At 46.4% G+C, this 140,735-nt stretch overlaps 4 protein-coding genes across 8 annotated transcripts in view; 2 read left to right on the top strand and 2 right to left on the bottom strand.

Moving 5' to 3' along the window:
* The window catches only part of HDLBP (high density lipoprotein binding protein), a 24,277-nt gene extending 9,656 nt beyond the window's left edge, over positions 1–14,621 (bottom strand). The window contains exons 1-16 of one of the 2 annotated variants that reach the window (XM_054386332.1): positions 14,572–14,621; positions 11,866–11,933; positions 11,154–11,266; positions 10,067–10,221; positions 8,612–8,827; positions 6,806–7,012; positions 6,120–6,335; positions 4,662–4,868; positions 4,346–4,453; positions 3,749–3,853; positions 2,617–2,695; positions 1,923–2,062; positions 1,516–1,620; positions 1,180–1,293; positions 782–868; positions 3–134 (exon numbers count right to left, since the gene is read on the bottom strand). In XM_054386332.1, coding sequence (XP_054242307.1) covers positions 3–134; positions 782–868; positions 1,180–1,293; positions 1,516–1,620; positions 1,923–2,062; positions 2,617–2,695; positions 3,749–3,853; positions 4,346–4,453; positions 4,662–4,868; positions 6,120–6,335; positions 6,806–7,012; positions 8,612–8,827; positions 10,067–10,221; positions 11,154–11,229 — 1,947 coding nt within the window. In that variant the 5' untranslated portion in view covers positions 11,230–11,266; positions 11,866–11,933; positions 14,572–14,621. Of the gene's footprint in view, positions 1–2; positions 135–781; positions 869–1,179; positions 1,294–1,515; positions 1,621–1,922; positions 2,063–2,616; positions 2,696–3,748; positions 3,854–4,345; positions 4,454–4,661; positions 4,869–6,119; positions 6,336–6,805; positions 7,013–8,611; positions 8,828–10,066; positions 10,222–11,153; positions 11,267–11,865; positions 11,934–14,571 lie in introns of those variants that run through there. The other variant, XM_054386333.1, reaches the window with a different exon arrangement.
* Positions 14,622–33,651: 19,030 nt separating this feature from the next.
* Positions 33,652–49,577, top strand: SEPTIN2 (septin 2). Of its 2 annotated transcripts, none has more exons than XM_054386142.1 (11): positions 33,652–33,660; positions 34,802–34,922; positions 37,656–37,742; positions 39,097–39,220; positions 42,321–42,455; positions 43,212–43,329; positions 44,851–44,952; positions 45,930–46,075; positions 46,704–46,787; positions 48,566–48,623; positions 49,473–49,577. In XM_054386142.1, the coding sequence occupies exons 1-11, from the start codon at positions 33,652–33,654 to the stop codon at positions 49,575–49,577; spliced, it is 1,089 nt and encodes a 362-aa protein (XP_054242117.1). The 2 variants fall into 2 exon arrangements, with proteins under 2 accessions (XP_054242117.1, XP_054242116.1); XM_054386141.1 differs by having other exon boundaries at positions 39,076–39,220.
* A 17,535-nt stretch (positions 49,578–67,112) lies between these two features.
* On the top strand, positions 67,113–133,218 carry FARP2 (FERM, ARH/RhoGEF and pleckstrin domain protein 2). Of its 2 annotated transcripts, none has more exons than XM_054385834.1 (27): positions 67,113–67,316; positions 88,258–88,362; positions 90,555–90,597; positions 91,006–91,084; positions 93,023–93,120; positions 94,127–94,241; positions 98,328–98,475; positions 99,186–99,281; positions 99,652–99,815; positions 100,300–100,368; positions 101,415–101,472; positions 102,198–102,438; positions 114,654–114,832; positions 116,682–116,771; positions 118,204–118,337; positions 119,561–119,642; positions 121,038–121,275; positions 121,891–122,021; positions 122,491–122,559; positions 122,953–123,042; positions 123,405–123,425; positions 123,703–123,785; positions 126,054–126,172; positions 126,832–126,995; positions 130,017–130,124; positions 131,260–131,411; positions 133,128–133,218. In XM_054385834.1, the coding sequence occupies exons 1-27, from the start codon at positions 67,113–67,115 to the stop codon at positions 133,216–133,218; spliced, it is 3,171 nt and encodes a 1,056-aa protein (XP_054241809.1). The 2 variants fall into 2 exon arrangements, with proteins under 2 accessions (XP_054241809.1, XP_054241810.1); XM_054385835.1 differs by lacking the exon at positions 123,405–123,425 and adding an exon at positions 113,581–113,589.
* A 4,359-nt stretch (positions 133,219–137,577) lies between these two features.
* Positions 137,578–140,735, bottom strand: part of STK25 (serine/threonine kinase 25) — a 20,347-nt gene continuing 17,189 nt past the window's right edge. For both annotated transcript variants that reach the window (XM_054385898.1, XM_054385899.1), the window contains 2 exons: positions 139,072–139,208; positions 137,578–137,745 (listed from right to left, as the gene is read on the bottom strand). In XM_054385898.1, the coding sequence (XP_054241873.1) occupies positions 137,706–137,745; positions 139,072–139,208 (177 nt within the window). In that variant the 3' untranslated portion in view covers positions 137,578–137,705. The remainder of the gene's footprint in view (positions 137,746–139,071; positions 139,209–140,735) is intronic.

Below are 140,735 nucleotides of genomic sequence, written 5' to 3'. Positions count from 1 at the left end.
ACCAGCTCTTTCTGGATGGCAAGAATTCTGTGGCGAGCAGCCTCACAGTTTGCTCTCTTGCCTGTGATAACAATTGTCTCCGAGTTGCTGTTCTCTGCTGGGAGATCAATTTTGGTGTTGCTTTCTTCACGGATCTAGCAAAAGGAAAAAAAGTTGTCTCAGAGGTGTTCCATGTTAGAAAAAAGCCCTTGCAAGTTATATATTCTGGCCAGTTCTTGTACTTAGAGACCCAGGGAACTGCTTGAAAGAGTCCAGCACACAGCCACAAAGATGCTGAAAGTAGTGGAACATCTCCCTGCTGAGGAAAGGCTGAGGGAGCTGGGGCTCTTCAGCTTGGAGAAGAGGAGACTGAGAGGTGAACTCATGCATATTTATCAAGATGTGAAGGGCAGTGTCACGAGGATGGTGCCAGGCTCTTCTCAGTGATGTCCAGTAATAGGACAAGGGGCAATGTGTGCAAGCTGAAGCAGAGGAGGTTCAGAGAAACATAAGGAAAAACTTTTTCACTCTGAGCATGACAGAGCCCTGGAGCAGGCTGCCCAGAGGTTATGGAGTCTCCTTCTCTAGAGACTTTCAAAACCAGCCTGGATGCGTTCCTGTGTGACCTGCCCTAGGTGATCCTGCTCTGGCAAGGATGTTGGACTTGATGATCTCTGGAGGTCCCTTCCAGCCCCAACCAGTCTGTGATTTGATATCACCACTGCGCAGGAGAGAGCAGTGAGTGGTATTTAGCTGCAGGCAGTGACCATAATGAGGACTGGAGAGAGGAAATACATCTCACCTTCTTGATGTTGGCACCTCCTTTTCCTATGATGTTCTTGTGGAATTGTTTGAAGATGGGGACAGAAATAGAAAAACTGTTTTCAACCTAAGGCAGAAAGGAAAAAAGAACTGAAAATTCTACTGTCATAGCAAGTGAAGTCCTGTCCCAGGAACTGCCAAGCAAGCTTCTGATAATAGGCTTATACCCAAGGAAGTTCTCTGTATGAGACACGAGCCAAGAATAAGCATATAGCCCCTAAATAATAGGTATCAGCCTACACCTCCAGTCAGTCAGAACACTGTCCACAGCTCCCTCACTATGAGGTGCTTCAGCCCTAACCAAGGCAGTACAGGTCTGCTTTACTTCAGGACTATACAGGCATGCAGGAGAGAACAGCATACCAAAGTCCCCCTTACCAGGTCTGCCACCATCTTTTGCATGTACTTGGTGCACTTCTCCACCTCATTTTTGGGACCTCTAAGTTGGACAATGTCACTCTTGTGTGCAGGGTCTGGGAAGTTGATGATAACCTGCAGGAGGTAGACAACGTACAGTCAGCTCGAGCAAATGCAAGAATTGCTGTCAGACACAAGCAGGGCTCGGGGAAACCTTACACATGCCCTTTCCATTTGGCCAAAAGAACTCTTCTTGAACATATTAGATACAGAGTCATGACATTTGTGAACTTCAGCAACTACGTGTCTACTCCTTAAGCAGGAAATATCCCTTCCTCATCTCCTAGAGAGCCTTACCTCTGGGAATTTCTCCCGGATTTCCCGAATCCGCTCACCCTTCTGCCCAATGATGGTCCGGTGGAATTTCTGCTCAATGATTAGGTCCTTGGTGCGTTCATTTTCCTGATGAGAACAGAGTTTGCATTGAGTGCTCAGCAGAAGAGATGAACTTTTGTTTACCACTTTGCTGACTGACAGTTTACTTGCCAGCGTTGTCCCACTTCCCTCCTCTAGACCATATTCATTCTAGGTTGACAGAGAAGGGGCATCCAAGGGAACAGAAGAACACATCTGTGAAGATGAACTCACACTTGTCATGAAATCCATGTGCTTAGTGGGCAAGGGGCACACACTTGCACCAGAAGGTTACAAAGGAACACAACAGCCAAAACCCTGCAGCCTCCCAAAGATCACATCCTACTCACCATACGGGAAGCAAGTTCCAGCAGCTCTTTCTTGGCCTGTTGGACCCCCTGTGGGTCTCCTTCAATTCTGATCAAATTGCTCTTCTCATTGTCTGGTGGAATGCGCACAGACACCTTATAGAGGTCCTTAATCCTGTTAACTTCAATGCAAAGAACTCTGGTGACTTGGAAGCAAATACCTTGATTATCACTGCTTAGAGCAAATTGTTTCTTGCCAGAGTGAGGCATCTGTTTCTTTCCCAAACCACACCACATTTAGATCAGAAGATGGTAATTTGTTTCTAATCTGAAATTCTTACCCAGGGAGAAACTCACCAAGCAGATTGCTAGCCCCCCCAACTGTCTGATAAAGCACAATCCACATAGAGCAACTTAAAAAACAAGCAAACAAACAAACCCCCCAAAAAATCAAAATTGACAATTTTCCAACTAAAAAAAAAAACCCAAACAACTCATTTTCCTCCAGGACATGGCAAAGTAATCCTACCACTGTTCAACCTCCCAAGACACTCTCACACATTAAAGCCACTCAAAGGCCTCATTAGCCATTTATCTCCTCATGCCAACATCACTTGGTAAAAGCAGAGGAAATGTGATGGAGACAGCACACTGGATGAGCTACAGAGGCCCTGATACCATCTACTAAACACAGGGAGTCTAAGCATAAGAGGGATTAGGAAGGCACCCCACTTACTGTTAGCTCCATTCTTGCCAATGAGGTGTCGGTGGAATTTGTGGTCGACGTTGATTTCCGCGTAATCCATCCGGTTGATCTGTAAAGAATTGCACAGGGCTAGGTAAGGCAGCTCACCACTTCTCCTGAGTTGTGCCCTCAGGAACTGCCTACTGCCAGTACTGGCAGTGACTCTGCAGCTTGAATCATAGGATTGTTTTAGTTGGAAAACACCTTGAAGATCACTGAGTCCAACCATGAGCCCAACACCACCATGGCCATTAAACTATGTCCCCTAAAGTGCCATGTCCACTTTTTTGAACACCTTCAGGAATAGGGACTCCACCAGCTCCCTGGGCAGCCTGTTCTAATGCCTGACCACTCTTGCAGAAAAGAAGATTTTCCTAATATGCAACATAAACCTCCCCTGGCACAATTTCAAGCCATTTCCTCTCATTCTACCCCCTGACAGTCGAGAAAAGAGACTGACCACCCCCACCTCACTTCAACATCCTTTCAGGGAGTTGTAGAACGCAATGAGTTCTCCTCTCAGCCTCTTCTTCTCCACAATAAACAACCCCAGTTTCCTCAGCCACTCTTTGCAGACCTGTTCTCCAGACCCTTACCAGCTTTGTTGCTGCCCTTCTCTGGACACACTCCAGCACTTCAATGTCCTTCTTGTAGTGAGGGGTCTAAAACCGAACCCAGTACTCAAGGTGTGGCTTCATCAGTGCTGAGAACAGGGGGACAATCACTGCCCTGGTCCTGTTGGCCACACTGCTGCTGATTGAAGCCAGGATGCTCGTGGCTTTCTTGGCTACCTGAGCACACTGCTGGCTCATGTTCAGCCAGCTGTCAACCATCTGCACAATGCTTGTTAAATACTCAAAAGGGACTTAGATGACTCTCCGGCCAACTGATAGAGAACCTTTCCTTCTCTATGTCTACATCTCTGCTGATTGTTGAAGAATGCTCTTGGTGAGGTTTGTAACCAAGGGTTTTACCCATCTGCCACACAACTTGTCTCCTGCAAGTTGTTAAGCGTGTCAAGACATCGCATGGATGTGATACACATCTGGACTCATCATCTCTGATCTGTTGCCCCTTTTCCCCCCCAATTTCTTGTATACTTGAACTAGCAGCACCAACTTACCAGATCCTTGACCATAACTTCAATCTGTTCCTGAGCCACGTTCACATCTTCTGTAGGTCCTTCTAAAGTGATTTTATCCTCTCCTTCGGTGAATTCGATATGAACCTTCAGACAGAGTAATGAATCCATGAAGAGTTTTCCAAGATACAATTCAGGTCAATGCTGTTAGCCAGGCCTACGTCATCAATCCCTGCCACTAAGGGGTGGTTTTCTTCCTATAAAGTACACACATCGTTTCCATGGTTTCAGAAGAAGACAACTCAGGGTGCTGCCCTGGAGTCTGCAAGGACTTTGGATTAGTTACTCATCTAGCCTTTCTCTAGACATCATCTAACTCACCAGGGAGAAGCCTCACTGAATACAGCATTTGCACATATTCTACTCCAATTCTCAAACTAGTTCCACATACAGCTTCCTTTGAAGGGCTCAAGCCATGAGAACAACATAGGCTGAGTCGTGTTTGGCTCCCCTTAATATTAATATCTGTGTAGTTTCCTCCCAGAAAATACATGCCAGAATACATTTCTTTTTTATGCAGAGAGTGATCTGGACTAAACTATACATCACAGGGTGCTAAGCTAACCAGCTCATCCATACCTTTGGCATCTGCTGAGTTATTTTGGCCAGGTTTTGTCCTTTCTTTCCAATAATGAAACGATGAAGCCAAGAGGGGGCAGAGACTGAGGAGACGGTGAAACTGTTGGCCTGACAGACAGAAAAACAGAAGCTGTCTAAGGGACAGACTGAAGATATCTTCACAAAAATTCAGTTCCAGTTCCTACACCATACCCTCAGTATTGACTTCTAAGCTGCATCTCTAACAGCCCAACACAGACCACCCCTCTACTTGTCAGTGCTCACAGATGAATCTTGATGGGACTTTGACAGGAGGCCTAGCCCATCTGGTCAGTACCTTTGCATAAACTTCAGTCAGTGCCTGCCCAAGCTTTTCAGGCTCGCCTCGCAGTATCACCGTCTCCGAGCTACTGTCAGTGGGTGGGATCTCGACAGAGACTCCAGTTTTCTCCAAGATCTCCTGCAGGGAATTCCCCTTGGGGCCGATGACATACTTGTGCTGGGATTTCTTCACCTCCACTGCAATGGTAGTAGTCTTCTTTTTCTGCAGGGGCAGAGGTAGTAGGGCATTAATTATAGTGGGGTAGGGAAGAGCAACAAGAAGAGTCGGTGCAGTGAAACTCTGCACCCAGGCAAGAGCAAAGCAAAGGTGAGCACAGTGCTTCTGCAGGACTCTAGTCCCTGTTGGGCCCCTGCCTACAGAAAGCGTTGTGCTCAAAAATTCACAGGTGAAGGACAAACCCAGCATTTTTTGTCCAGTTCCCTGGGACACTACATGGAGGAAACCACATACACACTGCCCACCCTGCACGGGAGGGCTCAGTGCCCAGCTCTCCCCCAGACAGTGCTGTAATGCAAAACCATGCAGGCTACAGGCCATTATCTCTGTTGAAACCCAGACCTATCCATGAGGAGAAACAGCCCAAGGATATTCACAGCTATGTTGGCTGTGGAAAATAAACTGGAGTAAAATTCACTGTTCAGTAACTTCTACTTAGGCAGCAACTTTGCTATGGGCAGCTGGTCACTGCTGTAGACTTCACACTTTCTTTCTTAATAACACCTGCCAGGGCAGACCTTCATGGTCTGCTGATCGCCATGAAACTGAAAAGTGAAAAATCTGCCACCTCCCTGGTAGTAGCCCCTCAAGTCCCACTCTGCTGGATGAGGAAATAAGGACAGAACTGTTGGAGCATGTCCAGAGGAAGGCCACAAAGATGATCCAAGGGCTGCTCCTATGAGGATAGGCTGAGGGAGCTGGGGTTGTTTAACTTGGAGAAGAGAAGATTCTGGGGTGACCTTACAGCTGCCTTTCCATATCTGAAGGTTCCAATACCTGCCTTCCATTACCTACAGGAAAGCTGGAGAGGGATTCCTCATAAGGGTGCTAGCAGCAGGACAAGGCCGAATGGTTTGAAACTGGGGGAGAGAAGGTTTAGACTGGATGTTAGGAAGAACTTCCTCAGTACAAGGATGATGAGACACTGGAACAGGTTGCTCAGGGAAGTTGAGGATTGGAAGCCAGACTGGGTGAGGCCTTGAGCAACCAAGTCCAGTTAAGAAGTGTCCCTGTCCCTGCCCCTGGCAGGGAGGTTGGAGCAGACAATCTTTAAGATCCCTTCCAACCTAAGCCATTCTATGATGATGGTCTAGGGCCATGTACTGCTAAGTTTGCTGAGCCAGAGTTGATGTGAAGAGGGTGAAACAGAAGGGAGCAAAAGGGGAACAGAGAAAAAGGGGAACAGGGACTGTGAGCAGGTGTGGGAAGATGGGAAGCTGTATGGCCCATCCATACCTTCTCCTCATAGATCTTCTTAACACGAGCCACGGCCTGGGCTAGCTGTTCCTTTTCTCCTGTGAAGACTATCTCTGTCTTGTTGATGCTAGGTGGAGGAATGTTGATGCGTGTCCCCGTGTCCTGCATGAGCTCGCTCACCAGCTTGTTGTAAGGGCCAGCAATGAAGGGGTGGTACACCTTCTCCACATCCAGCCGTTCCACAGCACGTTTATCCTGAAAGAGCCCAGAACACACCTTGCTGGGAGCTGCCCTCCACGTTACAGTTGCTGCCAGATACACCTAAGCTCCTAGTGCTGCACTGCTTGACACTGGCCCAGGGCACTCTTCTCAGATGGCAGGCTTGTAGATCTCCATCTCCTTCCATCTACAAACGCTGCTGTGGCTGCTGCTGCTGCTTTACAACGTTCACCTCTGTGATCTCTTGCCCCATCTCTGCTGGCACCTAATTAGGTTCACTCCAAATATGAAACACACTTTTCTGATTTCACACTTTCTGGGGCTTGAGCTGCAGAACTTGAGGGAGGTACTCAGACAGCACAGAATATGACTCTGTTCAGACTAACACATTAGCCACTGAGTGTGGCTATGGTGGTTACAAACACCATATGATACACAAACACCTGATGATATACCATCAGAAGCAAAATGGCTGTGCAACTAATGCCATGAGAGAACTGCAATACCTGCTCAGCAGAGATAAGCAAGATCTCGTGTCGGGCCTTCTCAATCCCTTCTTTAGTGCCAGTGATCTTGATCTGGTTGCTGGGGTCATCCGGGCGGGGGATCTGGATTTTGGTTGCAGTTTTGAGCTCCAGGTCCTGCAGCTTCTCACCATTCTTTCCAATGACAAAGCGGTGGTGCTCCTTGGGAATGGCAACTGTTGCTGAAGCCTGCAATACATGAACCAAGCATCTGTGAGAATCTTTGCCAGCACTGACAGATCCACAGGAACAGAGCCAGGGAAAGCAAGTTAGATGTTTCTTAGTGGTACCATTGAGGAGCAAACACAATCTTTCCCAACACATTCTGTCTGCGGACTGATACTGCACCAGAACAGTTGATCTACAGTGCCTACCAACAGTCTAAAACACATCTTCCCTCAAAACCCTTCTGTTTGCACAGCAGCAGTACTCTGAATCAGAAAATGCCTTTAGGCACAGACCAGGAGGTGCCCATCCACCAGTGTAAGGCACTACAGCAGTGCCAGACAGCAACTGAGATGATGGATCATAGGTGGAGTTTATCTTAACTCTGACATGTGCTGCTAAGGCTACAGAGAACAAGACATACAGTCTGACTCCTAGGAAACAGAAATTCAATACCAGAAACCTATTCCAGCAGGCAGACAGTTCGGAGATGCTTACTCCTACTAAGGTTTCTCAATGTAGCACAGGCTACTCCTGGGACTGCTTCTAGAAGGACCCTCTTGGAAAAGGGGTTCCAAGAGCTTCTCCCAATCTACCACTGAAGGGCTGGTTTGTAACTGGGATTCCTGACTTGTTCTCTTCTCACCAAGTTTACTGACCTGACAACTGATGATTGCTACCATGCTCTTGATACCTGTGAAGATGCAGCTACTGATAGTAATTAGACTCTTAAAATTCAGGCTACAATGAAAAAAGCCCAAAACAAACTCCACAAAATAAAACAAGATCATCACTTGGTGCAACTCTTCTGCTCTGGGTCCATGTACTGAAGCCACCCAAGACTAGGACAATTTGGGAATACAGACACACCTTTCAGAGCTGGGGCCAGGGAAGCAGGAGGTATATTTGAGGACAGTGGGTCATGCATCTGTGGCAGTAGCACTTGAACTACATTTCAGATGCACAGTATGTAGGGTTTGTCCCTTTCTCTTCCCTCTGGCAGGGTGTGACACACAGGCTGAACAATGCTAAGCAGACATGGTATTAACTATTGCAGTTACTGCATTAACTACCTTTTACATCACACTTTAAAACACACTGTGAGACCTGGCTGATATCCTAACAACATATCACCTTGATTATCAAACCTAGAGGATAGGAGAAGCATCTAAAACAACAGGGCTGTGGCTCCTTACCAGTGTGGCTTGAGTTATGCAATCCAGAACCCTGACCTGAAGCTTTCAGGTTTTGGCCTGATGACTTCTCCTCTGCTTTTCTCCCATCCCTCCAGAGGACACACACTTTACCTGCTTTGTCTGAGGGGCCTGCCCCTCTCCTCACCAGCACCTCAGCACAAAGTCACTGTTTGCAATTCAAGTGTTCAGAGATTGCAGACTCTACCCTTCATGCAACACCATGGCCTGTAATTAGCTTTGACTCCTATTTTAAGCCTTGTTTCCATTCCAAATTGCCCATTGTATGCTTTGAAAATATATGGCAAAGCTGAATTAGTCATCTAATAACACCTCTCTGATTTGTAAGCACACATGCCCAAGGGTCTCAGAGCACTCATGAGTCTGGGTACGAGCAAAGATGAAAAGAGAAACAGTTAGCTGCCCTCACCTGAGTCTGCAGCCGAGCGACAATCTCTTTCCGAGCCTTCATGACTGCTTCCAGCTTACCAGAGACCATGATGGAAAGGCCCTGGTCCTTCGCAAGAGACAGCTCCAGGTGAGCTCCTGTCTTCTGCATGATGTCAAGGCAGATCTTTGCCTGCTCACCTTCTCCAAACTGATTCATGTCCTTGTATTTCCTCTCCTCCAGTGGCACATGAAACACCTGCTCAGGTACAGGACAGATAAAAGAAGTGAGTGTTGATCTGCTGCAGGGTAGGAAGGCTCTGCAGAGGGACCTGGACAGGCTAGATTGAGAAGTCAACAGGATGAGATTCAACAAGGGCAAGTGCCGAGTCCTGCACTTGGGTCACAACAACCCCAGGAACACTTCAGGCCTAGGGCAGACTGGCTGGATACTGCTCAGCAGAGAACGACCTGGGGGTGTTGATCAACAGCAGATGAATATGAGCCAAGACCAGGGCAGAGATGTTCCCCTGTTCTCAGCACTTGTGAGGCTATATTTTGAGTACTGGGTTCAGTTTTGGGCTCCTCACTACAAGGACATTGAGGACTGGAGCAGGTTCAGAGAAGGGCAATGAAGCTGGGGAAGGGTCTGAAGAACCTTGTGAGGAGCAGTTGAGGGAACTGAGGTTGTTGAGAGTGGAGAAAGCAATGCTGAGGGGAGACCTCACTGCTCTCTATAACTCCCCAAAGTAAGCTGGAGTGAGGTGGGGGTTGGTCTCTTCTCCCTAGTAACAAGTAATAGGACAAGAGGCAATGGCCTCAAGTTGCACCAGGGGAAGTTGCCCATGGCAGTGGTTGAATCCCCATCCCTGGAGATGTTTCAAAAAAGCAGAGATGTAATGCTGAGGGACACGGTTTAGCACCAGCCTTGGTAGAGTTTGATAATGGCTGGACTCTATGATCTTAAAGGTCTTTTCCAACCGAAACAGCTCTGATTCCACAAGGGCAGATCAAACACTCGGTACACTTTTGATTGCCAGTCCCTCTCTTGCTGCCACACAGAACTTTACTGGCATACTGAAACCAGTGCAAGCCATCAGCCTTTCCAGTGGAGACACCAAGCTGCCACCAGGGAAAGTGAGAGCACTGCAGCAGGCAGTCTGCTCCATACTGGTATCTTCCTAAAGCATGTGCTGTGAGGGGAATGCTTTAATGGATTAGTGCTCACTACTTGAATTCTGCAATCCTCCCTTCAGGCATGCTCCAGCTCTTTGTGGAGCAGGGATGCAGAGCTTTTTCTGGACAGCTTTCCAAAACGTCCCTTCCCTCCAGAGCAATCTTAGCTCTCAGCTCCAGTCCTCCTCATGCTTCAGGGTAAAGTACAGCAGAGAGGCTGTCAATCTGACACATTAAGGATTTTATACTTGAGGGAAGGCTTGACTTCACCTACTTTTTGGAGAGAGGAAAATGAAAGAATAAGACACCCACTCCTACCAACCTGAGTGATGACAGAAGCCTTTATTGGTCGAATTTTGCTCCAGGGCCCAGAAGGTTCCTGAGCAGCTTCCAAACATGGTGCTTTCTCAGGGAGCGGAGGGAAGGCTTCCTTGTAGGTTGGAGGATCATTCTCTTCTTCAGAGTTTAAAGCTGTAACTGGAGTTAAGCACACAGGGTAAATTATACGCTCTCCCTGGAGAAATGTCCCTATTCATAGGTAGAGCAACTGGATTTAGGCACCACTAACACAGGAGAGCAAACGACTTGTACACTGCTATTAATTCCATTACAGTTATGCTTGTGGAGCAGCCAAGTCCAGAGCACAACAGACCCCAGCATAGTATGGGCCATATAACTAACCAACCTTGTCTGAGCTGGCACTACAGACACAGGAAGTAAATGTGCAAGTGAATGGTGGCAGCAAACAGCACGTTACTATCAGCTTTGTCAAGAGGGGCCTGATTATGGGAGAACAGGCTGAGCAGAAAGAAGTAGAAGGAACAGAGAAAGGCTGCAGGTCAGAAGCAGATAAGACACAAACATCCACCCAGGAGGAAGGTGGGGAGAAGCACTGTACTTAGGGCAGAGTCCAGGGAAAGCCTGCATCCTATGTTCAACTCAGTTGTGCACTGGGCCATGCCAAGTAGGTCAGCTCACAGCTGGAGGATGGGTGCTGAAACTCATCACTAAGTCAGTTAGTGCAGCTAAGCTGTCTTCCCCCAGCACCTGGCTGAGCAAAGGAAGACAACAACAGCCCAGCACACTGATCCCACCAGACTGCCTTGTAGCCCAATGCCCCACCCTTGCATGTGCCTCATCATCTCATGGCTGACACCACTGCCAGACAGAGTGCTATGAAAAGCTGAGGCTTACCTCTCCCAGCCCTGCACTGTGCAGCACCATCACTGTGCCGTTGGTGGTGGAAAGGCAAGAGTTTAGTGGGCCATCAGTGCAGGGGTGGTGCATGCAACATCTGCAGGCTTGCAGGGAACCAGATATATGGAGCAAGCCTGGGTAACATCAAGGAACCCCGCCTGTGCTGCCTGCATGCAGGGGCACCTCACAGGAACCCAACAGTGTTCTCTCACCTTTCACCTGCTGCTGAGCCAGGCCGCTGCGGTGTTCAGCAAAGCTCTCCTGGGTCAAAACTGCCACGGAGCTCATTGTCGACTTCCCACCCACACACAATCCGGGTATGCCACTGGAAGAGAAAGTGGCAGCACTGTTACCAACACCATTCCAGATGCACAGAAGTCACTTCAAGAAGACAAAGCATTTGTCACTCAGCACTTTCCCAGCCAGCCTCTCAAAAAGCATCTACGGTGCTAGACAGCTGCCCAGCCCTCTTGCTGAACCAGACAGAAAGTCAGGGAGGATATTTCCTCACAGCACAGTGTCCATCAAAACAAGAGCTCCTCATTAAGAAAGCAGAGGATGTACAACCTAAGGTGGTCACTGGAAAGGGGGACAGCAGAAGTTGTTGAAGTGTACTCTAATTATTCTCTCAGTTGTTAATGGTGAGGGTTGGACTCGATCTTAAAGATCTTTCCTAACAGAAACAATTCTATGATTCTATGTTGTGCGACTTTAAATGAGTATTCAAAGGTCTGGACAGACAGCCTAAGACCATTGTGTAACCCTGGAGAGAAAACAAAAAGGACTCAGGATGCTACCTCTTCCTGAAAAAGACTTACTTAGGTGTCTGAACTCCCACTGACTTAGGGATACACTCAGAAAGCCACCCTGATAAGCAGGCTTAGCAACAGCAAGATCTTTGGCTCTCCCAAAATAAGAACTTACCAGCTAAATGGTCAGTAGCCAGAGAGTCCGTCCTGTAAGCTGCCCGTTTGTCAGCCTGCCAGCTTTTGCTTTATGGGGAAAAAAAACAAAATCAAATTATGTGACTGCTGCAAGATAACAGGAGAACATGACATTCCCATTGCTGGAATTCTCAAAAACCCCACCATCTATGCTGTTTCAAACTTGCACCCTATCCAAAACATTCTCAAACTGAGTTACATCTCATCATACTTTAGCCATCATGTTTTACCAGAGCTACAGGCAACACCACTATCTACTTAAAACTCACAGCAGGAAGCTTGGAGTAGCTACTTTTTCATCACACTGGCTACAAGAGCAGCCATCCAGTGTCAGGCAAAAATAGTCAATTAGTAACAGATGTGCAAGAGACATGAAATTTCAGGGTTGTAAGCAACAGCATCAACATCTAGTCAGAGAAAACTAGCAACCTGAAAACCTGCCAACATCACTGCCATCAGTCAGAAGTTAGGAATGTAGTTTATTGGAGCTTGGGTGAATCAACACAGACATCCTTACAAACTAAGTCAAACACTCACAGGGCTATCCACACATAGCTGCTGGTCAGTCTGCCTCTTCATTTTTTATTGTACCAGGCACTGAATTCCATCTCCAGGCCTAAGTCAGAAGAACAAAACCCATGCTGGTTTTCATAGACTATTTTAGATGCACACACAAGATGGAACCAGGAAAAAAGTTACACTGTTGATGGGAGCTTTACATCCCTTGGACCTGTAGAGTTACTGAAACAGTGTTTAGGTATGTAAGTAAAAACATAAAAGCCAGCACAGCACATGCTCTGCCAGATGCACAACAGCTCCCCATACCTGACATGGTTCTGCGTTCTTTTGCAGGGCTTGCACTCCTACAACCCAGTGCCTCTGAGTGCTGTCAGGACAAGAGACCCCTAACTCCCATACAAGTCCTGCAATGCTGCTCAGACCTTCTCAACAGCAAACTCAGGCACTTCTCAGTAAACTGACGGTTGCCATTTCTAACCTCCCAATGCACCAGAAAAGGTTCTCAAACCACAGCGTTGCTGATGTGGTGTTTCACATCACGCTTGTGTTGTGACACAGCAGAGGAAGGTGACAGCAGCAGGAGGGAAGGACAGCAGTAATGCAGCTGGGCCACATGGACCTGATATGCACCCCAGTGAAGGCCTGAGTGTTTTCCCCAACTTCAACAAGCCTCTTATCAGGCACAAGGCAACACCACCTGCGCTGTCAAAGCAATAGAGGCAATGTTGCAATTAATCCTGTAATGATCTGCTACTAGGAGGGGGCAGCTACCAGGCCAGCTAGCCATGTTGTCTGAAAAGCACAGCTGTTGCAGCACGCAGAGGCTCTGTGAGACATTTACTGCTCTACACAAAGGGGTGGTTAGCATCTCCTCGCACTGCTGTGTAACACTGGTTACACGCTCATGGTACAGGACCATGTCTTGAGCTCCCACAGAACTAAGGAAAGCAGCACATCGCCTGACCCAGACTGTTTTGGCAAGGCTTGCAGACTCTGCTGCTGGCTTCTCCAGCTCAGGTATGCCACCACTTCACAGCAAATTGCAAAGAGGAACAAGGGCAAGAGCGAGAAGCACCCCAGACATCACAAGCAGCTGCCAAGGCCTGGCTAGAGCCTTGCTAACAGCATGGCTGTGCTTGTAACTCTCAGTTCTCAGGAGAGTACCACCTGGCTCATCTTGCTTTACTTAGAGGAAGAAGGTAAGGACTAGAAGCCAAAAAATGACACTCAATATATAGCACCTGCCAGAGAGCCAAGACCTCCAGACACAGCTGCTGGTTTCACTGTGTCCACACTAGCTGTAGAGATCTTACTTGCAGCCTCCACCTCAGAGAACATCTAGACATTCAAAGAGAAACCTAAGGGCAGCATTTCTCAGTATGAATTCTGCTTCATCACCCACACAGCAAGCTAAGAACAAATGCTCTTCATCTCCAGTAACCCCAAACATCTGGAATATTGCAGGCCTCAGGGACTAATCTCTGGCCAAAATTGGCAACAGCCATCAGAATGGTATTTAAAATGCAATGTCAACCCCAGCAGCTCAGGTATTGCATTTGGAGTCTACATCTTCTTGACTTACCGCTTTTAGGTTTTGAAACTAAGGTTACAGCTACATCATACTAGCATGTGGCTGACTGGGTCAACAGGTTTTAAACTAGTTTATAAGCTGTCTGTAGCACTGGCTACAGAAGTTTCAGAAGTCTGGAGTGCACTTAAAATAAAGAGAACAAAATTATCCTAAAAATAACCTCCAGCAAAGGCCAGACCTAACCACAGGGGAAATATTTATACAAAGAGAAACAAAAGCAAAGTTATGAGTTACAGGGCAAATGCCATCAGTACTTGTGCACAGAAGCATCAGTTATGGGTTATTTAAAACTATAATTGATAGAAATATTAGCATTTTGGTAATCGAGGTAGCTAAAATAAGATGCAGTTGAAGGCTGAAAGACCTGGGGTTGTTTAGTCTACAAAAAGCTACTGTGCAGCAGGACAGTCTTGTCTTTGCCACCAATTCCTGAAGAAGAACATCTGAGAGTGGTGCCTTAACTGCAGCCATACTTACACCTGACCTGTCCTCTATATTTACACTTCCACGAACTCCATGACCTGCCACCCTTCCCACCATCCCCTTGCCGCCCTAGCAGCCTGTTCAGCTGCTCACCTGAGCCCAGCGAACAAGAACCTGCAGCCTCCTGCGTCCCGCTGGCCAGCCCCGAGCAGGACAGGCCCCAGCGCCGCTTCACCGAGAGAAGCCGCCGGCCTCGGGCAGCCCGTCCCACGTCGGGGGGAGGCTGCGCCCGGAGCCTGCCCGGGTCGGCACTGCCACAGCATCCCAGGCAGCACCCACCTTCGGCGAGCCCGGGACCGGGGCCGGACGATCCCCGTCACGTCCCTCCACCACCAAACCAGGCCGAGACAAGGAGGCCGCAGCGCTCCGCGGCCCAGGCCGTGCCGTGCCGGGCGGCGCCGCCAGCGCCACCTCAGCACTGCCGGCACCGGGGGCGGGGCGGGACGGCGGGGCGGGGCGGCGCCCTTAAAGCGCTCCGGCCGGGCCCTGCTGTCACCCGCGGTCCCCCGCCGGGACTGAACGGGAGAGGAGCAACGGCAGGGGGACAGCCTCGACTCCCCCAGTTGTGCGGGAAGAGGGCTGGGAACGCGGTAGGGGGGCGGGGGCAGCCTGGAGTGGTACTCTTCCGAGCTATAGGCCGGTGGGGCGGCCGCGTCACGTACACGGGTAGAAAGGCACTCCCGTGCGGGCTCCAGTGACAGACCCCAGCCACAGCTCCGCGGCCAGTGAAGAAGCTGCCAGTAGAGGCACCGAGGCGGGCGCGAAGCTGGGGGGGCACGGCCTGCTCCGAGTCCGGTATAAGCACCTTCCCGTCGCCCGCTCACCTCTCTGGTCACTCCAGGAGCGACGCGAGGGAAGGCTGCCGGGCGCCAGCCCTCCATGGGCCTATTCGGCGCTGGACTAGTGCCCACCGCCAACCGTTTTGCCTCATGCCAGGCGCAAACCCTCCAAGTGCCGCGGACGTCTTGAGGCCGGGCCCCGACCAGCGCCGCTGCCCCTCTGCCCCCTGTGAGGTGGCCCAGACCATGCGCGCCCTGGGCCACCCCCTCCCCACACGACCCGCGGGGCCCAGCGTCCCCAGGAGCCCGGCCCCGAGCCGGCGCCGCACGCTGGCACTACCCGACAGCTGCTGCCGACGGGCAGAACAGTGCCGGCATCGGACCAGGCCGCAGCGCTGGAGCCAGACGCCCACCCTCCCGCCGCCGGCCGCCCGGAGTGCCCCCTTCCTCCAGCGGCCCCCGCCGGACTTTGCCCAGCCCGGACGGCGGGAAGTTGGCCCGGAGTTTCCCGGCGGCGCCGACACGTCGGTACCCATGGGGAGGAAGTGAGGCTGCGCTGGGCCAGGCCGCCCCCCCGCCCCGCCAGCCTCCACGTCGGCGCCGCGGCCGCGGGGCCGTCCTTCCGTGACTCACTCCGGCCGGTGCCCGCTCGCCCGCCCTGCTGGAGAACCGGAGAGCTCCTGGGAGACCAGCGCGGCGCCCGCCCCGGCGCCTATATAGTGCGGGCCGCTGCCAATCCCGGGCCCGCACGTCAGCGGGACATGCCCCTTCCCGGCGGGGCCGGGCCGCCACGCGTGCCCCGCGCCGCCGGGGGCGCCCTGCCGCCTGCCCGCCGCAGCGGAGCAACCAGCGGCCCGGCCCGGCAGACCTGCGGCTCCAGCGGGCCCCCTCCCGGCCCTGATCGGCCCAGCAGCCCCCGCGGAGCTTCCCAGCGCGGGAGGAGAGCCGCGAGTGTCTTCCACGCCGGGAACCAAGTCACCGCTCGCTCCCCGCCCGAGGCTGACACCCGCGGGAAAGCCCCCAGCCGCCTTCCCTCGAACACCGGATTCCCGTGCGGAAAACCATCTCTCCTGTGTGAGGCCCGGCGGCTCCGGCAGAACCCTGGCGGAACGGCTGACCCCAGCGACAGCCCGAGCCCCACTGCTGTCCCGGAGTCGGTCAGTCTCCCCCAAAGCTGAGGATAAGTGGCCTTGGCTGAGGCCGGCTGCACGCAGGGTTTGCGAGTCGGAGCTCAGGAGGGCTCTGATCAGCCTTTAACCCACAGCTGGCACCGGAGAGCAGCAAACGCCAGGGGATTCTGCCCTGTTCCCACACAGGCTTCAGCCCCAGAGGGCAGTTGTTCCTCCTCCTGCATAGCCCATGTCTGAGCAGCAGCTGCCCCCTGCTGAAGGTGCAGGCAGGAGAAGGGGCAAGGTAAGAGCAAGATAAAAACATTTTTAAAACATTACCCCACCCCCCTCCACAAGCCTTTCTTCTTACTCCAATCTGCAATTTGGAAATGGGGAAGAGTGAAGGAGAGGAAAGGCGAGGCAACGAGCACAATACCCTCCTTTCCTGCAGAGAGGATGTTTATTAGTTTGTGCAATATAGATGCTTTTAATTATTAGCCCTGCACCCTCAGGGGGAGGGAAGTCACATCAGTGTAAAAATACATGGAATTTGAGCTGAGTTTTGCATTAGCTCAGTCTCTGCCCATTTTCCTACACAGGATTAATTTTCCTCATCATTCGTAACTTGCACTTCGTGACTGGTTTTCTCATTCACAGCTTGCTCTCTCCCAGACCCTGGCCAACTCAAAGCAAGAACCTGCTTTGTGGGGCTCTGACCACAGCAGTTTCTGGTCTTTGGAAGAGCTGGATTACATACAGTCATTTTTAGAGATATTCATGTGCTGTATGTATGGAAACATGGATGGTATCTAGCCTTAAGTAAAATGATGACTATTGTTACTGAACAAGAGTAGATTTCTGTTTTTCCTCTTTTAATCCTGCAGCTGGGAGGGCATTATTAAAATCTTTTTGACACAAACCATTCAAGACTGTGAATAAAAACACACTTGTGGGTGAAATCAGGATGTTAAAGGGAGGAAGAGAACAGTCATTAGGAGTTGGCACCCTCCCTGCCCAGGCACTTGGATGATCCATCTTGCCCCACCCCAGCAGTTCCTCAAGCAGTCTGTGGATCTCCAGGAAGATGCAGGGACACTGCTCCAAGCACAGGGCTGCTGCACAGAGAGGCAGCAACCACTGCTGCCACGTCACAGACGCTCCAAGAGCTGGCTCAGGCTCCTCTGACAAAACACATCTTGGCTGTGGATGCCAGCAGCAGCCAGTAAGACACACAAGCAAGCTGCTGCCTACCAAGACAGAGGTGGCTCTTGCAAAAGCAGAGCTTTAGGGACGTGAGCAAACAGCAGCACCTCCAGACTTGGGATGTTTCTGCTTCCAGGCAGCAGCTGGGACTGAGAAGGCTGTCACTTGGGACTTGGAGCCTAGCACTTTGAACCTCACTAGAGGTGCACAGTGCTTTTCTGGTGCTTTCATTCCCTCGTGTTTATCTCCCCAGCACACAGCAAGCAGCCTCCTTTCAACACCCTAACTTCACTGCATCCAATTAACTCTGACATGGGTAATTACTGCAGTCCCCTGTGCAGGTGAACCAGAGGAGCATCACAACTTCCAGATTACAATATCTTACAGAAACACCATCCTCCTCCCTCCCATTATTTGGCTCAGATGGGCCTCTGTGGGGACATGCCACCTTCTGCCTAGGGGACAAATGTATGCCAGTCTCCTACTCTAGGTCGTGTTGCTGCAACCACTGGGGTTGCTAGGACATGACGGATTTCTGGTTTTTATCACAGCTTCCTCTCCAGGACTGTTTCAGAGGGAATCTTCCCCACGTGTTTCTGTAGTTCTTCCTTCATTTGCAGCTTCAAGTGGTGGGAGGGAAGCCTGCCAGACTCAGAAGTTACTGGAAGGCATAGAGCATCTCACTGCATGTCACCCTTGATTAATTACTTCTGCTAAAGGAAACCTGTCACAGGCTGTTGTCCTTAGAGTATCTTCCACAAAGGAAAAGGGTAGCTGTGGGGAGAGCTCACCTTTCCTCCCACTTTCAGTAAATACAAGTGTCCTGTGCACAGACAAAACCACAGAGGGTGCAAGGAAGCCTATTTCAACGTGCTGCTCCTCCTGCCACCACAACATTGACCACCTGCTTCCCACCCCATCTCTCTTCTTCAATAAGGCAGTGGGGTATGGGCAGACAGAGGGCTGTTTGGTGTCTGTTCTGTCTACTTGCCTAGAAGTGCAATCTCGCATCAACCCAACCAACCAAAAAAGAACTTGTCATGAAGATGTGTGTCAAATGGCTCATTCTCTAAGTCAGACTAAGGAACTTTTGGTACCTATGGGGAAAGGTGACAGAAAAATGTACCCAACCCCTTGAATAAACACTAATCTGCCCCTCTCACTCTTGCATCCCATATTTTGGCAGCATTAGGATAGACCCTGAGTTCATGATTTGTGAGAGCAGCTGGAAAGACAGCCTCCCGAAACATGGAACAATGTGCAACAGAAAGGGTGAAGGGTTGAGCAATATGTAGTTTCCATGGCTTATCAAATTGGCAGCTCCCATCACCAATCTGAGGGAGGACACAAATGAAACCAGCAAAAGCATGAAACACACAGAGATAAATCTAACCCTGAGCAGGTCTGGCTTTTTTCTTTGAAACACGTGTTCATCTGCATTTCTGAAAGCAAAGGCTGAGGAGTTGAGAAGCTTTCCATAATCATACCACCCCAGGACTCTTAGGGAAAGGAGAGGAAACTTTCAGTTCCTTAAACCACTAGAGCAAGGACCACAAAAAGGTTAGTCTTTCCTGGCACATTCACTCTCAGCTGAACTAGATTTTGCTAAGGATTTCTTCTAGCCTGTTCTTATTTGCTGTTGTTTTAAGAGATCCCTATTTTTCCTGCCAGAAACTGCAAGCCTTATTTGGAAAGCAACCCAAGAATGCTCCAAAGAGTGTGTGCTGTGACTTTCCTGTTAAATATAACTCCAGATTTCTAAAATTGTACAAATAAGCATCTTTTTTGGACTTTAGGTGCTTATCCCACATACTGAAGTCAAAGAACACCACAAAAGATCTACCATTGGAAGCATCTATTTCAGCACATCCCTACCAAGAGGCACAAAGAGAGAAGAGGTAGAGGACTACTTTGGATCACATTAGAAAAAGATGTGGCAGAGGATTGAGGGTGCAGAGCACTTGTATGCCAGAGAGTGCTGTGGTTCTTAGCCAAAGCAAGCAAGACATGCCTTTCAGCTCTAAAGCTATCACTATGGCTTGCCATGGGATCTTACAATAGAATGTTTTTATTTCTACAGGAAAAGCTCTGTTAAACTGAACTTAAGGGTCAAATTATACAGATCTTTCTGCTACGAAAATGAAAAGAGTTTAATCATAAAAAAATGACTTGACTGCAAACCCATGTTGCTTATGTCAATGACTTTGGGACCAGATATTATTTGCCACAAGGAAGAAAACTTGTAGGGAGGTGCAAGTCAGGTACACCACACACCAGTACTATGAAGAACAGATTCAGTTTCACAGCAAAGCAAAACACTTACTTGACTCAAGAATGGGAAAAGAGATTTAGAAAATAAAGATCCCAAATATATTGCCTGAAAAGGGGCAATAGCACAGAGAAGCAGGAGTAGGAGAAATCACAGAAATTCAGAACATTCAAAACCAAGCTGGGGGTCTGAGGCTCATGCTCAAAACAGAGTCAGACCAGGGTGTTCATGGCTTTCTTCAGTCAGGTCTTGAAAACCTTCAAAGCTGCACAATCTTTCTGGGCAACCCATTCCAATTTGTGACTATTCTAACAGTACAAAAGGTTTCTTACTCGCAGTCAGAACTTTTTAATTTCGGTTTCGGCCTTTATGCTGATCTGAGCTTGCTTTTTAATTGTAATTACCACCACACTGTGTACTCATCACACAGTGCTTTCAGCACAGTGCTACAGCCTTGTTCTCTGTTCAACCTGTGCTGCAGAGTTAAATCTTCTACTTCCCATAGCCTGCTAATATCAGTTACCCAAGATGGGAGGATTGCAGAAATACTGTAGAACAAAGCACAGACTATTTATTTTCTGTTCTTCAAATGGAAACTTTCACTTCACTCTCCTTTGGCTACTGGGTTGAAGTTCTTTTGTTTACCTTTTCAGTGTCTCTTGTTCCCTCTCCCTTGGCAACTGCAATATAAAATGAACACGTGGCAATTTTTTCTTTGCCTTTTTTTTTTTAACTTAAAGAGATGTTGCCAGGAGTTCTGATGTGCTCTGCATCAGGTAGCTTGGAAAGAAAAGGGATTTGGAATCCCTAAACTTCCCCTTTTTAACATTAACTGTCACATACTTAGCAATTTAAAGCTGATCACGTCCTTTAGCTTGAACATGTCACCATGTTCGCTAAAACCCAGAGAATCACAGAATGCTAGGGGTTGGAAGGGACCCCTGGTCCTCTTAATCTGATATTTTGCAGGGTAGAATTTAGAGACCTGCTTACAGCAGTTTATAGTGGTCACAACCAGAGACTCAGTAAGGTCAACTTACACAACAAACAAAAAATTAAGAGAAGTGGCAAACCAAATGAGATGTCCCAAATGACATTTTTCATGGGGTAGGGGGACAATTTGCTACCCAAGCATGGAAAGTATGAAGACAGTGATTTTTAAGTATTGTCCAGAAAAACCTAAGCAAGGTTGTTGATGGCTCCTTGCAAGATTTTTAAGATTCCTCAGTTAGAGACATTTATTGGATAACAAAGACTTAAGAGAAGGCTGCAGTTCCGTTTTTATAAACTTTGTATGTGCCCTGGTATGTCTTCCTCCGAGCTCCAGTTCCCAAAGTCACATGGCTTCACAAGACTCTCCAATTTTGTACTATTTTTTTTCCTTTATTTCTGCCTTTCAGTTACAACAAGCAGTTTGGATATAGGACCCAGAAAACTTAACACTATTATGACCAAAAAAAACCCCAAACCAATGACCAAAACCACAAACCAAACCAAACAACAAAAAAAAAACTCAAAAAATTAATAATTAAACCTGCAAGGAGAGGCTAGTGCTTTGTTTGGAGAGGGAAGGAACAATTTAAACTTGAAAATGAAATAAAAATCTTCATTTTCACAACGATTCCTCTGTAAAGGCATTAAAGTAAATATCAAATTCCAACTGCCACTTAAAAAAGTGATGATAGGACCCTCACTATTCAAGCAGAGCCTTCCCTTTATCCTATTCATAGCATACGCAACAGAGGCTCAGCATATCCACAGACAAGCACTAATTCCTAATCTCTACTAGGCCAAGCAAAAGGCTCTTCGTGTGTTAGACAGAATTACATCACGGTGATCTAAACTGACAGTGAAAAAACCAGACACTCTTTGCTTCCAAATCTGCAAGGCCACTCTAAGCCTGCTATGAAAGGAAAGAGAGAGAGAGTGAGCGAGAGCTCAGAGTAAAACTATTCCACTAATTGTTACAAGTAATATTATTTTACACTTAAAACCTCTTTTCATAACAGAATCATTTCCAGTCACACCTTGCTCCTCTTAGGGCTGAACTAAAAGTGCCATTCTGGGGACAAATTTTTTTGCTATGATACCTCAGGCTATGCAGTCCTCCACCCACACATTATCTTTTGGATTAACAGAATAGTGCCCTGAGCAATAGGAGTTTGCAAATAAAACAGATGGGTTAACATTTCTTAAATTTCCAGGCACTTCTAGATGTCTCTAAATGCTCACTGCTTGCTCTCATTTGTACCCACAACTCTGCTACAAGCAGAGCCATGAACTCAGTATTTTAATTTCATTAAATTATTTGTAAGAGCTGTAGAACTTCACTGTTGAAGTTTTCTCAGTGCTACTCAACCAGCTCTACTTTTAAGCAATAGTCACATAACTCCAACTTGCTGCTCTCCAGAGATTACAAGGGTCTTTGTAAGCCCCCATCAGGGTATACCAGGTGTGAGGGTGGCAGAGCCCTGAAGCAGGTATACCAGAGAGGTTGTGGAATCTCCTTCTCAGGAGGCATTCAAAACCCACCTGGATGCATTCCTTTGTGACCTGCCCTAGGTGACCCTGCTTTGGCAGTGGGGCTGGAGTCAATCTTTTGAAGTCCCTTCCAAGCCCTAACATTCTGTGATTCTTTAACTGCTCAAAGCTTCATTCTGGAAACAAAAGCACATGCAGCAAGAGTCCAGCCAAAACATATTCCTATCCACACTCTCACCCTGCCTGCTCTGGGAGTTACTCTTCTCAGCTTTCCTTTCAGCCGCTCCAGTGCAGGTTTATGTTCAGCTTTATCACTTGAACAGAGATAACAGCCAACTTACTTTCTGCTGTGCAATGATTTGCAAAAAGCAGAGCCCTGCTCTCCTCTCTGGGAATGGCAGGGGAGGTCAGACAGCCCACATTGTTTCCATTGCCCACTGCAAAAACAAAGCCATCCCCAACTCTTTAACCAAGGCTGCAATTGCCAGGATGCTCTCATGAGACCCCACCTGCAGTACCGTGTCCCCAGCCAAGAAGGACATGGAAGCGTGTGCAGATGACGCCATGAAGATGACCACAGAACCCCCCCCTATAGGGACAGGCTGAGAGTTGGGGTTGTTCAGCCTGGAGAAGAGAAGGCTCCAGGGAAACCTTAGAGCAGCCTCCTTCCAGTACCTGAAGCAGGGGGCTATGGGACAGCTGGGAGAGACTTTTTACAAGGGCCTGTAGTGATAGGACAAGAGGAGCGATGGCTCTGAGCTGGAAGAGAGGAGATTCAGACTGGAGATTGGGAGGAAATTCTTTCCAGTGAGGGTAGCGAGACACTAAGTTTCCTGGGGAGGCTGTGGATGCCCCTCCCTGGAGGTGTTCAGGGCCAAGTTCCATGTGGCCTTGAGCAACCTGGTCTAGTGGGAGATGTCCAGGCCCATGGCAAGGGGGTGGGAACTTGATGATCTTTAAGGCCCCATCCAACTCAAACCATTCTATGATTGCTCCTGGCCTCTCACCCCACTGGGGTTTTCTCTGGCTTTGCCTCTATCCCTGTCAGTGAGGACATCTTCCTTGCATCAATTCTGACTCTTATGCTCTTCCTTTCTCCAACACAACCAATGTACCCATCCCATGCCCAGTGTCCCCGGTTCCTGCTACACAGCCTGGCCTAGGCTTTGTTTGCCACTTATCTTTGGCAAATATCCAGTTTATTTTGTGAAATATCCAGTTTAATTCTCAGTGCCAGAAACACAGGGATAAACAGTAATACAGTACAAGGTAGAGAACCAGCAAGGAGTCCTTCTGCTGGTGATACCACCTGAACTGAGCAACAGATGTCAGGATGGTCAGTGTTCATCTCTGCTGATTTTGTAGACACCCCACTTTGAAATACAAGTCCACCAAAACTAGGGGGTGTGGAGAGTGACATGGTAGTGATGCTCATGCTATGTGCCAGTACTCTAAACCGAGCCTGGCATTTGACTAATGTCAAAAGATTATTCCATTTGTCCACTCCCCAAAGAAAAAATATGCCAGAGGTTAGGTTTGGGAATGCCAGCCATCAATGCCTCATGATACTCACTGTGAGGTATCATACTGATAACCGTCCTGATAAAAGCACCTTATCACCTGGCCTGTGTACAGGACACACAGCACTTTCACAGGCTCTGACAGAGACTCCCACCAGCAATTATCAGATTAACACAGGGAAAAGGCTGAGTCCTGCCTCCTCCAAGCTGAAAAGTAAGTCAAAACACAAAAGGGTTCCAAGTATTCCCTCCTTGAAATCTAGTTAGCTGCTGGGATATCAGACCACTAAATGCACAGCCACAGCAATCGACTGTCCTGATCTCAGCACTCCCTCCCAGAAGTTTTCCTTCCCAGATATTTCTTGGGCAGAAATGCTGCATGGCACATACCATTGATCTGCCTGGATGCTTTGGCCAGAATCACCTACATGTGTGACACATGTTGCTTGTGTGGCCAGCAGGTCAAGGGAGGTTCTCCTCTCCAACTACTTTGCTCTGGTGAGGCCACAGCTGGAGTACTGTGTCCAGTTCTGGGCTCCAGAGTTCAAAGGACAGGGACTGGCTGGAGAGGGTACAGAAAAAAGCTACAAAGATGATGAGGGGATTGGAACATCTCTGTGATGAGGAAAGACAGTGAGAATTGGGGATTTTTAGTCTGGAAAAAAAAAGACTGAGGTAGGGATCTCATCAATGCTGATCAATACTTCAAGAGTGGATGTCAGGAGGATGAGACCAGGCTTTTTTCCAGTGGTGCCAGTCACAGGGCAAGGGGTAACAGGCACAAACTTGAACATAGGAAGTTCCATCTAAAGATGAGGAGGAACTTTAAGGGTGACAGAACTAGAACAGGCTGCTCAAAGAGGTGGTGGAGCCTTCATCTCTGACAACTTTCAAAACCGGCCTGGACCTGTTCCTGGGTGACCTTCTCTAGGTGAACCTGCCTTGGTAGTGGGGGTGGGATTCAATCTTCAGAGGTCCCTTCAAATCCCTACCATTCTCTGATTCTGTGTTTATATACAAGTCGCTTGGGGAATTCTGTTTGTTGGTTCAAGGTTTTCTTGTTTGTTTGTTTTCTTTTCTTCCATTAAAGCTAAATAAATCTTTCAGTTCCATTCACAAACTTTTACCATATGGCTCTTTTCTCATCAGTGAAAAACAAATCTTTAGGTAAGATGACAAAACTGTCGCTGGAAAAGAGTTCCAGACACTGTGCTGAGTGCAAGAGAACCTGGTACTCTTTCCATTTTGCATCAACAAATAAATCCATTTCACATGACAATTGAATTAAACAGTGTCAGTTTAATGGAGGTCACATGACTATTACTGTGCTATTCAATGCTCTTCAAGGCAAAACTCTTCCTGTGAATCACCATTTCTTGGTGTCCTACAGCTACTGCACCAATCTCTTCCCTTCTTCCAGTTGTTTTCCATTGAAGTTAAACCCATTATGATTTTTTTTCTGCCCACTCCTTTGCAAGCACCTCTTTTGTGACTGAAGCTGGACATAGTTCCTTGCTTCAACCCCTGCTCCTCACAAAAGAGTGACATGCCTCCCTTGCTGCCTCAGCAACACAGCCAGCTCCCACAGCATGGGCACCTGTGGCCAAGGTCAGCCCTCCCTGCACACCCACACAGCTGCTGGACTGAGACTGCCCTGTTCCTTCTGCCTTCCCCTGAGGCACTGCTCAGGAGCTCCTGGCACTGGGGCAAGTGTCAGAAGGACAGAGCCAAGCTCTTCTCAGTGATGTCCAATGATACAACAAGGGGCAACAGGTGCCAGCTGGAGCATAGGAGGTTCCATACGAATATAAGGAAAATCTTTTTCACTGTGAAGGTGATAGAGCACTGGAGCAGGCTGCCCAGAGGCTATGGAGTCTCCTTCTCTGGAGACTTTCAAAACCAGCCTGGATGCATTCCTGTGTGACCCGCCCTAGGTGACCCTGCTCTGGCAAGGGTGTTGGACTTGATGATCTCTGGAGGTCCCTTCCAACCCAAACCATCCTATGATTCTACATGCTGTTCTTGACAGGGCCAGAGAGGGTCTTCCCAAGCCCAACAGTTGCTAAGAAAAACAATTAAAGAGACTTCACTGAGGCAAGAGGACCATAAGCATCACGGCAAGCTTCAAGTCCCCAGGACCCTGAAACATCTCTACTATTTTGCTTTATCTAGAGCAGTAAGCAGACATCCAACTGCCTTTCTTATACAGAAATGCACACCTCCCAGTTTCTATGCAGAAGCTAACTATTTAGTTCTCCCCCAAATGAGAGACAAAAACCCAAGTGCCCTTATACCCAGATTAAATCAAATGTTTCTTTGAAGCAGCTGAAATCAATAAATTAGTACTGTGAGGTACAAATGTATCCAAGTTATTTACATGCTAACATACCTAGTAACAATTTGCAAAGTCTTAGTAGATACATTCAAACATGAACACCTGGGGTTTGGAGACCAGCTCTAAGGATCTCTTGGGCAGCTCTGCAATTCCTCCCCCAGCAGACTCTAGGGACCAGGACCAAATGCAGTTCTAATGGCTCACAATAAATACAACCTCCTGGTAACATGGACACCACTCAGAGTAGCTTCTACACCAACCCTCCTCCCAAAAACAACCACCCAACATTAAGCAAAACAAAACCCCATCAGCATACCCACCACACTGCACAATGCAGCCTGATGTTCTCTTCTTCCAAGGTTAAAGTAAGTCAGAAGAGGAACAGAGGCCTAATCCTGGTGCCAGGTTTTACTTTCCTGTTTCCCCATCTGTTTTCCTATTTTGATACAAGTAACAGTTACTTCATTCTTGCACAGTCCCGTGTTGCAAAGGTTTGACATGCTCCAGGCCTTTCAGAAAGGTGCCCTTGGACAAGTCACTCCCATTACATGCTGGGAGAGGGCACCTTTCTTAGTTCACTTTAAAACCTCCCAGTGCAACTTCAGTGGAGCATTTTCTTCAGTGGCCTTTAACAAGAGTGTAACAGCATTTCTATAGATGTAAGGCTACAGAGAGGAGACTGTTAGTGAGCTGAAAGGCTTGGATTTCTTGGTTCTGGGGCCTTGCCAGGCTATGCTTGGGTGCCTGGTCCTGCGCTAAGGGATGAGGCTGACTAACTTCTCTCCTTCTAACAGCAAGGAAAGGGCAAAGGGAGTTTCCACACCCAGACTTTATCACTTGCTAGTTTCAAAACATCCATGAGGACACTGGTCATAACCTTGCTCTTTTGCTTTAAGGTTCACTTCATCAGTTCTGCACAGCATAGGCCTGAGGATTTCCCTCTGCAGAATTCTTGAATCTAAACCAAAGCCAAACTATTGTTGAGTGATGACTTTTTTCTTAAAAGAGAGAAACAGCATTTTCACATAAATCTGGTATTTTGCATCCAGTTCTGGTGTCCCCATCATAAGGAGGACATGGAACTGTTGGAGTGAGTCCAGAGGAGGTCCACAAAAATGATCCAAGGGCTGGAGCACCTCTGCCTGAGGATGATGAAGAAAGGAAGCTGGGGTTCCTCAGCCTGAAAAAGAAGAGACGCTGGGAGGACCTTAGAGCTGCCTTCCAACACATGAAGGAGGCTACAGGAAGGCTGGAGAAGCACTTTTCATAAGGGTGTCTAGTGACAGGATAAAAGGGAATGGTTTGAAGCTGAGGGAGAGTAAGTTTACACTGGATCTTAGAAAGAAGTTCTTCAGTATGAGCATGGTGAGACTCTGGAATAGGTTGCCTGGAGTGGTTGTGGGCAAGGTTGGATAAGGCCTTGGGTAACCAGTTGAGAGGCATCCCTGCCCATGGCAGGGCGGTTGGAGTAGATGATCTCTGATGTCCCTTCCAACCTAAGCCAGTCTATGATTCTATAGGAACTGGCTGTTACCTGAGTGTAGAACCATCCTAAACAAGCCAGTCAGTCAGTTTTCAACTTTTCAAAGAAAATTAGGATGTTTTACTGGTTACAATGTTTCAACTGCTCTCACCTTTCCCAATGCATACTCTTGTCTTTGCATATGGAAGCATGTTAAGCTGGTACAAATGAATTTAGGAGCTACTGTGAGAATTCAGATCATTTGCTTGGGTCACTACCAGCCAGATGATTAGAGCAGTCAGCAGTAGCACTGAGACCAGTCCAGAGTATTCAAACCGCATGTGCCATGTGGCTGAAAAAGTCCATTTACCATGACTGGGAGAGCATCTGACAATTTGAGCCATAGGATCCTATAGAATCCTAGACTGGCTTAGGTTGGAAAGGACCTTAAAGATCATCTAGTTTCAACCCTCTGCCATAGGTAGGAACACCTTCCGCTAGCCCAGGTTGCTCAAGGCCTCATCCAACCTGGCCTTGGCCTCCAGAAAGGGGGCATCCACAACCACTCCAGGCAATCAGTTCCAGTGTCTCACCACTCTCGTTGTAAAGAATTTCTTCCTAATCTCTTCCATCTTAAACACATTCCCCTTTGCCCTGTCACTACAGGCCCTTGTAAAAAAAAGTCCCTCCTCAGCTTTCTTGTCGCCTCCTTCACGTACTGGAAGACTGCTCAAAGATCTCCCTGGAGCCTTCTCTTCTCCAGGCTGAACAGCCTCAGCTGTCTCAGACTGTCCCCCTAGGGGAGGTGATCATCTTTGTGGCCCTCCTCTGTCATCATCCCAATCTAGAGAAGTGAGACTAATGAAAAAGTGGTGAAGATAATAACCTGTAATACTTAGGAAGTAATGTCATCATTTTTTACCTTTTCAAGCAGAAATGGGGGAGAAGAGGGAAAGAAGACAGTAAGAAATCAGCTTAACTTGGAACAAAGCAGGAGACAGAAGCATGTGCCACACTATCAGGACTGAAAGATCACAACAATTTATCTACATAAACAAACACTGGGCAATCTTTCTTAACTGTTTCTCAGAAACCACTTAGAAAACTGTCTTTTGAGAATGACCTAGGCTTGCTATGTTTTATTACTACAGTGGCAAAGCTCAAATTAGATAGTTACAGTGCCTCTTCCACTGGACAAGCCTCCAGATACTGTTACCTCCACATCTAGTCAGAGCTTTTTCTGTGCCTGTCATTCTGATGTGTGAAAAACTATACTATTGTGGACTTTTTTGGAAGAAAGCATTGGGAGGGTTTTGTGGTTTCAGTATGTGGGTGGCTCTGCCTATGAGCTAGGCCACATACAAACAGGAAGAGGGTTTTTTTTTTCCTAACAGTTTAAATCTAAACATGCAAAGGGCTAGAAACAGAGTTTTAGCAGACACAAATCTACAAATTGTGTCACTGCTTCCTTTTCTGTTGTTTCTCTGATGTATATTCCTGTACCAGCAGGACACCAAATCCACCTATGAAATGATACCTGAAACACGACTTTGCAGATTTTGGGGGGGGGGGGGGGGGGGGGGGGGGGGGTTGGGGGGGGAGTGGGAAGAGGAAGGGAAGGGAGAAATGGCAGGAAAAAAGCCATTAATTAATTATTTAAATTAACCCACTAAATTGTCTTCTAACTGAATACAATTGTGTAGCACTTGGATAGCAACAGGAAGGATAATGGAGACTAAATCGTGAAGCAGCAAGCTTCACTTGCCTTACTGAAGAGAAAAAAATGCAATAAAGCAATATGGCAGATGCAGGTGTTTCTCCATCATTACACAACAGTTTAGGAAAAGAAGAGCCTTCTTCAAACTCCTTGCGACTGAGTATCTCTAACGTTCACTTCCCAGCCCCAGAGGTGTGAATCTAAACTAGAGCTGTGAATTCAAGGACCTTGGCTCATCTAATCAGCCATAAGTGAATTGCTGTTACTAACACTCCCAGCATGACCTGCTCTCTTGCTTCTCATTTTTCAGTGGAAGGAATTATCCTTGCCAGCTGGGAATCCTTCCTACTGTTTGTGGAAAGCCAGCAGGGGAAGCACTACTTATCATGTGTCAAGCCACTTCAGCTATAGCCAAGCTGGGTCCAAGAATCATGAATTCCCTGAGCTTAACCCTCTTCAGTCCTGCTTGATTGCTGGATCATCCTGTTCTATAAATAACCTGCAATGAAACCGTAACACAAGGCTAGAGAGCAGTTCAGTAAAGAGGAGGAATTTCTCCTCTATCAGAGGCAGGTGGTTCTACCTGAAGAGTCACAGGTGAGGCAGAAACCCTTCCCTAGAGCAGTCCACGACAGCTTTTGGGCCCAACAGCCGTCTGAGAAGAGACTACTGCATTGAAGCTCACACTCTAAATAGTCTGAAACAGAGAAAGCCCCGGGAGACAGGGCAGGATCTGCCACTATGCTGAAGTAACGAAGGCGACCGCACCCCTGTTGTCATGACTAGGGGCATGCAAGCCCTCCTGGGTTCCGTCTCCTCAGAAGAGGCCCAGCAACACTCCTGGTTGACCCGCGAGGCGGAGGGCGGCTGCTGCGGAGAGGGGAAGTGGAGAATGACTCATGTTTTTTTGCACGCTCCTTGGCTGGCACCGGAGCGTTCTCTGTCGCCGACGCAGCATGGCGGGGGAGAGCGGGCGGCACTGCCAGAGGGGGCGGGGGAAGTCGGCGACGGGCGGAGGCCGGCGGGGGAGTGCGGCCCTCGGCGCGGCCCCCGATGCCTGTCCCGGCAGGGGGAGGCAGGAGGCGCGGGGAGCCCTGGCGGCACGTGGCCCACCTTGCGCCAATAGGAAAGGCCCAGACCATAGAGCACAGCCGGCTGCTCGCTAGACATTCCGTGCGCCGAGCCCGTCTCACTGCTGCCGCCATCTTGTTGGAGGCAGCGGAACCCGCCCGGCCGCAGAGCCGAGCCGAGCCCGGGCCCAGGCCCTAGCCCGCACTCTCCTTCCCGCTTACCTGAGGCGCTCCCCACCCCTAGCCGCTCTCCCACACGGCCGGCACCACCGGACGCCGGGACCAGCTTTACCTCTAGTAGGCCCACAGCGAAGCCTATGCTGGGTACGAGACCGAGGGGCCGGCCGCCATCTTGGTAAAGAAGAAGGCTGTGCGTGACCTACCAACATACGGGTGGTCCCTCCCCCACGTACCCTTGGCCGGCGGGTTGCTATGGGAATGGGGCAGGCACATGCGCATCGGGCCCTGCGCCCGCGCCTCCAGACACCGCCCTGAGGGCGGGTCCGTCCCGGCGGGGCGGAGCGGGGAGGCTCCTCCCTTTCCCTGGCGGTGTGCGCGGGAGCGGAGCTGGGCTCTGGTTGCGTGCGGCGCGGGCAGGTGAGGCGAGGAGTGGTAGGAACGGGACTGTCTCTTCTCCTCCGTGCGGTCCCGGGTCTGGGGTGCTAGGGTCCGTCTGCGGGGCCCTTCGGGAGGCTCGCTAAAGTACTGCCCCTTCCCGAGGTCTCCGGGGACCCTCCGGAAAGCTTCCTCGGGCGGACTCGCGGGATGCACTCGGCGGGCTGAGGCTGAAGGAAGGCGGCGGGGCGGGCGGGAGGGGTGTTAAGGGGATGCTGGTGAGGAGGAAACGGGCTGATGGGGACTTCGGGGCCGCGAGCTGCTTGGAGGTTCCAGAGAGGATGGATAGCAGTCCGCTTGCCTCCGCCAAGCGCAGGGCCTTGTGGGCGCCTGGGGCGCCCGAACGCCTGCGACCCGCCGACGGGAGGGCCTCGGAGATGCGGTTCCCTTTTTGCAGAGCGGATGAGGGAGTCACTCCGATGCTGTTCACATGCAGTGCTTCAGAAGACGTTATCGTAGAAAACTCCAGCCGGGCTGTTGAAACCACAGGGTGAGGAACATGATCGACCAGCTCCAGAGGAAATGAGGACTGCTCCAAGACTGCTCGGGCATGTGAGGGAACGCTCAGCAGCTGCCCTGAAGGGAGTGCTGTGGGAGGGATCACGGAGTCACAGAGTGGTGGGGGTTGGGAGGGACCTCTGAAGATCATCTTGTCCAACCCTCCTCCCAAAGCAGGATCACTCAGAATCAGTCTTTGAATGCCTTCAGAGGAGACTCTACAATCTCTCTGGGCAACGTGGTCAAGTGCTCTGCCACCGTCAAAGTGAATTTTTTTTTTTTTGTGTGTGTGTGTTTACATTGAACCTTTTGTGTTCCAGTTTGCATCCATCACCCCCTTTTCCTGTGACTGGACACCACTGAGAAGAGTCTGGCTCCAAGATATTTCCTGAAATATATCTGTCCTTGGTCCAAATATTAAAATATAATGTAAATGCAGCCCCATCTGCATAAATACTATCCTTTGTTTCTTGGTAGCTGTAAGAGGCTTTACTCCACTCCTAGCCTGCCTCTGAGAAGTAGCTGTGTGATAGACAAGCCTTGTGAGTTAAAAGAATGTTCTTCTGTGTTCTAGCAAGATCTGGTTTTGTTTGGCATTGAAAAATATCTCATGAAGAACGGTTTAAGCAGGGATCAATGACATCACTCAGCAGGAAGCATTCTTGGAAAGAAGAGATCCCATCAGAGCAATCTTGCATGATGATAAAAAGTCTTAGAGATAACCTCTTTAGTAGTTGAATACTTTATAGGTCATAGACCAGCTTATCAACTGAAATACAGACGCTGCAGATACTGGATTTTATTTTTAGCATGAAATTTCACTTAAGAAGCATGTTATCCAGTTTTTATTCTCTTTGTGTAATCAGGATTCCAGCTTTTGTCAGCAAACCCAGATTCAAGTGAAACGACACCAAACTGCTTCAATATTTAGCACCTTTAGTCTGTCCCTCCCACCAAAAACCCTGCCTCAGAGATGAGCTTTTCTGTACTGGGGGTGAGGCAGTTTACTTGTGACTTTAAGATGGCTTTTTATGGGAAGGTGCTGTACATTGAAGCCATTTGGGATCATTTCACATTGAAGCTGAACTCAGTGGCAAAAATCTACTTGGAAGAAGGAAAGAATCAGACAGTGATAATTTAAAATCTGTGGAATAAAACTGGGAGTGAGCTGAGAGCTGTGAAATAAAACTGGGAGTGGCACCTAAGATGTGACTGTGGCTTTGTGAGTGGGAACAGATAACTTCTTGGCTAGAGGGCAAGCCAGGGTAGGGACTGGCATGGGAAGCTGGAGTGCTCGTCTGCTGAACATAGAGCATGTGCTTTATGTTGCCATAGTAAATTAAGTGATCTCTTGAAGTCATGCAGGTTATTGTGATAGGTTTTTTTGTGTCAGCAGGTCTTTGTTTGACAGGAGACTCTTTGTTACGTAGGAATTGTGGAATTTTTTTTTTTTCTCAAAGTCATGCAGCTGTATGTGAACATCTTAACTTGGCATCAGGAGTTAAAATGACTGAGTTTGCAAGCATCCAGATGAAAGAGGAAGAGAAAAATGTTTCCTTTTGAAGCTGTCAACTCTTTACAGAGCACTTGAGCATGAAAGGAAATGTCGAGAGGAAGGACGCCTGAAAAGAAAAAATAGTACATGAGTTGGGTTGTGGGTTTTATTTATTTAGTTAGTTAGTTAAGCTTTGAAAAAACTGTTTCCTGTAACTAGTAAGATGTCTTGAAGCAGTGTGTTTGGTTTGGTTCATTTCCGGAAAGGATGTGAACTTTTCTTTTTCAGGCATCAGAATGGTTTGCTGTATATCTAGTGCTTTTGGCACCCCACATTCATATTGCTAGAATGGTTTGGGAACAATGGTTTCTGGAAATTCTGCCTCTTGTTAGTATTGAAAAATCAAATACTTATACACTGTGAAGCAATTGATACTGTTTCAAAATCTGTCTATCTAATCTGGACATCTGCTCTTTTTTAAATTTAGTTTGCAGTGGTGGATATAACATTGTTCTGTGCTTTGTTGGGCTTGTTACGTTGTTTTTATTCTCTTGTATGATTTTTAATAAGCTGAAAAAACATTCTTCTTTTTCTAGATTTGTTCTTGACCTCCCTTAAAAATGTCCAAGGTAAGAATAAGATTTCTGTCTTCTAATGTAACAAAGCGAAACAAATATTTTGCTTTTAAATACTTACTGCAAAGGCAGAAAGTGTAACTTTCGTCAAGTTTGATGGTCTTCTGTTTGCCAAAGTTATGGGTGATAAATGAATAAGAATTCATAGAATGGCTTAGGCTGGAAGGGACCTCAGAGATATCCGTTCCAATCTCCCTGCCATGGGCAGGGATGCCTCACAACTACACTCAGCTGCTCAAGGCCCATACAACCTGGCCTTGAACACCTCCAGGGAGGAGGCATCCACAGCCTCCGTGGGTGATCACCTGTGTCACACCACCCTCATGATGAAGAGCTTCTTCCTGAGGTCCGGTCTAAACCTACTCTACCTCAGCCATTCGCCTTTGTCCTGTAGCTAGATATCCTTACGAAAAGTCCCTCTCCAGCCTTCCAGTAGAATCCCTTCAGGTATTGGAAGGCAGCTGTAAGGTCCCCCCAGAGCCTTCTCTTCCAGGCTGAACAACCCTAGCTCCCTCAGCCTATCCTCATAGCAGAGGTGCTTCAGCCCTTGGATCATCTTTGTGGCCTTCCTCCAATCTCCTGGTGTCTTCCTTATGATGGGGACACCAGGACTGGCTGCAGTATTCGAGGTGAGGTTTCACCCGGGCAGAGTAAAGGGGCAGAATCCCCTCTCTTGCTCTGCTGGCCACACTCCTCTTGATGCAGCCCAGGACATGGTTGCCTTCTGGGCTGCGTGCACTTCTTATTAATCAATACAATTCAGAAGATGCAAGACTGAAAGATTTAGTTATGCAAAACATATATTAAAGTAATTTCCTACAAAGATAAACCTCTGCAGTTAAATAATACTCTTGGGAGGATTTATTTTTGGTTATGGAGTTGCATACAAGATCCCTAGAGCACTTTCACTGAAATTTCCATTCTGCTACTGTGTTTTGGGTAAGAATCCTATAAAAGCAGGATGTTCTTAGGTTTTCTATACTTCACTGGGAAACTGCTGAGTAGTAGGAACACCTGTGTAGTTTCTCTGTGTCATGTAAATTCAAATAATTTGAAATAACTGAAGAAAGCAGTTACACAAAGAAGTACGACTTGAGTGGTTGCTTACTGTTGTCTTATTTTATTTTATTTTTAGCAACAGCCTGCTCAGTTTACCAATCCGGAAACCCCTGGCTATGTTGGATTTGCAAACCTTCCCAATCAGGTTCACCGAAAGTCTGTGAAAAAGGGGTTTGAATTTACTCTCATGGTGGTTGGTAAGGAAACATTTTATGGTGGTTCTCAACATTAGCTCTTGCTCATGGAGAAGGTGGAATTCAAATGAATGTTACTTCCAAATTTGTAAGGCTTTAGCTTGCGTTGGAAAGCTCTTCTCTACTGCAACATTTAACTTTCTTTTATAGTTTATTAGTTCATGCAGCACTTGTTTTCCACATGACAAACCACAGATTCACAGATTGCAATGGGTTAGAAGGGACTCTCAAAGGTCATCGTGCAACTCCAATCAGCAGGGATGCCTCCAACCAGATTAGGTTGCTCGGGCCACATTGAGTCTGATCTTTTGTATCTCCAGGGATGAGGCCTCAACCACATCCCTGGGCAACCTGTTCCAGTATTTCACCAGTCTCCTTATGAGGAACTTCATCCCAGTGTCCAACCTAAATTTACCTTGCTCCAGTTTCAAACCATTGCCCATTGTCCTGTCACCACAAGCCCTTCTAAACAGTCCCTCTCCAGCCTTCCTGTAGGTCCCCTTCAGATACTGAAATGTAGCTCTAAAGTTTCCCTGGAGCCTTCTCTTCTTCAGGCTGAACAGTCCCAAATCTCCCAGCCTGCCCCAGTAGGAGAGGTGCTCCAGCACTTTGATCATCTTTGTGACCCCCTCTCTGGGCATATGTCCCTCCTCAGCCATGGGGCCCCCTAGCTGGACACAGCACTCCAGGTGAGGTCTCACCAGAGCAGAGGGGCAGAACCATCTCTCAATCTGCTAGCTACATTTGAATATATTAATAGGCTTGTGGGCAAAGTAAAGGAATTCTGTTGTGCACTCCAGCGATCTTTGCTTCCTTCCTTCTGTTTTACTGGATCCAAGAATTCCATTTAAAATACAAATTAAAACTAGTTTTGCTTTTGCATTTCCATTGGTTAAGAGAATAGCATTAAGGAGACTTCTCAATTTAAAATGTTCTTTATGATTATATAGTTCAAAAAAATCTGAAGTCTGGGCTTTCCATCCCTTCTGAATACTCTTGTGAGGATGAGAATTGGTTTTATTGGTTTGGATGTGAACTGCTACTTTTTAAATTGGTCTTGGTTTTCTTTTAGCAGTTCTAGTTTAATGTTTAATTCTATTCAATATTTCATGGAGAATCTGTGTCAGTGTCTGGAATAGAAAGAAAATTCTAGTGTGTCTGCAAAAATACCTCAATGCTCTGAGAAGTTAGTGTTATTAAGTAGGATCCCAAGTCATGCTTGGGCCTATATCTTTACTGGTTATATCTTTAGTGGTTTACTATATCTTTACTGGTTATACTGCTTGGGAGCTGTAACTTCTGATTTTGGTGTTTGAACTCTCTAATTCTTACTTTTAAAACAGGCTTTTGTGAAAAGTACCCTAATAGAATTAGGTTCTTTATTACCCAGTGTCACAAGAAGTAAATCCCATTTGTGTGTTAGATTTGTACAAGAGAGAGCACAGGGGAAATAAGCAGGAGAGATGAGGCAGTACGTTTGTAGAATGGTTTGGGTTGGAAAGAACTTTAAAGATTGTCTAGGAAACCCCACCTGCCATGGGCAGGGACTCCTTCCACTCGACTATGACCTCCCTGGGCAATTTCTTCCTAATCTCCAGTCTAAATCTACCTTCATGATAGGAGATGTTTAAATTCATAACTGTTTTGGACTGCAGTAGTTACCAAAAGAGTCTTTTGTCAAGCCTTTCATTGCTTTCTTCAAATGAGAACCTTAGTGTTGCTTTTATCCTATTTCTGTCTTTTGTGTTGGACAAGGTTGATCCTTATTTTTGTCTTCCTAGAATTTTGTCATAATTGACTGTTTTATCTAGTCAAATATCTATAAGACTATGTTATCATAATCTAATTACTAGAATTTTATCATAGTTTTTCACATTATCTTTTGTTGGATTTACTTTACGTATGTCCAAAAGTAGAAGGTTGACAAGTGGCATCCCTTTGGGGTCAGTACTGGAACCAGTGCTGTTTAACCTGTTGCAGTGTTCCACCACTGTCATGGTAAAGAACTTGTTCCTATCATCCAATCTGAATCTTCTCTAATTTCAAAGCATTGCTCCTCATCCTATCCCTACAGCCCTTTGGAAACAGTCCCTCTGCAGCTTTCTTGCAGGCCAGTTTCGGGTACTGTAAGGCTGCTATTAGGTCTGCCCGGAGCCTTTTCTTCCAGAGGCTGAACAACCCCAGCTCCCTCAGTCTGTCCTTGTAGGAGAGGTGCTCCAGCCCTCTGATCATTTTTGTGGCCCTTCTCTGGTCCTGCTCCATCAGGTCTGTGTCCTTCCTGTGTTGAGGACTCCAGAGCTGGACACAGTATTCCAGGTGAGGTCTCACCAGAGCAGAGGGGCAGAATCACCTCTCTCCATCTGCTGACCGTGCTTCTTTTGATGCCATTGGCCTTCTGGGCTGCAAGTGCCCCTTGCTGCCTCTCATCCACCAGTACTCTCAGGTCCTTTTCTGCAGGGCTGCTCTCAATCTCATCATCGCCCAGCCTGTGCTGATATCTAGGATTGCCCCAAACTTGGTGCAGGACCTTGTACTTTGCCTCGTTGAATCATCAATGAAAGCTCTGAAAAAAGTGTTTTGTAAAGCTGAGATGTAAAAATTGCTATTCAGCCTTTTTATGCAAAGTTTCATAAAACAAAATTATAAGGTGTAAACTTTTAAAACCTGTCAGATCTTACTGTCTAGATACAACTGAAATTATTTACGTAAATATATTGAACTGATATTGATTCACAGGTGAATCTGGATTGGGAAAATCTACGTTAATAAACAGCCTCTTCTTGACAGATCTCTACCCAGAAAGGATCATCCCAGGAGCTGCTGGTAAGCACACCTTTGTTCAGATTTCTCTGTTCTCAATGTTTTTTGAATTGAGTGCTTTTCCCTTTGGATTTCAGTCATAGCCAGTATTGATTTCTAGCTGCAACAATTCAGTACTGGGTCCTGTCTTCTTTAATATCTTTATTAATGATCTGAATGAGGGGATTGAGTACACCCTCAGGAAGTTTGCAGATGACACCAATCTGGGTGGCTGTGTCGATCCGCTAGAGGCTAGGGAAGCTTTACAGTGGGACCTGTTAACCAAGGCATACAGTAATCCAACCAAAGAGAATGTTATAAAAGAATAGAAAAATTGCTTTGTTCCCCCCTTTGGTACTTGCTGAATGACTTGCTTCAGTTTATCCTTGGAGAAAGACCTTGGAGTCCTAATGGACAGTAAATTATCCATGGCCCAGTAATGTGCCCTTGCGGCCAAGAGGACTGACAGCATCCTGGGATGCATTGATAAGAGTGTGGCAGGTAGGTCCAGTGAGGTTGTCCTCCTCCTTTACTCTGCCCTGGTGAGACCACACCTGGAATACTGTGTCCAGTTTGGGGTTCTCCAAGAGAGACAGGGAACTACTGGAGAAAGTTTAGCAGAGAGCTATGAGAATGAAGGGACTTGAATGTTTCTTTTATAAAGAAAAGCTGAGAGACCTTGGGCTGTTTAGTGTGGAGTGGAGAGGGCTGAGAGGGGATCTTATGAATGTCTATAAGTATCTGAGGGGTGGGTGTCAAGATGGAAGTGCCAGGCTCTTTTTGGTGGTGCCCAGTGATAGGAGAAGGAATAACAGGTTCAAGCTGGAACAGAGGAGGTTCCACCTCAACATGAAAAGAAACTTCTTTGCTGTGAAGGTGCTGGAGCCCTGGAACAGCCTGTCCAGAGAGGGTGTGGAGTCACCTCTGGAGATATTCAAGACCCATCTGGATTTGTTCCTGTGTGATTTGCCCTAGGTGATCCTGCCCTTGCAGGGGGGTTGGACTTCATGGTCTTTCAAGGTCCCTTCCAACCCCTAATGTTCTATGATTCTATGATCCTGTTAGTTGATGATTCAGCCATCAGAAAAGAATCCATTACAGGTAATTTAGTATTGTTCTCCAAATTGCTGCTTAGATATAGTTTTTCCTCAGTCCTTTTTGCCCTGGTTTCTACATTACATTGGAGACAAGTATGAATTCTTGTACACTTACCTAAGAAAATATGAAGAACTGAAGTACTGTGTCTAGCTGCTATCAAAGCTTGGAAGGTCATCTGTGTATAATATATGGCTGCATCTGCCAATGAATCTTTTGAGCTTGTCTCAAAATAACAGTCTTAGAAATTCTACTCTGAAAGCTCGAGTTTATTGTCTTTTAGAGAAGATTGAACGCACCGTGCAGATTGAAGCCTCAACAGTTGAGATTGAGGAGAGGGGTGTGAAGCTCCGTCTGACGGTTGTGGATACACCAGGCTACGGTGATGCTATCAATTGTCGGGACTGGTACGTACAGAGGGCATTATTATATTACTATTATTATACTACACAGAGTATTACGCACAGTATTGTGCGTATTCAAATGTATTGAACTGTGGATGAAGAATGGCATCCTTTTCATGCTTGTTCAAGGTGGGGTAGCAGTGGTGGGTGGAATAAATAAAGTGGGGCTATATTCATGATTGGTCTTTTCCGGCCTAAATGATTCTATGATTCTTTATTAATAACAGTATACAATTAAAAGTGTGTCCAGTAGGTCTAGAGAGGTTCTACTCCTCCTTTACTTTGCCCTGGTGAGACCACACCTGGAATACTCTGTGCAGTGTGGGGCTCCCCAGTTTAAGAGGGAGAGTGATCTACTGGAGAGTGTTCATCGGAGGCTATGAGGATGATGAGGGACTTGAACATCTCTTCTGTGAAGAAAGACTGAGAGACCTGAGGCTGCATAGTCTGGCGAAGAGAAGACTGAGAGGGGGTCTTAGGAATGTCTATAAATATCTGGGGGCGGGGTGTGTCAAGATGAAGAGTTACAGGCAATGGCTCAAAGTCTAAGTGGAAGACAGTAATGAGTGGTATCCCTCCAGGGTCTGTAGTGGGACTGGTACTATTTAATATCTTGATCAATGACATAGTGCAATTGATTCCACCCTCAGCAAGTTTGCGCATGATACCAAGCTGAGCAGTATAGTTGGTTCACTACAGGGAAGGGATGCCATCCAGAGGGACCTTTGATAGGCTTGAAGAGTGAGCCCATGCAAACCTCTTGAAGTTCAACAAGACCAAGTGCAAGGTCCTGCACCTGAATTGGGGAAATCCTCAATATCAATATAGACTGGGAGATGAATGGTCTGAGAGCAGTTCTGGGATACTGGTGGACAAAAAATTGGACATGAGCTCGTGATCTGCATTTGCGTCCACAAAAGCCATTTGTATCCTGGGCTGCATACAAAGAAGTGTGTCTGGCAGGTTGAGGGAGGAGATTCTTCCCTTCTGTGCTGTGTGACCTGCAACTAGTTCTGGAGCCCCCAGCACCAGTTAGAGTGGGTCCAGAGGAGGTCCACGAGGATGATCAGAGGGCTGTAAGAGCAGTGAAGAAAGACTAAGAGAGATGGAGTTGTTCATCCTGGAGAGGAGAAGGCTCTAGGAAGACCTTATTAAGGCCTTTAAATGTATGTGAGGAAAGAAAGAGAGAGAGATTTACCATTAGGGCCTGTACTAACAGGGCAAGGAGCAATGGTTTTAAACTGAAACAGGGTAGATCTTGCTTGCACATAAAGAGGAGTTGTGGATGCCCCATCACTGAAAGTGTTTATGGACAGGTTGGTCAAGGTTTTGAGCAACCTGACCCACTGAAAGATGTCCCTACCTATGGCAGGAGAAGTGGACTAGATCCATCCTACAGGCTGAGAGAGTTGGAGTTGTTCATCCTGGAGAAGAGAAGGCTCCATGGAGACCTTGTAGCAGCCTTCCAGTACCTGAATGGAGCCAAGAAGAAAGCTGGGGAGGGACCTTTTACAAAGACTTGTAGTGATAGGATGAGGTGGAATGATGTGAAAATAGAGCAGGGTAAATTTAGCTTGGACATTGGGAAGAAGCTCTTTAATGTGAGGGTGGTGGAATGCTGGAATAGGTTGCCCAGGGAGGTAGCAGAGGCCTTGAAGACACTCAAAATCAGGCTTGATGGGGCTCTAAGCAACCTGATCTAGTTGGGGATGTTCCTGCTTACTGCAGGGGGCTTGGACTAGGTGACCTTTAGAGGTCCCATCCAACCCAGTGCATTCTGTGATCCAGTCCAAACCATTCTGTGATTTTTAAATCAGTTTTGAACAAGAAGCTTTGATTATCTTGAGCACATCTAATTAATGTTGATGAAGAGATGGAGTGTACCCTCAGCCAGTTTGCTGATGATACCAAACTGGGAGGAGTGGCTGACACCCTGTCAGGCTGTGCTGCCATCCAGTGTGATCTGGATGGACTGGAGAGCTGGGCAAAGAGAATCTAAGGAATTTAAACAAGGTTAAGTGTAGAGTCCTGCACCTGGGGACAAACAACACATGCACCACTATAGGTTAGGGGTTGGCCTGCTGAATAGTAGCTCTACAGAGGGCTTCGGAGTGCTGGTTGATACAAGTTATCCATGGGACAGCAATGTGCCCTTGTGCCCAAGAAGGCCACTGGTGTACTTGGGTGCATGAAGAAGAGCGTGGCCAGCACGTTGAGGGAGGTTATTCTGCCCCTCTTCTCAGCCCTAGTTAGACCACATCTGGTGTACAGTTCTGGGCTCCCCTGTTCAAGAGGGACAAGGAAGTACTGGAGAAAGTTCAGTGAAGGGCTACAAGGATGATGAAGGGACTGGAACATCTGTCTGATAAGGAAAGACTGATAAGAGGAAAGTCTGAAGAAGAGAAGGCTGAGAGGGGACCTTATCAATGTCTACAAATATCTGAAGAGAAGGCTGAGAGGGGACCTTATCAATGTCTACAAATATCTGAAGAGTGGCTGTCAGGAGGATGGAGCCAGTCTCTTCAGTGTTACCCAGTGATGGGACAAAGAGCAATGGATGCAAACTCAATCACAGGAACTTCCATCTCAGTGTGGGGAAAAAAACTTTTTTACTATGAGGGTGCTGGAGCCCTGGAGCAGGCTGCACAGAGAGGTAGTGGAGTTGCCTCTGGAGATTTTCAAGACTCATCTGGATGTGTTCTTGGGTGACCTGCCCTAGGTGATCCTGCTCTGGCAGGGTGTTGGACTTGATAATCTCTGGAGATCTCTTCCAACCCTTAGCATTCTATGATTCTATGAAAGATAAACATTAACCCAAGAGAAATTTGCTGCAGAAGTGGAGGTGTGTCTCATATCTGTGTATATTTCATCTTTCTATAAAGCCCCTAAAGACATGCAGGAGTTTGTTATTCTGGAATTCAAGTAAAATTTTAAGATTTATGCTCTTCAACTGTTACAGCACCACTAAATGAATTCTTGTCCATCAGGAGGCTGGTTCATCAGCAGAACATCTTAGTGTTTTAATACTACCTTTGAAACATCACTAAAATCCTTGAGCATGTGGGAAGGAGCATGACTTCTTGCCCCTGTCTGTGTTTTTCAGTTTTAAGACCATAATCTCTTACATCGATGAGCAGTTCGAGCGCTATCTGCACGATGAGAGTGGCCTGAACAGAAGGCACATCATAGATAACCGAGTTCATTGCTGCTTCTATTTCATTTCACCCTTTGGGCATGGGTAGGTGTTTCTCCATTGTTTGCTTTTTAACATTATTTTGCTTTGGGGTTTGGTTTGTGGCTTTTGACTTAGATTTTCAGAATCAGAGTGCCATTACCTAAGGAAGTACTAGAAGAGCTGGAATTGGGTGTGTTGCTCAGTACAAGGAGGACAGTTCTTGGAGCAGGTCCAGAGGAGTCCAAAAAAGATGATCAGAGCACCTCCACTTTAGGGACAGGCTAGGAGAGTTGGGCCTGCTCAACCTGGAGAAGAGAAGGATCTGGGGAAACCTTAGAACAGCCTTTCTATACATGAAGGGGGCTACAGGACAGCTGGAGAGGGACTTTTTAAAAGGGCGTGTAGTGACAGGACAAAGGGCAATGGCTTTGAACAGGAAGAGAGGAGATTTAGACTGGAGATTAGGAATAAGTTCTTTAGAGTGAGGGTAGTGAGACATTACAAAAAGTTGCCTAGGGGGGCTGTGGATGCCCCCTCTCTGGAGGTGTTCGAGGCAAGGTTGGATGAGGCCTTGAGCAAGTTGGTCTAGTGGAAGGTGTCTCTGCCCATGGCAGGGAGGTTGAAACTAGATGATCTTTAAGGTCCCTTCCAACCCAAACCATTCTGTTATTTATTCTGTGTAAGGAGAGAGATCTATACTGGTGTGAAAATGAACTGGTAATTTCAATTAAAAATAAATTCAACTTTTTTCCGTATTTTAATCTTAGCCTTAAATCTTTGGGCAATATCCAGTTAAAATTTTTTGTATTTCAATTTTAGCCTTAAGCCTCTGGATGTTGAGTTTATGAAGGCCATACACAACAAAGTAAACATTGTACCAGTGATTGCAAAAGCTGATACACTTTGTCTGAAAGAGCGAGAAAGGCTGAAGAAAAGGGTGAGTATTTTCTAGCTTGCCAGTAAAGGCTGTACTTCACTTACAGCAGTGTGGTCACTGAAGAGAGAGTTGCTCTCATTCAACCTCACTCTGTTCTAGCTGAGAAAAAAAAAAATCTTATGCACGCTGCAACATCATTTCAAGTGTAGTTTGATGCTTTGTAAACTCTTTATAGAATCATAGAATTGCACCATTTGGAAAAGACCTCTAAGATTGGGTCCAACCATCAACCCATAGCATTAAACCATGTCCCAAAGTATGACATCCACATGTTCCTTGAACATCTCCAGGGACAGTGACTCCACCAGCTCCCTGGGCAGCCTGTTCCAAAGCCTGACCAGTTTAGGTTGGAAGGGACCTTAAAGATCATCTAGGTCCAACCCCCCTACCACGGGCAAGGACACCTTCCAGTACACCAGATTGCTCAAAGCCTCATCTAACCTGGCTTTGAATACTTCCAGAGAAGGGGCATCCACAACCTCCCTGGGCAACCTGTTCCAGTGTCTCCCCACCTTCACTGGAATGAATTTCTTCCTAGTCTCCAGTCTAAATCTCCCCTGTTGCAGCTCAAAGCCATTGCCCCTTGACCTGTCACTACAAGCCCTTCTAAACAGTCGCTCCCCAGCTTTCCTGTAGTCCCCTTCAGGTGCTGGAAGGCTGCTTTAAGGTCTCTCTGGAGCCTTCTCTTCTCTAGGCTGAATAGCCCCAGCTCTTACAGCCTCGTCTTCAGTCTTGCAGGACTTGATACTGCTTGCTGAATGGGAGGGGAACAATGCAACAAACCATCAGGAGTTAATAACAACTATGAAATTTAGAAAGAAGTGTTAGAATTAAGTTGCCAGAAGGAACACTTAGTCCAGTCTTAGTCCTTATATGCAGTACTTTATCTGTGATTTTTGCAATTATTCTGAATATCTTTACAGTTATCCTACCCAATTTGCAATAAATACAGAGACATATACTTCACTTTGATAGACGTTTTGTGCTATAATTCTGCAGAAATGAAGAATTCATTTTAAATAGCAAATTTGGGTGTACGACAAATGGATTCCAGCTGCAGATGCTATTCTTGGCAGTCATGAAGACAGAGAAAAATACTTGTCATTGTCTGTAGCTCAGATAGTGTTTAAAAACCTATCACCCATAGCCCCAAATAGTCATTCAGAGACAACAGCAAGGAGTTTTAGGCTGCTCAAAGCAATTATGACCTCTGAGTCAATGCTTTATAGTTTAAAAAAAAGACTGCAAAGGTTTAAAAGAACCTCAATTTCTTATGTATAATCCACAAAGGACAGTGTTGTTTGAACATTGCTCTTTGTCTGAAAGTCTGTGCCAAGTAGTTGTTGAGTATCATTAAGAATATGATGTTTAAAAACAAAGTTTCAGAGTAATTTGGTTCAGTAAGATAGGCCGAGGTTTCTCAAGAGACTCTGTCTAACTGGTGAAGTAGTTTTCCCTTAAGATTTAGAATTAGTGACTCTACATGGATATTATCTGAATTTCTTATCTTATAAATCTCAGATTCTGGATGAAATAGAAGAGCATGGCATCAAGATTTATCACCTGCCTGATGCAGAATCAGATGAGGATGAAGATTTTAAAGAGCAGACCAGACTCCTGAAGGTAAGACTGACTTCCTGGGTTGGATATGTGGGCTGGGGGATGATGAAATGGAGAGCAGTCCCACAGAAAAGGACTTGGGGGCACTGGTGGATTAGAAGCTGGACATAAGCCAGCAATGGGCACTTGCAGCCCAGAAGGCAAGTAGCATCTTGGGCTGCATCAAAAGAAGTCTGGCCGGCAGCTCAGGAGAGGTGATTCAGCCCTCTGCTCTGGTGCAGCCTCCCCTGAAGTACTGCATCTGTCTCTGGAACTCCCAGCACAAGAGTGATACGGACCTGATGGAGCAGGTCCAGAGGAGGCCATGAGGATGATCAGAGGGCCAGAGCACCTCTCCTACAAAGACAGGCTGAGTGAATTGGGGCTGTTGAGCCTGGAGAAGACTGCTGCATTTCAGTATCTGAAGGGCTTCAATATAGAAGGGCTTGTAGTGATGGGATGAGGGGTAATGGTTTGAAACTGGAGCAGGGTAGATTTAGGCTGGACATCGGGAGGAAATTCTTTATGATGAGAGTGGTGAAATATTGGAGCAGGTTGCCTGGGGAGGTTCTTGAGGCCCCATCCCTGGAGACATTCAAGATCAGACTCGATATAGCCCGGGGCAGCCTGATCTAGTTGGAGGTGTCCTTGCTGACTGCATGGGGGTTGGACAAGATGACCTTTGATGGTCCCTTCCAATGTGATGCAATCTGGGATTCTGTAATACACTGTATTTTTCCAGACTGCCCAGCTGGCTTTATCACAAGATGCATCCTGTGACCTGCTATGAGACCATGAGCGAGTCCCTGTGTCTCTGTGCCTAGGCTTCCTGATCTGGAAGATGATGCTAATAATTCTTTTTTTTCTTTTTTTTAACACCTTCAATTTAAAAGCATTACAAACTTAGTACTGTAATATGCAGTGCTGAGCAGAACAAGAGTCGTTCTTGGAGTTATTTGTTCTGATTCTTTATTAGTAATTTTTGCATTTTTGGCTTTCAGGCCAGCATTCCGTTTTGTGTAGTGGGATCCAATCAACTCATTGAAGCCAAAGGTAAAAAAGTTAGAGGTCGACTCTACCCATGGGGTGTTGTTGAAGTGGAGAATCCGGAACATAACGACTTTCTGAAGCTGAGGACCATGCTAATGTAAGTTAGACAATTCCAATTAAATAAGAGTTTAAAAAACAATCACCAGGTAGCTACTCAAACACTGTATTGGCATTTGGAGTGGTTGTGGAATCCTTGGAGGCATTCACAATTTGTGTGGAGAAGGCCACAAGCAGGCTTGACCTAGCTGACCTAGGTCTAGGTAGGGGTTGGACCACATAGGCTCCATAGGTTTATTCCAACATCATTTATTCAGCGAAAATAATCTTTTGTGTAATTCCTTTGTCAAACACCATGTTGGATTGCTCTGCAGATCCCGCGAACACTGGTTGCTGCCACTTCATCCTTATTTAAATGTGTCTATTTGTAGATAAACACCTGCAAAGGAGTAGACATCCACAGTCCACTGGTTGTTTTTTGTCAGGCTTTGCTACTCGCCCTGCCCAGCAGTGCTTCATCAACTGTCTCACCCAGAAGGACAGCTTATGTCAGAGTCTAAGGTGTTCTCTTTCTGTGATTTTAATTGCATCAATTTAACATAAAGTAGCTTCAAAATTAGCATGTAAATGGATGTACCTGCTGAACACCCAATACAGTGCTGAATGTGAGAGCTGGTTAAGCAAGCTGATGTGACACAGGTGCCTTTTAATTCTTTTTCTTCCTTCAGCACACACATGCAAGATCTTCAGGAGGTGACCCAGGATCTTCACTATGAGAACTTCCGCTCCGAGAGGCTCAAACGAGGTGGCAGGTTGGCATCTTGTGGTTACATGCTGTTTCTTCCTCTTCTGAATTTGTTTCATGTCTCTCTCTCAGTGTCTGTCCCTCCTAGCATTTCATTGTTAGGATTTGGCAGCTCCAGTCTGCACCAAGTTCAGTCAACCAGCTTACACTGAGAGTTAAGAAAAACCATTGCCTAGATCTGAAATGAGGGTTGTGGAGTTAAAAAGGTATAGTTAGGTGTCTGCTTTCTTTTAAGGCTTGAACACAGTTGGGTTGGAATGTTTGAGGGCAGATGTCTGTTGTAAATGTTGTCTTTGAAAATCTATGAGTTAGGTCAGTGCTGATATGTTAAAAAAAGGGAATTTTTTTTCAGAATTAACTAATGGGCTGCACCTTTAGAAAGAGAAACTCTGTAGTGCTTTATGAAACATGCTCTACATAAATAATGTTCTTCGTGTAGCAGTCACAGGAATAATGTCTTTCAACCTGCTTTTGAGCCATGATGGTTATGGCACAGCTTTTCTGGTAAGAGAGACAGGCAGAACACCCCATTTTAAACTAAAATAACAGGGCTTGTAAAGTTGAGTTTGTGAGTTCTTGTTGAACACTGGGTGTTTCCTGGTTTAGATTTTTCAGTTGCTTCTCTTGTTCCAACCACTAGAGGGTTTCATAATTACAGTTTTCAGTGGGTTTGATATATTTTGCCAGGGTTTTTTCTGTCATGCTCTTAACAGAGGTTTTGTCACATGCCAAGTCAGTTTTCAGGAGACGGAGTTTCTCTTTGCTTGTAGTGTTAGCCTGAAAATCCAACTTTCTCCTCAGGAAAGATGCCATGCCATTCTTCTCTGTCCTCTGCAGTTCAAGCTGCAAAAACTAACCCCCACTTTTGCTAAATTCTAGTGCCTGTTCTCCAACAGGTATGTACAAAAGTCTTACAATTAGTGGAACCTAAAGTCATCTAGAGTAAACAAATGTTTACCAGTTTTCAGAGGATTTTAATCTGCCTCTGCCAAGGACCTATGACAGTAAGATGCTGTTAGGTTGGGGTATCTTTCTTTGTGAATCTAAAACATGTTTTTCATAGAATCATAGTATTATTTTGGTTGGAAAAGACCTTTAAGACTGAGTCCAACCTTCGGCCTAACACCATCATGGTCATTAAACCATGTCCTCATGTGCCATGTCCACACATTTCTTGAACGCCTCCAGGAACGGTGGTGACTCCACTGCCTCCCTGGGCAGGTTGTTCCAATTCTTGCAGTAAAGAAATTGTTCCTCATGCCCAACCTTAACCTCCCCTGGTACAATTTCAGGCTATTTCCTCTTGTTCTACTACCTGATACTAGAGATTACCTTGAGCTTAGTATTTTAATTCAGTTGTATTGATGGAGAAGATTTGAGTGTGAGTTTGCAGTGTTTCTAAATTTGGTGTATCTGTGTAGTACTCACATTGCAATCAGTTAAAATAATATTTTGTTCAGGTAAACTTTTGCTCCTTCAGAAACAGTTTTTATTCATACCTAAGATGCAAAGATCTGTCATGTTTTAACGTAATGGCTAGAACGATTTTTGACACTTACACTTGTTCTGGACAGAACTTTATGAAGGAGTAAGGGAAAAATTGATGTCTTAAAATTAATTTTAAAACATGAATTGCAGCCATGTGAAGAAGGTGTTACAATGGATTTTGTTTGTATTATGAAAGTCTGGCATGTTCCAAGAGCTTTGATTTTTGTCAACAAAGTATTGCCAATGTTCAAAATCCAGAATGTATGCATGTTACTGACAATATGCATCTGATTTTAGGAAAATAGAGGAAGAAGAAGTGAATAAAGACCAGATTCTACTTGAAAAAGAAGCTGAAGTAAGATGACAGAACTCTCTGCTATGGGGATTTTTGTTCTTGTGTTCTTTATTTAGTGGAGATTGTTATTCTTGTATCACTACTTCAGATCAAATGATTCATGTGATCTTGATAAGATGTAAAGGCAAAAGCAGAATTTGCTATTACGAAGTTATTCAACGTGCATTAACAAAACAGGATGTGAAGAGGTGTAGAGGAGCCTCGGGACGCTGATTTATTGGAAGAAGTGGAATCCAGTGAAATGCCTGATTTCAGTGTGCCCATCAGTGATGGAGATAATGCATGTTGGGCGGGGAGGGAGAGTCACCCTCCCACGAGGAAAGGTCCTGAAGTTATCAATTGCAGGTTGGGAAGAAGTCTGTTCAGCTCTGCAGGGAAGTAAGAAACAATGATTGCCAGGAATAAAAAGTGAAACAGAACTTCCCATTCTGCCGTTGTGATAAATCCATAATGCAGAGATCTGTGTTCTCATTGTCCCCTTAACCCAGAAAGAATGTAGCCAAGACTAGAAAAAGTACAGTGAATAGCAAAAACTGGGCAGAAAGACTGAAGGTGAGATCTGAAGCAGGTCCTGTGTGAGGGCGAATCGTAGAATCATAGAATGGTTGGAAGGGTCCTTAAAGATCATCTAGTTCCAACCCCACTGCCATGGGCAAGGACACCTCCCACTAGACCACCTTGCTCAAAGCCCCATCCACCCTGGCCTTGAACACCTCCAGGGAGGGAAGATGAGGTTAATGCAGATATGTATCTCCTCTTTAACATAAAGAATTATTACTGTAGTGGCAGCAAAGAATCATGTTCTGATGTGAGATTAGGCTACAGGATTCTTCTGTGCTACTTTTCCAGCTTCGCCGCATGCAGGAGATGATTGCTAGAATGCAGGCACAGATGCAGATGCAGATGCAAAGCGGAGAAGGAGAGAACAGTGCAGTTCATGGACACCCTGTCTAATTTGCTAAGGTGTTTAAATGGTAAGGTATTTAACTTCTCGTGGTTGTGGTTAGCAATAAGCTTTGCAAAAATATTTACAAGCTGGGTTTGCAGAGATTTCAAACTTAATTCTAATTTTTAAGGTTTAATTGCTGTTTGTGAAGTGAAATGGCTTGGAGCCAAGCTAAACATTAGTGTGATTGTGTGTGTAAATGTATCATGGAATCATAGAATGGCCTAGGTTGGAAGGGACCTCAGAGATCATTTACTCCAACCTCCCTGCCATGGGCAGGGACACCTTTCAACTAGACTTGGTTGCCCAAGACCTTACCCAATCTGGCCTTGAACACCTCCAGGAAGGGGACATCCATAGCCACTCCAGGCAACCAGTTTCAGAGCCTCACCACTCTCATGCTGAAGAACTTCTTCCTCAGATCCAGTCTAAACCTACTCTCCCTCAGCTTAAAACCGTCCCCCCTTGTTCTTGTCTCGAGACACCCTTATGAAAAGTCACTCTCCAGCCTTCCTTCAGGTATCGGAAGGCATCTCTAAGGTCCCCCTGGAGCCTTATTCTCTCTAGGCTGAACAACCACAGCTCTCTCAGCCTATCGTCATAGAAGAGGTGCTCTAGCCTTTGAATCATTTTGTGGCCCTCCTTTGGACTCACTCCAACAGCTCTTGTGTCCTTCTTGTGAGCGGGACACCAGAACTGGACACAGTATTCGAGGTGGGGTCTCACAAGGGCAGAGTAAAGGGGCAAGAATCACATCTCCTGACCTGCTGACCACACTGCTCTTGCTGCATTACATATATATATATGTATGTATGTATATGTATGTATGTATGTATATGTATATATAAAAATAAATGCCGCTATGTAGAAGCCTGTACAATATATGCTGGCATGAGTCACAGAAGGAGTCTTTGAAATTGTGTGAAGAAGTGGCTTTCAAACTCATAACACAGTCATTGTTTCATTGTGACTTTTAAAATGTCTGCAGTGCTTTCAGGTTTCTAACTGTAAGAATTTAGCTGATTTTTAAATTGCTTTTTTTTCTGTCTTGAATTTAGATTATTTTATACTCTAACTGAACGAAGACCTTCTGGAGTTGAATTATGAAACAATGCCTTTTGCTCCACATGTGACTTGGAGTTTTAGAGTTTAAGATGGAAATGCATTGCAGTCACTCTTGTGATAAGTATTTCATAACATGTAATCCCCTGGTATTTTATATATTATATGTATCTGACTTTGGTTTTGTTTAGTAATCCTTATACTGAGCTTATTTTCAATTTTTTCATTGTATTATGGCACAAAGTAGAAATTGAAACTTTTCTAGCTTGATATGGCATTAGATTTTTTTTTAATTTCTTTTTAAATATGGCTTTATTAGCTCCCTGCTTTTAACTTTGTATTACATTTAGAAATAAATAACTCTCAGTGGTACCTTGTCCAGTGGCATGCAGTAGTCACCTCAATAAGGATCCCTACAAGGTTCATTTCATGGGTTTTTTTGCAGTGTTTACAGGTGTGTGTCTCTGCATAGTGTGGATGATTTCCTTTGCCTCTGCAAGTATCCTGTAAATCTTCAACCACGCCTTGTGTCTTAAGGAAAGAAATGAGGACACACACTGTATTTTGTATGACAGGCTTTGTTTCCTTCAGATTTAACCTTGAGGGATATGTATTCTTTATTGTTTGCCTAAAATCTCTCCCTCTATTGTAGATAACTTCTAGAGTTTCTCATAGGTCAGCAAAAATCAGTCATAGAATCATACACTCCTAGAATGGCCTAGGCTGGAAGGGACCTCAGAGATCATCTACTCTTAACCTCCCTGCCATAGGCAGGGACACCTCTCAAATAGACTTGGTTGCCCAAGGCCTCAGCCAATCTGGCCTTGAACACTTCCAGGAAGGAGGAATCTGCAGCCTCTCTGGGCAGCCTGTCCAGAGCCTCACCACCCTTGTATGGAAGAACTTCTTCCTCAGATCCAGTCTAAACCTACTCTCCCTCAGCTTAAAACCATTCCCCCTTGTCATGTCCCTAGGAACCCATATGAAAAGTCCCTCTCCAGCCTTCCTGTAGGATCCCTTCAGGCATTGGAAGGCAGCTTTAAGGTCCGCCTCAAATCTTCTCCAGGCTGAACCACCCCAGCTCCCTCAACCTATCCTCATAGCAGAGATGTTCCAGCCCTTGGATCATCTTTGTGGCCCTCCTCTGGATTCGCTCCAACAGCATTATGTCCACCTTATGATGGGGCACACTAGAACTAGTCCTGTTTTCTGGCATTGCTGTAGCCAAATAAACTTGAACAATGCTGATACTGTTAAATGAGATAAACACCCCACAGCAGTTTTCTGTGCATGAGTGTTTCCTGTATCCCGATTCCTAATGATTATTTTCATACTGTTTTTTAGCACATTGCAAGCTGTTATTTGCAGTGTAAAATCTATAGCAGCCCACTTCTCTTTTTTAAAAAGTGATCTGTGCCCAACAGAATCAATGCAAACTGTGTTTTCAGGTCTTGCTCCAAGATGGATTTAGCAGTATTACTTCAGAAGTGACTCTTAAGTTACGCTTTTGGGTTTGGTTTTAGGCCAGGGTCACTTTCTTTAACACTGATAGGCTGTTTCTTAGCTTGGCTGGGCTTGCGCTACATATCACAGATTCACACAGATTTGTAGATTGCATCAGGTTGGAAGCATTCTCAAAGGTCATCTTGTCCAACCTCCCTGCAACCAGCAGGGACACCTCCAACTAGATCAGGTTGCCCAGGGCAACATCAAGTGTGATCTTGAATGTCTCCAGGGATGGGCCTTCCACCACATCCTGGCAGCCTCTTCCAGTATTTTGCTGTGTATGATAACAGTTGCAGAAGTGGGGGCTGACAGGGTAATCAGCAATACACCATGGTTGATTTATCTACCACTTCTGATTAAAGCCAGCAATCAGATCTCCTAATCTGATCTGTTGCAAAATGTTATCTCAACAGCTACTAAATAGAGTTGCAGCTTCTTTCTCTTCTTTGAGCTCAGGTGCAGCTGTGAATTTTATATTATTTTTTTAATGTTTCTTCAGAAAACTTACAGGATTTCTTCAGCTAGTGTGACATTCCAGTGGTACTTAAGTGGCCAGATTAAATATAAAGCTGCTAAGCAGCTGACATTTTTACCTGCCTGAAACTACTGTTTATGAGTTAGTTTATATTTGAATCTTTCTAAAAATGTGAATCATAGAATGGTTTGTGTTGGAAGGGACTTCCAAAATTCATCTAGTCTAACCCTTCTGCAGTCAGCAAAGACATCATCCACTAGATCAGGTTGCTCAGAGCCTTGTCGAGCCTGACCTCTAATATCTCCAGGAATCCCCATCTCAACTACCTCTGTGGGCAACCTCTTGCAGTGTTCCACCACCCTCATGGTGAAGAACTTGTTCCTATCATCCAATCTAAATCTTCTCTAATTTCAAAGCATTGCTCCTCATCCTATCCCTACAGCCCTTTGGAAACAGTCCCTCTGCAGCTTTCTTGCAGGCCAGTTTCAGGTCACACCTTTTTTGATGCAGCCCAGGATGCCATTGGCCTTCTGGGTTGCAAGCAGACACTGCTGGCTCATGTCCAGCTTCTCATCCACCAACACCCCCAAGTCCTTTTCTGTCAAATCCTGCCTTGTAGCTTTTGGTAGGGAGCTCCATTTTCTTCTCAAATGCAATAACTGTCACAGTTTTGCACAACTCATTTAACGTTCCCTGAAAGTGAGACACTGAGAACCTTTTGTTATGTTGAGAAGCACAGAAGTGTTAAGTCCAATAGTTACACCTAAACCTTAGATGGAAAAGTCTTTTCCAAAAGAACTTGTGATAGTACTGTCAAAAAACACTCCACCAGACCTTAGTTACTTCTAAATCTTTGGAATTATCTTTGTGAATTGGTACAAACTTGCCAAAAAAATTCCTACAATACTTTGTAGAGTCCTTTGCTGTTCTTCAGTTATCAGAAATCCCTTGTATTGTTTTTTTTTTCTGACAGTGCAGCATTTTTCCACTTTTAAGCTCTGTGTCTGGTATCTCTCTGTTAAATGTTTTGAACACAGCAGGCTTCAGCTGCTCTTTGCTTTGCCAAGGAGAGCAACTTTTCATCTTTGATAGGGTATGGTAAGCTACAGCAGTGCTATGAACCCATACTTGAAGAAAAACTGTGAAATCTAAGATGTATGCATAGAGAAACTGCTTGTACTTGTGTCTAGGTTTAATAGTTCCCTGTATTTCCTAATGTGGGAACAAAAGCACATTGTCCATAATTTAATGCTGTTTGGTCACTACCTGTGGAATTATTTTAAGCAATGTCTTATTTTTTGAAATCATATTATGCATCTTAAAATATGTGATCAGGATAAATTGATTCTTAGGCAAATAATTTTTTATCTCCAAATTCTAGCAGGGGAAATATTTTTGTATGGGTTTTTTTTTTTTTTTTTTTTTGTTTTTTTTTGTTTTTTTTTGTTTTGGGTTAGGTTTTAAAAGGAAAAAAGAAGGTTGTGGCACTTGGCCATTTTAACTGAAATACTTAAGACAGATAATTGCTGCTTCTACCCAAGTCTTTGGGGCAATCATTTGTAGTGTTCCTGATGTCTCTGAAGGTCTGTTTCTCCTTCACTTTTCCTTACAGAATCATAGAATGGCTCAGGCTGGAAGGGACCTCAGAGATATCTATTTCAACTCCCTGCCATGGGCAGGGAGGTCTCTCAACTAGACTTGGTTGTCCAAGGCCTCATCCAATCTTGTGATGGTCTTAGAATTACTAGTTTCATGGTAAGACATGAAAAGTGAGGCTACCTTTCTCAGACTGTATTTCAGACAAACTCAGCTACTGGTAGAAGAAAGACTTGGGTAGAAGAAAGGCTTGGAGACAAAAGGTAGATGTTTGGTAGCTTGCTGAACTGGCTACAGTTCTCTTTCTGTTATAGCATTGCAATGTTTTTTATTTTAGGAGTCAAAATATTTCTGATTGCAGAGCTTTATAGTTGGTAGAAAAAATTCCCTGCTCTTGGTACAAAAGTCTGTTTGTTCTGTTTTATGTACTGACATTAGTCAAAATTATAATAAAAGGAAATGCTAAAATACACCCTTTTTGGGGTGTGTGTTATGATTCTTTCTTATAATCAACCCTGGTGATGTTAATTTGTATTAAGGAAAATAGCAGATATGGTTGAAAGAGGACACATTGATTGAACATACACAAAATATGGTCATGAAGTGTTGCATGCTCCAAGTATATTCATAGAATGGTTTGGCTTGGAAGGGACCTTAAAGATCATGTAGTTCCAACCCCCCTGCCATGGGCAGGGACACCTTCCACTAGACCAAGTTGCTCAAGGCCTCCTCCACCCTGGTCTTGAACACCTACAGGGTTGGGCATCCATAGCTGTAAAAAGTCTTTCCCCAGCTCACTTATAGCCCCCTTCAGGTACTGGAAGGCTGCTCTAAGGTCTCCCTGGAGCCTTCTCTTCTCCAGGCTGCACAGCCATAACTCTCCTAGCCTGTCCCCATAGGAGAGGTGCTCTACCCCTCTGATCATCTTTGTGGCCCACCTCTGGACCTGCTCCATCAGGTCCATGTCCTCTTTGTGTTGGGGGCCCCATAGCTGAAGACAGTACTCCAGATGAGGTCTCAGCAGAACAAAGGGTCAGAAATGTGTCCTTTTTATGAAGACTTGAAGCTGTGACTTTTGTCCCAGTAACCAGGTGATAGCATGTGCAGCAAAGTCAGATTTGGTGCAATTCTGGGTCAAGTCTGGAAACTGGGAATGGAGAAAGTATGAGGAAGAAAATGTTTGTTGAAGGAGTGGTTTGATGGCCAGTTTTGTGGCCAGTGCTGCCTAGACACGATGGGATTGTCTGGATCTGGCTCCTAGCCACCTAAGGGTGTGTCAAAGTTTCAGGTGCAGTGCAGAGTTTCTACAGCGTCTAGCACAGGAAGATCTTCTGATGGAGTGACAAGTTTGGTTTCAGTGCTTGAAATGCAGCAGACAAATTAAGCTGACTTCCACCCACAGGAATGAGAGCCTGTAAATCGAGCAAGACAGAGGAGGTGTCCAGCTATCTCAGACAGAAAACAACGTGCTTTTTTGGAAACCACCTCTGGCTAGAGAAGAGGCAGCCGTGCAGCCCGCCCACTCGCTTGTAAGGAACAGGCCCCACAAAACAAGAAGTGCAGCACTTTGATTGCTGTGGGAGAGACTGAGATCCCTGATAGGAAAAGAACAAGGAGAGCTCCTAACCCTGCCAAGCCTGTGCCTTACTCCTGCTCACCTTGTTGAAAGCCAGTATAAATGGTTTTGTAGGACTGATGCAGCTAATTGTTTGTGCTCTGGTCTCAGAGATCCTTCCTCGGATCCTCAGCTTTGCACATACCTTCTCTGGTGATGTAACCTGTGCTTGGCACATCGGCTTTAAGGTGCGGTTGCGTTCCAAGAGGGCTCCACATTGCCAGATGCAAACTTCTGCTCAACAACATAGGTCACATAAAGGAAGGTAAAGCAAACGTGAAACATCTCCCTGATGACAAAAGGCTGAGGGAGTTGGGTCACTTAAGCCTGGAGAAGAGGAGACTGAGGAGTTACCTCATTCATGTGTATTAAGATGTGAAGGGCAACATCAGGAGAATGGAGCCAGGCTCTGCTCAGTGATGTCCAATGATAAGAGAAGGGGCAGTGGCTGCAAGCTGGAGCAGAGGAGGTTCCACATGAACATAAGGAAAAACTTCATTGTAAGAGTGGCAGAGCCCTGGAGCAGGCTGCCCAGAGAGGTTGTAGAGTCTCCTTCTCTGGAGACTTTCAAAACCCTCCTGGATGCATTCCACTGTGACCTACTCTAGGTGATCCTGCTCTGGCAGGAGGGTTGGATTCTCTGGAGGTCCCTTCCAACCTCTACCATTCTGTGAAAAGGTCAGAGATAAGTTACAAGGCATAATGGCCATTAGCAACTTTGCTGTGTTTAGGTATTGTGCTCAAAATGCCCCAAGCAGGCCATCTGAGAAACAAATTGAGGATGATGAGGAAAAGAGAAGGAATCACCTCTTTTTATAAGCAGAAGCCAAAAATTCATGGGAAAATTCCCATGCAGGAAACAAAGGAACTCGCAAGTTATGTGAAGATAGCTCAGTTTATTCTGTAGAGTGAGTAAATAAACACACCCTAAGAGCTGATGCAAAATGCTCATTAAAACAGCCACCAGGCTGCTTCAACAGCATATTTATTAAAAAAAGGGAAAGGCACTGACAGTAAAAGGCTTTGTTCAGAACATGCCCACTCCTATTCCTTGTAATTTGCAATTCCTCTCTTGTTTTCATCTTTTGATGAAGTTGTACTTGTCAGAAGCCTTTCCATAAGGGAGAGCCTTAAAACCTAGGTCAAGCTGTTTCTGTGGTAGTGCTTGCTGCAAGCTCAGAGTTTATTTGTCCTGAAGAGAACACATGCTTTGGCTCTTCAGTGTGGTTTCAGCAAGGGGGTTGACTTGCTGTCTTTGGGGATTTTGTCCCTAAAGTGAGAAAATTGTTTCATCTTCTTTTCATGACCAGCAAAGAGTTTTAGGCTGCCTGCTTTGCTTCGAAAGCCAGAAGAGCAGCACTGCAGGAATGGTGGCACACCTGCCCACCAGCTGTATGCAGCCCAGGGCTCTGCTCGCTTTCTGCCTTTCAGCAGCATTGGGGAGCTGCCAACTCTGCTTCCTGGCAGAAATAATTTTCCTGATTTTGGGGACAGAATGAGGAATCTAACAGTTCACTGTTTTGCTAGCTGTCTACAGTTGGGTCACCTTATTTTGAAGGTAACTTAAAGCAGGACAGCATCACTGAAAAGCTAAATGCAGTATGATAATTGCCATGCCTATCTGTGATTGGTGTCTGGAGATAGATGCTTCTTTCAGAATCGAAAGAAAAAATATCCTGTCTGGTTTTCTTTATCATAGAATCACAGAATGGTTTGGGTTGGAAGAGACCTCAAAGATCATCTAGTTCCAACATCTCTGCCATGGGCTGGGAAACCTCCCACTAGGCCAAGCTGATCAAGGCCTCATCCAGTTTGGCTCCCTCAGCTGCTCTTCTCCAGATGTGCTCCAGCATCTCAATGTCCTTGGAGTGAGGGGCCCAAAACTGAACCCAGTACACAAGGTATGGCCTCACCAGTTCTGAGTACAGGGGGACAATCAGTGCCCTGGTCCTGCTGGTCACACCACTGCTAATCCAGGCTAGGATGCTGGTGCCCTTCTTGGCCACCTGAGCACATGCTGGCTCATGTTCAGCCAGCTGTCATCATTTTATGATGGGCAGTTTCCAGCCATTCTGCCCCAAGCCTGGAGTGTTCATGGGGTTGTTGTGGCCCAAGTGCAGGACCCAGCACTTGGCTTTGTTAAACTTCATACAAATGACCTAAATCCATGAATCCAGCCTGTCCAGATCCCTCTGTAGAGCATTCCTGCTCTCCAGCAGATCAACACTCCTGCCCAATTTAGTGTCATCCCCAAACTTACTGAGGGTGCCTTGATTCCCTCATCCAGATCATTGCTAAAGACCCTGAGCGCTGGGGCACAGAGGCTGTTCAAGAACTAACATACAGCCCAAGAGCTAACATACAGCCAAAAATACTATGGTTCAGTTTAAAGCCATTTGAGGGGAACTCCGGGCGCAGTTCTGCTCTTCTGCAATGGGACGCAGTGACCACGCGGGGGCATTGTGCGACTGGGCTCCGCTCTCTTACCGATGGAGTAAGGAAATCGGTGGCATGGTTGGCAGTTTTTGCATGGACGTTTGTTTCACTGTTTTGGCTCAGCAGCCATATTTCTTCTGCAGCTTGCAGCCTGTGTAAGCTCTTGATTTTCTGTATTGTTGCTTCAGAACCACTGCTGGCTGCAGACTGAACTTCCTGGGTAGGAGAAACGTGTTTAGACAAGCGCACTAATGAGGCTGAAAGGAGTTGCAGAGCAAGTGTCTGCGTGTGTGTGCGCGCGCAGGTACGAACATCTGCTCTGCTTCATTTGTTTGCTGTAATTGCCACTTTCCCCATGAGAGCTCATTTAAAATACCCATACAATTATGAAAGTCAAAGTAGGTGATTGCAAAAAAGGGATTGCATCCACTCATTTCTTCTGTTAGCAGACTAGCAGAAAGTTTTCCTGTAGGTAAGTGCCCAGGCCTGTTCCAAAGAACTGGTTAATGTTGATGGTTGAATTCTGGGTCATAGTCTGAGGGCAGTGGACTTTGCACCTTTTGAAAGGCAATGTAATTGCTAGGTAGAGTCTGTATAGAAGAGCTCATGAAAAATCATAGATTTATAGAATGCTTTGGGTTGGAAAGGACCTCAAAGATCATCTAGTTCCAGCCCCTTGCCATGGGCAGAGAGACCTCCCACTAGACGAAGTTGCTCAAGGCCTCACCCAACCTAGCCATGAACACCTCCAGGAAGGGGGTATCCACAACCTCCCTGGGCAGCCTGTTCCACTGTCTCACCACTGTCAAGAATTTTTTTCCTAATATCCAGTCTAAATCTCCCCTCTTCCAGCTCAAGGCCATTCCCTCTCATCCTGTCACTATAAGCCCTTGTAAAAAGTCCCTCCAGCTCTCCTGAAGCCTCCTTCAGGTACTGGAAGGCTGCTCTAAGGTCTCCCTGTAGCCTTCTCTTCTCCAGGCTGAACAACCACAACTCTCCCAGCCTGTCCCCATAGGAGAGGTGCTCCAGCCTCTGATCATCTTCATGGTCCTCCTCTGGATGTGTTTGTTATTCATGATTTGTCCTGATCATGCAGACCAAATCTCTGAATATCCAGCAATTCCTTTTCAATTTGGCATGAGTGAGCTATGAGTACACAACAATACCTGACAGTAATCACTGGGATGTGCTTGGTTTCTCTATTTGAGAAGTGGTCTGATGCAGTTCTGAGCTGCTAAGTAGAAAATTTGTTTATCACTGATGAGACAGGCCAAGGAATGATTCTGCAGTCCATGGACACTGCTGAGATGTCTGAGTCAGTATGGAAGGCAATCCAGAGAGGAGGCTGGTGAGACAAGACAATTTGTCTCCTGTCTGCTTCTGCTGCACAGACCATTGCAATCTGCAGAGTACTTCACAGAATCAGAGAATTCTGTCATTTGTAAAAGTTCTCTAACATCATTGATTCCAGCTATTGACCTAACACTACCATGGCCATTAAACAATGTCCACATATTTCTTAAACATCTCCAGGGATGATGACTCCACCACCTCCTTGGGCAGCCTGTTCCAATGCCTGACCACTCTTCCAGTCAAGAAATTTTTCCTAATATCCAACTAAAACTTCCCCTGGCACAATTTGAGGCCATTTCCTCAACTTAAGCCCATTTCTTCCTATGTGCTAACAAAATCAGCAATAGATATGATGTTTCAGTTTGCAGATGAGGGATTTGAACAGGAAGAAGCTTTTCCAGCTGCTATTTTTCTTTGGTTGGATACGAAGTCTGCTTTAAAGGACTTCTTCCACCCACATCCAGAGGGTGATTAAAGGAAGAGATGACATCACAGCATAGTAAAAGGATAATTCTAATTGTCCCACTCCGGCCAAGAGGAGAATGTGGTGTAGATTATCTGCAGTATTCTTAGGGTGAATGAGTTACACCTCATTAGCAGCTTTTATCTCACAAGGATAAAATTGTACTTTGTCCTGACACTGTGTCCTCCCAATAGCAACAGGTGAGCTTCATGTGTAATGACATTCTTCTAGCTTTGTTCTCTGAACTTCCTGCTCTTGTAAATGATTCAAACATACTGCCTTGGATGGTCAGAAAGTTTGTCTTCATGGGAGTTAAGGGAATTATAGAATCATAGAATGGCTTAGGTTGGAAGGGACCTCAGAGATCATCTCTGTAATTATGGCTTCTTCTGTTGTAAGTTGCTTTTAAAGTGATTACATCAGATTTGTTCTCCATCTTAGCCACAGCTGCTTTTTTTTTTTTTTTATGAGAAAATTGTTGCGTTCTTTGTAGATGCTAAAGTGATTGAAATGAAGATGACTCTGAAGTGTCTGCACTTTAAAGGACGTGAAACTGTATTAGTGCTTCAGCTGCAAATAAAATGGAGCACTCCATTTTCATTGCCTATGGAAACGCGATGCAAACAGTAGGCAAAGCAGGAGAGTGAAACACCCATCTCAGCCCCTCATCCTACCAGTACAAGCCCTTGTGAAAAGTCCCTCCCCAGCTCTCCTGAAGCCCCCTTCAGGTACTGGAAGGCTGCTCTATGGTCTCTCTGTAGTCTTCTCCAAGCTGAATAGCCCCAATTCTCCCAGCCTGTCCCCATAAGAGAGGTGCTCCAGACCTCTGATCATCACTTCTTTCAGTTCTATTGCTCGTCTTGAGAAGCAGACTGATGAGACATGGTCCCTATGTGGGTGACTGTGGTGTTGTAAAAGGCAAACTTAAGGAATTGCTGTGTTCCTGGCTGCCCTCTTCTCAATCAGCCTCACATCTGCTGCTGACCATCTGGTGGAATCCAGAAGGTGCAAAGGTCTATTCAGGCAGGCTGTGCTGAACTTCCACAGCATTTGGTTCTTGCCTGTGTTACTGAAGCACCGACCTACTGCTTGGGGAGGGAGGAGGATGTAGTGGTCTCTTCTTCCTAATAACAAGTGATAGGACAAAAGTAAATCACAGAACCAGAGAATTGTTTCAGTTGGAAAAGATCATCCAGTCCAACCATTGACCCGACATCTCCATAGCCATTAAACCATGTCCTCCAATGCCATGTCCACACGTTTCTTGGACACCTCCAGGGATGGTGACTACTGCTTCCATGGGCAGCCTGTTCCAACACCTGGCTACTCTTGCAGGAAAGAAATTGTTCCTAAATCTCCAACCAATTGTACCTAAATCTCCAAATCTCCCCTGGCACAATTTCAGACCCATTTCATCTTGCCCTATCATCTGATACTAGGGAGAAGACACTGACCCCCACCTGACTTCAAACCTCCTTTCAGGTAGAGCAATGAGGTCTCCCTTCAGCCTCCAGACTAGACAACCTCAGTTCCCTCAGCAGCTGCTCACCAGATCTGTTCTCCAGACCCTTCACCAGCTTTAGCTTTATTGCCCTTCTCTGGGCCTGCTCCTCCAACTATAGCCAACAAGTGGCCTGATGTTGCACCAGGTTTAGATTGGATAGTTAGGAAAAAAACGTTTGCTACAAGAGTGGTCAGGCATCAGAACAAGCTGCCCAGGCAGTTGGTGGAGCTACTACCCATGGAGGTGTTAAAAACGTGTACACATGGCAGATGAGGACATGTTTTAGTGGGCATGGTGGTGGTGGGTTCACGGCTGAACCTGATGATCTTAGAAGTCTTTTGCAACCTTAATAATGATTTTATTATTGCTGTCAGTTTGGGGTACGGATGCCTATAGCCTGCAGGAAAGGACTTGACATAACTATACTTTTAAAGCTTCTAACTCCCAGTGCCTTCCTCACGCTGGGAAAATACACTCTGGGAGTTGAATTTTTTATTTTTCTTTTAAATAATCCTGAAGAACACTTTAGGCTGTTGCCAGGAAGAGATCATCCGAGCAGCGCTGCGTGACGGAGCCGGCGGGAGGACGAGACGGTGGAAGGGTCGGTCTCACTCGTGAGTGTCTCCGTCTCTCTGCGAATCCGTGGGCAGGAGCCTGGATTCCCCTGGGAGCCCCGCACCCACGGCAAAGTTTCTCCTCCGGGGAAAACGCTCCCCGAGGAACTAGGAGAGAATGATGGTGCTAAGAGCAGAGCAGCGGCGAGGTTCCGACCTGCCGTCCCCCAGCCCGCCTCAGGGCTCCCACCTCTCGCCGGACCTCGTACCGCTGCTGGCGGCGTAAGGTCACGGCAAGACGAGCCGGCGTCACCGGAACCCTCGGGCCCGGTCGGCCAATGGCGGCGCGGGGCGGGGGCGGGGCCGGGGCCGGGGCCGGCGCCGGGCTAGTGCGGGCGGGCTGTGCGGGGCCGGGTCTCTGCGGCGGGACGGCGGCGGCACGGCCCCGGCCTGGCCCTCGGCGCTGAGGTGAGGCGAGGCGCGGTGCGCTGTCCTCCGAGGCGTCTCGCGCGGCGGCACGGACTGGCTGACAGCCGCTCCGCGGATCGGGTCGGCGGGACGGGAACTGAGGTGGGGCAGCCCCCGGGGGAGCCCTGGAACGGGGTTGCCGGCGAGCGGCGCCCCAGGCTGGCGGCTCGGTTTGGCCCGGCTGGGCTGGGCTCGGCTTGGCTGGGCTGGGCTCGGCGCGGTCGTGAGCTGCAGCTCCGGGCGAAGGCTTTCGCGTGGGAGCTCCGCTGGGGAGAGAGCTCGGCCCGGCCCTGGCCGCGCCGCCGCAGGGTCCGCAATCCTCGCTCCTCTAGCCCAGAGGACGAGGGGCTCTGGCTGGCGGGGGGGCTCGGAAGCGCCTTCCCGGGTGTGCAGCGCGGGGCTTGGCCTAGGCGGCTCCGCCACCTCCTCTGTGACCAGGAGTGTTGGAGCCCCTGCGTTTGGCCCTTCACCTCCGCATCGGCCTCCCGGCCAGGGACTCTCCGGGCTCATCGGGCGGAGGGCTGGGGGTATGAGGCGGCTGTGAGTATGAGGGGGCTGTGAGCGCTGCCCCGCCCCGCTGACTCCCCGTGATCTCTTGAAGAAGTGTGCCTGAAACTTCACTCCTCTGGCAGGGCTAGCTCTTCTCCTTCCCTTCCCTCCCAGCAAATCGTTCTCCTTCCAGGCAAGCCTGTGGCCTCTGGCACATGGTGCTGCCCGCCGCAGCCATGCAGCGCTGCGGGGGACAGCTGCGACCTCTCCGTGGCTGTGACAGGGACTGTTTCTAACAGGAGTGTGGGCTCCAGGGAGAGGTGGCTCTTCTGGAGTGACTGGGGCACTCCTAGTTTTCGTCCCTCTGTTTTGCAGTTGTTGGATCCCTGGTGCATGCCTTGGTGCCACCTTGGTGTAGCAATGTTAGCAGGTTGCTGTTGCTTTCTCAAAAAGGTAACAGGGAAAAGTTTGTGCCTGGTGGACTCAAGTGAGCTCATTTGAGAGCTCCCACTGAGAGCACTTCCTTGCTGCTCCTTTTGGACTCCACCACATGCAGATCCATTTTTCTGGGAGGCAGGGATCATCTTGCTCACACTGGAGAGCTGGGAAACTGGCATTACTTTAAACCAGGCTTCTGCAGAGGCAAGGGGAGGCATGTGGTAGTGGCTGTCACTGACTAAAGGCTCTGTACTTGGAGCAGTTCCTTTGAATGTCTTTGGTGTCTTACATAGGCTGCCTTCCCATATCTGCTGCTAGCTGAAAAATGCTGCCTTGCTTCTGAAAAATAAGTATATTCCATCCAAGTGGAAAATAAAAGTCATTGAGACTTTGAAGCTATTTTAAAAAGGCAACAAAAAAGTACTTAGAAGTAGCTACCTAAAACGACTACGTGTTATTCCATCTGCTCCTTCATTTAACAACATGGTCTAGTGGAGGGTGCCTCCTGCCCATGGCAGAGGGTTTGGAACCAGATGATCTTTAAGGTCACTCCCAACCTAAACTATTCCATTATTCTGTAGTTTGGGGCTGAGAGTGGCAGTCATCTGTCACTGTGCCTCAGGGACCTGATTTAATTTTGATAGTAAATTATCATGGTAAGCACTCAGTGCAAAGATCTTCAGTGTGAGTGAATGGAGGGAAGATTTTTTTTTTTTTTTCCAAACTGCTGTTGTGGAATGTGCTTTAGTGGTGGACTTGGCAGTGTTAGGTTTATGGTTGGACATGATGATCGTAAAGGTCTTTTCCAACCTAAACGATTCTGTGTTCTAATATCACAGTAATGTGACATTTTATTTCAAATTGGTGAGCTGGCAGATGAGATCTGGAGAAGAGAACGCTCCAGGGGACCCTTACAGCTACATTTTAGTATCAGAAGGGGACCTGCAGATAGGCTGGGGAGGGACTGTTTAGAAGGGCTTGTGGTGGTAGGATGAAGGGCAATGGTTTGAAACTGGAGCAGGGTGGATTTAGGTTGGACATTAGGAGGAAGTTCTTCACAGTGAGAGTGGTGAAGTACTAGAAAAGGCCGTCCAGGGATGTGGTGGAGACCCTGTCCCTGTAGACATTCAAGATCAGTTGGAGGTGTCCCTGCTGACTGCAGGGAGGTTGGACAAGATGACCTTTGATGGTCTCTTCCAACCTGAATCTGTAATTCAACCTTGATGTGGCCCTGGGCAGCCTGAGCTGGTTGGAAGTATCCCAGTTGACTGCAGGGGAGTTGGACAAGATGGCCTTTGAGGGTCCTTTCCTACCTGATGAAATCTGTGAACCTTTGTCTTCTTCTGGCTGCCCTGGGGTGGGAGGCTCTCAGTGCTGTTGGACACTTTCTCTGCTCTGCCCATGGAGCCTCTCTTTCTTTCTGGTACTTGCAGCTTGTTTCAGGCTTCACTCTTGATTTCCTTCTGCCTTTCATTCAGTCAGCTGCCTGGACTGCAATCCTGCCTGAACCATGGCACAGCAGTTTTTGTTAAGAAATGCTCTGTGCAGTCAGCTTGCATGAAAATCTGTAAACTATAACTGAGGTGAAACTGGAAATAGTGCTTGGCTCATTAATACTCCTCACGCTTGAGTTTTTGGAGGCAGTTGGAGCAGGCCTGGCTATTTGGGCATTTTTAATAATTGCGATGGTGTTAGTAGCATGCATGGGGAGGGAGTGGGATGGGGCGTGGGGAGATGCTCACAGCTGCCACATAGTGGGCAAGGCACTGCTTTCCCAGGGAAGCACGTTGTATTTTCTGCCCAGATGCTCCTTAGACCATTCAAATCTGAATGCTTCCAGCATAAGAGGGACATTGAACTGCTGGAGCAGGCCCAGAGGAGGCCATGAAGATGCTCAGAGCACCTCAGCTATGGGGAGAGGCTAGAGTTGGGGCTGTTCAGCCTGGAGGAGAGAAGGCTCCAAGGAGTCTTTAGAGCTGCCTTCCAGCCATCCAGTGTGATGGAGGCTATAGGAGAGCTGGGAAGGGACATTTTACAATGTAATGACAGGATGAGGGCGAATGATTTGAAGCTGGAAGAGGGGAGATGTAAACTGGAGATTAGGAAGAAATTCTTTAGAGTGAGGATGGTGAGACACTGGAACAGGTTGCCCAGGGAAGTTATGGATGCCCCTTCCCTGGAGGTATTTAAGGCAAGGTTGGATGAGGCCTTAGGCAACCTGGTCTAGTGTATTTGAGTAGTTTGGGGGATTTTTGCTACTTATTTTTTTACCTCCTGTAGTCCCTGCCACTGTAGCCTGCTGCAGTCCACCTGCAAATCCTGCCACTGGTGGCAGGAAAAGCTAGGGAGAGGCATGCAGGGTTTTTTCCCCCATGTCAAATTGAACATTTGCTCTGCAAACAACTGCCACAAAACCATGAATGTAAGGGCCATGGTGTAGGAGTCTGCCTAGTTGAACCAGTGTGGATGCCTGGAATTGAGATTTTTGCTCATTGACTTAATCTGGATCCACCAGAGGTTTGCTAATAAGTTGAAGGACTGTTATCTGCAGCAGGAATCTGCATTATGAAAGCTCTGAGCTGCCAGCATGGGTTGGAGCAGTTATGGTTTTGATTGAGTCATCATTCTGGGGCATGAAGAAAGTTAGTTGTTCCTGTTAGCTCAGGGTGCAGTCTCATGTGGCAGCAAAGTCAATAGCAGAGTCCTGCCTTACCTTCCACTGCCTGCTCCAGGTGGCTTTTCTTGTGCTGTCAGCATAAGCCCTGATTTAGGGAGCTAGATTTGCAGAAAAACTATCTGGGAATTGACATGTCAGTGTGTAAGATGGGCAGAGGGCATGGAGTGACAAGGAAATACTGGAGAGAGGCCAAGGAAGGGCCACGAGGTTGATGAAGGGACTCGATCATCTGTCTGATGAGGAAAGGCTGAGAGACCTGGGGCTGCTTAGCCTGGGGAAGAGAAGGCTGGGAGGGGATCTTACAAACATTTATAAATATCTGAAGGGTGGATGTCAAGAAGAAGAGACCAGTCTCTTCTCAGTGGTGTGCTGTGACAGGACAAGGGACAAGAGATACAACTGGAACACAGGAAGTTCCACCTCAACATGAGAAAAAAAATTTTTACTGTGAGGATGCTGGAGCCCTGAAGCAGGCTGCACAGAGAGGTTGTGGAGTCTCCTTCCCTGGAGGCTTTCAAGATCTGCCTGGATGTGTTCCTGTGTGACCTGCCCTGGGTGATCCTGCTCTGGTGGGGGTTGGACTCAATGATCTCTAGACATCCCTTCCAACCCCCACCATTCTCTGATTCTATGAATTGAGTGTCCTCGTGTCCTAACCATGTTTTGGAACCGTTTGGGGGATGTTTGCCACTTATTTTTTTTCCCCAGCTGCTGGATTTTTGACCAGAGTTTCATTAACTTTATTATTAATTTTGATGACGTTATAGAGAGCGTTAAATAAGGACTTTGTTGTGATTGTGCTTCAGTGGGTGGTGTTTTCATACAGCATATTGGTGGAAAGCCATCTTTCATGCTGTAATCCTCTATTTTCTTCCAGGTTTCTTTATCCTCTGCTTGTTGATGGAAGATGGGAGAGATAGAAGGAACCTACAGAGTCTTGCAGACTCCTGGCTCTCGTTTGGGTGTCCAGAAGACCACAGGAGTGAGCACCTTGGAGCCAGGACAGAACCTTTCTACTGCAATGGCATCATCACCTGCCAAAATGCATGAGCGGGACCTACCCATCAGAATAAAGATGTTGGACAACACAGTGGAAGTTCTTGAGATCGAGGTAAGAGAGGTTTACACCTGATTTCACATGCACTCTGGTGGTGTAAAGATCACAGGATGTGCTGCTGCACAGAGCTGGCTTGCTTTGAGGTGATACCTGAGTAAAGATTCCTGGTGGATTTTACCTGCTTACAAGTGGCTAAATGAGTAGCAGGTTTTGTTTTTTGAAGTCTTTTAGGTGTCTTGTGTTTTTATCAGACTTTAAATGCAAGCACACACTTTATCAAGAAAACTTTTAACTGTTACTTGCTTTTGGGGGAACGCCAACTGACTCTCTTCCAAACTTCCTGAGCTGTTTGAAGCTTTGTTGATTTTGGCAATGGGGAGAGCAGAAGAGGGGTTTGTATTAGTTAACTACTTTTTGTTAATTGTTTCAATGGTTTGTATCGTCTTCAGGTACATTTGCCCCTATCTGGAAGTTTTTGCTTTTTGCCACACTGTGGGAAGCAGGCAGCAGGGGGGTGACAGTGTTGCTGAAAATCTGTGTTTAAAAGTAGATTTGCTTAATTAGCAGTTGGGGAAATCTGCCTTTAGAAATAAAACCATGCTCAAATTGGAGTGGTTCTTCTCAGAAATGTTTGTTCTTCAGATTCTTGTTTCCTTCTCAATGTTAACTTTGCTCAGGCTTTAACTTGCCTAAAGATCTGTTAGAAAAAGCTCTGCTCTGGTGAAGATGCTCAGTTATCTCATATTCTACATTAGTATCACATTGACTTGAGAAGTGTGGCCAGCTCTTGTGAGACCCCCACCTCAAATACTGAATTCAGTTCTGCTTTTCCCTCATAAGAAGGAGATGGAACTGTTGGAACAAGTCCAGAGGAGGACCACAAAGCTGATCCAAGGGCTGGAGCACCTCTGCTATGAGGATAGACTTGAGGGCACTGGGGTTGTTTATCCTGGAGAAGATTCGAGGGGGACCTTAGAGCTTCCTTCCAGTACCTGAAGAGATCCTAGAAGAAGGCTGGAGAGGGACTTCTTATAAGGGTGTCTAGCAACAGGATGAGGGAGAATGGTTTTAAGCTGAGGGAAAGTAGGTTTAGACTGGATCTGAGGAAGAAGTTCTTCAGTACGAGAGTGGTGAGACTCTGGAACAGGTTGCCCAGGGAGGTTGTGGATGCCTCCTCCCTGGAAGTGTTCAAGGCCAGATTGGATGAGACCACTGAGAAACCTGGTTGAGTTGAGAGGCATCCCTGCCCATGATGGGGAGGTTGGAGTAGATGATCTCTGAGGTCCCTTCCAACCTAATCCATTGCACGATTCTGTGACTTTATAGTTAATACTTGTGGCCTTAGTTTGTTGCACAGACATGAACAGGTTTTTCAAAGAGAGTGGAAAAAGATGCCTGTGGGGATGTCTTTTGCAGATCACTGTCCAGGGGACACATCCCTTGCAGAAGCCTGGTTGGTTGTTTTTTTAGATTGTGATAGAGTATACTTAAAAAAAAACAAAACACCTTCTGTTTGGGATGTGATTTTTATTTTTTAAGTTGATGTAGACAGTAGCACTTCTGTGTTTTGATTCTTAAAAAGACCCAACAAATGGAGAAAACTAAGCAAGCCCCCTCCCCTCCACCTCTGTAATTTTGAAAATCAGTGCAAGTTTCCTGGAAGCTGTGAAAATCAAGAAAGAATTTGTAACTCCCAGTTCCTGCTTTACTATGTGGATTCATTGACTAGAATTCTCCTGTATATTAACGTAGATCTTTTTCTTCTCCTTGCCATACTTGTCCCAACTGTCTGTTTTTCTCATGCAAATCTTCCCCTTGACTCAGTACCTTACCCTCCTCATCCTCTTCTCTAACTCTTATCTGGCTCTCTCTGGCAGTCAAAGCCTGCTTCCTTGTCTTTGATCTACTGCTGGAAGTCCTTGGCTGTGCTTGACTGACAACCTCAGAAAGCCTTCTCACCTTCATGTTGCTGATGCTTGGGTGGCCTTGTGGTCCTGTGCTGGAGCTCTGTCTTAGCCTCTCCATGTTCTCCAAGCTCCCTCCCCTGGATCCCCTCAGTCCTTGTAGCTCACTATTCTCACAATACCTTGAGTTTTTCAAACAGTCTTGACCTGGTTCTCCTTCACCTGCTGGAACATTCTTGACTCTATGCCCTTTTCAGCCTTTGCCTGCTGAGACCTGGTTTGGATATTTGTGTGTCAGCATCAAGCTGCATGTTCATGGTAAACCCCATAAATTTCACACTGACACTATTTTTTTTTTGGCCTCTGTGAGTCATACTCCAGTCTCAGCTGTCTGAGCAGTGAGGTAGTTTCTACTGACCTCTGGCTCCTTCAATTCCTGTAGCGGGCTGTCTCCTGCAGGCACTCTGTGCAGTCTCTAGGGTGGGACTGTTTAACTGAACAGCTGAAACTCCTCCCATCCAGGACCACCACATCTCACACCTTCGTTCTTGTGATCACCTTCTTGTTTGCTTTAGCCTTTCCAGCCCCATTTCACATGTTGCAGTAAGACTCAACCTGTTCAGCTGTCGTCCCTCGCAGCTGCTACTACCTGACCCTTTTCTGCATTGCACCACTGTCTCCCTCTCTTTGTAGCTTCACAGATTCACACTGGGATGGAAGGGACCTGAAAGGTCATCTTGTCCAACCCCTCTGCAGTCAGCAGGGACACCTCCACCTAGATGGGGCTGCCCAGAGCTACATTTAGTCTGATCCTGAATGTCTCCAGGGATGGGGCTTAAGCACAGCCCTGGGCAACCTGTTCCAGTATTTCATCAGTCTCATTGTGAAGAACTTCCTTCTAATGTCCAACCTAAATCTACCCTGCTCCACTTTCAAACCATTGCCCCTCACCCTAGCACCACAAACCCTTCTAAACAGTCTATTCCCAGCCTTCCTGTAGGTCTCCTTCAGATATTGAAACGCATCTCTAAGATATCCCCGAGCCTTCTCTTCTCCAAGCTAAACAGCCCAAATTATTTCAACCTGTCTTCATAGGAGATATGCTTCAGCCCTCTGATCATCTTTGTGGCCCTCTCTAGCAGGTCCATGTCTGTCTTGTGTTGAGTGTCTCATAGCTGGACACAGCACTCCAAGTGAGATGTCACCAGAGCAGAGCAGAGGGGCAGAATCACCTTCTTTTGATCATGCTTCATTTGATGCACCTCAGGATACCATTGGCCTTCTGGGCTGTAAGTGCCCATTGCTGCCTCATGTCTAGCTTCTCAACCAATAGAACCCCCAAGTCCCTTTCTGCAAGGCTGCTCTCAATTTCATCATCTCCCAGCCTGTGTTGATATCAAGGATTGCCCCACCTAGGTGCAGGACCTTGCACTTTGCCTTATTGAACCTCATGAGATTGTCCTCAGCCCACCTCTCCAGCCTGTCCAGGTCCCTCTGTATGGCACCCATCCTTTGGTCTTATGAGCCACACCACTCAGCTTGGTATCATCTCCATTAGAAGGCAGTGGCAACAGTACCTGTGAGAAAGGCCTCAGCATTCATTCAAACATAGGTTGTTTATCCCTGCTTTTGAGGTCCCTCAGGGTCCTACCTTCTGCAAGAAGATGTTTGGCTGCATCCCCTAATTAGGGCCACAATGCCATACCCATGTTGTTGTTTATTTCACATCGTGAAGAGAGGTTTCCCATAATTAGGAAGTATCTTAATTTTCTCTTTTTATCTGGAAAGCAGTCTCTGGTCATGACATCCACAGAAACACCCACATTTGGGCAGCTAGTTTGCTGAGGCTGTATTTAATACTGTGCTGTTCTTCTTTAGGAGGTCAGTCAGAACTGAAAAACTTAGAAACTTTTGCCTGATGTCATAAGCAGTGAGGAGAAGGGGTCATCATTTGTTCATCTGTAGAGCACTGAGCACAAAAAGGTCCATAGTCAGCAACTTTTCTTGCTGCACCCCAGGATGCCATTGGCCCTCTTGGCCACAAGAGCACAGCAATGTTGGCTTGTGGCCAAGGAGGCCAATGGCATCTTAGGGTGCTGCAAGAAAAGTGTGTCCAGCTGCTCTAGGGAGGTTCTTCTCCTCCTCTACTCTGCCCTGGTGAGACCACACTTGGAATACTGTGTCCAGTTTTGGGCTCCCCTGTTTGAGAGACACAGGGATACACTGGAGAGAATCCAATGGAGAGCTATGAGGATGATTGAGGGTCTTGAACATCTCTCCTGTGAAGAAAGGCTGAGAGACCTGGGGGTATTTAGTCTGGAGAAGAGAAGGCTGAGAGGGGATCTTATCAATGTCTATAAAATCTGAGAGGTGGGTGCCAAGATGAAAGTGCCAGGCTCTTTTCTATGATTCCATGGTCTGTAGATAGGCAGATTAGAAGGCCTGCCTCTCTGACCCAGTTTTCTCTTTGCATAACCTTACAGGACATCTCATGGCATTGCTGCCAGAATGTGATGTTTAATATTTAGTCTTTATGGTGTTCCTTAGGTAGGAAATACATGGGCTTGCTTTTCTTAGGTGATTTATGCTCTATGCTATGAGGAAGTACCCTTGAAAAAGAAGTTTAGATTATTATGCTTCAAGTTTACCAAACTCTGTTTGAGGAGAACTTGGCTCCTCTTCACTTGCCTGTACTTCCTCTTCTCTGTCTACTTGAGCATAAAATAGGGAGAGAGAAATACTCCGACTTTATCCTATAGTTGAATTTTTCTTTTTTCCACCTCCTGGGGAATGAATTCTGTAGAGCTGCAATAGGCAATATAAAGTCAGACTACAGTTCTTAGTGCTCAGCAAAACCAGCTGGGTCTGCCTGCCTGTTTTACTCAGTGAGAACACTTAGACTAGATTTTTCTTTCTTTTGTGCTGCTCTTTGTGAGGTTGCTTTGAACACAGAAGTGTGTTCTTTCTTTTTCTAGAAATAATGAAGTAACTTGCTTCTCAATAAAACACATCCACAGTATGAGTTAGCTTTGCGTTGGTTTGAATTTACCTTAAGTTTCGTAGAATCACAGAATGGCTTAGGCTGGAAGTGACCTCAGAGATCATCTACTCCAACCTCCCCATCACGGGCAGGGATGCCTCTCAACTAGAGTTGGTTGCTCAAGGCCTCATCCAACCCAGCCTTGAACACCTCTAGGGAGGATGCATCCACAACCTCTCTGGGCAACCTGTTCCAGAGTCTCACCACTGAAGAACTTCTTCCTCAGACCCAATCTAAACCTACTCTCCCTCAGCCTCAAACCAGTCCCCTTGGTCCTGTCACTAGACACCCTTATGAAAAGTCCCTCTCCAGCCTTCCTGTAGGCTCCCTTCAGGTATTGGAAGGCAGCTCCAAGGTCCCCCTGGAATCTTCTCTATGCTGAACAACCTCATCTTCCTCAGCCTGTCCACATAGCAGGGGTGCTCCAGCCCTTGGATCATCTTTGTGGCCCTCATCTGGACTAGCTCCAGCAGCTCTGAGTCTGTCTTATGATGTGGACATGAGAAATGGATGCAGCATTCAAGGTGGGGTCTCACCAGAGCAAAGGGTCAGAATTGTCTTTCTTGCCCTGCTGGCCACAGTCCCCTTGACAGAGCCCAGAATACTAACTGACTGTATTGGGATTTTTATTTTGTCCTGCAGTCTCACCATGGCCTCAGGTTTTTCTGTGTGGGCCAGGATCGTGCCTCATATTGTGAAGCTAGGATTTAGCAAAATGCTTTTTCTTTTTGTTGGGACTTTTTCTTTTTTCTGGATTTCCACCAGGCCTGTTTTTTCCCCGTGCATGACTTCTTTTCTTGAAGGTGCTTGTACCTTTTCTCCCTTTGTTAGTGAGTACATGAAAGATGGAGAGTGTTCCACGTGCCTGTGGTGCTGTGTGATGTGTCCCTCTCCTTCTGGCTCTGGTGGGTGGCCTTGGAGGGAAACATTTATACTCCAGTGCCATTCATGAGGCTACTCAAACAAGATTACACAGAAAGACAGGATGGTGGGGGGTGGGAAGGGACTGCTGGGGATCATCCAGTTCGACCCCCTTGCTAAAGCTGGGTCACCCAGATGAGGTTACACAGGAACACAATGTCCAGGTGGGTTTTGAAATTGTCCAGAAAAGAGCAGAAACAGAATCACAGAATGACAGGTTGGAAGGGACCCCAAGGATCATCTGGTCCAACCTTTCTGGGTCATGGTAGAGTTGAAATGAACAGCCTGGTCCAGTGCTCTGTCACCTTCAAAGTGAATAATTTTTCCCATATATTTAAGTTAAATTACACTTCCCCCCTTCCACCCCTGTATTTTTTTGTTAGGTATCAGTCTTTCACTGCTCATACCTATCTATTTTGGAGTTTACTGATGTACCCTGTGAAATTTACTACTATATTACTACAATATTTAAGTGGCTTAATTCAATACTAAGTTGAAAAGAGCTACTTGGTGATTACTTTGTACCATAGTGATACTGTCTTTGCTGGCCACCTATAGGACTCTTCCTTGCTTTATTTATATTTACAAATTGTGCTATTACAAGCACAAAATTACTTTCCAGCCATACGTTTAGAGTAGAATAACTATGCTTAGTTACTCTTTCTCTACATGCATATATTTAAAGTAACTGCTTAGTTATTCTGCTTTCTGTGCAGTGGTCAGGCCTGTGCCATTGAAAAGTTGTCATGAGAATGGGACCTCTTCAGATGTCCCTTTTTCACCATTGGCCATTGGAGCATGCAGCCAAGACTTGCTGCAGTGGGGAGCCAAATCAGGAGCTGGGCTGGGCCCACGGGAGGTTTTTGAGGCAGTGGAGGAAACAATCCAACAGCTTGTATATGCCTTGTGACTTCCTGTGGTTTGGAAGAGAGTTGTTTTCAGCTTGTGCACGCTGGAAATGCTGCTTATCAGTAACTCCTTGCAGGGGTGTTAGTACCCATGAGGACTTCACTGGGGCTGAAGCAGGAATTCTGCAGCTTAAAATGCTGTTACTGAGCAGTCCTAAGGAAAGTCTGTCTGTTACAAATGGAGAGTGTGCTGTGGGCACTGGAAAACATCTCGTGTGAAATGGCTTTTCAGAGAGGCTGTCGTGCCTGTGGGCCCTGGCAAAGCCCAGTGCCTTGCCAGCTCCTCTGGCAGGACAGGGCAGCCTGCTGCGGGCTCTCCAACACAGGCAGGCTCTGGCACCAGCTGCCTGGCCCTTGCTCTCCCTTCCCCTGCCTAGACCTTCCTTTCATAAAGGCTTTTTTCCCCGCTCTGTGCTGTAAAAGTATTAACAGCTTAAATATGTGGGAAGTGGGAGGACAGGCTGCTTCTGAATCCTATTAAGCAGTGTGCTGAAGGAATCGAGATGCTGTGTTAGTCAGCTCAGTGTTTTTCTTCCCTGGCTGAGAAGAAATAGTCAAAATTCCAGAAAGAATCATAGCCAGATGTTTGTCATTGCTCTGCTTTGACTCTCCTAAATAGGGAAAATAAGCTGCCTTAGGACTTATTTTTGTCTGACCTCAGAAGAGAAAGTTAGTAATTCACTATTTGAAATCTGAAGTTATCATAGGGTTTAAAAAGAGAGTAAGTGAAGCTTTGCAACTTGGGCACTGGTTGATTCTACTGCTAATTTTTTAGACCTGTTATTTTGTGTGTACTTTTTTGATGCAGTGTAGGAATGTGGTCTTGGGTGGGGAAAAGTAAAAATGCAGCCATTTTATTGACAGACATTTGGCGGGGGGGGTTTTGTTGGTCTTTTTTTTTATTACTATTATGGGACAACGTGAGCTTAAATTGCATTATAAAAACAATTTACTGCTTTACAGTGCTCTCAATATTAGGTTTCTTATTATGTGAGAATAAAATGTTCTGTTGCAGCAAAAGAGAAACAGTCTGAATATTCCTGTCTGAAAAATCTATTCTATCCACATATTGGAACTTGAAACACAGACACCATTTAGTAAAATGGTGATCAGGGGTTATCACAGTCCTTCAAATATGAATGTAATGTTTGTGTGGCTGTGACACACAATCCCAGTGCCCTCAGTTGCTCCTCACCAGACCCATTCTCCAGACCCTTCACCAGCTTCATTGCTCTTCTCTGGATACACTCCAGTACCTCAATGTCCTTCTTGTAGTAAGGGTCCCAAACATGAACCCAGTATTTGAGGCATGGCCTCAAACATAACTGTAAGAAATAATTCTCTGGAAGCCTTCTCTGAGTGTGGGTGACATTCAAAGTTGGGTCCACAGATAGATATTTCTGGAGAATATATATGGAACATGAAAGGCAAAACCAACTAACCAACAACAACAAAAACCCCACCAATGCCCCAAAAATCAACTCTCAGTCCTCTAAAGACAGCTGTGGAAACGCAGTGTGCTGAGAGGCAGCCCAGAGATGTTTTAGGTTAGTGCTGCTGCACAAAGGGCCTTGATCATGGATGATATCTCTTGGTGCCCGGCAGTAATCAGAGAAGCACAGCCTTGGGAATGTGGATTTAAATCAGCAGGGTTGCAGAAGCATACCTGTGTGTCATCTGCTTCTCCTTTCAACCAGCTGCCCTTCTGGCAAGGGCAAGTTGCCTACTTGTGTAAGAGGGAGGTCACAGAAGTAGAGTATTTATAAAACTCTGCTGTGGTCAAGGTACCTTCTGTAAAAGATTTACTTCTCAAGACTGTGGTGTTGGATGTGGACGGTGGAAGACCCCTGTAGCTGACAGCAGTCCTTACTTAGTAAAAAGGCTGAGAGTGCTGGGGCTGTTTAGCCCAGAGAAGAGGAGGCTGAGAGGGGGTCTCATTAGTGATTACAAATATCTAAGGAGCTGGTGTCAGGAAGATGGGACCAGACTCTTCTGAGTGGTCCCCAGTGACAGGTGAAGAGGTAATGGGCATAAACCTAAGCATATGAAGTTCCATCTGAACATGAGGAGGAACTTTTTTACTTTGAGGGTGGCAGAGCACTGAAACAGGCTGCCCAGAGAGATGGTGGAGTGTCCTCTGGAGATTTTCAGAGCCCACCTGAACATGTTCCTGTGTCATCTGCTTTAGGTGACCCTGCTTTGGCAGGGGGATTGGACTCAATGATCTCCAGAGGTTCTTCCCAAACCTCTACTATTCTGAAAGCTGCCAAGTATTCTGTCCTGTGAGTTCAGAGGCACTTCTGGAAGTCTTTGAACAATGTCTGCATGCACTGCTGCCTTGACCTGAGCTGTGTGTTTGAAACCCATGGATACAAAATGTGGAGAGGAAACAAAAGTCAGGCTCTTGAAATTTGAGCGTTTCGCTCTTCAGTAATCTCTTTCCACTTGTCACTGAAGTTTTAATGCCTTTTTGACACTTCTCCAGCACTATGCTTGGGTGTTGCACGCAAGCTTCTGTATTTTTAGAGCACTTTTGTAATGGTGAAAGCAGATTTAAAAACATTGCTGAAAAAGTAGTTTCTTCCCAGCCTCATGGTGGAGGAACAGGAGCTGAGGAACTGTTAATGCCCGTTCAATGCTCTGGCCAGCCTCCAGAGGTGATGTTTCCCAAGTGATCAGAAAGGATGGGAGCTCAGTTGCAGGCCTCTTTCCAGCCCTGAGATCTGGGCTGATGTTCATAAATTCATTCATAGAACAGTTAAGGCTGGACGGGACCTGAAGATCATCTGGTTCCAACCCCCCTGCCATGGGCCAGGACAACTCCACTACACCAGCTCACTCAAGGCCTTATCCAGCCTGTCCTTGAACACCTCCAGGGAGGGGACATCCATGACCTCCCTGGGCAGCCTGTTCCAGTGTCTTACCGTCCTCACTGTAAAGAAGTTCATCTTAATCTCCAGTTTAAATCTCCCCTCTTCCAGCTGCAGTCCATTGCCCCATATCTGTTGGTGGGACACTGGAACAGGTTGGTCCTGCTGGTCATAGTTCTTTTGATGCAGCCCAGCACACAGCTGGCCTTCTGGGCTGCCACTGCTGTTGCCTGCTTGTGCTGAGTTTTTCATCAGCTGATAGCCCCAAGTCCTTCTCCTCAAGCCTACTCTTGAGCCACTTCTTGCCCAGCCTGGATTTGTGCTTGGGATTGCCTTGACCCAGGTGCAGGACCTTGAACTTGTTACCTGAGCAGCTCTTCTCTAGTCACCCCTGGCAAACACCTTGGGCACAACACTCAGTGGAGCCTGAGCACAAACTGGGAGTGGTAAAATCCCCATATTAGTTTGAGAAAAAGGAACAAGGACATTGTAGAGACTCTGTGTTAGACCTGTCTGACATGGACTTCAACTGAAATCACAACAGACAGGCATTGCTGCTCCTCAGCATGCTCTGTGGCCAGCCAGCCCAAAGCCAGAGGTGCAAGAAAGAGAACTGCTGGCAGTGGGGTAGTTAGCAGAGCCTGTGGCTTGCCTATAGCCATGGTGTCAAAGCTCTGTTCAAAGTACAGTGGAAAGTGAGGTTAGGACACCTGGTACCATTTCAGTTTTGCATAAAACAAAGGAGAGTTCTGGCCTTTCCTGTAAAAATGCCTAATTTGTTTCAAGAATCATTCATGAATGCCTTAGATTTTTTTAATATTTTTAACTGTTTCCTTCCAGGCAGGCTTCCTCAAGCAGTGTGCCAGCCTGGGGTATCCTAACACCTTGCATGGAATGACCTGTTCAAATCTATTCAATGGGGGCATGAATCATAGAATCACAGAATGGCTTGGGTTGGACAGGACCTTAGAGATCCTCTGCTTCAACCTCCCTGCCATGGACAGGGACCCCTCTCAGGTAGACTCAGCTGCTCAAGGCCTCATCCAGCCTGGCCTTGAATACCTCCAGGGAAGGGGTATCCACAACCTCCCTGGGCAGCCTGCTCTGGAGTCTCACCACTGAAGAGCTTCTTCCTAAGATCCCATCTAAACCTCCTCTCCCTCATCTTCAAGCCATTCTCCCTTGTACTGTCACTACACACTGATGAAAAGTCCTTCTGCAGCCTTCCTGTAGGCTCCCTTCAGATACTGGAAGGCACCTCTAAGGCCCCTCCAGAGTCTCCTCTTCTGCAGGCTGAACAACCCCAGCTTCCTCAGCCTATCCTCGTATCAGAGGTGCTCCAGCCCTCGGATCATTTTGTGGCCCTTCTCTGGATTTGCTCCAACAGTTCTGTGTCTTTCTTATGATAGGGACACCAGAACTGGATGCAGTTTTCAAGGTGGTGTCTCACAAGAGCAGAGCAAAGGGGCAGAATCACCTCTTTTGCCCTGCTGGCTACAGTCCCCTTTCTCTTGCTGAGCACTGAGAAGATCCTCTCTCAGGCTGCTCTTCTTCAGGCTAAACAGCCCCAGGTCTCTCAGCCTCTCCTCTTCAGAGATCTGCTCTCATCCCCTCAGCATCTTTGTGGCTCTCTTGGCCTGTCTTCAGTAGTTCCCTATCTCTCTTGAACTGGAGAGCCCAGAACTGGACACAGTACTTCAGATGTGGTCTCACCAGGGCAAAGTAGAGGGGGAGGAAAACCTCTCTCAACCTGCTGGCTACACTTTTCTTAATACTGCTCACTTTGACAGCAGGCTGTCTTTATAACTAAACCTTATATGTGTAAACTATATGTAAACTATATATATGTGAATTATATTTTCTATATATAACTGTCCTTGCTTATTTCAGTCACCGAGTTGTATAAGGACTTGAAATAATGCAGATACCTAATGTAGCATCTGAGGAGGCTGAGCCCTTCCCAGTGAGCCCTCAGGGGAGGGCAGGGACAGGGAAGGCTGTCAGTGTGGCTTTGCTCTGGCCCTTTGCAGGTTATTAGAAATAGTATGTGTTGTAAAAACTGTCCCAGTATCACCATTAATGCAATCTTCTGACATTTCTACTGCCACCATCTTCACCTCTCTGTGGGATCAGCCACCCCAAAACAGCTGCTTTCCATGATGCTGCTGTCGTCAGCTGAGTGTTTAATTAAGAGCAAGCTGATGCTTGCTGGTGTCAGATTTTCCAGCAGCAACATCCTGTGAAATTCTTTCCTGTGATGTGGTCCAGGTTCTTAGTTTGGGTGACCTACCTGTTCCCCAGGTAGTGTAGAGCAGTGTGTGAAGCAAAGGTGTTGAGGAGTCATGTTTGTATCTTTCTCTTCAGCTAATGGAGGCAACTGAGAAGTTCTGCTTAATGCCCAGTAATTTTTATCTGGCTTTTCTGTGCTGCTTGGGGACCATGTGTTGATTGAATGCTTAGCCCTGGTGCTGTTTTGGTTTTCTTTGAGCACAACATGTTCTATTTTCACTGCTGCAGGTATTTCAGCATGAGAGCACTCTTGGGACCATTTTTTTGTCTCTACATGTGGCTTTCCTAAGTATACATTTCCCAGTCTCATTCGCATTATTCCCTCCCTCTTAGGGATCTTTTCTCATGTCACCAAATTACTGTTTTCCTACTTTCAGGCATCAGGCAAGTCTAGTCACTCTGGAAAAGCATGTTTGTTGGGTTGAGCTGGTTCATTTGGCAATGAAGTGCTTTAACACTGCTTGAACCTTTAAATGATCACAGATTTTTAAAGCAAACTCTAATTAAATGAGCCAGAGGCTTACTTTTCTATCAGTCTTCTGTCTGGCTGTGCCTTCTGTTCAAAAACAAACCCCAAACCCCACAGCAAACCAACCACTGAAATATTAGAACAATCTATCTTGTGAGGGGGGAGAGTCTTAGAATTATTTATTTTTCTTTAAAAGTGCCTATGCCAAATCAGCAGCATAATAACATAACTTAAAATAGCTCAGAAATGTCTGCTTGATTTTGCAGTTTTCGTACTGGAGTAAACTGGAGATCAGTGCCACCTAGGAATTCTGTGACACACCATATTTAACAAAGAAATACATTTTCAAGGTGAAAATGTGTAAGGTGTGATAAGGTCCCCCCCAAGTCTCCTCTTCTCCAGGTCTTGAACACCTCCAGAGCAGAGGCATCCATGACCTCCCTGGGCAGCCTGTTCCAGTGTCTCATCACACTCACTGGAAAGAATTTCTTCAAGGTGAAAATGTAGGCTAGCTAAATTTGTGCAGAAGGAGGGAAATCATTTTGGGTATGGGACCTTGGGTGTGCTGGCAGCTGGACCCTGCTCACCACGGTGGGAAAAAAATTCTTTGCTAGAGTAAAGGAGGAGTAGACATTTCACAAACCTTATGTGTGTGCCAGGTTGACTCCTAGCTGTTGACCCAGTTTTGGAAGAAGTGAGGATTGTTGTTTTCAGTAAGTGGGGACTGCAAGGGTGTGAAGTGAGAGGACCCTGTAGAAGAGAATCAAAAAGCCATGGCATCCCAGGTTACACATCTGATGCTCTGTAGGTTATTAAATGCAGTGCAAACTATTTTTGGTATTGTCATAGATCGATAGAATGGTTTGGGTTGGAAGGGACCTTGAAGATCATCTAGTTCCAACCCCCTGTCATGGGCAGGGACGCCTCCCCCTAGACCAGGTTGCTCAAGGCCTCAGCCAGTGTGGCCTTTTAGAATCACAGAGTTATTGAGGCTGGAATCCTCTGAGATCATCAAGCCCAGCCTATGACCTAACACCACCCCACTGACTAGATCATGTCATTAAGTGCCACATCCAATCTTTCCTTAAACACCCGCAGGGATGGCAGCTCCTTGGGCAGTCCATTCCAGTGTCTAATTACCCTTTCTGTGACGAAGTGCTTCCTAACATCCAACCTCAACCTGTCCTGGTGCAGCTTCAGGCCACATCCTTTCACCTTGTCACCAGTTGCATGGGAGAAGAGCCTGGCCCCCACCTTACTGCAACTTCCTTTCAGGTAGTTGTAGAGTGTGATGAGGTGCCCCCTGAGTCTCCTCTTCTCCAGGCCTTGAACACCTCCAGAGAGTGGCATCCATCACCTCCCTGGGCAGCCTGTTCCAATGTTTCACCTCACTCACTGGAAAGAATTTCTTCCTAATCTCCAGTCTAAATGCCCCCTTTTCCACTTCAATGCCATTGCCCCTCATCCTGTCAGGTTGCTCAAAGCCTCATCCGACCTGGCCCTGACCAACTCCAGGGAGGGGGTACTGTCCTAGTAAAATAACCTGTGGGTGGGACCTCTCATTATATGAGTGAATAAAACAAAAACATGTATTTGAAACTGGTTTGTAAACAAAGTATTAGAGGAGAAATTTACAATAATTGAGGCTGAAACTTACTGTTAAATGCTGGGATAATGATCAAACTTCTGGAGGGGGTCTAGAGGAGGCCACAAAGATGATCAGAGGGCTGGAGAGCCTCTCCTGTGGGTGAGGGAGTTGGGGCTGTGTGGCCTGAAGAAGGCTGCAGGCAGATGTAGAGCATCCTTCCAGTACCTGAAGAGGGCTGCAGGAGAGCTGGGGATGGACTTTTTACAAGGACTTGTAGCGATAGAAGGAGGGACAATGGCTTTGGGCTGGAAGAGGGGAGATTTAGACTGGATGCTAGGAAGAAATATTTTTACAGTTTGGGTGGTGAGACATTAGAACAGGTTTCCCAAGGAGGTCGTGGATACCCCCTCCCTGGAGGTGTTCAAGGCCAGGTTGGATGGGTCCTTGGGCAAGCTGGGCTAGTGGAAGGTGTCCCTGCCCATGGCAGGCAGGGGGGTTGGATCTAGAGGATTTTTAAGGTCCCTTCCAACCCAAACCATTCTATGATTCTATGAATCTCTTGTGACTATAGGTAACTATTTCTGTGGGTAGGCAGGACCCGTTTTCATTTGAGTTACTTATGCCAATCCAAACTAATAAATTACTGAAAAATGAGACAGCTGTTTTTTTTCCTTCCAGTCTGTAGATGGAAAACTAGATATTGAGAAGTAAGGTGGTCTTGTTTTAGCCATTAAAAGTTAATGAATGGTATTTCTTACCATCGTGCATTATTTCCTTCTGTATGACAACTGTAGTTCAAACACCACCCTGGATTCATAAATGTAGGCCTTGTTTAGACATAACATTAATGACAGTTATTAATAGGGAGTTTTGAGGAGGTTTTTGATGTCTCCCGCTGCATTTGGACAGAGATCTAACAGATTAGAAAAGGGCTTTAGATAAACAGAGCTATATACTCCCCCAAATGTTTGTATATTTCTGGTTAAGAGAGGAAATAACAGCTCCAGTGTAACTACTGTGTTTAGTTGCCCGGTGTAGTTTTTTTTTTTTAATCTGCCAGAAGATAAGAAATCACTTTTGCACTGGGCATGACCACTAAAGTGCACCCATTGGACAAAAGAATGAATCTGTGGATTGGAAAGGGGGTCTTTTTTTCAATCAGTTTCAGTTCACTTTTCATGCCTGTGCTTCTCTTTGGCTGCTCATGGGATGCTCTGTGTTGGCCACTTGTGGGTGATGATGTAAACTTCTTCCCAATGAGTATAAATTCCTTCCTCTCATGCAGATAAGCTGTTTACTGAATGGCTTTTTCTTCCAACAGTTGCAGATAATCTGTAACAAAATCCAAGGTCAGCTGGTGTTTGAAGAATTTGGGAGTCAGTGGCTACTTTTCATTCTATGTCATAGGATAATAGAGTGCTAGGCATTGGAAGGGACCTCTAGAGGTCATCAAGTCTAACCCCACTGCCAGAGCAGGATCACCTAGGGCAGGTCACACAGGAACACATCCTGGTCTTGAAAGTGTCCAGAGAAGGAGCCTCCACAACCTCTCTGGGCAGTCTGCTCCAGGGCTCCAGCACCCTCACAGTAAACAAGCTCTTTCCCATGTTGATATGGAACCTCCTGTGTTCCAGCTTGTGGCCATTGCTCCTTGTCCTATCATTGGGCACCACTGAGAAGAACCTGGCACCTTCATCTTGTCACCCACTCCTCAGATATTTATGGACATTAATAAGATCCCCTCTCAGCTTTCTCTTCTCTGGACTAAACAGCCCCAGGTCTCTGTCTTTCTTCATAGGAGAGATTTTCCAGTGCCTTCATGATCCTTGTAGCTCTCTGTTGGACTCTCTCCAGCAGATCCCTGTCTCTTGAATTGGGGAGTCCCAAACTGGACACAATATTCCAGGTGTGGTCTCAGCAAGGCAGAGTAGAGGAGGAGGGCAACCTCTCTTGACCTGCTGGACATACTTTTCTTGATATGTCCCAGGTGCATCTGTGCTTGTAAGTCTCCAAAGACTCATTTTTTTCCCAAACCCTTGGCTTTTAAACTGATTTTTAAATTTTTTTCCCCGGTGGCTTAACTGCTGCCAAAAGTGGATTTAGTTTTTGGAAAATTTGAGCAAGGGCACTTTGTCCATTTTGGAATATGAGAATACTGCTCATAATGAAAATGCTGAGGGGTTCTCTAGTTTTCGTTTAAAATACATGGAAGCAGAAAATTCAGTTGTTCTGGAAGACATCTTTGGGAGTTACTGGTCTGTGGAAAAGCAAAAGCTATGCCTTCCCAGTTTGTTTTTCTGTCTTCCTAAGTTAACACCTTATGATCTGCCATAAAGGGAGTGATATCTGAGAATTTAGGAATTACAGTTGGGATTGTAAACCAAAAGTAGCTGTCATCCCAACTTCTTAAAATTACTTACGTTTTACTCTTTTGTCATAAAAATTGCCACTGTGAAAGGTGTCTACTTTTCTGACTGAAAAATACAGATACCTTCTTTGGTCATGAAATTTCACTTGAAAATGGGAATTCCTATTCCTGTCTGGTGCTGGTTTAGCACTGAGCTTGGTCATAAGGTGCATGGGCAGGGAGTGGTCACACAGGTGTTCTGCTAGTGCAGGGTCCCCATTGCATCACCAGCTTGTCAGGATAGCCTGCCTGCACAGTCCTGAGGGAGCTGTGCCCAGCAGGATCGGGGCAGGGATTCTCCCCTCGTACTTACCACTGGTGAGGCTGCAGCTTGAGTGCTGGGTTCAGTTTTGAGGCACTCGCTCCAAGAAGGACGTTGAGGTGCTGGAGCAGGTCCAGAGAAGGGCAAGAAAGCTGGTGAAGGGTCTGGAGAAGAGGTCTTCAGTCTGGAGAAGAGAAGGCTGAGAGGGGACCTTATCAATGTCTACAAATATCCAAAAGATGGCTGTCAGGAGGAGGGAGCCAGTCTCATTTCAGTGGTACCCAGTGATAGAATGAGGGGCACTGTATGCAAACTCAGTCATAGGAAACTCCTTCTCAACATGAGAAGAAGCTTCTTTGATGTGAGGGTTGTAGAAGGTTGAGCGGAATGCCCAGAGATTTTGTGGAGTCTTATGAGCTTTTCAAGCTTGGTATGAATATATAGATTGATTTGAAAAACAAATCTGGTGTCCTGAACAGTCTTCTGATAGTGCCTGGTAGTGCGGCTGGGGAAAGCTTTTGTTAGCAGCCTCCTTGATTTATGGTTTTGCCCTGTGGGTCTTTTTTTTTTTTTTTTTTTTTTTTTTTTTTTTTTTTTTTTTTGTCATGTGGAATAATTCAGTAATATCAGCAGTCATCTTGGCAGCGTATAAAGAGTAATTGAGAAGTTTGGAATGGAAAGTATGCTGTGTTCTGAATCTGTGTTGAGAACAGGACCTTTCTTAGATGCATTCATGCAGCTTCTTGCTCTGACGTCAAAAGTGCACTAATTAATTACTTAAAAGATTCTGCTTTGTGCTGGTTTTGTGCACATTAAACAATGACATGGAAATACTCACTGCATAACTTTCTTTTTCACCAACTTCAAAATCATAGAATCATAGAGTCATTCAGGTTGGAAAAGACCCTTGAGATCATCAGGTCCAACCATTAACCCTGCTCTACCAAGTTCACCACTAAACCATATTGCTAAGTGTCACATCTAAAGGACCTTTGAACACATCCTGTTCCGCTGTCCCCATCATAAGAAGGACACAGAGCTGTTGGAGCAAGTCCAGAGGAGGGCCACAAAGATGATCCAAGGGCTGGAGCACCTCTGCTATGAGAATAGGCTAGGGGAGCTGTGTAGGATGTACCCCATGTAAAAGTATAGGTTGGGGACTGATATTTGTGCCAGGTGAATGTGCCTGACCTCTGCTTCACACCTGTGATTGCCTGGTGAAAGTGTGAGTGAGGAGGATGAGTCAGTTCTTCTGCCTTTCTGCTTCTGTACTTTGCTCCTTGGATCCACTTGGCTCCATTCACACTGTGATCACCAAAGCTGTTTCAGATGTGATAGGATTAGAGGGAATGTATTGAAGCTTGAGGAGGGCAGGTTTAGACTGGAGATTAGGAAGAAATTCTTTATAATGAGGATGGTGAGATGCTGGAACAGGTTGCCCAAGGAGTAGTTAAGGATGTCCCCTCCCTGGAGATGTTCAAGGCCAGGTTGTATGGGTCCTTGAGTAACCTGGTATTGTGGGAGGTGTCCCATCCCATGGCAGGGGGATTGGAATACATGATCTTTAAGGTCCCTTCCAACCCAAACCATTTTATGATTTGCAGAGCTGTCAGACTTCTCATTGAAATTTGGGGTTTGGTGAGTTTTTTTAGAAGCTGTCCACAGGTATTTAGCTGAATTTTCCAGTTCTAAAACCATCCACAGTTAATCTCTTTTTCCTGTAAGAAGGAATTCTTGAATTTTCATGCCTCTCAGTAACATGAAACAATTTCCTCAACTTTCACTATTTTCTTACTTTTTATCCCCCTCTTTATTTTAACCTAAACTAGCCTGTTCTTTCTGTTAGGTATTTTCATTTTAATAAATTATCCTAATTCTCTTACAAATTTATTCGAATGCCTAATACTGCTCTAAGATACAGGTTCTGAGTTTAAATAGGGTCAGTTACAGCACTGTGTGCCTGCTTAGATGGGAAAGCTGCAGAGTCTTCCAGCACTCCAGTTTTACCAAATAAACAAGTCCTTGGTGGCACCAATGCCTGGGCTGTGTTCTGCCTGATCACCCAGCTGACCACAGTGTTGCCAGACCCTGCCACTGCAGTTGTCCATGGTCCAAGGTAGAATGTGGATGCTGGTGGCTGTGCTACCTCCTTCTGCAGCCTACACTAGCCATCCTGCTAGCTTTTGTGTGTTGCTGGAATAATCCCAAAGAATGCAAAAGTCTTTAGAATTCTTTTCATGGACTGCTTTGTGAGTTAATAAATGCTGTTTTTTTTCCATAGAGTCATAGAATGGTTTGGATTGGAAGGGGCCTTAAAAATCATTTAGTTCAAACCGTGCTGCCATGGGCAGGGACACCTTCTGCTAGGCCAGGTTGCTTAAGGCCTCATCCAGTCTGGTCCTGAACACCTGCAGGGAGGGAGCATTCATGGCCTCCCTGGGCAACCCGTTCCAGTGTCTCATCACCCTCACTGTAAAGAATTTCTTCCTAATCTCCAGTCTAAATCTCCCCTCTTCCAGCTCGAAGCCATTGCCCCTCATCACTACAAGCCCTTGTAAAAAGTCCCTCCCCAGCTCACTTATAGCCCCCTTCAGGAACTGGAAGGCTGCTCAAAGATCTCCCTGGAGCCTTCTCTTCTCCAGGCTGAACAGCTCCACAGGGGTTCTCCAGGCTTCTCTCAGCCTGTCCCCACGGGGGAGGTTCTCCAGCCCTCTGATCATCTTTGTGGCCTCTGGATTCTCTCCAAGAGTTCCATGTTCTTCTTGTGTTGGGGGCCCCAGCACTGGATGTAGTGCTGCAGCTGAGCTCTCACAAGAGCAGAGGGGCAGAATCCCCTCCCTTGTCCTGTTTTTGTTGCTGGCTGCTGCAGTCAGGCGATCACAGATGCTCATCTGTTTTGAGAAGCAGACCCAAGTGCAGCTGTCCTGTGTGCACTGTGTAAGTTTCCTGCTTTCTCTCTTATTACTACAGCTGCTTTCTGCCAGTGTTTGTCTTGTGGCTTTGCACCTACCTTGACTGTGAAAAGGGTTAGTGAGTGGGTTTCTTGAAAGGGGAATTCCTCTTGCACAGAAGGCCTGGTGCAAGAGGGCAGCATTGGGCTTCTCACTGGTTTCTTTGGCAGGGAGCTGAGCTGCAGCCTTCCTGTTTATTTCCTAACAGAACAAATGCTACCACCTCCTGAGTTTTTGACCATTGTTTGAAGAAAACAGTTCAGGTTTTTCAGAGATGTTCCTTTGTAGAAGACAAGTGCTCATTCTATCAGCAATGGCCTTGCATGTGCTGTGACAAGCAGCCACTGCCATCCCTGGCAGCAGCCAGCCTGGCCCCAACAAGTTGTGTTTGCACAGCTCCTGCTTTCCTGCAGGGCCCACCAGAGTTTCTCAGCTCAAGGGAATTCTGGCCAGATGCAACCCCCTGTAGCAGCCTTCTTCGGCCATCTTGGCCTCCCCTAGAGCATCTGCACAAATTTTCAGGTCTTGTTGGTGTGCAAGTTGTGCATGGCCATAGAATCATCTCATCATAGAATGGTTTGGGTTGAAAGGGATATTCACACAATCACAGAATGTTAAGGGTTGGAAGGGACCTGCAGAGATCATTGAGTCCAACTGCCCCTGCCAGAGCAGGATCACCTAGGGCAGGTCACACAGGAACACATCCAGGTGGGTTTTGAAAGTCTCCAAAGAAGGAGACTCCACAACCTCTCTAGGCAGCCTGCTCCAGTGCTCTGTCACCCTCACAGCAAAGTTTCTCCTCATGGTGAGGTGGAACCTCCAGTTTTCCACTTTGTACCCATTGTTCCTTGTCCTATTGATTCCTTATCTTGCCCACCCTGGGCAGAGACATCTGCCCTTAGACCAATTTGCTCAAGGCCCTGTCCAGCCTGGCCTTGAACACTTCCAGGGAGGGGATATTGGTGTTGGTAGAAGTGAGAGGGTTGCTACAAGCATGGTTTTGCCTGCTGCAGCTGTGAGGGAGGACTGCAGTGTCCAGCTAGACAAACAAATGTTGCTGGTTTATTGAAGGAGCTGCAAATAGTTTGCAGCTAATCTAGTCTGGTCTCATGGCTGACCCTGCTTTGAGCAGGAGGTTGGACTTAGATGACCTCCAGTGGCCCCTTCCAGACTGAGTTCCTCTGATTCTATGAAGACTGTTTATGTGGAACCAGGCCTGTATGTTGGATGTTTGCATGTGACAGTGACAAGAATAATGCAGCAAATCTTTGATGTCTTTTTCTACAGTTTCTAAAGATACCAGAGTTACTTTATTTTAATTTATTGGAAACTTATTCATGTTTAACCTCACTGTATTTTTACTTTTTTTTTTTTTTCCTTCATTAGTCCAAGTACTATGGGCAGACATTACTGACAGAAGTTTACAAGCATCTGAATTTGATTGAATCAGACTACTTTGGGATTGAGTTCCAGAACATCCAGTCCTACTGGGTATGTACAGTTTCCTGCCAAATTCACTGTCATAAAAAAGTTGTCTGAATTCCATTGCTTATGGTTCAAAAGTTTTCAGATCTGCTGGAGTCTTCTGTAGGATTATCTCTTTGATTCTTGTCAGTCTGCTTTGCTTGCCAGAATGGCAATTAATGCAGCAGAGGGGAAGAAGTTCAACAAGGCCAAGTGCAAAGTTTTGTACCTGGATTGGGGCAATCCCAAGCACAAATCCAGGCTGGGTGAGGAGTGGCTCAAGAGCAGTCTGGAGGAGAAGGGCTTGGGAGTGTCAGTTGATGACAAACTCACCATGAGGCAGCAATGGTTGCTGGCAGCCCAGAAGGCAGCCATGTGTTGGGCTGCATCAAAAGCAGTGTGAGCAGCAGGACGAGGGAGGGGATTCTGCCTCTCTGCCCTGCTCTCGTGAGACCCCACCTGGAGCACTGCACCCAGTTCTGGTGCCACCAGCATGAGAAGGACATGGAACTGTTGAAGTGGGTCCAGAGGAGAGCCATAAAGGTGATGAGAGGGCTGGAGCACCTCTCCCATGGGGACAGGCTGGGAGGGAGAGTTGGGGCTGTTCAGCCTGGAGAAGAGAAGGCTCGAGGGAAACTTCAGAGCAGCCTTCCAGTTCCTGAAGGGGCTACAGGAGAGCTGGAGAAGGACTTTTTACAAGGGCTTGTAGTGTAGGACAAGGGGCAATGATCTCTAAAGTCCCTTACAACCCAAACCATTTTATGAAGATCTGTGAAAGACTCAGATTCCACTTCTCGTGAAATCTAAAAAGAAATTGTTAAGTAGTTGCTGATTTTCCCACCTGCAAAGGCATAAATAAAATTCTTCTTCCTTCAAAAAGGGGGAACATCAGCTCAAAGTGCAGCCTATGGAGCACTTATAATATCATATTACAGTGTGTAATCAGTTAACTCAGTCTTCAATTAGTTTATCTTAAGAGATGTTGTAGACCTTTTTCTAATACATGTAAATCTCAGCAGATACACAGACCTGCAAGCTTGTGAAATCTTGATAAATCATTGATCTCAAGAAATACTGACACTCTCTAAGCCTTCTAGTCACTTGTACCTTGCAAAGAGGGTGGTGAGACACTGGAACAGGTTGCCCAGGGAGGTTGTGGGTGCCCCCTCCCTGGAGCTGTTCAAGGCAAGGTTGGATGAAATTGCAACCTAGTGTAGTGGAAAGTGTCCCTGCCCATGGCAGGGGGTTTGGAACTAGATAATCTTTAATGTCCCTTCCAACCCAAACCATTCTATAAATCTATGACTATGTAGTTTCTAAACTGTCTCCATTACTATATTTTTTCTATTACTTCTTCTAGTTTTAGTACTCCCAGAAAATATGACTAAGAACATACAGAATGCTCACAGCACCAATGCTTACTGCTTCTGTAATTCTGTAGCTTGGCTTCTGCCTGCAGTTGTGTGTTTTGGCATGACTTCTGTCTTCCTGGCAGTAGATCTGTGCTTCTACTGCCTTGCCTACAGTTGTCCAGCAGCTTTAAACACAGAGCAGTAGTTTTTCTACTAATGGATAGAATCATAGAATGGTTTGGGTTGGAAAGGATCTCCAAAGGTTCATCTAGTCTAATCTCCCTGCAGTGTGCAGGGACATCTTCCATTAGATCAGGCTGCTCAGAGCCTTGTTGAGTCTGCCCTTGAATATCTCCAGGGATGGGGCCTCGATTTGCTCTGGGCAACTTGTTCAAGTGTTCCACCACCCTCATGGTGAAGAACTTGTTCCTAACATCCAATCTAAATCTCCTCTAATTTCAAACCATTGCTCTTTGTCCTATCACTACAGACCTTTGGAAACAGTATCTCTCCATGCTTCCTGTAAGCCCCTTTCAGGTACTGGAAGGCCGCTATTAGGTATTCTTGGAGCCTTCTCTTCTCCAGGCTGAACAACCCTAGCTCCCTCAGCCTGTCCTCACAGGAGAGGTGTTCTAGCCCCTGGTTATTTTTGTGGCCCTCCTCCTCCTGACCTACTCCATCAAGTCCATGTCCTTCCTGTCAATTCATATAGCTAAGTACACTTTTTTAAAGCAAAGGAATTGCTGCATTCCTGCAGTGAGGAAGAAATGCATACTACTAAATGAGTGCTTTGTTTGAATTTACTGTGGATGTTTTCATGTTGTACTCAAATATCAATGTCAATTTGTAATTTTTCTTTAATTTCAGATTTGGCTGGAACCTATGAAACCTGTTATTAAACAAATACGGAGTAAGTAGTTGTAAAAAAGGAAGTTCTCCTTAATTTACATCTGTTTATTGTGGGTTGCTTTCACAATTACCACTTGATTTACTGGTTATGCTTCACTGAAAATTGGCCTTGGTAGGGGTGGTGGTGGTTCCTGTTCAGGCACGCAGACCTGACCTTTTTAATATGTAGTAGGGGGTGGGTGGAAGGGAAGCTTAGTGAAGATGTGGTTCTTTGTGATAAATACCTTGATAGGTCGGGTCAGCTGGTGTTACCTTTAAGGGAAACAAGACATTTGCTGCTTCTGAGTTTGGACTCAATCCTAGAGGTCTTTTCCAACCTTAATGATTCTCTGATTTCTATGCATGTTGGCAAACAGAAAATGCATTAGCTTATAAAGAGCTTTCATGAACTGAGTAACTTCTCTTGCAGGACCAAAGACTACAATGCTTCGTCTTGCTGTGAAGTTTTTCCCTCCAGACCCGGGCCAGTTGCAAGAGGAATACACAAGGTAAAGTATTTTCTGCAGAAATTGGTTTACTTTACTTACTGAAATATGGAGAAGCAAGAGAAAGAGGACATTACATGTCTTTTTAACCAGAACTTACAGTGAAGTTGAGTGAGAGCGCTTTGGTCAGTGTGATGGTTTTAGCACATGCTTGTTAGGAAGAAATTCTTGACAGTAAGGGTGGTGAGACACTGGAAAATGTTGCCCAGGGAGGTCATGGATGCCCCCTCCCTGGAGGTGTTCAAGGACAGGTTGGATGAGGCCTTGAGCACGCTGGTCTAGTGGAGGATGTCCCTGCCTTTGGCAGGGGGGTTGGAACTAGGTGATCTTTAAGGTCCTTTCCAGCCCAAACCATTCTATGAATCTGTGTTGGCAGGTGAATGTTCAAAAGATATTTTTCAGAACAGAAGAATGTGCAGGTTAGGCCTTGCATAGACATCATGGTGCCAAAAGATATGGGATTGTGAGAAAATATTAAAATTAATAAACAGCCTGTATTTAAAATAATCTGCACATATTTTAATAAATGAATTGTCATTTAAACTTCTAAAGCCCATACTTTAATTCCATCTAGCAAAAGTTGCTCTACTGTTCACATTTTTTCACCAGTGCTTTTCATGGGGCACTTTTGCTGGTTGATGACTGATTCACAGATTGTATGGGGTAGGAAGGGACCATCGAAGTTCATCTTTTCCAACCCCCCTATATTCAACAGGAACACCTTCAACTAGTCAGGCTTGCCCAGGGCCACATCAAGTCTCCTCCTAACAAGACAGCAGAATAAGTGATGGTCTGCCATCTTTTTTTCTGACAGATAAAAATCACTTAAGTATTCATTACGTTTATTTCCAGCTAAAAATTACAGCTGCTGTTACTTCATAAACCCAACTTGTTAAAAGCATGGGTTTCCTTCTGCTTCCTTGTTCCTGTGTCTTCATTTGTGCTGATAAATCATAGAATGTACAGTTTGGAGGGGACCTCTGGAGTGCATACAGTCCAACCCCCTGCCAGTGCGGGATCATCTATGGCAGGTCGCACAGAAAGGCATGCAGGAGAGTTCTGAATGTTTCCAGAGAAGGAGACTCCACAACCTCTCTGGGCAGCCTGTTTCAGTGCTCTATCACCCTCACAGTAAAAACGTTTTTCCTTATGTTCGCATGGAACCTCCTCTGCTTCAGCTTGCACACATTGCCCCTTGTCCTGTCATTGGCCAACACTGAGCAGAGCTTGGCTCCATCCTCCTGGCACTGCCCTGTACATCTTTATACACACCAGTGAAGTCACCCCTCAGTCTCCTCCAGGCTAAAGAGCTCCAGCTCCCTCAGCCTTTCCTCAGAAGGGAGATGTTACACTCCTTTCAGCATCTTTATGGCTCTGTGCTGGACTCTTTCAAGCAATTGCCTGAGGTCCTTCTTGAACTGAGGGACCCAGAACTCGACACAATACTAGAGATGCAGCCTCACCAGGGCAGAGCAGAGGGGGAGGAGAACCTCTCTCACCTACTAACCACACCCCTTCTAATACACCCCAGGATGTAGTTGGCCTTCTTTGCCACAAGGGCAGATTGCTGGCTCATGGTCATCCTGTTGTCCACCAGGACCCTCAGGTCTCTTTCCCCTACGCTGCTCTCTACAGGTCAATCCCTGACTTACAGCAGTCCATGGGGTTGCTCTTTCCCAGATGCAAGACTCTACACTTGTCCTTCAATTTCTCTCCACCCAACTCTCCAGCCTGTCCAGGTCTCACTGAATGGTGCTGGATTACTCATGGGTTATTTGGTTTGATTTGACCATCCTTGGTAACAAGGCTTCTGTGTTGCTTTGGATTTGGAGAGGAAGAATGAGGAAATGCTGTTTTTCTGGGTACTGGTCAGTTGTTTTACTGTTCTTCCACATGTCAAGATGGTACCTGTAACCCTGGTACTTGTAACTCTCTCTTCAGATACCTGTTTGCATTGCAAATCAAGAGAGACTTGGCAGAGGAGCGACTGACCTGCAGTGACAATACAGCTGCTCTTCTGGTCTCTCACCTTCTGCAATGTGAGTATCAAGCTGTGGTGCCAGCAGGGGATGTTGCCATTGCTAACCTGCGGTAAAGAACATACAGAAGCTTTTGGTACCTAGCAGCATTTTCTGTCTCATGGCATTTCATTAGCCATGTGCAGTTAACCTGGGCAACCTCATATTGAAGAACTTCTTCCAAGATCCAGTCTAAACCTACTGTCCCTCAGCTTCAAACCATTCTGCCTTGTCCAGATGATCAAAGGGCTGGTGCACCTCTGCTGTGAGGATAGGCTGAGGGAGCTGGAGTTGTTCAGCCTGGAGAAGAGAAGACTTTGGGGGGGGACTTTTAGCAGCCTTCCAATACCTGAAGGAAGGCTGCAGAGGGACTTTTCTTAAGGGTGTCTAGCAATAGGACAAGGGGGAATGGCTTGAAGGTGAGGGAGAGTAGGTTTAGACTGAATCTCAGGAAGAAGTTTTTCAGTAGGAGGGTGGTAAGACTTTGAAATAGGCTGCCCAGAGAGGCGGTGGATGCCTCTTCCCTGGGGGTGTTCAAGGCCAGGTTGGATAAGGCCTTGAGCAACCAAGTCTAGTTGAGAGGTGTCCCTGTCCATGGCAGGGAGTTGGAGCAGATGATCTCTGATGTCCTTTCCAACCTAAGCCATTTTATGATACGATGAAATCCACAACATCGTTTCTGAAAGGCATGGAAATGTGATGGGGAGACCAAAACTCAAGATACAGACTTTACAATCACCTAACACTGCTTTCTCTGTGTACTATCTATTTATTTTTAGCTTCCCAAGTAGGCTTGTCCATAACTATTTTGCATATAATTAGAAAAATTAAACTGAAACATCATGGTTTGGTATGAGGTAAGGAAGAAATGTTGAGACCACCTCACAGATCTTTTAGAAGACTCACATCTTTGATTGTAAAGAAGTCTAGATTTTTCAAATGATGTTCAAATACTGGAATGCTTTCTGTCATTGTCCTTCTCTATTGTTTTTGTCTTGCTCTAACACTGTTTTGTCTTCTGCAATAGCTGAAATTGGGGATTTCGATGAAGCAGAGGATCGAGAACACCTTAAAACAAATCAGTATTTGCCAAACCAGGAGAGAATTCAAGGAAAGATTCTGGAGTTCCACAGAAAGCATGTGTAAGTGAGGAGTAATGTACAGCCCTGATGGATACTCCTTCTTGAAGGTTATGCATGCTGTGTGATAGGATGATGTTAAGGTGGTGTAAGTTAAATTCCAGTTACACTGAGCAAGAGAAGTTTGATACAGCAATAAAATCAGAATGTTAAGGCTTAGAAGGGGCCTCCAGAGAACACTGAGTCCAACCCGCTGCCAGAGAAGGATCACCTGGGACATATCCAGATGGGTCTTGATTCTCCAGAGAAAGGAGACTCCACAACCTCTCTGGGAAGGCTGCTCCAGGGTTTCAGCACTGTCACAGTAAAGAAGTTTCTCCTCATGCTGAGGTGGAACTTCCTGTGTTCCAGTTTGTATCCGTAGCCGTTTGTCCTGTCACAGGACACCACTGAAAAGAGACTGGCACCTTTATCTTGACACCCACCCCTCAGATATTTATAGACATTGATAAGGTCCCCTCTCAGCCTCCTCCAGACTGAACAGCTCCAGTCCTCTCAGTCCTTCTTCATAGGAGAGATGTTCAAGTTCCCCAGTCATCCTCATAGCTCTGTGTTGGACTCTGTCCAGCAGATCCCTGTCTTTTTGAACTGAGGAGCCCAGAACTGGACACAGTATTCCAGGTGTGGTCTCACCAGGGCAGAGCAGAGTGGGAGGAGGACATCCCTTAACTAGCTGGACACAGTTCTTGATGCACCCCAGGATGCCATTGGCTCTCTTTGCCAAAGGTGATAACCCACCCTTAGCATTACCTGAGTACTTTGGACACACAGTTGAAATCTGCCTGCTGTGTTGGAAACAACTTTGGTGGAGTGATGTAGTTTTGGAAGCACTCCAGTCCTAAAAATAGCTGCAACTTCCTTATACATCCCTTCTCTTGTCCCTCACTAGTGCAGTGTTGGCCACCCTTCTCCATTTTTAGCAGCTGTGAAGGTCCTGTCCTTTGTCAGCGTGCAGCCAGATTTTTCCTCATTTCTGGTACAAGGAGTAAGCAGGAACATGGATCTTGAGCATTCCTCTCCTTTTTGGCCATGCACAGTGCAGTTAAAGAGACAAAATGCTTCTCTCTCTTCTCATCTTCATGCAAGCACATTTTTATTTTTACATTTTATTTGCAGTTACTGGAAGGTTGCTCTAAGGTCTCCCAGAACCTTCTCTTCTCCAGGCTGAACAGCCCCAGCTCTCTCAGCCTGTCCCCACTGGAGAGATTTTCCAGCCCTCTGATCATCCTTGTGGCCCTCCACGTCATTCTTGTGCTAGGAACAGCAGAACTGGATGCAGAACTCCAGGTGGTGTCTCACCAGAGCAAAGCAGAAGGGCAGAATCCCTTCCCTGTCGTGTTACTCACACTTCTTTTGATGCAGCCCAGCACATGATTGGCCTTTTGGGCTGCCAGCTACCATTGCTGGCTTATGGTGATTTTTTCATCAACTGGCACCCCCAAGTCCTCCTCCTCCAGGCTGCTCTCAAGCTGCTCCTCACCCAGACCTTACTTGTGCTTGGGACTGCCCCAACCCTGGTGCAGGACCTTGCGCTTGACCTTGTTGAACTTCATGAGGCTGGCTTGGGCCCACCTCTCCAGCCTGTCCAAGTCCCTCTGGATGGATCCCTTCCCTCCAGCATGTCAGCTAGGGCACACAACTTGGTGCTGTCTGCAAGCTTGCTGAGAGTGCCTCAGTGCCACTGTCCATGTTGCTGATGTTAAACAGCACTGGTCCCAGTACCCACCCCTCAGGGCCACCACTTGTCACTGGTCTGCATTTGGACACTGAGCTATTGACTGCAGCTCTCTGGGTGCAGCCACCCAGCCAATTCCTTCTCCTGCCAGTGTTCCACCCCTCAAGTCCATGCTTTTCCAGTTTGGTGACCAGGATGTCATGTGGGACAGTGTCAGGTGCTTTACACAAATCCAGGTAGATGCCATCAGAGGGGTCTTCCCTTATCCACATTATAGCACATTACTTATCCACATTATAGATCCTTCAGCAAGAGCCTGAGTTAAGTTTGCTCATTTCTATAGTTGATTAAAAAAAGAAAGGTTGTGGTTTGAAGGTGGTGCACTGCTGGTGGTGCAGTTCAATCCTGGCAGCCCGGACACTCCAAATGGAATGTTTGCTGCCTTCCTGCAAGCAGAATGTTTCCTGTGGGGTGAGTGTAGCTCAGAATTAAAGAGAATGATTTGTTTGCCTTTAGATGGCCATGGTTGTTTTGTTGGGTGTGTCTGCATACATAAACCAGGAAAGAAATAGGTGATTTAATAGATTTCTACATAGATTTTCTGTTATCCTCATGCTCTTTCACAGCTTGCTAGCCTACTTGTCCATGATTTAAATTCTTTCAATTGTTTGGAAATTAGAAAAAACTACAACTTGAGGTTGCCACCTAGTCTAAACATTTTCTTCACGTGCAGTTTTTTGAGTTCTTCTCTTCAGTTCTCTGTTAATCCCTGGGTTTAAATGCTCTGTAAGCCACCTAACATTTAACAGTATTTATTTTGGATCAATATTTTAACATAGCCCCAGTATTCATCTAGTTGGGGGTATGTAAGGAACCTTTACGCTTCAACTCCAATTGCACTGACAGCAGTTTTTGCTGCAAAGTGCTTGTAATAGGTAGTCTGTTGTCCAGTGACCTGGGGAAGATTAAGCAGATTTATCTGCTTAATGGATGAACAAAATTAGACCAGATTGCTTTCAGACTGGTCTGTGCAGATTAGTCTGCAGCAAACATCTGAGGGTAATGACTTTGAAACTGCTGCTCGTGTGTAACCATTTGTGGTGCAGCAGGGGCTGCCCAGCTCCCCACTGCCCCTGCTCCAGACTGTTCCTTTTGGGAGCACAGTCAGGATGTGTGCAAGAAGACAACCTGACAGGCGGGGTTGAGAATTTTCTTTTGGAGATGCACTGTTCTTTGGGTCATAAGCTTGAGGAGAGCAGATTTGTGACATGGAACTGTGGTAGCAAGTCCAGAGGAGGGCCACAAAGATGATCTAAGGGCTGGAGCTCCTCTGCTATGAGGATAAGCTGAGGGAGCTGGGCTTGTTCAGCCTGGAGAAGACTCTGGGGGGACCTTACAGCTGCCTTCCAATACCCAAAGGGATCCTACAGGAAGGCTGCAGAGGGACTTTTCATAAGGGTGTCTAGCAATAGGACAAGGGGGAATGGTGTGAAGCTGAGGGAGAGTCTGTTTAGACTGGATCTTAAGAAGCTCTTCAGTATGAGGGTGGTAAGACTCTGGAAGAAGTTGCCCAGGGAGGTTGTGGATACCTCCTCCCTGGTGGTGTTCAGGGCCAGGCTGGATGAGACCTTGAGCAGCCGAGTCTAAGAAGCATCCCTGCTGCCCGTGCAGGGAGGTTGGAGTAGATGATCGCTGAGGTCCTTTCCAACCTAAACCATTCTATGATCCTATCATTGACAAAAAGGGTTCCCAGGCACTGGAACAGGCTGCCCAGGGTAGTGGTGAAGTCACTGTCTCTAGAGGTATTTAAAAGACATCTCGATGTAGTGCTGAGGGCCATGGTTTGGTGGGAGTGGCTTAGCAGCACTGGTGGGGTTGCAAGCTCTAGGTGAGTGGTTGGACTTGATGATCTCAAAGGCCTCTTCCAAACCCAGCAGTTCTGTGATTTTAATAATTCAGGTAGTCCTGAAACCCTTTCTGAAATGGGGCGTTCCATGCCAATATTTGCTTTGTTTCTGTTCTGCTGGCTGTGGTGCTCTTCCATCTCTCATGTTTACCTTCTTAATGTGTGTACAAACAAGCAGAAGTAGGAGCTTCATGGATCAAACCAGGAGTTGTTCAACTTTATTGTTCCTGAACTGAAAAGTCTCTGAACTAGTTAGTCACCAAACTGGTTAATGTCACAATATACCTCAGTCTATGGGATGCATTTTGGATTGGTCATCTATTGCTGTTGCATATTGCTTCTATTACAGAAGTTTGTGTCATACTTCACTTGGAGTGAAGCTACTCAACTAGATGAGAGAGGAAAAAAAATCTCCTGTAGTGCCCGAATTCAGACTGGAGTGCATTGACCACTGTGGCAATATTACAGAATTGGATGTTCTTAAAACTGTATTTCTTCTTCCTTATAGGGGTCAAACTCCTGCTGAATCAGACTTTCAAGTGCTTGAAATTGCTCGCAAACTGGAGATGTATGGCATCAGGTTTCACCTTGCCTCTGACCGCGAGGGCACCAAAATTAGCCTGGCTGTTTCACACATGGGCGTGCTGGTGTTCCAGGTAAGGCAGGAGGGAGGGCTTGGGTATGTGGCTCTGTCCTTCCATTAGCAGCTCTTGGGAATCAGTCTTTCATTTTCAGTTCTGGTATCTCTGATTATTTTAAAATTTAGCAATTTTTAATGTCCAAGGGAGTGTTACCGAATCCCCCAAACTACTGTTGGTTGCAGTTTGTCCGTGGTTAGACAAAGGAGAGCATCAAAGGACAGGCTGATAGAACTGGGGCTGTTCAGACTGGAGAAGAGAAGCCTCTGGGGAGACTGTACAGCAGCCTTCCAGTTCCTGACAGGGGCTACAAGAAAGCTGGGGAGGGACTTTTTACAAGGGCTTGTAGTGATAGGATGAGGGGCAATGGCTGTGAGCTGGAAGGGGGGAGATTTAGACTGGAGATTAGGAAGAAATTCTTTCCACCTTTCTTAAAACCAGTGTACTCCTCTAGTTTTATTAATCACTTTGCACTGGAGAACAATTGTCTAACCAGCACCTTCATCTGAATATGGCAATCACTTTGGATTATCATGTTTGAGAGAATTTTGTCACCAGAAATAAAAATCCAACAGGGTTTGGGGGTGGTGTGTACACACATGCACGTGTTCATATGCCCACAACAGAGGTTTGTTTGCTGCTCTTACTTCTGAAACATTTGCCAGCTTTTCACAGAATTTGCTGTTTAACTGTTTTAACTGTTTTTAACTATTATTATTTTAATTCAGGGCAACACAAAAATCAATACATTCAACTGGTCGAAGGTCCGGAAACTTAGCTTCAAGAGGAAAAGATTCCTTATTAAACTCCACCCAGAGGTCTGTGTGAGTTTTACTCTAATAGTGGGCTGGTCAGTGTAAAATATACTACATTTTATTACCAAAAATTCTAGAGTTTGGGATTCTATCAAACAACTTCAGTGGGGTATGCTTGGCTTTATCATTCAAGTAAAAATCTTTTCTCACCCTGTGTCTATTGTCTTAGATTTTTAGGTTTTATGTGTCAGCCTCAGCTTCTCCTATATGTAGCTATAAACATGTGTAAATGTAAGACAGGAAAAAAAAAATAAACCCAAGACTTAGCAAAATACTACATCTTACAGGAGTTTAGCCTTTTTGGTGGCACTTCTTGTACTCTCCTTTTCTCCTCCCTTGCTATCTTATGTGCTACCTAACTTTCATGTTTTATTCCCAGGGCCCCTATCAAGACACATTGGAGTTTCTTATGGGAAGTAGAGATGAGTGTAAAAACTTCTGGAAAATCTGTGTTGAATATCACACATTCTTTAGACTCTTTGATCAGCCAAAGCCAAAGGCTAAAGCAGTGTTCTTCACCAGAGGGTCATCATTCAGATACAGGTAGGGAGAAACATAACAGATTTATTAAAGCTAAATTCCTTCTATCATAAGAAGACAAGATCAAAAGGAAAAAGCATTCTGAAGTCATTCAATCTATGATTCTTATTCACTTGACCTTGGAGCTGCCTTCCAATACCTGAAGGGAACCTACAGGAAGAGGGACTTTTCATAAGAGGCTGTCTAGTGACAGGACAAAGGGGAATGGCTTGAAGCTGAGGGAGAGTAAGTTTAGATTGGATCTTAGGAAGAAGTTCTTCAGTATCAGGGTGGTGAGACTCTGGAATAGGTTGCCCAGAGAGACTGTGGATGCCTCCTCCCTGCTGGTATTCAAGGCCAGGTTGGATAAGGCCTTGAGCAGCTCAGTCTGATTGAGAGGCATCCTTGCCCATGGCAGGGAGGTTGGAATTCATGATCTCTGATGTCTCTTCTGACCTAAGCCATTCTATGATCCTGTGATAACATTTGTACTTTTGTGGGTTCACAGTGGACGAACACAGAAGCAACTGGTGGATTATATTAAGGACAGTGGGATGAAGAAAACTCCATATGAGAGGTAAGTGCACTTAATTTGGAGAGGTGAAATGTAGCTGAGACTTCCAGGGTGCCCTTATTTCCTAAACATGTTTCTCAGTGATACTTGGAGAAGACATGGTCATGTGCTGACTTCTCAGTTACTGAGGTCTGCCTCAAATCTGAAGTAATTTAGTGCTGATGGAAGGAAACTTAGGAGAATTTCAGTGTTGCATTTCACAGTCTGTGGGCACTGTGTGACTCAGGTGTCTAAAAAAGTGCTATGTCTCAAAGGTTTAGTGGGGACTTGTCTGTACCTCACTGCAGAGATGGAAGCAATCAGTATGAGGGCATGTAACAGAACTTGAAATCTGCAAGTCTGACATTAAGTTGTCATTTCTAAGCATACCACTAAATTAAGAATCTACATTTTCATTATAAAATTGTCCTTTACTTGCTTTGATATGAAACCACCCTAAACTTGTCATACCCCTTTCACCTGAAAGATTATAGGAACACATAAGAAGTTTGCATTAATCTACTATTAATAAATAATTTTTTATGTCTTGGACTCCAGTTGATCTGGTTTTCTGTAGGAAAGATTGATTTTTCTAGTAAGCTGTTGACATGGAATGAATTTAACCATGAGTGTGATGCAGGATACCACTTTTTGGGGTGTGACACAGAGAATATTTTCAACCCACAGATTACAGGGTTGACTCAGTTGTAAATTGTTTGTAACATTGATGCACGTTAACTCGTTCTGGTTTTGAAGCCATTCATTTGTAGATGTTTGTACTGATGACAGAGGAAGAAGTTAAATTAAGTGTGCTGTATATGCTTCTGCCTCAAGTTGCTGAGTTTTCCTTCAGTGGTATGAAGAATCTGTCTTGATTCCTTTTTCTGTACGTTTCTTACTTAATTTAAAGCTCTTGTGACTTCTAAAATTTTGAACTAATTATTAACAAAACATGATAAAACACAGCTTGACATGTTTCAGTTGGCTACTAGAGTGGCAATAGCTGAACAACAGGGAAGGGAGAAGGCTGATTCATGTCTTGGAAACTCAGGATGCTCTCTGTTCTGCAGGAGGCACAGCAGAGCCAGAGCATCCACTCGCACTTCCAACATAGACGTGCCAAAACAGGTCAGTTCTGCAGCACCTTCTACACTGCAGCCAGGGCAGCTGGCAGCCAGCTTCCTGAGGTGATAGTGAAGGAAAGGTGCTCCAAGTGACATGTTTGTCTGGAGTTGCTTTTACTATTTGACCTTTGTCCCTGCTGCAGCTTTTATTCTTTCTGTGGGTGCTATCAGTTTTGATAGCTGTAGCCACTGGAGTCTAAAGTGAGTAATATTTCAGGGTTCAACTGAACTGAAACAAATCTGCTTTACTTTCTAGTATGTTACTACCTAAGAGGATTAGTTTGTCTTCAGGTACTCTCTAATTGCTTTCTGTGCAAGTCTTGAGTTGATTGTTTAGATTCTTTCTACAGTCAGTGGTAAGAAACAAACGTTTCACTGGATGCTCTTGTTTAACATGTCAGAGTTTAAGGAGGCATCACGGGATTTTGCTGTCATTTTATGTTATTTTCCCTTGCGGATGCATTTTCAGCAGAGGCTAGAAAATACCTCAGTTTAATTTTCCATCCAATTACCAGAATTCAGGGGGAAAAAATATCTTGCCTTTTACAAGGGCTGCTGGATCTGCCTCTGTATACAATGTTTTGTTTGCTGTGTGGTGAGCTCCTTTGAAGCACTTATCCCTTCTGCATCAGGAACTGGATGTTGCCTTTGCTTTTATGTATTATAAAAATCTTTTTTATTTGTCTGTTTCTGCTTTTTTGTTGTTTTGTTTTGTTTTTGCCCTCTTAGAGTGTCCCATTCACTGAGGGTTTGAGAACCCCGGGGTCTCCTGCGTCAGCTGCTGCCCCCTTCCACTCAGTTCACTCATCGGCCACTTCTACTCCTGTCCTGACCATCTTTGCAGAAACCAACCTTTCCTCGTTGGACCCCCGAGTGCCACACACAAGGATTCCAGAAAAAAACACTGCAGCACCAGCAGAAGAAGTGGGAAGGAAACTGATGCAGCAGCCTGGATCTCCCATGCTCCAAGGTGTTGGGTTTGGTAGTGTTGCAGGCAACTGTAACACTGCTTGTCCTATTGTTAAGAGTGGTTGTGGTGTAGATCTAGATGTAGAGAGGAGCAGTGAAGAGAGCAGGGCTGCTGTGTGTAAAAATGACAATGATGAGGATGACTTTACCACAGGTGTTTTTGTTGCTGAACCAAAACATCAGCATGGCAGTCGGGGTGCCCCGCTTTTCCCATTGGCAAATTCCCAGTTACAGGTGTCAGAGGAGTTCATTGATGATGACCCAGCAGAAATTTCCTTTTTTGCTGGGGGGTCTGAGGCATTTTCCTATGTGTACAGTGGCTTAGAGAGGAGGGGCTCTGATTTTTCTAAGCGTGTGCCAGAGTCTCCTGGTTTTGCTGCAGACCCCCTTCAGCGGCACACAGGCTCTGCTCAGTCAAGCCCTGACAGATACTCCACCGAAGCTGTAGATATGAATGTAGAGGATGAGTTTGAGTTTGAGGAAGGGAGCGATTTCAATGGCAACGACAGACCATCAGGTACCTCGGAGCTGTTTGAGGTGAAAGCCCGAGCAAGCAGGATGCAGAGTCTGCTGAGCCCATCCGAAACGAGCTCTCTCCTCAACAACCGCTCGGAGAGCAGCTCCCTCACCAACCTGCCGCTGAACGGAACCTGCTCCCTGCACACCTACAGCTCTGCCAACCACTCGGAGGCCAGCTCCATGGTGAACTTCCCTGCCTACTCCATCCGCTCAGAGTCCAGCTCAGCCTTCCAGTTCACGGACGTTATTGACCAGCTGGAACAGCTGAGCTACCCGCCTACCACCACAGAAGACTCCAGCAGCACAGACACGGACTCCTGGGACTCCGAAAATGCTGCGCCGCTGGATGTAAACCTTTTCTTTAGCAATCCTTTTGCTCAAGCCACCAGTGAGAACTTTGCTTTTGACTTTCAGAATAATTTAAAAAACCTCACCCAGGAAGACTGGGCAGAGAAGGCACATGTCAATTGAGTGAGTCTTGATTTTCCTGATGGATCCCTCTACACTTTTCAGGCTTAGAAGGCCAAAGGGTGCGATGTCAGTCACTTTAAGCAAGAAAACTCTAATCCGGTGGCTGGATTTTGAATGCCATACCAAGAATGACTATTTTGTTTCAATTTCTCTCAAAACATCCTAGCTTTGGTGCTGCATTCTGTGCCATCACACTGCATCCAGAATGACTTATAACAGGCTATGATGTTCACAAAATACTGCATTTAGGAAAGCCCACTAATTGCAGAGAAGTTAAGTATCATCAGCTTGCTCATGCAGACATCTCAAATGACAGTGAACTGAAGGACTTCTTTGGCTGGAAATGTATCTGTCAGGGTTTGATATAGTAGGCTGTTCCTCCAGCACCCAAAATGCAGCAGCCGCTTTTGCCACATGCTTGTGAACAAGCAGCTGCATCCAGTAATCCAGCTGTTTTCCTATTCTGCACTGAGAGTCCTTATTTCGAGGTAGGTTTTTGTTTCCACAGTCGAAAAAAATGGACAGTCTTCAAATTGGCTGTGAAGGCAAGTTTTGCAATATCAACCTGTGCAACATGTCTGTGGTGTACTTCAAAGAACAAATAACCTAGGTGGTAGTTTAGGAGGAGGAATGTGCACACAACCAAATGAAAGCAGCAATCACCAAAACTTCTTGTGAAGACAATCATTGTATTATCTGACTTAGGAGTGCCTTCAGCAGTCCAGCAACAAACAAGTACTCTTCTATTCTGCAGCACTTTGGAGATACATGCACAGACTCTAAAAGCATCCCCACTTTTTTGCCTTCCCTTCATTTGCTTTGTTTAATCACCCTGCATAAAACTGCTTAGAGACTAATTCCTATAAGTGCCCTTTTATCTGTGGAAGCCAGAAGATTACCTGGTGATAGCTTTAACTTTTTCTTTAAAATGTGTGTTGCATTCAGAAAAATGCTGTGATCTTTCTGAGGCGCTGAAATCAGGAATGAATGAATGAATGCTGCAGGCAACAGCTAGGCCTTCATTGCTTTTAGAATTGTAGTTAGCTGACTTTGACATGAGACTTGATCTGTAAGCTTAATAGTGTGGTTGGGAAGAGAGTTACTGAACTGGTCACATCTAATTTAGCAAAGTTTATTGAGGTGGAGCAGTACAAGTTGTGAAATGTCCTTCCTGTCTTCCAATCTGATGGATTAGAGGTGTGAAATTCAGAGCTTCATCTCTTATTAGTATTTTTTTTAGAGTATTTTGGTTTTGTCCAAGCAAGAATTTGAAACACATAACACCTACCCAAAACCTTGTGATGGAAAGCATCATCTCCTTCAGCCGTTTGGTTTTGGGTTTCTCTGTGGCCCAGTTTCCAGCCCCTTGCAGCATTTGTACAGTCAGTGCCTTCAAAATAAGCAGCTTACAGCTACTAGCGTAACTTTATGCTCCTTGTTATTCATAGCTTCATAGGATAGTTTGGGTTGGAAGGGATTATCTAGTTCCAACCCCCCTGCCATGGACAGGAGCACCATATAAGTTTTCTTAAATGTCATCTAGATATATCCTTGTGTCATCCTGATATATCCTTAAAAGGCTTTCATTCTTTACTGAAACATTTAAACATCTAAAAATTAGTATTATTTCTGAAAACTGTGACAACTCAAACTTCAAGGGAATTCCTCTCAACATAAGATAGAACACGAGGAGGTCAGACCTCCTTTAGTCACTCATTTCTTTTAGTTTAGTTTTTCTCAAGGTATGATTACTCTTCACAGCACTTGCTTTGATGTCCTGCTTACCATGTTGGAGTGGGATCACTGCTGTTTCATGAGAAACCTAACTAAGAGCAGAGGCTTAGTTTGGACCTCCAGCAATAGCCAGCAGTTTGATTGCTCTTTTTGTTACTATGTGCTATCTGAGGAGGGGTTGTTTTGCTTTGTTTTTCCTTCTGTTGAGTGTGTGTTCTGGCTCTTGGTGTGACTTTGCTTATACCTGTGGAGATGATGCTGTGGATGTGTAATGTGGCATTTCTAAACAGGCACTTGGAGGAGGTCTTCAGTTGTGTCCAAAGCTGATACCTTTAAGGGTGGTAGTTGTGGGAAAGAAATCAGACAAGCCACCTAAAACCAACTATATTATGTAACTTCAAAAAGGAAAAAAAGACAGAGAGCTGTCTCCAAACTGTCTTAGAAATGATAGAGACAAATGTATAGAGAAAGATTAGAGAAAGGCTGTTAATTTCTTTGATGCTTAAAAAAAAATCAGGATTCAGCTGTTTCCATTTACCTGCTCCTGCCTTTGTTTCATGTTCTGTGCCTCCATCAATAGCATGCTCTCTAAATGTGTTAGAATTGCTTCACCTGGGAAGAAACCCAACTAAATTCCCTGTGTTTTCAAGTGGTCTTAGGAAAAAAGCTGCCTGTGTTTTCAATAAACACGCTTGGCAATCCTGACAGAAGACTTGCCAATATGCTGTCCTGCACTGCAGGTAGTTTAGAAAGGCATCTTCTCTGCTTTTCATGTATTTTGCAGCAATGACACAGATCTTCTAGAGGTGACTTTAAAGCTCAGGGTGTAGGGTTTTTTTAGAAGAAGTAATAAGAGTTGTAATGCCCATTTTGTTTTCTAAAGGAATGGGAGTGGCTTAGAACCTCCATCCTTTAGCTTAAAGCAAGATGTGTGAATCCTCAGGTGAGGATGGGATGGAGGAACCTCCATACTCTGCTAAGGAGCTGTGCAGATAAAGGTTTTAATTATGAGTGTCACCAGGAACACTCATCCTTCACATCATCTGACTCCTCTAGACCTGAATTTGGGATGGTTGCACAGAGCCAGTGCCGGCCAGCACCTAGACAGCAGTGCCCTTGCCAGGACTGCACACCATGCTGTGCTCACAGGCTGGGTGAGAGGTCAGTGCTACTGCCTGTGTCCCTGCTGCCTGTTGTTGATATCTTTGCTGTTGCTAATTGATAGCTTAGAGGTGTCATGGTTTCTTTCTGGGCTTTTCTGATACTTCAAGGTATGTGGCTTCTGAGGACATCATTGTGTGCTTAGCTCTGTTGTTTTATTTTTGGTTTCCCAGATAGGCACAAAAGAGAAGAAAATGTAGTTTGTAAGTAGTTTTTATTGTAGGAAGAAAGCTATGAGAGAAGGTTCTTCACCATTTCCCCCTGAGGGGTGAGTTCAGATTCACTTTCCACTAGAGATGGAGAGAAAAGCAGCAAGGGAACAGGAGGCTCAGTGCTTCGCAGTGGACTCGAGCATCAGTTGTGAATTGTTCTAGAGCAACAAAGCCTTGCCAGGCATTTTCCTCTCCTCCAGCTGTCTCCTGAGGTGGCAGGAGAAGGTAAGAGAAGGAATGGCTTTGTCTCTCTGTATTGTTTTTCTTTGGGCAATGTAAAGGAGTTGGTGAGCTTCGGTGTGGGGTGGTTATATTCCACGTGCCAGCGATGCTGCTAAGCTTTCAGTGCTCCTCCTTGCAGTTTGCTTTGGTTTCTTTCCACGGTGTTGATACTGCTAACACATAGTTCTGGTACTGATTTCTGCTTTTTTTTTCCTGAGCACACAAGTTTTCCTTCAAGAAGGTGAGTAGTATGCTGGCTGTTGTGAAGTTGGTGTCAGCCATATAGCTGAGACCCTTGCAGACCCTGAGCGGCAAAAGCTGGGGAGATGATATATGAAAAATCAGAAGATCTTTGTTGAGTATCCCATACATCCTTGCCTTGAGAAGAAAGAATTTCAGGAGCTGTGGTAGGAGCAGATGAAAGCCTAGGTGCAAACCTTGGCTTGTCCATAGCAAGGGAGTGGTTGTCCTCTCTTCCCCCTGCTATCCTCCCTTCTGCAGGTATGTTCTGTCACATGTGCTTCCTGCCCAGCTCTGGGGAAGGCTGTGGGGATTGTCTATAGGTATGTATCCTTCTAGTCCAGGTACAGGGGTTAGTGCCATCTTTTTCCACTACTGGAGTTTCCAGGCTTGTTCTCCAAACTGCATCCACCAGCCATTGCTGCAGGAGCTCAGTGAAGGCAGCATGCTGGAGCCATGACTCCTGCTTGTCAGTGGAACAGGGCTGTTATCCATCCCTCCATTTCTCTCTCCTCCTGGTTTAGCAAACACTTGCAGCCACAGGAAGCATGTCACCATTACTGGCTTTTCAAAATGCGTTTGGGTGATGGCTTTAACTCTGAACTCAACTTGCACGTTGCAGCACGACTAAAAGACACTAAGAGATGTGTGTCTTGGGTGAATAATTTCATCTGCACCTGTAGTCCTGTGTATTTGCACTTCCAGCAGCTCTGTGCTTAAACACATCCATTAAATCATAGAATCACAGAATGTTAGGGGTTGGAAGGGACCTCTGAAGGTCACTGAGTCCAACTCCTCTGCCAAAGCAGAGTCACCTTGGGCAGGTGACAGAGGAACACATCCAGGTGGGTTTTGACAGTCTCCAGAGGAGGAGACTCCACAACCTCTCTGGGCAGCCGTCTCCAGCACCCTCACAGCAAAGAAGTTTCTCCTCATGTTGAGGTGGAACCTCCTGTGTTCCAGTTAGTGTCCATTGCCCCTTGTCTTATTACTTGACACCACAGAAAAGCACTATATGAGAGCATCTCTGACCTTCACATATGCAGTTACTGGAACTCTTTAATTTGCACAAAACACAGGTCATGGAATAGTCTCTGACCTATCCACCACCAGGCTAAACCTTAGTAAACTTACTAGCCTTTTGAAGTACTTATGATTTAAGTAGTAACTTGTATATTTCCCAGGGCTTAAATATTTTGATATTAGGATGGAATAGGGTGAGCAATTGATCTGCTCTCTACTTTTTTCTTTAATTCCCAGTTATTTCAGAGTTGCTGGATAATACCCAGTATTGATCTCCTTTTCCCTGTCTATATTTAAATGTAGTTGATTTTAAGGGATATGATTATATTCTTTTTTTCCTTGATTGGTGGTTTGGTGTTGTTTTCTGTTTGGGGTGGGTTTGTTTGTTTGTTTATTTTGTGGTGGTAGTTTTTGTTTAGTTGCAAGTCTTGATGAGGGTGAGGTTTCTTGGAGACACTAATAAAAGTCATTCTGATGTTCTGCTTTCTGGTGCAAACCTGTCGGTAAGTCATTCCCATTATTGTCATTTTGCAAAAGGTTCTCAGCCATGAATGATCAGGTGTTGACTGAATGAACAGTGCCATTTTCAGTGTAGTTTTCAGTAGCTCTTACATTGCACTTGTCACAGTGCCATGGGTGTACATGTACACTCTGCATGACACGGGGAGACTTTACAGTTCCAAATCTCTGTCATGAAATCCACGTGATTACCTGCCCGTGGGTGCTCATAGGGTTAGTCCCCTGGGTGAGCTGTAGCTCTGCAGGTTGCACATTTGGAGCATGTTTAACTGAACCTGATCTGTGGGGAAGGTGTTGCTATCCATTTACCAAACCTGCTGCTGCTTCTGAGGTGGCAGCCAGCAGCCTGCACCAGCCCTGCAGGTGGGTCAGAAGCACAAAGTGCCCCACTTTTCAGTGCCTGCCTTGGTCAGTGACTCCCCAGCTCAATAGGTGCTACTCTTTTCAGGAAAGGATTGTGTTATAAAAACAAAGAGGGCTGGAATTTCTTAACTGATCTCTTGAACTTTATCTTTTATACAGGAAATGTTTTATTGAATTACATGTTGGGGTTTTTAATATCTTTGTGTCTGTTCAGATTGCCAGTTATCAACCTACAGATTTGTACTAATTCATCATTTTTAATTGTTTATGCAATAAAATAAGGAAAACTTTTATATAAATTACAACATGGGCTTTTTAGCTTCTTTTTTTTGTTACCCTTTGTGTTTGAAATAGAATAAATGTTTGTTCTCCTAGCCAAGGCATCTTAGAGTTTTATTACCAGGTTTCTCCAGGCAGGTTTCCTCCCACGTTTCTTTGTTAAAAGTAGAGCCCAACTAGGGCAAATCGTGCTGTGTGGTTTTCAAATTACTGGTTTGTGCAGATCTTTTGCTTGGCTTTACAAATGGGAGCAGAAATTCAGAGTTCATTACAGGAATTATGCTTCTGGTGGAGACATGTTTTCTTTTAAACTTAAGTCTATCCCTCAAACTCTGTCCTGCATGTTTGCTGTTACTGGAAGCTTGTCCTTTATTGCAAGGGGATGGAGGTACCTGCTTGTTTTCAAGATTGAAAGTTCTCCTCAGGAATCAATGACCAATGTGTGGGTAAATCCTCTTTTCCTGCATCACAAACATTTGCTTTGAAAATGCAGTAGTACTTACATGAGGAAAACTGAGCAGGTTTCTAGGCTAGTTTAAATTGATGTGGGTTTTTTTTTTTTCTTGTTAATTTGCTGAAAACACCCACTCCTAAAAAAATTTGCATTTCTGCAAAGAGGCATTATTGGGTAGAATTGACTTTGACTTCCTTTTGAACACTCCAGCAGTTCCATGTCCTTATAGTGGGGACACCAGAACTGGATGCAGTATTTGAGGTGAGGTCTCACCAGAGCAGAGTGAAGGGGCACAATCACCTCTCTTGCTCTGCTGGCCCCACTCTTCTTGATGCAGCCCTGCAGGTGGGGTCTCACCAGAGCAGATGAGAGGGGCAGATTCACCTCCTTCATCCTGTGGTCACACTTCTCTTGATGCAGCCCAGGATATAATCTAGCAGCTCATTCTCCTTTTTTTTTCCTGACCTTTTTTGATTCTCTTTGTTTCTTTTATTTGTTTCTTTCTTTTTTTTTTTTTCTGTCCCAGAAAATAATTGTAATTCTTGGTGTATCAGTTTCTTTTTACTCTCAAAGCTTGATCAGGAAGGTGGTTTCATTTCCCTAGTGTGTCACCTGCTGCTGTCCCTAAGATGGACCCAAAACTGGTTTATGCTAACGTAGTAAATTACAAGTCAGACTTCATATCTGGCTGATGCATGCTTGCTTCCTTGCTCTCTCTCTTGCATTGCTGACTGACATCAGGTGGTGGCTTCCCCAAATTTTCCTTCCATACCCATAGCTTTGAAGTTTGTGTGGGGTAAAGAAATGTATACCCTGCAAAATGGCTGGCAGGTTAGAGAAGATCTCTGCTCTATTGCAGAGGCAAATAAGAATGGATTTTTGTTGCAAGGCAAATAATGGATTTTGGATATTGGACACTAAACAGATGTACTGAGAAAAAAAAGAAAACAATTGTGTGTTAAGTGTGATAATGGCAGTGAGAGGGCTGGGATTCAAGTGCTCTTGAAGAAAACACAAGGTAAGGTCATGGCTACAGCAGCTGGCTTGAAGGTTGCTCTGTAATCCCCTAAAGAACTTCTCGTGACTGGTTTTGTACAATGCTCTAAACACATTTTCAAATTTGATTATGAACCTTCACATCTGTGTACACTGAATATCCTCTCAGTACAAAGCAGAGTGGACAAACATTAGCAGTAAGTCATAGTTTTATGTATCAGAGGCTTTTGTGGTTTTATACCTCGACAGAAGGTAGCATAAACAATAATAATAAACTGGTTGGACAATGTTGTACAGTAGGTGTGACAGATAAGGCTGGCATCCTCACTCAACTCCATAGCTGTGTTCATGCAAACTACAGAGCTTTTACAATGCTTTATAGTGACACTGAGTAATTTTTTTCTCAACCGAATGCATGCTGGTCTTTTTATGAAGCTGGTTTTGTTTGCTTGAGGGTACATGGTGGAATCTGCTAGGGGGTATTAGTATTCTTGAAGATCTTCGAGGATGTGGCATGTTACACCAGACTGACACCTTTTGGTCTTGCATTGAGTGAAGTGCACTTGTGTGTGTTGTGAAAGCAGGAATTAGACACCTACAGAGTGCTGTCATGTCTGTGAGGGTCTGGTCTGCAGCCCTGAGCACTCACTGTGTCATTGCATGGAACCCCTGACTCCTGCTTACAGCAAGGCTCCTGAATTTGGGATGGTTGTTACCTGCAGAGAACAAATTTCTTCTCCGTGCAGAATGCTGCAACATGGAAACATCCCTCTCCAAGAGCAGTCCTTTTTAGTACACCTGCAGGATGCTGCTGCTCACAGGGCAGGGAAGACTTTGGCGCACCAGGGTTTGATGTCAGCGAAAACATTGATCTTTGCACCAGTGAAGGAAGGCTGACAGAGCTGGGTTTGTGCAGCCTTGCGAAGAGAAAGCTCAGGGAAGACCTTATTACCATGGACCAGTACACAAAGGGTGGCTACCAGGAGAATGGAGACTCCCTTTTTACAAGGAGTCCCATGGAAAAGCCAGAGTGATGGGGACAAGTTACTGCTGGGGAGATTCCCACTGGGGTCCAGGAGGAAATGTTTCCTCATGAGAACAGTCAGACATTGGAATCATCTCCCAAGGGAAGCAGTGGAGTTCCCTCTATTGGACAGTTTGAAGACTCAGCTTGACAGGGTGCTGAGCCAGCTCATTTCAGCTACACCATCACCTGGAAAGGTTGGACCAGATGATCCTTGGGGTCCCTTCCAACCTGGCATTCTGTGATTTCTACCTAATTTTAAGAGATTTTCTCCATTGAACAGCTGTTGAAAGCAGCCATGGCCACTCTGACCATTGCATGGATCCTTCCCCAAGAGAATAGAGAACTGCTGTTCTCACCTGCTTGACTGGGAGCTCCCTCCTTGCTGCTCTACTGGAGAAAGGCTGTTGGATTACAGGAGTGAAAATTTCAGTACCTGCTTGTAGTGTCACCTGCCAACATACACCATCGAATGGAGTTTATATCAGTCACTGAAACAGATGTTAGCCCAAAAGATAACCCAGGCTGCTCCCTCATACTTCAGAGGCCTTTCTAGAAAAGGCAGATTGCAGAAGTCACATGAACCTGGGAAAGTCCCTCTGCAGAATTTACCATTTGAGTTGACAGACTATTATAAAAGTGGCAGCTGTAACAGCTCCTTCCTGAGTTCTTCATTATTTTCACCTTAGGGAAATAAACAGCAGGCTCCAGAGTGTCCTTCTCCAGCTGTTGGTATATATAGGAAGGGCACTCCTGTCCCTGGAGATGCAATAGACATCTCTGTCTACCCTCTCCCAGGCTTGGAGGAAGGCTTCAGCATCTTGAGTTAGAATTGTTTGGGTTGGAAAAGACCTTTAAGATCATCAAGTCCACCCATTAACTCTACCAAGTCTGGTGCCAAACCATGTCCCTCAGCACCACATCTCTGTGTCTTTTAAACACATACAGAGATGGGGATTCAACTACCTCCCTGAGTTCTGCTCATTGTTTTAGGCTTCTTGAGGAGCTGAACACACTTGTCATCAGTCTCTCTGGCTCTGGACAGTGGGGCTCTTGCTGTCAGATACAAATGAGCAAGTGTTTGACATGAATTTAATGGCCAGCTTCTGCTGTTGGAGGTGATAAAAAACAGAACTCAGTGTAAATGAGCAGGCAGTGGAGTTTGTGTTTCAGAAGGTATATCCCTTTTACTCCCCTTGTATCTGAACGTTTGGTCTGTCCAGAAGCAATTCAAGTTACAAAATCTGGGAAGTGCCACTACTTTGTGTTAAATTCCAAGGATTTAAAGAAGCTACTCCTGTAAGCTTCTAGCTTGGTTTGAAGCTGTTGTTTCAGCATCCCTGACCTGGAGAAGCATGAATAAGAGTTTACTGTTGTCCCTGTAGAGGTGAAACAGACATCAGAAGCTGTTGCTTTGCTGTGCTGCTATGAAAAGCAGTAGGAATGCTGGAAAGGCTGGGCTAGAAATGAAGCTGTTCCAGTGTGGCTGTGCTCAGCTAGAGCAGGAATGGTTAACTCCCAGCTCAGTGATCTGAATCTCTTCCAGGTGACTGAGCGCAACACTGTTTAGCTTCCTGCATTTGTCAGTGGGAAAATCCGGGCTCGGGCTTCCTCACCCTTGTCACGCTGCCCTGGCTCTGCTTCCTGAACTAGGGAGTGCAGCTGCTCCTGCCAGGAGCGAGACCAGCAGCTCCTCACTCCTACTCCTCCTTCTCCAACACTCCTGTCCCATGACTGTGTTCAGAGACCGAGGATACCCAGGGGGTGCTGCTGGTGTCATTAATGCCTTTTGGGGTGACTTTAAGTAGTCTGGGAAGTGATGAGTTGGCACTTTTGGTTGATTTTCCTGTTTGCCTGGGTGAGGTGAGGTAACCCTTGCTCTCTGTTTGTAGCACACAACAGCTGGTGCTGGGGGAGGGCTAAAAGCCTGGCAGGGTGTCCCCGCAGTGCAGTGAAGGTGCTGGATACTGGAGGTCTTGCTGGGTACCCATTTGGTTCCCGGATCTGACAAATCTGGTCTATTGCAATAGGGAGGATCAGTAGGCAAAAGAAAACGAGGTTAGGCAGGAATTTTGTGGGTATACTGTGAGTAATTGGAGTGTCTGTTGCCTTTGGTCCCAAAAAGCAGAGCTGCTTGAACAGTGAAGACCTGAGGGGTCTGTGTGTGCTGCTTTGAGGAAGTGTGCAGAAGAGAGGAGGAGCACCTACTGTCCATAGGCTTCAAGTCACTGCAGTGGTGCCTTGTGTTAGAAAGCTCCAGAGGGTCCACAGATGGAATAAAAATGTACTAAAGAGATTGGCAATTAATGATCTAAAGCACAGCAGGACGTGTTACTGCTGCTTCAGACAGGGTTTGCTCAGCAAGGGGATTGTGTGCATCCAGTTCATGCTCAGTGCTACAGCACTGTTTGCCTTTGAGATCAGTAATTCATGTTCCTAGACTTTGAAGAGCCAGGAATGAAATCTCTTTCATGCTCCCTTTTTGTATAGCAGCATATTTTTCCTCTCCCATTTTGGAGATTCCCTGATTTCTGAATGTATTTTTAACAAGCTATAACTTCTGGAGTGGAGAGTAGCAGAATGATTTGTCCTAGTTTTGCCTGGAGTGAAAAGTGATTCTTCTTTTAAAAAGGAAAAATTAAAAACTTGTTACTTCAATGTAATCCTCTGTTGCCTACCCTGCTGGTGCTCAACAAAATCCAAAAGGGTTGGAGGACTTTTTCATGGATGTTTCAAACAATTTATCCTTTCCCTTTGGATGCAGTTGTGAATGTGTTTGTGCTTGCTGTGCCTCTGCTGACAGCTGGGTTACAGGGAACGCTGCCCTTTGCTTCGAGGTGTACACCTGAGTCTCTTATGGATTAACTTCTTTTGCCTTTTTGTTTAATGAGATTGCAATTAGAGTTTACAGTAGCAGTGGCTAATTGTCTTTGATGCTCTGTCTTCCAAACCATTTTCTCTCCTTTTCCATTCCATCTTCTCATTCTTTTCCCACCCAGGCCTGCCAGTGGACCATTCTCAGCTCTCTTCCCTCGTGCTGACGAGTCCCCTGGGCTTAAACCCAGCGTTTCAGGTGAACTTGAACACAGCTGTCCAGGGTTCATCTCCTCTCCTGAGTCCTGTCCTCAGTGATGCTGGTGGTCCCAGGATAGAAGAGGATGACGAAGTGAAACGCAAGGTAAGATAATGATGTGACCTGGAATTTCCATCCAGAGAAAAGTGCTGGTTTCAGGTCAGGGGCTGTGCTTGTTTCATGTGAGGAGCTGTGCTGGCTTCAGCTAAAGGGGTGTGCTGGCTGGGCACTGAATGGTGATGATGTTATATTTGGTGGTAGAACAGATGTGTCCTGTGGTCAGTGTTGTAAACCCCAGTGCTGATGGTTTGGTTGGGTCTGTGTGTGTCTCACTGTTGTGGCAGTGCCCTCTTGGTGTAGGGATCCTCTTGGTGTCTGCTGTTGGGATCATCTCCCACTGTTTTAGCAGGCACACCTGCCAATGGCCCTGGCATGGCAGGGAGCTCTGCTCAAAATCTGCCTTTTATACCCCAGAATGGAAACAAGTATTGGTGGAGCTGCTCTCTCCATAGCTGGCTGTTCTGTCTGGTGAGAGGTGAACAATGGTCTAGCCTTACAGAGGCTTGAGGCTTGCTTTTGAGAAAGTGAGGGATGAAACAGGCCCTGACTTCTGGAGGTGCAACAGGTATCAAAGGAGGAACAACTTTGTGTCTTCAAGATGTGCTTATGTCTAGGTACTGCTCCTTAGTCTGGGCTGCTTTCCTTTCTTTCCACCAGTAAGCAGTGGTTGCTTTAACTGGCAACTCTGCAACATGCTGTGGGATTTTCATCACCCCTGTGTAGAGCTCAGGTTTCACCTTTGCTTTCTTGAATAATCCTAATTATCAAAGTTTCTTCTTCTGGAGGCCCCTTCACCTTCAGTCCTCAAGACACAAGCTTCAGCTCCTTGCTCTGTGCTTCAGCACCACCACAAAAGGCCTCTCTGTCACACCCTTGTCCTCTTGCATACTGCACTGCTGCAGAGCTTTTCTGAAAGGTAAAATATGTGGTGGTTGTCCAGAAATTCTGACCAAGGTCTCCCAGGAGCTTCTCAAGAGTCTTGCATGCTCTGTGCAGCAAGCCTCCTGTAGTCTGCATTGTAAAGCTGAAGCACCACTTCATGCTGTCCTCTGGTGGTGTGGGTTTTTTTAAGCAGAGAGGCTTTGTGTGTCTCCAGAGTTCTTCAAAACGATGGAGATGGCCAGATGTCAGTGTGTGGTTCACATGTGCTTTCTTATCCACACTGCAGCATGTCAGGAGTGGTTGTTAGCCATGAGAGGAATCTGCAACCACAGAATCGCTGAGTTTGGATGGGACCTCTTGAAATCTTCTAGTCCAACCAGCTCCTCTTTCTCAAGCAGTTACTCCAAGCATTTAGATGGACTCAGGAGAAATAAATGAGTTTGTGCCTGTATATGTGTTGCTCCATATGTTCCTGACTACTTTTTTAGACATGGAAAACAAATTTCAGGTCAAGCATTGGAACAAGCTGCCCAAGGAGGTGGTGGAGTCACTGTCCTTGGTGGTGTTCAAAACATGTCTGGACACAGCACTCCGGGACATGGTTTAGTGGGCATGGAAGTGTTTGGTTGACAGTTGGACTTGATCTTAGAGGTCTTTTCCAACCTTAATGAATCCATGATTCTGGAGTATCTGACAGAATGCTGTCCACATTGTATTTCTCTGTATTCTATTTCATAGAATCATTAGGGTTGGAAAAGACCTCTAAAATTGTTAGATCATTTCTCTCCTGCAAGTGTGGTCAGACATTGGAACAGGTTGCCCAGGGAGGGTGTGGAGTCAGTCCCTGGAGGTGCTTAAGAAACGTGTGGATGTGACACTTGAGGATATGGTTTAATGGCCATGGTAGTGTTAGGGTGATGGTTGGACTTGATGATCTTAGAGGTCTTTTCCAAGCAAAACAATTCTATGACTCTCTGTTTGAATACTTACCAGTTCCTGCCTGTCCTTCCAGCGCTACCCAACTGACAAGGCCTACTTCATAGCAAAGGAGATCCTTGCTACCGAGCGGACCTATTTGAAGGACCTGGAAGTGATTACAGTGGTAAGGGGCTTTAACTCTCTTCGATGCTTTTCCTCTTCTTAACAGATTTGTAATTGGTAATTTGGAAAAACTTGGAATTTCTTCCAGGTGACAGAAAAAAGAAGTCCTATGATAAACCATAACCTGTGAGCTATCTAGGTGTTACCTTTCTGGTTACACAGGTCCTCACGTGGGACTGCAGATGTCTCGTGTAGATTTCTACCATTAACTCCAACAGCTGCATCTCGTGGCATTTTGATGTCTTAGGCAAACTTCCCTCCTGAAAACTGTCAGCAGGGATGGCCTAAAAATGTTTTGCATTCAGTCTCAGTGACAGTCATTGCCGCCAGCTCTGCCATGGTAATCCAGCCACCATCCCTGTGGTGTTCCTTGGGAAGCTTCTGTCTGTGTGCCTTCTGATGGCACGAGCAGATGACAATTGCAAAGCATATTAAGGCTCACAGAGGTTTGAGGAGTTTTTTCTTTTGTTGCTTCTTTTTTCTTTCCTTTTTGCCTCCTTTGTCGCAGAATTATCAAGTGAGTCCTTGTTTGGAGGTCGTTTGGCTTTCCCAAACCCTTGTTTAGGTTTCAAACTCTTTTTCTTGAAGAGCTTTTTGATTCTTCGCTCCAGGTTTGAACACTGGAGTGTTGCTTTTCTATAAGCTAATGTTTTCGTTTCAGCTAAGAGAAATTTGAGTCCCTTCAGCTGAGGTCTCTCAGTGGGTACCATCTCCCTCAAATTCCTCTTATAGCCTTCCCATCTTGTCTCCTCAAAGATGGGGAAATATCTGGCACCTCGGAGGAGTTCTGAAATGCACACGTCCCTGCCAGAGATCCCTTCCAATCCAAATCATTTTATGATTCTATGTGATACGCAGCAGGATGTCTCCAGCTACTGAATGACTTGCACAGGGCTCCAGGTTTTCTGAAGGAGCAGTTTTATCTGTGCTGAAGTGAAGGCAGTGGTGTGACATCAACTGTGGTGGCCACGTGGTGATGACTGTAATTTAGAGCTGGTATCAACCATCTCATCATTGCATTAAGAAATTTGCTTGTGCCCAGATCCAATCATAAGCCTCATATTTGTGGTGATTGGCAAGGAAAAAAAAATTACATCTTAGATTATCTAAATCTCCCTTCCCCCTTGATTTTCCCCTTCCCCCTTGATTTTCCCCTTCCCCCTTGATTTTCCCCTTCCCCCTTGATTTTCCCCTTCCCCCTGAGTTTTCCCCTTCCCCCTGAGTTTTCCCCTTCCCCCTGAGTTTTCCCCTTCCCCCTGAGTTTTCCCCTTCCCCCTGAGTTTTTCCCTTCCCCCTGAGTTTTTCCCTTCCCCCTGAGTTTTTCCCTTCCCCCTGAGTTTTCCCCTTCTCCTCCATCCCTGCAGACACTTTAGGTGCTAGCCATGAATGTGTGTCCCAGAGCCATGTCTCAGGGTTTCTGGTCTCTCCGGCAGTGGTTCCGCAGTGCCGTGCTCAAGGAGAATGCCATGCCTGAGGGCTTGATGACTTTGCTCTTCTCCAACATAGACCCAATTTATGAGTTTCACCGAGGCTTTCTGAAAGAGATTGAGCAAAGGCTGTCACTCTGGTAAGCTTTTGAGTGGGGTAGCTTTTCCTCCATCCTCTTGTCAAAACCATATTTAATCAGTATTTACGCTGATATCCCTGCGTGCATAGGATGAAGGAAAAAGTCTTTTCAGAAATTATCATTTTAATAAACCCCTACTAAGCACATTTTGCAAACCCTGGTTTTCAAGCACTGTCTTGCACATAATATCCTGGAGCAGTATGAATTGTACACCAGATTCTGTAACCACAGAATCATTTAGGTCAGGAAAGACCCCAAATGGACAGAGTGGACCCTCACCAATTTTGCTGATGTTATCAAACTGGGAGGGGTGGCTGTGCTGCCATCTAGGATGATCTCAACACACTGGAGAGCTGGTTAGGAAGAAACCTTCTGAAATTCGCCAGGGGCAAGTGTAGAGTCCTGCATCTGGGGAAGAACAATCCCATGAATCAGTACAGGTTGGGGGCTGACCTGTTGGAGTGCAGCCCTGAGGAAAAGGACCTGGCAGTCTTGGTAGACAACAGGCTGACCATGAGCCAGCAATGTGCCCTCATGGCCAAGGCAGCCAGTGGCATCCTGGGGTGCATTAAGAGGAGTGTGGCCAGCAGGTCAAGGTTGCTTCTCCTCCCCCTCTACTCTGTGCTGATGAGGCCTTGCCTAGTGTACTGTGTCCAGTTTTGGGCACCCCAGTTCAGGAAGGACAAAGAACTACTGGAGAGAGTCCAGTGCAGGGCCATAGAGATGCTGAGGGGACTGGATCATCTCTCATATAAGAAGAGGCTGAGAGAGCTGGGGCTGTTTTGCTTGGAGGAGACTGAAAGGGGATCTCATGAATTCTCACAAATATCTAAGGGGTGGGTGTCAGGAAGATGGGCCAAAAATTCTCAGTGGTCCCCAGTGGCAGGACAAGAGCTAATGGGCATAAACTTGAACCCAGGAAGTTCCATCTAAACGTGAGAAGGAACTTCTTTACTGTGAGGGTGGCACAACACTGGAGTAGGCTGCCCAGAAAAGTTGTGGAGCCTCCTTCTTTGGAGACTTTCAAGGCACCCTTGGAGGCATTCCTGTGTGTGAGCTGCCCTAGGTGACCCTGCTTTGGCAGGTTGGAGTTGATCTCCGGAGGTCCCTTCCGACCCCTACCATTCCTTCATTCTGTGAAGTACAACGGAAGGTGGAGGGAGGAATTTCAGCATCTCCCATGTACTGTGCCTGCTCATTTCATCTTCTTCCCTGTGTTTCAGGGAAGGAAAAAACAATGCTGCCATGAAAGGAGATTATCAGCGCATTGGAGACATCATGCTCAGGAATATGCGTGCTCTGAAGGTAGGTAAAGGATGAAAATAAAGGAGCCTCAGCGTTATTTCAGTCATTTTTTCCCCCCTTTTATCAGGGAGGAGAGTTCAAGGTTTGGTGTTCCCACTAAACTTGAAGTGACTTGCAAGCAATTGTTGATAAACATATTAAAAGCAAACAAAACAGCTGCATCAAGGCTTTATACCAGTGTTCTTATTTACCTGCAGAAAAGGGGGTGGTTGTTGGCTAATTAGCAGGAGCTGAAGAATGATTACTTCATGAGCTTCACCAGCTCTCCTGTGTTTGCTCAAGCCAAGTTCTCCCCTGTAGAGACTCTGTTTTGGAAGGGGTCAAGGCACCCTTAACAAATTTGCCAACACCACCAAGCTGTGTGGTGTGGTCAGCGTGCTAGAGGGAAGGGATGTCACCCAGAGGGACCTGGACAGGCTGGAAAGGTGAGCCCATGCTAACCTCATGAAGTTCAACAAAACCAAGTACAAGGCCTGGAGAAGAGAAGGCTGAGAGGGAATGTTACTAATGTTTATAAGTATCTGAAGGGTGGGTGTCAAGAAGGTGCCAGGCTCTTCTCAGTGGTGTCCTGTGGTAGGATGAGGTGCAGTGGGTACAAACTGGAACACAGAAGTTCCACATCAACATGAGGAAAAACTTCTTTGCTGTGAGGGTGCTGGAGCCCTGGAGCAGGCTGCGCAGAGAGGTTGTGGAGTCTCCTCCTCTGGAGACTTTCAAGACATATCTGTGTGTGAGCTGCCCTAGGTGATCCTGCTTTGGCAGTGGAGTTGGACTCAATGATCTCCAAAAATCCCTTCTAACCCTTAACATTTTATGATTCTAAGGTCCTGCACCTGGGTTGGGGCAATCTCAGGTAGGGATACAGGCTGGGCTGTGAGTGGACTGCAAGCAGCCCTTATGGAGAAAGACCTGGGGGTGCTGGTGGATGGAAAGCTGAGTATGAACCAGCAATGTGCTCTCACAGCACACAAAGCCAATCACATCCTGGGCTACATCAAAAGAAGCAAGGCCAGCAGATCAACGTCTCCCCTCAGCCTCCTCTTCTCCAGACTAAACAACTCCAATTCCCTCAGCTGCTTCTCACCAGACCTGTTCTGCAGATCCTTCACCAGCTTTCTTGCCCTTCTCTGGACACACTCCAGCACCTCAATGTCCTTCTTAGAGTGAGGAGCCCAAAACTGAACCCAGTATTCAAGGTGTGGCCTCCCCAATGCTGACAACAGGGGGACAATCACTGCCTTGGTCCTGCTGGCTGTCCTATTGCTGATCCAGGCCAGGATGCTGTGGGCTGCCTTGGCCACCTGAGCACACGCTGGCTCATGTTCAGCCACTGGAGATCAATCTGTTGAAGACTGCTTTCCTATGATCCAAATAATCTTTTGTCTGATTCAACAGGAGTTTACCAGTTACCTGCAGAAGCATGATGAGGTCCTGACAGAACTGGAGAAAGCAACCAAACGCCTAAAGAAGCTGGAAATGGTTTATAAGGAGTTTGAGCTGCAGAAGGTTTGCTACCTGCCCCTCAACACATTTCTACTCAAACCAATCCAAAGACTGATGCACTACAAGTTGATCCTGGGCAGACTTTGCAAGCACTACACAGCAGAGCACCGAGACTTCGCAGATTGCCGGAGTGAGTGAGCACTCAGCTCTGTATGTGCGAGGCAGGAACCCATTCCTATCTACAGATAAAGCTTTGCCCACACCCTGTGGGAATCAGAGAATCATTAAGAATGGTTTAGGTTGGAAGAGACCTTAAAGATCATCTAGTTCCAACCCTTCTGCTATGGGCGGGAGCACCTTCCACTGGACCAGGTTGCTCAAGGCTTCATCTGGCCTGGTTTAGAACACCTCCAGGGAGCCTCATTTCTAAGTAGAACTATGACCAAAAATGATTACTTTAGAGTGTCAAGAGCTTGCATACTTAAAATCCATTTATTTGCTAAGTAATCTTTGGCAGAAATAGTTGGCTTTAATTTACTTTTGGCTACATGATGAATACATTTAATATGCAATATAACATGAGAGAGACAATAATCTTCGGCAGCTTAGCAAGCACTATAAAGTTGCTTGCTAGTCTCCTTTTTGCTTTTAGGCAGCTGGAAAATATGCTTTATGGCATTTGCAGTTGAACTAGACAATCATTGTAGGTCCCCTCCAACTATTCTGAATTTGACTGTAAGTTTCAGGTTCCATCTTCCATGGGTGCTCTCTTCTCATCCCCATCTCCTTGCCCATCTCCTTGCAGATGCACTGAAGGAAGTCACAGAAATAACATCTCAGCTGCAGCACAGTCTTATCCGCCTGGAGAACTTCCAGAAGCTGACAGAGCTTCAGCATGACTTGATTGGCATAGACAACCTCACAGCACCTGGCAGGGTGAGCACCTTGGCTTAGTTTTTAGAGCCTTTATTGGTTTTATTGCCAGGAAGTGCCTTTCAACCACGTGTTTGTGGTCACTGCCTCTCTGTGTTATCTTTTGATAGATATACTGAGCATAAGTGCAGGAGCATCGTGCATGCTTTTGGAATGCTATGGCAGTCACTGCAGTGGGATGTAAGTGTAATAAATAGGTGAACTGCTGGTCTCCAGGAGGAACTCTGCTCCTTTTCCTTCTCTTGCTTCATTGATTGAAATGCTGGCTGCAGCAAGGAGCTGATTCATGTTACAGGGCAGGAGGAAAGGTGTCATCGGGTGTTTAACAAATCTGTTAGCGAGAATTGCTGGGCACCAATCAACTTCTGTGTACTTTGGGATGGAAAAAAAAAAAAAAAAACACAACAGGCATTAAAATTCTCAGTATTTGGGAAAGATGAGGCTTTGCCTAACTTCTCATTTTCCCCCGCAGGAGTTTATCCGGGAAGGTTGCTTGTACAAGCTCACCAAGAAGGGGTTACAGCAGAGGATGTTCTTTCTGGTGGGTGTTGGTTCTGGTTTCTATAAAGCCAAAGTCTTCAAGATAAAGTTGTGCAGCTGTGCTTGTGATGTGTTCATAATGGGAATGAGCAATTGTACCTGAAAACTCATTCTGAGGGATTTTTAGGTCAAGTGTGGCCTGACAATAGTGTCTGTTCAGCTGAATTCCTTCACAGCACGTAGTTTTAATAGGGCTTGAAAAATTAATTACCTCTCTTGTAAGTAAGCAAAATAGTGGGTTTAAAAAAGTAAGTTCAATTGAGTAAGAAGTGGCATTTTTTTTCATGCATCTACAGTGGCCTTTAAACAACATGTCCTTAAAAAGTTGTCTAAAAGTAATTTGCCCTACTTGCTATCTTCAGAATATTGATTGTACCCTTCCTGACTTTTTCAGTTCTCAGATATGTTACTGTACACAAGCAAGGGGGTTACAGGGACAAACCAGTTCAAAATTCATGGACATCTTCCTCTGCATGGCATGTTGGTAAGTGCCTTCAAGATGCATCACAGTGTCAAGGAAATGACTTCTCTTTGGGTAGGGTGAGACATTCCTTCAGGGCACAAGGAGCAAAGCCACAAGCTGCTCACAGGCTGGTGCCAGCAGCCTGCCTGTCACAAAGGTGTCTGGAGGTGATAAGGTGGTAAGTTCTTTCCATGGCATTAGCAGGACTGCTTGAGCACACCCTTTTCACCATTCATCTTCACACTGCTGTGAGAGCCTGATGTGAGAACAGAGCTTTGTCCTGGTGTTTTCCCACTGTGCACACACTTAAGTGTGTACTCAGCCCTCCTGCCTCCCCACTCCCCTGTTCTAATGGGACTGTTCTTTCTGTGCTTGATTTGCAGCTGATAGTGCTCGACCCACCGGTAAGTAACAAGCTGACTCCTCCTCAGAACCCTCTGCTTGTGCTGTTGGATGTGGTGCTGTGCTGCTAGAGATGCAGCCATAGAGGTGCACAGTAGAGATGTTCATGTAGAGCCAAAATAGACTTGAAGTAGGTGGCGTTCATAAAAATAGTAGCTGGTTTGCACTTAGTGCAGCTGGGTTGTAATCATATTTGACTCAAATTCCTAGCAGGCCAAGGAGGACAGGTTAGTATCAGTCACTTAGTAGAGATGAGAAAAAGTTTTTCTTTTTCTGCAGGTGGAGGAGAGTGAGAATGAATGGGCTGTCCCACATTGCTTCACCGTCTATTCAGCACAAAAAACCATCGTGGTGGCAGCAAGGTAACATTTCTTCTCCTCCGTTGCCTGGAGGTTTGATAGACAGCCTTCTCCAAAGAGTTCCTGTTTGCTTGTTGGGTGCAGAGCCAGGGGAGTGGTTCATGCCTCCTCAGGAAAGCAGGACAGGACACTTCCCAACTCCTCTGTCAGCAGTGTGCTTCAGAAGGAGTGTCATCAAGCACACACATTGCTGTCCTCTTGGATGCCACTCTGCCAGTGCCAGCTTTTAAACAACTGCTGTAAAGCAGGAGGCAGAACAGAATCTGAACACACAGAGTTTAGAGACCCCAAAAGAATTAAAATCCAGAACGTGCAAATGAATGTAAGGAGGGGGAGAATTCCTGCATGGATCTCTTGCAGGAAGCTGGGAAGGGAAGGGGAAAATTAAAGGCTGGCTTGGAGAGAAAGCCCATCCCTTTTCAATGTAACTTAGAGACATAGAATGGCTTGGGTTGGAAGGGACTTTAAGGATCATCTGCTCTAACCTCCTTGCCATGAGCAGGGAAGCCTCTCAACTAGATTTGCTTTCTCAACAGTGTCCCTGCTCACTGCAGGGGGGTTGGACTAGATGACCTTTCGAGACCCCAAATAACCAACCCAAAGCATTCTATGATTCGAGGTTCTTAAATTTGGAGAAGTACACATAATTTTTACCTTGTCGTGACTTAGAAACAGTTCAGAGGTGGTTGTTTTATTTATGCTACCTGACCAAAAAAAAAATTGCTGCTGGGCTTAGACCATGTGTGGAATTTCCAGTGTAAATTAAAAACTTGGAAGAAAAAAGAGATGGTTACCAAAAAGAGAGTCCCACAGCCCCACCCAAGCAAACACTATGCTATGTATAGCACTGCAGCAGCAGCTGTGCACACAGGGAATGCAGCCAGAAGTAAAAAAGCCACACTGTGGCCATGTCTACAGGAAATCCTTACACTGCCACGTACCCATGGACACAGCTGCACAGGTATGAGCTGCAAAGCTCTCAACCCTGTCAGTGTAGCATGAGCCCTGTCACTGCAATAGACACTGTGGTGTGGAAGAAGTCCTCATCTTCCTCCCTCTGTGTTGTACTTGCTTGAAATGTAAGGTGAATCCTCCGTCCCTTTTAAGAGCTGTGCTGTCTTTCAGGTTGCCTTGTTTCCAGTACAGAATCACAGAATTGTTTCGGTTGGAAAAGACCTCTAAGATCATTGAGTCCAACCATCAACCCAACACTACCATGGCCATTAAACCATGTCCCAGAGTGCCAAGTCCACATGTTTCTTGAACACCTCCAGGGGTGGTGACTCCACCACCTCCCTGGGCAGCCTGTTCCAATGCCTGACCACTCTTACAGCAAAGAAATTTTTCCTGAATTTCCAAACTAAACCTTCCCTGGCACAATTTCAGGCCATTTCCTCTTGTTCTGTCACCTGATGCTAAGGAGAAATGACCAACCCCCACCTCACTCCAACTTCCTTTCAGGGAGCTACAGAGAGCAATGAGGTCTCCCCTCAGCCTTGTCTTCTCCAGAATAAACAACGCCAGTTCCCTCAGCTGCTCCTCACCAGTTCTATTCACCATCTTTGTTGCCCTTCTCTGGACATGCTCCAGCACCACAATGTCTTTCTTGGAGTAAAGGGCCCAAACTGAACTCAGTACTCAAGGTGTGGCCTCATCAGTGTCCAGTACAGGGAGGCAATCACTGCTCTGGTCCTGCTGGCCACACTGTTGCTGATCCAGGCCAGGATGTTAGTGGCCTTCTTGGCCACCTGAGCACACTGCTGGCTCACCTTCAGCTGGCTGTCAACCAAACACCCCCAGGTCCTTTTCCTCTAGGCAACTTTCTTTCTGAAATGATTTCATGTCTGAAATAACCCACCAGCTATGAAGTCCACTGTATGAAGAACAGCAAGATCTAGACCACATAATTCTTTTTCTGCAACCAATAGCTCCAGTGGGGGATATTATGTGGTCCCCTGGCTCACTCTCTGCTGTAAAGTCCAAGTTTTTAATGGTATTTTAGTCTGGATTCAGGGCTTGAAAGTAGAGGTGAAAGCTGTGTGAGGCCAGCTTCCCATCTGGAAGGTTCATGCTCTGGAGGAATTTTTGTGTTATTTTAATGCATTTAATGGAGAGGGACTGCTCCTTGTATGGGACAGTGACTTGTGCCTTCCTCCAGCAGCCCAGCACTCTGCCAGGGCTCCAGGGTGAGGTGGTCTCCATTGCTTTTGCCTTGCTTTCACAGCTCCTGAAGGGCCACGCTGAGCTTGCTCCGTCCTCTTTCCCTTGCAGTACCCGCCTGGAGATGAGGAAGTGGATGGAAGACCTAAACATGGCAATTGAAATGGCCAAGAAATCTACTGAGAAATCTGACGTGCTCCTGGAAAACTCCGTGTGCAGTCGCTCCAACAGTAAGTGGTGTTTCCTGCCCTCCTGAAGGGCATCAGTTGCCAAGTCCTTTTCACTTCTGCTGTTGTGAATTCAGTTATACATTCATGGAATATTTTTGTAGTCTCTCATATGGTAATGGAGAGTTAATTGTGCTTCTCTTTGGTTTTAATCAAAAGAAATTATGCTTGTCTTCCTAGGCTGATGTTCCTGCTAGCTTTAGATGCAGCAGAAGATGCTCCAGTTGCAGAGCTGTTAATTTGATACGGTTCTTATCTATCTCTTCCCTGGATTTTTCTCAGTGAAGAGAAAAATCATGGAGTGCATTTTCTTGTCCAGAAATGTGGGGTCTTTGGAGATCAGTGTTTTAGCCCAGCATACTTGTGTCCATCTCCGGTGGTGTTATGGATGTGCTGAAGCATGGAGTGTCCCTTTTTGGATTCCTCACTAGGAATCAGCTGAATATGGATTGTGGGGATCTTGGTTTGTTTGTTCTACACAGTGTTGAGTCAGCTGTCCCAAGCAGAGCTGAGTGATGAAAGCCAAAATGATCTCCCTTGGGAGCTGACCTGCTTGAGGCCTGGACCAGTGCAAGAGGAAAAGGTTTTTGCTCAGGAATCCCTGCTTCTCTTGCTCTCTGTATTGCCCGCTTTTAAACTGCTGCCAAATTCTCCTCCCCCAGGATCCTCTGATGAGGTCTCTCTAGAGCAGGAGTCCGAAGATGACTTACACTCTTCTCGTAGCTCCTTGGACAGGCAGAGCCACCACCGTGCCAACACAACCGTGCACGTGTGCTGGTACCGCAACACCAGCATCTCCATGACTGACCACAGTGTGGCTGTCGAGGTACCTGCAGGGCACAGCTCTGTCCTGTCACTCCCTCTCCTGGCTCCCTCGGCTGCTGCTCATGCTCCATCCGCTCCATCTCCCCCTGCTCCTCAGCGGTGCCTCTGCGTCTGCAGGAGAGCGGAGCCCGCTGGGAGGCTGCTGCATGTTGGCTCCTCTCTGCATGTCTGTGTCTGCATGCACAGCTCTCCTGACAGCAGGGCTGTGCTTCAGCAGGGGCTCTGAAGGACATAGAACTGTTGGAGCAAGTCCAGAAGGGGCCACAAGGATGATCCAAGGGCTGGAGCACCTCTGATAGGAGGATAAGCTGAGGGAGCTGGGGTTACTCAGCCTGGAGAAGAGAAGATTCCAGGGGGACTGTAGAGCTACCTTCCAATACCTGAAGGGATCCTACAGAAGGCTGCAGAGGGACTTTTCATAAAGGTGTCTAGCAACAGGACAAGGGGGAGTGGTTTGAAGCTGAGGGAGAGTAGGTTTAGACTGGATCTGAGGAAGAAGTTCTTCAGTATGAGGGTGGTGGGACGCTGGAATAGGTTACCCAGAGAGGTTGTGGATGCCTCCTCCCTGGAGATGTTCAAGGCCAGGTTGAATGAGGCCTTGAGCTGCTGCGTCTGTTGAGAGGCGTCCCTGCCTGTGGCAGGGAGGTTGGAATAGATCATCTCTGAGGTCCCTTGCAACCTAAGCTATTCTATGATCTTGAAGGACTGATTTGTTCCTCAGCTTTGGTGGAGGCTAAATTACCTATCCATTATATTTCCTTTGGAGATTGACTCTGCTGCACTGTGGTCTGGTTAGCTGCTATATTGCACCTAGAATTAATGAGAGTGCTTCAAGCTCAGTGGGAGGACAGCTTCTTTGCCCTTCCCTCACAGCAAGGGTGAGCAGCAAGCTTAGAAAGGGCCATTTTATGCCAGTGCTGTGTTAATGCTGAACAAGGATTTATGATGTGCCTTGCTGGGCTGCTGTTTCCTTGGGTCTCACCACTCAGCCGGGCTTGATCATAGAATCATAAATTGTTTTGGTTGGAAAAGACCTTTAAGATCATCAGCCCCCTAACCATTCTCTGTCTTTACCAAGTCTGGTGCTAAACCATGCCCCTCAGCACCACATCTCATCATGCATAAGAACTTAGCCTTAAGGACTTCATGAAGAGCCAACATACCATTATAATGCCATCGACATTAGTAAGGCCATTGTGTAAGAGGAATGATCCTTCTGGATTGAAATTTTGGATACTGTAGCAGTTGATATAGTCTAGGATGAAGAGTTGACATAAGAAAGGAAATCTATGTTGCTCTGGCATGCACATTTTGATATTGAATCCTGCGGATTTTGAGACCAGTGTCTCTTCAGCATTCCTTACACTGAGCTCTGCTTGCACTGGCACCATGGTTTTACTGTAGGCTGCAGTTTGGCAAGGGCAGCTGGGTAAGACACCTTCCTGGAGGCTCATGTGCATGGAAGTCTTCCAGGAGTGGGATGGATCTAAACACCATGAAGATGATCACCAACTAGACAGAAAAAGAAGAACTAGACTAGAAAAAGAAGGCCACTAGCTAGACAGAGAGCAGTGGGGTAGGGTGCTGCATCTGTGCATTTACCTTCCCTGCCCTCCTGGCAGGGCACTTTTTGTTTGATGGAAGGAGTTAACAGTTGGGCTCTGAAGCACCTGGGGTGTTGTGATGCAGAAAGTCTACCCATCAGCTCAGTGAAGGTAGTCCTAGAGATGTTACCATGGCTTAGGGTCCACAGGTTGGACACTTCAGCTGGCAAAAAAAGGACTTTCTTTTGGAGGAGACCAGCCTTCCTTCCCCTGCTGATGCCCTTGTGAAAGCCACCATCTTGCTCTTCTGTCCTTGGGTAATGAGGCCACCCAGCTCCAGGCCCTGAGGTTGATCATGTTGGGTTTGCAGCTCCCTCTCGCTTTCATCTGTTCTGTATTCTAACACCAACATTGTTTTTCACAATCCATTTTCCTTTAACAGATGCCTCTCTTGCATCACTTCTCTTGTCCTAATGTGCTGGTTTTCTCTTTCTCTCTTGCTTTTCTCTGCTCAGTTTTCTGCTCTCTTGCTGTTTCTCCAGAGCTTCCTCCTCGCTATTTGCTGGGCCAGGCCCAACGGCCCAACACAATCACCCATGTTTGTTGGTACCGGAACCAGAGCCTATCCCTGTCTGATTACCTGTGCATGATCCAGGTAAAAATGCCTCTCAAATTCTGTGCTGGTGGGGAGGAGCCATGGGATGCCAAGGAAAGTGTCCTGCTGCTCACCTTGTGTTTGCTCAGTGAGCCTGCATGTACTGGCATGAGGAAGCCCCAGCCAGCCAGGGCAGTTGTAACTTTGCCTTGGTGATGCAGGATCTCCTCCAGTTCATACTTCCCAAAGTGGTTCTCCATGCACATCTGCTCCATTTGCTGCCATTCTGTGCTGTAGATTCCTTTATCCCACCACAGAAGCACTCAGAAGCTCTGACTCCAAGGTGGAACTTTCCCTGCAGCCTGCTGGGCTTGGCTTCGTGGAGCTACCACATGTAGCTTGGCCACAACCCTGGCATCCTCTCTCCTCTTCTGCTCTTGTTTTCCCTCTCGCTCGGTGTGTCCTGCCTGGTGTTTCTGCACATACAGAAGGGTGGCTGAAGGGTTGGATGTCCTCCTGGCTGTCACATCCCTCTGACCACACAGGAGGGCACTCACTGACCTTTGCCTCCAGCGACCGAATGGTCACTCGAGGGATGGGTCAGTGCAGTACCCTCCTGTGCATTGAGATGTGCCAAGTACTCAGCCATGCCAGGGCAGAAGAACTTGCTGCTGGTGGAGAGAAACCATTGGTTTAGTCAGAAGACAGTTGGGAGCTAGTGAACTGAAGACAGAAAGTCACTCAGCCACCTTTTACAGCAGGGGAGGAAGTGCAGGAGTGGTTAGGTCAAGCAGCAGCAAGCTTTGTACCTGCAGCAGCTGTCTTCTGAAGGACAGCTACCTGTGGTTGGTTTCATCGTAGTTTTCTTTCTGTTCTGTGCTAGAACCAGCTCTCTGGATACTTGCTGAGGAAGTTCAAGAACAGCAATGGCTGGCAGAAACTGTGGGTTGTCTTCACCAACTTCTGCTTGTTTTTCTACAAAACACACCAGGTGAGCAAAGGTAGCTGCTGGGACTATAAGCTTTGGGGGTGGGGGGCAGCCTGGAGGTCCTTGGCTTTCTGCTCCAGCTGCAGCTCACTGCTGTTTGAAGGAGAGTACCGAGTGGAAGAGGAGCAAAGTTGTTCTCCCTAAGGGCATGGACCCTTCTTTCAGGATTTAACCAGGATTTCCAGTTCTGTTAATGGTTCTGGCTTTCTGTGGGTGAGGGAGAAAACATCTCCTCAAGCAGCAACTAATGGCAGTGAGGGGGAAATCAACAGCCTCGCTCCATTTCTCTCCCTGCTGGGCTTCAGCACAGTCCAACAGGACAGTGGTGCCTTCAGCAGCAGCTTGATAGTGACCCAATAAGCTCTCTTTGTTTTATCCAGGTACCTTGAAAGCACCTTTTCTGGTAGGGATGTTTCTATTTTTGGGGTGGATCTGTGCTTGGAGTTCCAGAGAGAGGGTGTGAAGAGGGAATCAGTTGGAAAAGACCTCTAAGATCATCCAGTCCAATCACTGGCTCAACACCACCACATCCCTGAGTGCTACATCCACATATTTCTTGAACACCTCCAGGGAGAGTGACTCCACCACCTCCTTGAGCAGCCTGTCCCAATGTTTGACCAATCTTACAACACAGAAATTTTTCCTAATCTCCAACCTAAACCTCCTCTGGCACAATTTCAGGCCCTTTCCTCTTGTCCTATTGCTTGTTATTAGGGAGAAGACACTGACCCCCACCTGGCTCCAACCTCCTTTCAGGGAGTTGTAGAGAGCAATGAGGTCTCCCCTCAGCCTCCTTTTCTCCAGACTAAACAGCTCCAGTTCCCTCAGCTGCTCCTCACCAGACCTGTTCTCCAGACCCTTCGTGAGCATTGTTGCCCTTACCAGCAACCACAGGGGAGCCCAAAAGGCAGCATCAGGGAGGGAACCAGCAGCAAGGAGCTCTGTAAGAGCAGTGAAAGGAGCTGGGGGAATGGTTCGCTGTAAGCTGTCAGAAGCCTCTCAGAAGATAAATTCTGCTCCTCCTCCTGCTCTCTCCTACACAAAAGTAAAAGACCTTACCCATAGAGTACAGAGGAGGGAGTGTGTGTGGGGGTGGAGTGTGCCTTACACTCAGGGCTGGGCTGTTGTGCTCTTGCAGGACGATTACCCCTTGGCCAGCCTCCCGCTGCTGGGCTACGCCGTCAGCTCCCCTGTCGAGGCAGATGGCATTCACAAGGATTTCGTCTTCAAGCTGCAGTTCAAGTCCCACGTGTATTTCTTCAGGGCTGAGAGCAAATACACCTTTGAGAGGTAACTTCCTGGTTTCTGTCTATCCTGGTATGGGACATGCTGTTCAATCACTGGTTGTTGATCACCCAGAGCCCTCTTTTCCCCTCCTGAATACCTTACAGCACGCTCTCGGTAACAAAGCAGCTGAAGGAGGGAGCCTTGTGAGGAGAAGCCAGCCCTGTTTTGGCTACAACTCCTGAGGCAAGGCTAAAGCAGCAAACCACACAGCTTCAAATCAGAGTTTGCAGGCCAGGGTGCCTGAGCAAAGACCTTTGCCTAAGTAACTGCAATTTTATTATCAAGGTTGATGCTGCTCAGTGTGGTAATGAACCGAATGCAGCACATGCTGAACAGAGATGACTCTGTTACTCAGCTCTCCACCCAAATCATGCTAAATGTCACCTACAAGGCAGGGACAGCTGGAGTTAGGGTATGAAAGAACACAAGAGGAGCACCTCTGCGAGGGGAAAGGGCTGTGGATTTATCAGGGATGAGGATAGTCAATGGCTTGTGGTTTTCTTCCGCCACCCAAGGCAGGGACCCCTTGTTGGTAGGAGCTGAGCATTCAATCCTTGTCTGAACTTCTGCTGCATTTCTGCTCTAGGTCAGCACTGAGGCAAAGCTTTGGTCTCCAGCTGTGAGAGATGGTGCTGAGGGTTCACTAACTCAAGCTCCATCACTTGCAGTCAGTGTATTTATCACCAACAGTCCCAGATCTGTTGTGTCTGTTGCTTTAGTAAATTAACCTTATCAATTGCTTTAGCTTTCTGAGCCTGTGTCAGTGCCAGTCCTCACAGGGCACTGGGGCAAACCTTCAGCTTGTCCAACAGTTCCAGGTAAGAGTCCTGGAGCTCCAAGATGGGCCCATGTGGGGTCTTACCCATAACATGACAGCTGTGCAGGGTAGTGGTGGTGGCTTTGGAGTGTGATTTTTCTGGAGGAGGTGTCACATAGTTTCCTCTTCCTGGAGAGAACATCACAGACTGATAAGAACTACCAGAGATAGCTGAGCTGTGCTCTTTAAGCCCCTGGTGTCTCATGTACTCATGTCAAGGTAAAAACGTCGAATTCCCAGGGGATGTTTGTCTTGGGTTTTCCACTCTTGCATTGCTCTCTTCCATATTCACAGATGCACAGATTGCATTGGGTTGGAAGGGACCCTGAAAGGTCACCTTGGCCAAGCCCCCTGCAATGACACCTCCAACTAGATCCAGCTGCCCAGGCCATATGAACATGTCTGTTATATAATTCATTGTAAGAAAAGCAATCCATGGAGTAAGGAAACCTGTTGTTAGCCTTTGCTCCTTGGGAAACACTTTTTGTACATTCCCCAAGAATATGTTGTGCTCTCAGGAGAGCTCCCTGCAGGCTCAAAGCCCTGGTGAACTGTTACCTGGACAGGCAGCCATGCTGTGCAGTGTAGTGGTGGTGGCTTTGGAGCGTGATTTTCTGGAGGAGGTGTCACATAGTTTCCTTTTCCTGAAGAGAACATCACAGAGTGGTGAGAATTACCAGAGATAGCTGGGCTGTGCTCTTTAAGCCCCTGGTGTCTCATGTAGTGATGTCAAGGTAAAAATGTCGAATTACCACACCTCAAGCTGTTGATGGGGAGAGTTTGTTTTCTAAAAGAATTATAAAAGAAAGAAAGAGTTGTTTTGTGTGGCTTGGTGAAAGAGGGGTACAGCTCATAACCAAAGGGCTGAAGGCTTGAGCAATTCTCCTGTCCTTTCTTGCCAGGTGGATGGAGGTGATCAAGAAAGCCACCAGCTCTCCAGCCAGGTCAAACCTGCTGCCTCCAAAGGATGAGAAGGACAGCCACACAGACTGAAGCAGGACAGAGCAGGATCTGTCGTAGACAGCAACAAAAGAGGCAGGTGGAAACGGGAGTTGATAAAGCCAAGAACCAGCCGGCTCGTTTCCACCTGGTTTGGAAAGGGGGAGTGAAGGAGCTGCAGATGGGGATCACATCCATTCCCAATGGTATGGAAGCAGGGTCAAGTCTATTCCAGCTGAACCTTCTTAGAGAGAACCTAACAACCACAGAGCTCCAGTGTACACACATCATGGAAGGGTCATTGCTCCAGCTGTACCTGTACAGTAACACTCTTGCCTGCCCTGAAGGCAAATGCCACCTTGTTTCTCAGCAGAAGTGGAAGAAAAACAGCAGCTGTCAGTGGTGTGAGTGGCTGCCAGCTGCTGGTGCCAGGGCTTGCTGGGTTCCCAAAGGTCCCTTCCCCTGATGCTCAGCATGGCTCTCTGTCCAACTGCTGCCTTGCTGCTGCTAACATCAACCTGCTGGCACAGTCATCTCAGACTAATGAGGGATCCACAGGGGGAGCAGCTTAAACAGTTCATTGTGAACAGAAAATGCAGCTCTCCTAGAACTCTGGAAGCTGCCATGGGGGGAGCAGGAGGCCTGAACCTCTGCCAAGCTGCTGAGGTTCTGGTCTATTGTGGGTCAGTACAGGTAGGGTGCATGGTCCTTGCTCTGAACTCTGCTACAGCGCATGCTGCGAGGGTCACTTGCTATTCTCATATCACAGCTCCAGTGCTTCCTTATCCTCTAGCAGGCATTACTTAAGGCATGAGATGGCAAACACACTCTCCACCCTGATCTGGGTGATGTTTTCAAGGCATTTAAGCAATACAGGAGAACAAGCTTCTCTGAAAGTCACTGTTTGTGCTTGTGTCATGCAAAGACTTCTGAAAGTCCCTGTTCTTACCTTTAAGCTTGGGGTGGGCTCCATCTTGTTTCTCATGAAGGTGTAAGAAGTCACTGGAGGCCAGGTAGAACGTTAGTGTCCGTGGGCTCCGTTACATCTCTGTATTAAATCTGAAATGTTTGGGTTTGTTCCATTTTTGCAAAGCAGTCACCTTTGCTTGCCTCCACGGACAGACTGCCATAAGCTAAGTGCCACAAAAACGCTGTTGGATGAGGCTTTGATGGGCTCTAGGGACTCTGCTTTTGTATTAGGTAGAAAAGTGTTTGTGTACTAGAAGAAGGAGCAATGAAGTGGTGCAGTGAGAGAAAAAGGAAAGTGCTGCATGTTGTGAGGGCAGAGGAGTGTGGTGATTTCTGGGAAACCATGGAGGCCAGAGGCCAGCTCATGTGTTGTACAAGGCTGTTGCAGGTTATGGTCTAAAACATGTCTGGGAGGGGGTTCCAGAGGGATTTTTCCAGACTGATTGCTTGGCCTTTGCATCCTAGAGAAGATGAGTGACTGCAGATCCAGCCTTCACTCCCACTGTCACAATGCCCATTGTCCCATGTAAGTTAAATGTATTTAATTTATTAGTGCTGTCTGGTTTTGGGTGGTTTTTAATTACCTGTTGTAGGTATGTACGTGTGGATTGCCTAGATAATGCACAGCTGAAAGTAAATAGCATCTTGGTATAAAACTCTCTCAGCCTCTTATTCCTGAGCCCACATCCCAATCTGCACTGCAGCATTGCTTTTCCTCAGGCCCAAGAGGAGGTTTCACACTGTATTGAATCTTTGTATTCAGTGCTTCTCCTGGGTGATACCACCTGGTGCTTTGCCATGGTCACTACTGGAGCTGCTCAGCAGGATTGTTCTCCTCTTGCACGAGAAATCTCCTGTGCACTTGCTGCCCTTTGCTGTTCTCTTGCAGAGAAGCTCTGCAGGAGCAGGGTCTCTACCAGCAGCTGGGGCTCTGGCCACTTAACCCCAACCATTAGTTGCACTCTGTTGCAGGCCTTTTGTAGGATTAAAAATAATTTTTTCTTAGCATGTTCAAGTTACTCAGTTTTCCAAGCTCAGCTCACTCAGTATCAAGCTTTGCTCCATCTGTAGCAGAGGCAGTACTGAGTCAGCATCATGTGGAGGAGGTAGTGGAGCCACCTTTGGAGCCTGTGACTGCCACCAGGCTGGGGGAGCAGCTCCAGGGCAGGGCTGGAGGAAGGGACTGACAAACACCACCTGGAACAGCAAGCCTGGCACAAGGGACAAAGCACCCTCTGCAAGTGCAGGCTGAGGACAGGCAGGCAAAACCTGACCGAAGCATTTTCCAGAGCTACACTTCTGCAGAGTGTGGTTCCCCTACCTTCTGTGTACAGCAGCAGAAAGGATGTCCTCTAGGGTGCCTTCCACTGTACTCCCCTCTTGCACAAGAAGTACCTCAATGGGTGTGTCTAACAGGGCACTGTTGGGTGTGCATGGGGCAGGAAGAGCAGCAGGAAAGCCCAAGGAGGTAGCAGTGAAAGGCAGCCTGCCCAAAGCCTTTCCCTAATGACACAAAGTCACAGCAGCCTCGTTGGTTTTGTTACTTTATTGAAAGTGGCAGGTCCCTTTCAAGGTTTTTAAAAACTAAAACCATTGTTGCTTTGAATACTGGACAACCTTTGTGGGGATTGTTGCCTTTAAAAAGTCTCCTCCTGCTGCTGCAGCGCAGGTGAGTACTAACACAAGGTACCTTATTGTCACAATTTGCTACTGTCATGAACAGCAACTTGGAAAGCAGCAGGAGTCCTGCAGCTGTCTCTTTGCTGGAGTACAGCCTCAGCCTTCCACCTCAGTGTCCTGTGTATTCATGAACTCCTTCTCCTGAGGAAAAATTGGGTTTGTTCTGCTCTTCAGAAATGCAGGCTCTGAGCTGGCTCTCACCCCAGGGAAACACCACCCTGTAGCAGATCTCCAGCAAGATCAAACAGCAGCACCTCAGCTCTACTGGACAGGTTGATAGTGTTTGCTGAGCCATCAGAGAGGAAAAGTAAAGGATAGTCATAAGCTAAAGTGAACATCACACACTGGGATGAGGGAACATATGGTCCTTTTGAGCTGCTTTTAGTCCAGTACTTACAATCTGCAGGTTTGAATCAAAGTACCAAAAAAAAAAAAAATCAAGCCTTGTTACTAAAGGAGTAGCCTTCCTGTTCAAAAAAAAAATGCTGAACAGCTACAGCTTATGTTCTCAGTGGCTCTGGGGTGAGCCACATCATTCACACACAACCACCCAGACAGAAAGACCTGGGTACCTGAGGTCTTGCTGACTTCCTGGGAATCTTTACAATTAGAGAGCAGAGCTCTAAGCAACCAGCTATCAGAAGTTATTTTCCTAAGTCTATTTTTCTAGACCTTTAATGCACAGCTTTAAGATCTGTGCCTTTACTTCAATTAAAGGTTTGCTTTATTAACTAGGATTACACAGCAATTAGAGCTAGGTGAGGATGACTCCACTGGAATACCTTAAGCAGCAGGAGATGCTTTTAAATTCTCTGCTAGCAAGCACCATCACAGCTTGTCAATTGGAGCAGAGCCCTGTCTACAGTCAGGTGAGGTCCCAGATTGAAAAAAGAGCCAAAAAGGGAAGGTTGAGAAGGGGTTGGAGGCACAGAGCAGCTTTTGTGAAGCCCCAGCCATACCACATGGATACCACTGCTGCTAGCCATCCAGTGGATACTTTCTGTAGAGCACAGGTCTCTTGCCTTTTGAACTGAAGCCCCCCTACCCCATTTTTTAATCCTTCTGCAATATTTGGGCAGGCACAGTAGGTATCTGCCCAGTTTAGAGTCCAGGACTGCCAAACCTACCCATCTACTACTTCAGCTGCAGAAAGCACCAAGGAGAGGAACTTCAGCTCCCAAACGTAACCATTTTGCTTTCCAGTCCCTGCAGACCCAAGGCAAGCGCTGCTGTTGCCTGAATTAGATGAACCAAAGCTCAATACAAAAGGATGTCCCAGAGCCAAAAAGAGTCCGGTTAGAAAATCCATCCTCCTATGAAACAACCATCTGGGAAAACCCTTGAAAGCTTTTTGCTATTAGAAGGAGCTGAAGCAATCCCCCAGGAACAACTGGAGAGCTGCCCTAACTTTCCCAGAGGCCAAAATGCATCATGGAGAGCTTCCAAACACACCTGTACTCACACATCACCACTCACAATCACTTCTTCAGGAAGGGCAGGAAGCTAACCCCACCAGACTCCTTTGAAACTTGGTGGAAGAGAATCTCTCTCTTTTCCAGCAGCCAGGCATTTACCAGTAACTAGCTGTGAATCAAACCAAGCCAAAACAGATACATCCATAGGGAAACAATTAAAAACTGCATTGATTACATTGTAAAAACAATTAGACCACCCATCTCAGGTGCTGCAAAAGGTCCCAAGTGTACTTGCATTGCAAACCCCACCCTGGGTTATCATGGGAAGAGGTGTAACATGAAGGCTCTGAAATGTCCTGGAGTCCATAACACAACGTACATCCAACAGCAGACGGTGGTCTGGATTAGAGATGGAGTTTATGAAGCTGGAAAAAAAAAATCCTTCCCCTCTTAGGAGAGCAGCAGGGACTGTGGGTGTCAGCGGGCAGAGGTCAGGTGGTTCCGGCTGTGTGAGAACCTGCAAGAAAGAAGAGGTTGGGGAAATGGTCAAACAGTCACTGCTGGCTGCTGCAAGCACTGCCTCAGCCTGCCTGCAGATCATAGACTCACAGACCTTAAAGATCATCTAGTTCCAACCCCACCCTCACTTGGGTGGGGACACCTTCCACTAGCCCAGGCTGCTCAAGGTCCCATCCAGCCTGGCCTCAAACACCTCCAGGGAGGTGGCATCCATCACCTCCCTGGGCAACCTGTTCCAGCGTCTCGCCAACTTCACTGTAAGGAATTTCTGCATAATCTCCAGTCTAAATCTCTCTTCTTCCAGATCAAAGCCACTGTCCCTTGTTCTGTCACTACAAGCCTTGTTAAAAAGTCCCTCTCCAGCTTCCCTGTAGCCAGTCCCCTTCAGGTACTGGAAGGCTGCTTTAAGGTCTCCCTGCAGCCTTCTTTTCTCCAGGCTGAACAGCCCCAACTCTCCAGCCTGTCCCTATGGGGGAGGTGCTCCAGCTCTTTGATCATCTTTGGGAGGAGGCCCCACTCTAAGAGTTCATGTTGTGCTGGGGGCACCAGAACTGGATGCAGCACTCCAGGTGGGGTCAGAAACGAAAAGGTAAGATGAAAAGGTAAATTCTGGCTGTTGCTTGTTCCCACTCCATTTGCAACTGACAGTTCCTATTTCTGTTCACTTTCTACTCCAGAAGTGATCCCAAGGACATTTGGTACAGTCCTTAGTACCTGGGTAATGTGACTGGCAGGACATAATGCATGTGAGATACAGATGCAGAGAGAGAGAGAGATGAAAGATAGGACAGTGATGGGATCAGAGGAAATGGCCTCAAGTTGTGCCAGGGGAGGTTTAGGTTGGAGACTTCTAAGGAAAGTTTCTTTGCTGCAAGAGTGGTCAGGCTTTGAACAGGCTGCCCAGGAAGCTGGTGCAGTCACCATCCCTGGAGGTGTTCAAGAAGCTGTAGATGTAGAACTTCAGGATATAGCTTAGTGGTTGTGGTAGTTGGGCTACAGTTGGACTCAATGAGCTGAAAGGTATTTTCCAACCTTAATGATTCTATGAAGGTGAAAAGCAGCATCCTTCTCTGCTCTGCAACACTCATCTACTGTACAGAAACCTGTGCAGTGTCAGAGAGGATGTCTGAGGCAGCAAGAACTGCTTCTGTAAAATGAAACCACTTAGAAGAAGTGACTTAAGGACAATTAGGTCAGCTGTCATCAGGAGTCACGTCTGGGGTGTCTTGACTACTCAGCACTAACTTCACCATAGCTATGGAGTATGACAACAGTTGGGGTCACTGGCAGCTCTGCCCTAGTTCACCCTCTGGAGGGCACTCACCTCTGTACCCGCTCCACCATGTGTGCTATCAGTTTGTCAGAGATGCCTGGGCAGGACTCCTCAGCCAGGCTAAAGGCGTTCTCTAGCTCCTCCATGGCTCCCACGTTGCCTCCAGTCTGCTTGTGCTTATCTTTAAGCTGGAACAGTGAAGAAGAAACAGACTGTTAGTTCCTTATCTCCCTGCAGGAAGCACTGGCCAAGCAGCACAGTACAGACATGAAGCCCTTTTCCCTTTTAGCACCACTCCACAAAGTTGCAGGAGGGAACCCACATCCTTCTTGGGCTCTTCCTGTAGGTCTTGAATACTGCAAGTCCAGTGTCTGGAGTTCAGACTTTCCACCACGTACTAATATCAGCTGAGGTCCTTAGCAAACAGGCCCTGATGTACATCTAAATTACATGATATTAGAAATGCAGCAACAGCCCTAAAAACACAGAGGTAGGGACAAAACCAAGACTCCAGCTGTCACTGACCCAGGACAGTCACCTTTGCTGTGCTAGTGACAGCTTAGCACCCAGACACACACACAAAGGCTTGCAGACAGGTAGGGCAGGAAATAGCCTAACACCAGGAGGTACTCACCACCACTTTTAATGACCACAAAGAATCTGAATTGCTTCTAGTGACTGAAAGGCTGAGGAAGACTCCTGCCACACTACAGACCTAGCTCCAACACTCTTCCCCAAGAGACAGCTTTCCTCGGGGGGACAGGGGAATGAAGCCCATGCACCAAAACCTCCATGTGCAGCACCTGACATGGGTGAAAACTGACCTGTTGGAGAGCAGTGTAGGGGAAAGGGACCTGGGGGTCCTGGTGGACAGAAGGATGAACATGAGCCAGCAATGTGCCTTTGTGGCCAAGAAGGCAAATTCCATCTTGGGGTGTATTAGAAGGGCGTAGTTAGTAGGTGAGAGAAGTTCTCCTCCCCCTCTACTCTACCCTACTTGAAGACACATCTGGAATATTGTGTCCAGTTCTGGGCCCCTCAGTTCAAGAAAGGCCTCAGGGAACGCTTGGAAGAGACCAGTGCAGATCCACAAAAGTGCTGAAGGGAGTGGAACATCTCCCTGCTGAGGAAAGGCTGAGGGAGCTGGAGCTCTTGAGCCTGGAGGAGACTGAGGGGTGACCTCATGCATGTGTATAAAGATGTGCAGGGCAGTGTTGGGAGGACAGGGCCAGGCTCTGCTCAGTGATGTTCAGTGACAGGACAAGGGGCAATGTGTGCAACCTGGAGCAGAGGAGGTTTCACAGGAACATAAGAAAATTTTTTCACCGTGAGGGTGACAGAGCCCTGGAGCAGGCTGCCCAGAGGTTGTGGAATCTCCTTCTCTGGAGACATTCAAAACCTGCCTGGATGCATTCCTGTGTGACCTGCCCTAGGTGATCCTGCTCTGGCAGGGGGGGTGGACTTGACCTTCAAGGTTCCTTCCAACCTCTAACATTCTGTGATTCTATCTATCATGTTTAGCCCTCTCCAACGAGGCCTCACCACCTTGCTTGCACCTGGTTCCAGTTGCTAATTTGAACCAGCTAAGCCTCTGCCTTTAAGGAACTCCTGACAGTTCAGGATGCTGAGCCTGTGTCATTGGAAAACCCACCATCACATCCTCTGTAGCATCTCCCTACCTCCTTCACATGAGCAGCTCATGCATCACATCATGA

This window comes from Indicator indicator, chromosome 13 (genome assembly GCF_027791375.1).
Source record: "Indicator indicator isolate 239-I01 chromosome 13, UM_Iind_1.1, whole genome shotgun sequence".
Classification (NCBI taxonomy): domain Eukaryota; kingdom Metazoa; phylum Chordata; class Aves; order Piciformes; family Indicatoridae; genus Indicator; species Indicator indicator.
The sequence above is the reverse complement of the archived record's forward strand: the minus strand, read 5'-3'. Positions and strand labels throughout refer to the sequence as shown.

Bases quoted from the DNA above. Each gene is read 5' to 3' on its own strand.
- FARP2 (XM_054385834.1), top strand. From the start codon at position 67,113: ATGGGAGAGATAGAAGGAACCTACAGAGTCTTGCAGACTCCTGGCTCT. The intron at 67,317-88,257 runs GTAAGAGAGGTT...TTCCTTCATTAG, and splicing joins TGGAAGTTCTTGAGATCGAG to TCCAAGTACTATGGGCAGAC. The intron at 94,242-98,327 runs GTAAGTGAGGAG...TCTTCCTTATAG, and splicing joins GAGTTCCACAGAAAGCATGT to GGGTCAAACTCCTGCTGAAT.
- SEPTIN2 (XM_054386141.1), top strand. The intron at 34,923-37,655 runs GTAAGGAAACAT...ATTGATTCACAG, and splicing joins ATTTACTCTCATGGTGGTTG to GTGAATCTGGATTGGGAAAA. The intron at 46,788-48,565 runs GTTGGCATCTTG...ATCTGATTTTAG, and splicing joins AGGCTCAAACGAGGTGGCAG to GAAAATAGAGGAAGAAGAAG.